Below are 144,179 nucleotides of genomic sequence, written 5' to 3'. Positions count from 1 at the left end.
ATTGCAAAGGTGTCACTTTGGGTAATGTGACTTCAAGTCAAGATCAAACGATCAATCAATTAATTGGAGAAATATCAGCAAATTAATGAAAAAATCATTAGATAAGTTCATGTCATGATTTAATTATATAATATATAACAGTATCACAGTCACAGGGGAGTTCTTTTACTTAATACTTTGAGTACATTTTGCTGATTATACTCAAAGACTTTTAACGAAGTTCATTTTTAATGCAGGGCTTTACTGGTAACAGAGTACTTTTACAGTGTAGTTCTAGTACTTTTACTTAAGTAAAGGATCTGAATACTTCCTCCACTACTGAATCCACATGTGACATATCATACATGCTAGTTATCCTTTACATGAACATTGTAAGACTTAGACAAAAGATGCATCCACACTACTAAAAGCATCCAAAGACATTCAGTTGTTGCTCTCATGTTGACCAGACTCTGAATTCAAACATCTAAAGAACAATAACTGTCTCTCATTTTCTGTTAGATACAAACAAAGATCAAACCAGAGTCTTTGCGTGCTTTTTGTCAATTTGGTGTTAGAACTTGAATGTGTTGTTGACTGTCTTTTTTCCTATCCTCCAGGCATATGTCCCCTTTGTTTCATTACAGTAAGAAAATCCATTTGTTTGAATGTGAATACACAGGAATCTAAAACACTTCAGCATGCTTTGGAGAACTGATGGCAGTCATCTTAAGTACATGATTTGCAGTAAAAGCAATAATCTCAGCTCAAAAAAAAGTAAAGCAGTACACAGTACTAAATTACAATACAGTTCTGATAAACAAAATGTGAAATTCAATACAGGAGATTCTGGATAAAGTCACAGCTCCGACTTTAATGAGAGATGCTTGCAGATGAATCATGGGAGACAATAACACCAGAAAACTTTCTGCTGCAGAATTACAAACATATTCTTTTTGTGTATTTAAGAGTTCCATAATAGGGCTCTTACCTTTGCACAGAACTGCAGTGCATTAAGTATATATTACATATATATATATATATATATATATATATATATATATATATATATGTAATTTGTTTCAACTTAAATCATTTCTGGCGGTATGTTAATGACAACTTTTATCAAACAATTGTTTGTTTCTGGCAGAGAAATATTGCCAAAAAATGATCTAAAGTACAGTATAAACTAATCAATTACTAGAACAGTCATAACCACACCTACTAATGTCTGAGCCAGAGACAAACTGGATCACCAAAAAACAAATACCCTTCTTAGTTTACTTACTATTTTAGGCTGATATAAATCTGTTTGATCATAGCACACAGTGTAAAACTAAGGCTCAGTTATATATTGAAACAATTTCTCTGTTGTTAAAATGAAAACATAGTCATGCAACGACTACTTACTTTATCTTTCCCTTACTTAACAATAAGATTTCTTTATTTAAAAAAATCTATATTATTAATGAGAGACATGTTAAGGTGGAGATCATCTTTAGTTGGAGCAAAATACAAAAGATTTAACTTAACAGAGTTATCCCTTTATCTTTATCTCAAACTGTATATATTGTACATTCAAATACAAAGCTCTTCTCCTCTGGTTTCCTTCCTCATGAAGCTGTTAAACAAAACAACAACATGTCTGACATGAATGATTCTGATTCTTCCTGTTGTGATGAAGATATGAGGTATTGCTGACCACACACACACACACACACACACACACACACACACACACACACACACACACACACACACACACACACACACACACACACACACACAGAGAGAGACACAGATGGACAGATAGATGGACGTGCTGGCAGGCAGACATGCAGTTAGACTGTCTGGCACCAAAGGATGACTGGAAACACACATGGTCAGACTTTGAACCGTGTCTGTACTTTCTCTTCAGAAACACAATCCTCTGCTGAGAGTGCTGTGGAGTAAATAATTGCCTTGGTCTCCTGGGTGTTTTGTGTGGCGGTTACATTCATGAATGGACTTTGTTCAGTCGGGGAATCAATGGGTTTTTGCTGCCATCTTTTGGCACAAGGGTAACAAAGTCATATAATGTTTTTTTGAACTTCATTTTAAGAAGCAATGAGAGCAGGAAATATTGAGAAATGCCCCGTGCTGACTGCCTTTTTCATGTGTGTTATTAAGGAAATACAGAAATTGAATGACGGAGACTCCCTTGTGCATAAACATTGAGAGAAGAGGCTCTACAAACGGACTTCTGAGAGCAAAAGTATAACATTCCCACCTTAGTTAGTTAGTTAGACATATTTCTAACTTGTTACAAATAAGTTAACACAAAAAGAACAACCAATAAAATAAACATTAATATAAAGGAAAAAAAAATGTAAATAAATTCCAACATAAATTCCCCACAAATGCACATAAAAGTGCTCTTATTCCTCTAAGGTTATAACCCCCCACTCTGTATGTTTCCAGGAAGTACATTGTTTCCTTATTTGTGCATAACTTGTGCAGTCCTTCCTAAAAACCTTCTTTTGTTGAACTACACACAACTCATGTTTAGACTGAGGCCATTACTTTTGATGACCAGGGAACTTTGTTTCATTTTGTCGACAGTGATGGAGGAAGAATTCAGATCCTCTACATTAGTGAAAGCACTAATACCACAACGTAAAAATACTTAAAAGTATGAGTCCTGCATTGAAACTGTTACTTTAGTAAAAATATGTAAGTTTCATCTGGAAATTGTACTTAAAGTATTAAAGTAAAAATTGCCCCTTTTACTGTACTGTATATATTATATCAATATACTATTATTACTCATGCTTTAATGTAAAAGCAGGACTTTATTAATGCAGGTGGCTGAGGTTGAGCTCATTTTAAAATATTTTGTGTAGGACTGAAACTCTAACTCTAAAACTAATCTGATTATTATTTTTTAGTTGATTGATTTGTATAAATTCCAAATATAGAGAGAAATCACTTTAAGCCAAAGTGACATCATCAGAAAAAGCTTGTTTGGCCTGAAAACATTACAATTATTAAAATACAAAGGCCTCCCCCTTTGGAAGCTGAAACTATGAAATGTTTTTGCAACCATTATTTAAAAAGTTTAATTATCTGTCAATTGATTAATCAACTTATTGTTTTATGTGCAACTACTTTATTTGTAAAGTAATTATTAACTAAGCTGAATGTTTAGTAAAAATTATAATATTTCTTTCAGAATTTTAGTGGAAAAGACATACGAAGTGTCATCAGAAAAAAGTACTGAAGTACAAGTACTTGAGTAAATGTACTTAGCTACGTCCCCACTCTACAACCCAAAGAGTTTAGAAGCAACTGTGTTCGAGCATCACAAACCATTTAGAACAGGTTTGTGATAAAAGAAGATGACACTAATACATTATGTTATATCATATTACATTACATTACAGTCATTTAGCAGACGCTTTTATCCAAAGCGACTTACAATCAGTAGTATATTACATATCATTCACCCATTCACACACTGATGACAGGCTACCATGCAAGGTGCCACCATCAGACTCTAACTAACATTCATCATCCAGTCCACACCGATGGCAAAGCCTTCGGGAGCAACTTGGGGTTAAGTGTGTTGCCCAAGGACACATCGACTGCTGAAGCCGGGTATCGAACCACCGACCTTCTGATTGGAGAACTACCTTGCTCTCCACTACGCCACAGCCGCCCCATATGATCCTAGATCGTACTATTCTTAAGATGGTCTAACTTTATTCACATTATAACAACATGATTTGTTTCCTTTAACATTTGTAATCATGTTAAATGTCTTTGTATCTCAAAATGATCAAATATCATTTCAGAATATAAAGTTGGAATAAATTGAGATGAGCTGTACAAATGTGAGTATCTCATTTCCATGTTGTTCATAATACAGGACTCTCATTTCCAAACAACATTAAGCAGATCACATAGATCTCTTTGTTTATGCTGCTACATTATGATCAGCTGAAGACATTTTTGTAAAAGCTCATGGAATTTGATAACAACTCCAGCAACAAAAGTGCTCATCTCACTCATATTGCTCAAGTGCAGCAATACAATGGTAGCCCAGGGACATTATTTGCATATTGTCAAGGGGTGTGTGAATAGGGCTTAGGAGAATGAGAAATCGTATCAGCCAGAAAAGAAAAGCAATGGTCTGTGACCAAATGCTCTATCTTCTATGCATATGTTATCTGAGATTGAGGGGTTTTTGTTGTCATATAAATGCAAATGGAAAGCTGGTATGCAGGGAGAAAATGTGCAATTATGGTTCAAATAGGAATTTCACTGGATCTAATCCACTTTAGTGTTCCGTTAAGTATGATGTGCAGTGGACAGTATTGAACAAATCCAACATAGTGCTATGCTTTTAGACATAATTAATTTAATGTAGCATGTAATCAGTGATGGTGAGGCCTCATCATGGAGGTTCATGTCCTTCAGAGGAAACACCATCAAGATTTAGAGGACCACATTTGTCTAATTATTCGACTGGTAAAATTATATTTTTGATGATAGATTTAATATTGTTCAATAGAAGACAGTCTGTTAAGTCAAACTGCCCTTTTAGAATGCAATACCTGTTAAGTGCACAAGCTTGTAATTAATATATATGTCCACTTGGGGGCGCCAAATAACAGGTTTATTTTTTAAAGAGACATTAAAACTCACACATGCTCCTCACAGTCAGCAGAATAAAGGAAACCAGACATTTTATTTTGAGAGTAATTAGGTCATTGGTGACTGGAAAACCTTAATCTGGAGAGGAATTGCTGTATCTTATTTATCATGATTTATATCTGAATGAACATGTTTTATTGTACTCCGATTTTTTTATTTTTTGCTGTTTTTTTTTTTTTTTTTTTTTTAAATCTGTGTAATCACACAATTCAAAATGTCTGTGTTTTTCTATTTTTGTGTCTTTTACCCTGATTGTAAGAATATTGAGAAGAAGGAATGACTGAATAAAGTGGCTGAAGGCTGCAAGGTGTCACCAGAGGACCAGAGTTCATGTGAAGAAAAGGACGATAATGCTAAAAAGATGTTTATTATCAGTGAAACCTTTTCTGGGTTACAGTTATAATGGGAAGCAATGATGTGGATTTACTGGCAGTATTCCATATATTCAAATGTCACGATGTGTTTAAAGACCACCAAATTACAGTAACTCAAAAAGGATTCAGGCCCCTTCATTATTTTCACATTTAGTTATGTTGCAGCCTCGTTGAAAATTTTCCTCCCTCTTTAATCTACACTCAATAACCCACAATGACAGAGGAAAAACACTATTTTATGAAATCACATGAATATCATATTGACAAAAGAATCCCCTTCCTTTGCTTTGACACTTGATGACTCTTCTATCATGTTTGAGATGCTTCTGCACCTTAATCGACTGGACATGATTTGAAAAAAGGCACACACACCAGTCTGTATAAGGTCACATCTAACAACGCATATCATATTTATTTATTTAGTCACTTATTATTTTCTTCTTTAATCTGCTGTACGTACACATTACTGGGTTACAGCTGTTGTTGTCCACATGCTTTATTTCTGTTTCTTTTTTGGGGGGGGGGTTATACTTCATTGAGGGTTGTAAAAAAATAGACCCCACTTCAAAATATAGGCCTGACTTCATCTCCTCTGTGACACCTGCTAATGTGCTGATGATCATGAAGGCTGTGCTGAGGGCTCAAGAGCAGAAGTAAATTTAGAATCATTAGTGACAGGAGGTGACAATGCATAGCTTAAAATATTACATTTCAGTTCCTGTTACCAATATTTAAGAGGCTTTTGTGTGCTCCCTTTCCTGTAAAATATGTTAACATGATGAAACATGACAGACTGGGAGCCTCCATTGATTGTCTCACGGAAATGAAATCCGTTTAAATTTTACCTGGCCAATCAGTGAACTTGCTGTGAAGTCATTGGTAAGGAGGATTTCATTGGGTGTAAATAAAAGATTAAACACAATGACTCTTCGATAGAAGAATGTTTGACTGCTTCTCTATTGCTCATCGGGTTCATAACTTCAGTTGAATCATCACCACAAAGCCGTTTAGTTCAACTTGCCTTTGCACACCATCTCATACTGCATGACCTCGACTCAATATCCTGTCTGCTATCAATAAGATTATGCAGGCATGCTAACAACAGGAAATTTGCTCTCACAGGGATTGACCGGCAGCCATTTATAGCGACTCATGACTCAGAGGTAAGTCATGACAGCGGGGCCTCAGTCTGCACTGCAAGACTAACTTGTGTTTTATAAATCAGTCACAGTAGGAGCACTCTTATCTCTGGGTTTGTCGATTCACGCGATGAGTCACAGCCTGAAACTGGAGGTAGAGCATTTCCCTGCAGCGACAGAGATTATGGCTTTAGTGACTTTTAATGGGACGAGAGTAGATCTACCTGTGGTGTGAGTCATGTGTCTGTGTTTGATCAACCCGTGTGTGTGTGTGTGTGTTCACATTGCATCAGGGAGAAGTCGCCTCAGCAGAGTCACACAGTGCTGATCAGCAACACACACATGCTGTACCAGTGTGGTACTACAGCACGCTCACACTGACCCATTTCCCTTTTAAGGGTTGAATCAATCGCACAGCCAACCCTTCTTTAAAAACACAAACAGATAATTTACTCATGCTGCTGTGACAGAGTCAGGGCTGTGACTAACACTTAGAACAATTAAGGTCATGATTATTTTCTGGGACTTTTACTATAATGAAAAGTAACACAAGGCAGTATTTCATTTGTAGATTCAACTAGTTTTTGACTTAAAATATTTGAATTTGAATACTTTCAGTCCAACACAGAAGACAAAAAGAAGCAATATGCGGAGCTTCATGCTGGAAAACAAAACTATCGGCACCTATAATTGAACATTTAAGTGAATTAATCCATAAATATTATACATTGGCACGATCCTGGAGCGTTTTGAATACCCAATTGTGCAGTATGACATTAAGTTGGCTGTCCAATCACTGAAAACAAACACAAAACAAAAACTTGAAAAGTGTCGATCATTCACATGTGTCGATATTTTTCTTTGTTTGAGGGCTTTAATGTGAGTTTCTTTTGTTTCTAAAATTTTCTGAATTTATTTTGAACTCTGTTGTCCTCATAGAATCACTAAATGAATGTTGTTGTTTAGTTATTTTTAAAAGAATATGTACACAATATTCTTATTCAGTCTATTATAAGTCCAAACTGACTCTAATCTGTATTAACTGGACATATAGGTTATCCATCAATAGACAGACAACCAGATAGCACATTAGCACAACCAGACCACTATATATATATATATATATATATATATATATATATATATATATATATATACAAAATATTATTAATACCTATTATGTCAGTATGAAAAATATATATATTATACTAACATAGTATTGCTTGAGGGAAACTTAACTTAAATGTATCTATCCCCCGCTTGGATGGTTGCAAATTATGGACTTGTTCAAACCCAGTTAGTAAAATATAGCTACTGCAGGTGATTGTATCATGAGGAAATGAGAACACAAAATATAAAACACAGTCTTGAAACTGGCCACTTCGTTTGAAATGTGGCCTTTTACTATAATAGAAACACTGACACAATATAACAATAACAAGTTATTACAGTAATTAACAAAGACAAAAGGCCCCAGCCCATCTGATAAAACTTCCTCAAAAACAAAACAAAGTTAAACTGATCTCAGAAGCTCTTACATCCAAATTATAGCATGTTATTTCAGCAAAGCCAACCTTTTAGGAGGTTTGCATTCATGCATGCTGCCACTGAGGGTTTTTGCTAAGTGACAGGCAATTACACCGAGAGGAAAAATAGCCGTCTTCCTGTTATTCATAGAAGTGTGAGTTGTGCAACAGCCTGAAGTTTCAATACCATTTGTCACCGCAGAGTTACGGTATGAGCCCAAGTGTTTCCTTTGCTTAAGTGGATTATCTGATGTACACAATGATCACATATAAATACACATTTTGATAAAATACATGTGGATATTGTCAGGTTAATTCATTATGATTATGTCATACTGTCTTAAATAAGGCCTCTCTCCACAAGAGCTTGTCTCTCTCTGCCTCCTGTGACATCGAGCCCTCAGCTTCCTGTCCAATGCTGTCAGAAGCAAAGTCGGGCAAGCTGTGGAAGCCAGCTTTCGGTTTCAAAGCTGATTTTGTCATGAAATTAAAACTATTGATTTCCAACAGACAGAGGCAGAATTAATCTATAGGTGCCAAAGGTGAAAATATGTGCAAGTATCTTATCTATTGCAGTAAAACTCTTCTTTAAAATACAAAGTTTTTGTGAATTCATCTCTGAAGTGCCACCACACTTCAGAGATGAGTGTTTGTGAAGGGAGTGCAAACACAAGAGAAAGAGAGAGAAAGGAAGACAAAGTGACATCTATAGATAACTGAAGCAGGAAGAAAAGGAGGGGTCGGCTGCATGTGTGTGTGTGTGTGTGTGTGTGTGTGTGTGTGTGTGTGTGTGTGTGTGTGTGTGTGTGTGTGTGTGTGTGTGTGTGTGTGTGTGTGTGTAGGAGGGTTATGATGAAGAGCCTTCGGTACACCATGTGTTGTCAGGAGCTGTTGAGCGATTGATGGCTCTCTCTCAGAGAGAAACACAGTGTCATGTTATCATGTTATTGCCAAGGAGATCTGTGAAAACACTTTTATTTCTCAACACACACACACACACTGTATACTTGAAAAGCTCAGTTTAAGAGATTTTTTTTGATCTGTTGCTAAGGAACAAGCGAGAAAGATGTGACCCCACAGACACATTTGATGATCTTTATTTACAAAATACATATTTTTCTGTAAAAACATTACATTTTTCACAGCACTTTGTCAGCCGAGTAGAACCAGTACTTGCTATATAACAGCAACATCTTTGGTTTGGACTTTTGCCCCTTTGTCCTCTGTCAAATAAATACCAAATAAATAATCTTTTGAAAAGTGTCATATTTAGCATTTTTCTGTGATTCTTTGTGTATATTTACTCAAAGAAATGTACTTAGGTACAGTTTTAAGGTACCTATACTTTATTTGAGAGTTAAATTATTGCACCTTTCACTTTGAAAATGTATTTATTAGCTATTGTTCATGGTTACTTTACAGATTACCTTCTTTTTTTACACACAAAACGTTTGATATAATCATATAACAAAATATGATACTTTACTGTAGACTTTAAACTTTGTCACTGATGAGAGTCATACTGCTGCAAGAATACTTTATGTTTGATACATCTGGTATATTTATATGATAATACCTGTGAATTTTTGAACATTTTTAATGCAATGCTGCAACTTCTCATTTTTATTGTGGTGATGCTACTTTTAGCTGCATCAAAGATCTGAATACTCTTTAAAGACACCAAATAGTCTACATTGTGGTTAAATACATAGAAATGTGTATAAAACAATGCACACACATGTTCATTTTTCTGTTTTATTGTGAGTTTAATATGAAATAAAATGATATGCAATAAAAGTACAGATACAGAAGAGATAGATACAAGAGCTGTTGGCAGACAGGATCGATTTTCAATCTAATTTTTTTACCACTTCAGGAAAACTTTGAGATGAATATTGGACAAAAATGAAGTTTTACACTTTATTTATACAGTCTTTTATCTATGTTGAAGATAAGTTTCAAATTTTAATTGTAATTTCCTCTTTAAGTCCTTATCACATCCATCCAGACACCCACATGTTCTTTTTCTTTCTGACCCTTTTAAGTCCATTGGGACACCAGCTGACATCACATCCACCCACCCAAACACACACACACACACACACACACACACACACACACACACACACACACACACACACACACACACACACACACACACACACACACACCATGTGGACCAAGTCCCCTGAGGTCGAAGGCAGCACAATGTCATTATCAAGCATCGGATTGTAAATGGTCACTGCCCATTCAGTCTTGCTGACGTGCCTTTTGTGCTCCGTAATTCTTCTCACAGAAGACCCCCCCCCCCTCCCTCCCTCCTCTCTTCCGTCCATCCCATCCCACCCCCCGTCCGTCTACTGCGGCCCATCTGTAATCCCATCCCCCATCCTGCACCCCCATATCCACCCTGTCTCACCCTCCAAAACAAACCAGCTGTCTTGGCCGGTCGTGTCCCAAGGGGGCGTAAACAGGTGCCGAGAGGGCCGCGGGGCCTCAGCATGTGACACACGGCAGCACGCTCCTCCAGCCTTCTCCTCCAACCTGCCAACCCACCAGAGGAGAGAGAGAGAGGAGAGAGAGTGGTGTGTTTTACAGCTGCGGACTTGATTGTTATCGCAGATGAGGAGTCGTTATGGATAATAAGCACAGAAAACCCTGAAACTTCCTCACTGGGTCAGAAGGTTGTGATAGTACTGCTTAAAAAACTGTGTTTCATAAAAACTTAATGGAGTTAATGAAGATTTTCTAAGTTGTATAAGATGATTTTACTTGAATACATTATTGTGCAGTGTGAATCTGTTTGTAAGATATATATAGTACTGCTTAAAAAACTGTGTTTCATAAAAACTTAATGGAGTTAATGAAGTTGTATAAGATGATTTTACTTACTACAGTGTGAATCTGTTTGTCAGATATATTTTGGTTGTAACCATGAAGGAGGAACCTTGACATGCCTTTAGCGGCTATAAAAATATACATTGCTGTGTAACCAAAAATAGATAAAAGGAGAGGGGTCTGTCCTGCTAAGCCTGAAGCCAGCTGTATTTTTAGCACAAACAACACACTGTGCACAGAGAGGGGGAACTGCTGGACTCAGGTCGATGCGCCTGCACACACAAACCAAAAAGGGAAACCACAGGTCGATGCTACTCTTCTTGTAGGAGTGTGAAATGTCAATAGAGGCACTGATTAAAGGTTTGTGCTTCTTGAAGTTGAGATATGGGGAAAGTGACATATAGTTCTTCCTTGAATTTGACTTCATCATACAGTTCATTTCAGTAATAAAAGAATGAATGAATAAACTTTTAAATGGATGTTATCCAGAGCTGTTTGCTGAAGTTTTGAGGCCGTAAGTATGCAAGTTATTCTTCTTTTCTCTGATACCGTTTGCGTATGATACTACTTTAAAAAATGGGATTTGTTAAAAGAGAAACCCAGCAAGTGCATCTTCCTCTTTGTGCAGAGCTTTCACAACTTTTACCCCTCTTTCAAGCGCTTGCAAACAAGGCACCCAAGTTTGGAAATCGCTTTTGAACGCAGTAATGTCTTTCTTTTGAAGCTCGAAGAACAAAGGCAGCCTCACGCCCTAAACTGTTCGACTATCACTCTCTCTCTGTGGTGGCTCAGCTGCGTTACACACTCTTTTGTACATCTGGCACTTTCGACTGTGTGTGTGTGTGTGTGTGTGCGTGCGTGTGAGAGAGGGGGGTGTATGCATGTGTGTGTTGCGTGCATATGACTGGTTTGGGTTTTTATGGGCTGAGCCGCGCTGTAAACCAAACTGCCACCTTTTTCAGCAGACATGCTCGAATCTCAACAAGCTGAGGCAAGTTGGTGGCTCGGCTTGTGCATGTGCGCATTACTTTTATCACCTTCCATCTTACAGCAGCTTATTTACCCATGTGGAGACAAACAATCCCAGTGGCAATTACTTGAGAGCCTTGTGTTGGAGACGCTGAACTTTAAACCGCACAAGTCTTTGCACAGTTAACACACACAGGAATGTATCCTCGCCTGTTGGATAATTAAAAGTGTGTGGATTTCCAAAAATAAAGTGGAGAAAAGAATGAGTGCATGTTCCCTTTTTTAAAGACTTTATTACCCTGTGGAGGGGAATAAGGAGGAAGGAACATCATGGCCCTCTTTGGACTATAATTATGCTATGAAGATAAACTGAAACAGATGGATGATTTCTTTTGGGGAGTTTTTAAGACAATTCACAAAGAATAAGTAAAGTTTTTTTTTGGTCTGTGGATATATACACATTTTAGCGGTCCTCTAACCTATGTGGTCCATACACCAAAACAAAAAGGATCAACACCAGGAGAACAAGGACCTCATTTCATCCAAACTGTGAAATGCAAATAACTTTTTATGCTCACTGTTAGATAACTAAAACGTGACAGTTGTAACCAAAGCATCCAGAAAGCGGAGCACACTAGCTATTTTCTACCACTGCAGCTATTTGTACTGTTTTCATAGAAGGAAGCCACTTGTTGTTAGCACATTTTGTACAGAAACATTGCTTTGATCAAGTGATATTTAAGAAGTGACGATCTGTAAGATATGGCGGTGTATCATCTGCAAACATGCCTTTTTCTAGCCAGCAGAACTACCATAACTTTATCAGATAATGTACTTTATTTGGTGTTATTGATGATTTTTTGTATATAAGGCCAAACTACTGAGAACTAAATAGTTGAATTGTTGTTTCTGCATTTGAGTTTGAGTGTGGTACAGAAACATTGTTTGATCAAGTGATATTTAAGAAGTGACGATCTGTAAGATATGGCGGTGTATCATCTGCAAACATGCCTTTTTCTAGCCAGCAGAACTACCATAACTTTATCAGATAATGTACTTTATTTGGTGTTATTGATGATTTTTTGTATATAAGGGCAAACTACTGAGAACTAAATAGTTTAATTGTTGTTTCTGCATTTGAGTTTGAGTGTGGTACAGAAACATTGTTTGATCAAGTGATATTTAAGAAGTGACGATCTGTAAGATATGGCGGTGTATCATCTGCAAACATGCCTTTTTCTAGCCAGCAGAACTACCATAACTATCAGATAATCTACTTTATTTGGTGTTATTGATGATTTTTTTTGTATATAAGGGCAAACTACTGAGAATTAAATAGTCTCATTGTTGTTTCTGCATTTGAGTTTGAGTACTGAAATCTATTTAGGCACCGCCACACGCTAATTCACCAGCAAGCAAATATCAGTGGAGGCAGGGATTGTGCAATACCAGCACAACCCCATTTAACCAGCTGCTCAAACTGGCCTCTCTGTGCAGTCTGCAGCCTTGAATGATGACTCCCAGCAGCAGCTCCTGCATTTGCATTTGATGCAGACTTCTTGCAGACTTTTTTTTTAGTCGAAAGGACCGAGCACCGCGGATGAATCTGAACTCAACAAAAACTTTTTTACTGGATCATCGGATATTAGATAATAAAGCACCACTAAAAGTCCTTTCACTTCAGTGTGTTTTGGGGTTTTATTAGTTAGACTTAAAGACGCAGTTTTTGGGGGTGTAGATCGTGTTTGGTGTTTTCAGCAGGTTTAGAGCAGACACGGGACTACTTTTTCCTGGCGGAGGAGCATTAAATCGAGAGCGCAACAGACTGCCGGTGCACAGTTCACCGCTGAGCTCCGAGAAGACAGAGTGCGCTTAAAGTGGAGGCTTTAACTCCGGGATGCATCCGTGTGGCGTCTTATAAACAACCACAATTCACCTCCAACGACCAGCCGTCCCCCCGTTTCCCCCCCAAAACACACCCACTTTCCCCCTCTCTTCTTCCCTTGTGTGTGTGTTTTTCTTTATCGGAACCGACACTGGAAGGACTTAAGCCTCGAACTCAACATGTCAATTCTGCCGTTCACTCCCCCCATCGTGAAGAGGCTGCTGGGCTGGAAGAAGGGAGAGCAGAACGGCCAGGAGGAGAAATGGTGCGAGAAGGCGGTGAAAAGTCTGGTGAAGAAGCTGAAGAAGACGGGCCAACTGGACGAGCTGGAGAAAGCCATCACCACGCAGAATATCAACACCAAATGCATCACCATACCGAGGTAAGAGCGGACGTTAGGCGGACGTTAGGTCGTAGTTACAGATGAGGTGGGGGGGGGACTCTGAAGACCAACCGTCGACCGGTCTGCTTAACGCGTATAACGTCCAAAGTTGACGTTTCCACTTCCTGCCTCGCGACACTTATATTTCAAAACTCCCAACGTTCCATTCCTCCAACGGTTAATTCACCTCTGTATGTTATAACACAGTATATATGTTATAACACGGTATATATGTTATAACACGGTATATATGTTGTTATAACACAGTATATATGTTATAACACGGTCTATATGTTATTATAACACGGTCTATATGTTATAACACAGTATATATGTTATAACACGGTATATATGTTATAACACGGTATATATGTTATAACACGGTATATATGTTATAACACAGTATATATGTTATAACACGGTCTATATGTATATATGTTATAACACGGTCTATATGTTATAACACGGTATATATGTTATAACACAGTATATATGTTATAACACGGTATATATGTTATAACACGGTCTATATGTTATTATAACACGGTCTATATGTTATTATAACACGGTCTATATGTTATAACACGGTCTATAACACGGTATATTTCAAACTCCCAACGGTTAATTAACCTATATATGTTATAACGCGGTCTATATGTTATTCAAACTTCCAACGGTTAATTAACCTATATGTTATAACACGGACTAATAAAGGATTATCTTATCTTATCTTATCTTATCTTATCTTATATTTCAAACTCCCAACGGTTAATTCACCTCTATATGTTATAACACGGTCTATATGTTATTATAACACGGTCTATATGTTATAACACGGTATATATGTTATAACACGGTCTATATGTTATAACACTGTATATTTCAAACTCCCAACGGTTAATTAACCTCCATATGTTATAACACGGTCTATATGTTATTATAACACGGTATATATGTTATAACACGGTATATATGTTATTATAACACGGTATATATGTTATAACACGGTATATATGTTATAACACGGTCTATATGTTATTATAACTCGGTATATATGTTATAACACGGTATATATGTTATTATATGTATTATGTTATAACACGGTATATATGTTATTATAACACAGTATATATGTTATAACACGGTCTATATGTTATTATAACACAGTATATATGTTATTATAACACGGTCTATATGTTATAACGCGGTATATTTCAAACTCCCAACGGTTAATTAACCTCCATATGTTATAACACGGTTTATATGTTATAACACGGTCTATATGTTATTATAACACGGTATATATGTTATAACACAGTATATTTCAAAACTATGTTAATTAACCGGTATATGTTATAACACGGTCTATATGTTATTATAACACGGTATATATGTTATAACACGGTCTATATGTTATAACACGGTCTATATGTTATAACACGGTATATTTCAAACTCCCAACGGTTAATTAACCTCCATATGTTATAACACGGTCTATATGTTATTATAACACGGTCTATATGTTATAACACGGTCTATATGTTATAACACGGTATATTTCAAACTCCCAACGTTCCATTCCTCCAGCGGTTAATGACCGTTGGAGGAAAAGGAACGTTTGAACACATATTTCAAAACTCCCAACGTTCCATTCCGGTTAATGACCGTTGGAGTTTGAATTATGTGGGTTTTTTTTAGCAGTTTATTGTGATGGGTTTACATAAGAGGTTGCTATGTGTGTTTGTGTGTTTGTTTGTGTGTGTGTGTGTGTGTGTGTGTGTGTGCATTGACTACACAACAGCAGCCCACGTGCGATGCAAACGCACAAATGGATCCCTGGTTATATAACTTGGCCTTAATCTGGGACACTTTCTACTGCTGTGGGTTTGGTGTTAGTGCGTAGGCGACTCTGAGAGCTCTGGAGCTGGGCTGGCTGTCTCCCTTTCAATGCATCCATACAGACATTTTAATCATTCATCAACTCTGGCGTTCAATATCAAATGTCAGTTAGAAAGCTGTCCCCCTTTTCCTGCCTTGGTGAAAGGCTGCTACAGCCAAAAGTCAGATTTTTACTTATCTGAGTTCCTAAACTTCATATAAGTAGGAGTAATGTGGCATTAAAGGTTGTTTCTGCCTTAACATGTTACAACATATGAATTGCCTTTCTAGATATAACAGGACAGCGTCTGTTGCATACACTCATGTACCTGTGTCATTGGCACTTTGCATGGTACAGGTATATTTCACATGGTACAGGTATATTTTACATGTATATGGTACAGGTACAGTACCAGTCAAAAGTTTGGACACACCTTCTCATTCAATGGTTTTTCTTTATTTTTATTTTTATTTTTTTCTACATTGTAGATTAATATTGAAGACATCCAAACTATGAAGGAACACATATGGAATTATGTGGTAAACAAACAAATGCTCAACAAACCAGAATATGTTTTATATTTTAGATTCTTCAAAGTAGTTGAATGAGAAGCTTTTGACTGGTACTGTATATTTTACATGGTACAGGTATATGGTACAGGTATATTTTACATGGTACAGGTGTATTTTGCATGGTACAGGTATATGGTACAGGTATATTTTGTCCACCACATGTACAGTATATCAGAGAGGGGACCGCTGCAGTGATTAGTCAATAAATCAACAGAAAATTTGTGGGCAATATTTTGATAATCGATTTATTGTTTGCGTCATTTTACAGTGCCAAACACTCGCTGGTTGCAGCTTTTAAAACGTGAGGTTTGACTGGTTTACTTAATACATATTCTGTTTTTCGGGATGCAAGACATTTGAATACATTTGAATGTGTGGACTGAGCGTTAAACAATTAGTCGATTCATCGAGGAAGGGCTTGGCAGATAATTCAGCATTGAAAACAATCATTATCTGCTCTAAATGACAGAAAAAGGCCTCTCACAATAGTGCAAAAGTGTTCAACAGCCCTACAATCTACAGTCACCAAACGATCACAAAGTTGAATCAACACTTCTCCTTGAAAGTTTCAACAAAAACTGAGCATTATAACCTTTATAAAAGTAGTATTCATGGCAGCGTTGTCACATTAAACTGCATTACTTTCAGTTAGGTGTGACTCATAAACCGGCAACAGCGTATAGAGTGTGATTTTAAATCCCTACCATTTTTGTAAATTGTAATCTGACAAATAAAGACCTCAAACTTTTGCCCGCGTCCACAAAATCTCCCTTGCATATGTGGGCAATTTAGATCTAATAGCACACTGTGTGTCAGATGAAAATCGAGCCCCACACAGGGCACTCCCACATTCTTTACCGCCACAAGTGTGCATATCACAGCTTGCACAGGCCTGGGCCAGCGTTTAGAGTTAAGCCTACCCGGAAAGTTAAATAATGTTTGTCATGATCCAGGTTTTATATTTCCCACCACTAATACAGAGGGGAAGAGGGGGAGTGCATTAAGATGACCCCAGATCAGGGCTGGCTGTCAGTGTGGGCTAACACTGTCCCTGGAGAGCTGCTGTTTCTATTAATTCCCCTACGTTCTGGCTGGCTGACAGCAGCTGCCTGCGTGTTCAGGCTTGTCCACGCAGAGGTCAACTCCTATCTCTCTGACACATGTACTCCCTAATGAGGCTCATTGCTACTCCTCTTGATGACGGTCTGCCGTGATGCTGAGTGCTGAAGGAAGCAGGCGATGTGCATCTGTCGAGCCAAGCATCAGGTGGTGGATTAGCAGATCCAGTATCTGTTGGGGGGATTTTAAGGCAGGATTATTGAAAAGGGGTTAAACAGGTGTTTTACACATCACAGCTGATTGAGATATCATATCATAGAGGACCAAATGCCAGAAGCTGATTTTGACATCTCAAGGCTAATGTGTTCTAGTCATGTCAAACAAAGTTAAGGATGAGTTTTGTCCAAAGCAGCTCCTTCCTGTAAGTTTTGTCCGTCCAAACTTGCCTTGCCAAGTGGTAAAAATGAAATGTTTAGAAGGTTTGGGAAAGCCAGCTGTCAGATTTTAAAGGGCTGTGATCTGCTAGACGGCATTTAAAATAATATTACTGTCTCTGGTTAGAAGCCATGGTATAACAACTTGGTAAGTTTGCTCCAGACGCAGTTATTTATGGGTGTGGGTGGTTAATGTGGGCGGTGTGTGTGTGTGTGTGTGTGTGTGTGTGTGTGTGTGTGGTGTGTGTGTGTGTGTGTGTGTGTGTGTGTGTGTGTGTGTGTGTGTGTGCATGTGTTACATGTCCCAGCATGTTTACACTGAAGATAACGCCTGTGTCCCATTAAAAAAACAAAAACAAAAAAAACACAAGTCACATTGATTTAAATTCCCAGTTGAATTTGGACACAAAGTGCTTTAATAGCATAGCAGGCTTTGCCTATCATTTAAACAGGGCTACTGCTTTACTCGCCTTTTAGCTCGATGTGGTTTTCACAATTTCTTTTTTTAGGAGTAGTAAGCAAAATGAATGCTGGGGCTCCGGTCCAAGTTGAAGCCTTAGTCACTCGACAACAAGCAATTGTGGCATTGTGGTGGTGACCTACCCTCCCTCCCACTTTTTCTCCCTCTCTCTTTTTAAATCCTATCTTCCTATGAGCTGTAAACTTTGGTTAGTCACAAACATCAGTGTGTAAAATGCGTCAAGCCATGAAAGTCTACTAGTTTCCAGTGATGGAGGGATGGATGTGAAGTGTGGTAGCCTGCACTGTTTGAAGGAGAAAAGATGACTAAAGAATGACTTACCTTCTGATGTTCAAGGAGACTCTTGTGCATTCATGAGCAGAAGCCAAGTCTGTTTCCTTTATGGATTGGTAAATACCTCAGGTGGTTATACTGTAGCTGCCCAATAACTAAATATTCCAAGGCCCTCCAGTGGCCCTAGAAATTGTGACTCTTGTCCATCTCTTAAAATAGCCACAAAGTCAGGGGTAGAGGGAGGAGGTCAGATTGGTTGGATTGGTCAACAAAACACAAGAGCTTGAGGTTGCTATTTGGTTCCTGTTTTCTACCCATAATCACTGTTAGTTTAATTTAGCTATAGCCCTTACTGTTCCCCGACCTTAACCAAGACGTTATAGATTCCGTTACTTTAAGGAAGTACTTATTTAAAAACCAACCACTGTGTTTCCTTTAACATTAACCAATACGTTACAAAACCATGAACTGTCCTTAACCCTAATCAACCTTTCAAACCCAAATAATTACATTTATAATGACATAAATCAAACAAAATGGGAAAATCATCATATTTGAGAAGGTTGACCCAACAAGTGTTTGTCATTTTTGCTTAATAAATTACCTCAATAATGGATTCACCAAGTTGTTGTCCATAAATTGTCGAAAGTGGCCGATGTGACTCTAAAGAGACACCTTTACAAGCTCCACTACTTTTGGAGCAATTGATAGAAATTAGGGGGAACCACTAGGTTAACAGTCTCTCAATAGCTTCTTGCATTGTCGAGTCATGAGCGAATTGCAAGTTATAACATAAACATTCTCTACTTATCTGTAACAGTCCTGGCATGTTTGAACAGAGACAACCTTTTAACAGGGAACTGTGTGTGGAAGCCAAACAACCATCCTCAACAGAAAGAGAAACACATACATTTTTCGGGGATACGTTAACTCTGGAGCTTTCAGAATAGAAAAGTATGTAGGATTCCTATCGCAGTTTGGTGGGGGAACACTGGGGATTTATTACAAATGATCCAAGGTGTGTGTTATGTCTTTTTCGCAGAGCCTGGGGGAGTGGATTCCTCCCTCCTATCTACCTTAACGTAGTCTGGCTTATGACTGGGGAGTGCTTTCGTCTTGTCCACACACATCCCTCCTGGCAGCGAGACTACAGGCTGATTCACGCTGCTGCATGTCAGGGCAGGAGGGAGGGAGTGAAGGAATCCCAAGTACAGAAATAAAAGATGGGATTAAAAAAATAAAAGACTGGGAAAAGAAAGATTATGGGCTGAATGAGAGAGACTGTGTCCATGAGGAAGAGGGAGAGACCAGTGCTCTTTTCACATACAAACGTCGCCATTCACAGGACGAGAACCGGGTCAACAACTGTGTTCCCATTTGTCACTGTTTAACAGGGTTGTTGAGATTCATGAACGAGGTTGCAGACGATTTAATGTTAGTTTAGAGGATTCCTTTTGTTGATTTAGTCAGCCTATAAACAAGTTTGTGGCAAAACCAGCACTCCTCAATCATTTAGAGGTGGTGTTGTGACCCGGAACGGCACAATTTATGACTGAAAGAGCCAGAAGTCAAAACCAATAGATTTACCTCAGCGATCCCACAGTAGTTAATCATCTTATCATAAAAAAAATGTGGTCACCAGTGTGAATCAAGGTTTGTTATGTGTGTTCTTTGATCAAAAAGTGGTTTTTGAATCAAAATTGTGCCAGTTTACGACTATTTTGTAGAGAAATGTGTTTTCATTTTAAGAAAGGTATTGAAAGAAGTATCTCTTGGTGTCAGTAGTAATATTCAGGTATCATATTGTCTTTGCCCAACACTACGGAGTTGATATGTTAACCCCATCATACAGTTCAAGTGCAAGTCTGTATTAGCCAGATTCATGCTGTCAGGGCGCTAAGTGAGGGACATATTATGAAGGGAAATACAGAGGGATGAAGTGGAGTTCGGATTCCCAGTGTTGTCTGGTGCTGCAGGGGAGAGCCTGTCATCATAGTGGGGGAGTGTGATTTAATGAGGGAGGATGACACATAAATTATTGACAGAAGAAGACCGAATGAAAAGAGTGAAAGTGACAGTGATGAGAGATTTAAGGGGATCAAAGTCGGAGAAGGGGAAAACCAGAAAGCCAAGGGTTTAGATGAAGGAAGACAGAATATTTTGGCAAGAGGCAGCGTATCGGATTCTCAAGCTTATCAGAGGAAGACTGCGGTTGGCATGCAGAAAAAGAAACGCTCTAATAGCTGAGATATAACTGGTTTGTTTTCCAGCTAGACAGCCTTCCAGCATCGAAGACATGTGTCTCTGTTGTCTGGACGACTGACAACAGTCAATGCACACACACACACACACACACACACACACACACACACACACACACACACACACACACACACACACACACACACACACACACACACACACACACACACACACACACACACACACTGCAGCTACTATGTTTGGAAGATATTGTGTATACTTGCATTGCTTCATACCTCACCTGCTTGGGATTTGTATAATACCATCATGCCTTATGAACAAGTTGTTAATGTCGTCATAAGTGAAATGCTCAAACCTCCAATTTTTGTCAATAAGAAGCCAAAGACGGCGAATGAATGATGACGAAACACTCACAGATATTTAACTTTAAGCAACACCTGCCTAGTTTGGGATGTAATTTTCAAGTACAGGGGATTTCAAGTTTTTTTAATAAATGATATTAAGTTGGTGGTTAACACTGTCATGACATGTAGGCACTTCTCTCTTCACACCAGTTAACATAACCAGCATTACTGTTGAAACAGTCCTGTAAATTATATTCTGATTATTTTGGGACAATTTCCTACAGTCCAAGGTGATCTCCTACATGACATATTTCATCCAAACAAAAGTCCCCAAGTTTTTCAATTCACTATAACTATTGCCAATACATTTTTGAAAAATGACTTAAAAGGATTGATTGATTCTCAAAAAAGTTCTGATTTAAAGTTCTGTCAATAAACCAATAGTTTAGATACAAGATACACCCCCAGCCTTTTTTAATATCTTACTTAACGTAATATAATATATTGGACTACTATAATATACATGGTATATTTAATATAACAACTTATTAACAATTTTACATGCGAAAAATTACATAATCAAAGCACTTGAACTGACACCTTAAGAATGAATACAGTTTCGTATTTGGGAGATCCTTTTGACTTCTTGCTGTTTTCTCACCTTAATCTCCATCAAACTTAAGTGATCGCAAAGGTTTCCCATCCTTTTGCTTTTTCCACCACACACACACACACACACACACACACACACACACACACACACACACACACACACACACACACACACACACACACTCTCTCTCTCTCTGTCTCCATCAGGTAGCTAACATGTCAAGTATCACACCTGAGTCATTCGAGACAGCATTGTTCGACAGGGAAGCGATACAAGAAGGGTCACAGAGAGTTTATGTGTGTCGTCTGTCTGTGTGTGGTTGGCTGCTCTAATGATGGGAGTAAGTTGTCTTCAATAGTCGGGTTCAGGATTCCCGTCATTGTTTGATTTGCTTGACCGAAAGTGGATACTGTTGAACTAAGCGTGTGTGTGTGTGTGTGTGTGTGTGTGTGTGTGTTTAGACTACAGTGATTGTACGGTGTTAACTTTGTTGTAATCAAAGAGTTTGAACCACAAAAACTGAATGAGTCAAAGCTCAGTGGCTTCACATGTTGGGTAATAATTTAATTCAATTGTTTACTGTTTTATATAGTGATAGTATCATGATATTGTTATACTATTACATTTTTATAGCTGATATTTTGGATGTTTAAATGAATAACAGCTATGTTTTATTCAAAAATAAATAAATAACAAAAGATAAGATATGAAACATGTTCTGGTTCATGTTATTTGGTTTTAATTGAAATTTAACTGTAATGTAGTTTCAAATTAAAGTGATTATTTACTTATAGAAAAAATGATGACTGCAATCAGGACGCTCACTGATTGTAGTTTATTGTACATATTGTCTGTGTGTATGTATGTGTGTGTGTGTGTGTGTGTGTGTGTGTGTGTGTGTGTGTGTGTGTGTGTGTGTGTGTGTGTGTGTGTGTGTGCTTAGTCAGCTCAGAGGAATGCTCTCTCTGCCTCCCGGGGCCTTCAGGAGGGCGTCGGCTGCTGTTTGGTTTTGGGCTTGCTCCGGGGGTGGAGGGGGTTAGAGAGACAGCTCTGCCTCGACTTGGCCTTCTCGCTATCTGCGGGGGAGTTCACGTGCACGGCAAAGAAACATTCACACACACACACACACACACACAGACACGTTCACCAGACAACAAGCCGGTCTTTGTGCTCCACTGGCCACAACCACAACCACTGCTGCTGGTACAGGGTGCCGGACTACAGCTGGATATGTGCGGGGAAATCAACTTGACGCAAAAGAGCAGGAGTTTAAAGGGAGAGGTGAAATACTTTTAAACCACGAGTACAAGTGTACGTCTCATAATACAGAAAGATCATTTATACTATTAGGTTTTCTGAAACATTCATCCTTGAATCTGCTCTTTAAAACGAGAGTCCCACTTCATCCAAAGTAGAGGAACCAGAAACTTAAGTCTCGCTAAGAGCGAAGCAGACACTTTACTGTCAAGAACAAACAATATGGCAACACGAGATCAAGGACCAGAATCAAGATTGTGACCTCAGGGAGCTCATCTGTCATCATTTGTGAATGAACATAATGAATATAATTCACTTCTGTTATGTACACGTTCGTTTAAAATATTCATCCCCATGTAATCTCCCAACATGCCAATTCTATGTTGAAGCATTTTTAATTATCAAACTATGCCAGATTTTTCCGGACTGCTGGGAACCCTGGGGGTTCTGGTTTTCTCCCACAGTCTAGAAACATGCGAGTAATTGGACATTGTTGAAATGCATAATGTGTGTTAGGCCGTTAGTAAACTGGTCAGGTGTCTGATGTGACAACATATCAGTTCGTTATTAAACAAGTAATCTTGTTTACTTATTCTTTGATCAGATTTTTCCAGATTTAAACCCACATTTTGTTATTTAAAGTAGGGCTATTGAGATGTGCACATGCACAATCGTCACATCACAGGATGTGTAATGTCGGCAAATGTACTCAAGCACTTCATACTACAACTTTTTTGTTGCTTGATTCAAAAGGAAAACTCCTACGGTTCTTATTTTCCATGACTAATCCAGAGTTTCCCAATAATTACAGTCTAGGTAGGGCCCCTGACGTTTCAAACCGAACAAATATATTTTAAACCACAGCGGGTTGGAGACCTTGTTTCTAACTATAATATCAGAAACTCAAATTTACACTTGAAGCCCAAACATACTGTAACATTTCACTTTGCTGGATACTGTGTATACTGGACTAGTAGATCTGCCTACACTTAATCTGGAAAAAAACTTATTGATGACTTGCATGTGGAATATTTTCAGTCATTCATCATATTTGAGACAAGCTGCTCAGCTCATTGAGTATGAGCAGTAAAACTAATGGTTCCCAGTCCTCTATCGTGTCCCCAGTTTGTTGAGTCCAGACTTTTTTATTTGTCGTCTAGCATGGCCGGTCGTCTGTCTGCTGGTTTCCTTCTTCACATCCCTCACTGGTCCCAGCACACTCCAGCCCTATGATATCACCTGTGGGTTACAGTCAGACTCGCTTTTCTCTCAAACTCTACTCTTGGGTCTCTTCCTTCATGCCCCCCTCCTTCTTTTGTTTGAAAAAGAGAAGTCTGATGGCTTTTCCAGAGAGAGTGGGAGGTGTGTGTGTGTGTGTGTGTGTGTGTGTGTGTGTGTGTGTGTGTGTGTGTGTGTGTGTGTGTGTGTGTGTGTGTGTGTGTGTGTGTGGAAGTCGTTCCTCTGTGTGAGTTGCACTACTGCTGGAATGTACTCACAGGCCAGGATTTGTGCACTTTGAGCATTTTTCTTTTGAGATCAAGTTGATGGCTGCTGCCCTACAATGACGAAATATTTGTGTAAACCGAAAAATCTGAATAAAAAAGAAAAATGTCAATGGGACAATCCAACTATAGTCTAAGCTTTTACCCTCTATCCATCTTTATCAAAGAGCATACAAGTATTTCTGGGATGGCAACAAAAGATTATTTTAATTATTGATCAGTCTTTTTATTGTCTTCTCGATTTATTATTTGATCTATAAGCTGCCTTGTTTTTGTCCAAAATCTCAAAGATACTCAGTTTAACATCACATATGAAAGAAAAGCTGCAAACGTTCATATTTGGAAAGTAATATGGTGGGATAATATCACAATATATAAAGATTTTGTTGTGCTGTTTGTACTAAGATATTTATAATTTGATTTTTTTTCTGGCCTTATTATTACAAGAAAAACATATTTATAGGAATATAAGTTTTTTGCATTTTTTTTAGGTATTTAGTTACCTGAATTAGTCCAAAATAGGGAAATATTTAATTATATTTGGCTTTAAAACAAATGGATGTTAAATTGGCCTTCTATTTAATTATCTCACAGTATCTGAAACAACGTGCCCCCCCCCCTCCCCCTTCTCTGTCCTCAGTATAGATTTTAGTTTAATGTTATTGTTTTTTGAATGAAAAATGAATCCCTCCCTCCAACCAACTCAAGTGGGAGAGAGAGTGAGCTTGTATAGAGAGAGAGAGAACTGAAACTGTAGCTATTTTTATTCCTATGATTATGTAACGTGATTAACATGTTTGCAGATTCTTTGAATGGTGGCACAACAAGGGATTTACCTGCGACAGTCGTACAAGTCCAGTGGTCCCATGCCTTCGTTACTGTATGACACAGGTGTCCTGCATAGCTGCAGATGAGGCAGTTTTGGCGGAAATTAATTCTCCAACACGCTGTGTGTCGAGGTGCAAAACCAAAACTTTATTGCAGCCCCTTGTCCAGAATTAGCGGATGATTTGTGTCTTCACATGTTGTTACTGGAAGACAGCGGCCCCTCTGCTGAACGTCACTGGCGTGCGGCCCTGTTGGTCACGGCTCGACAGACTGGCCGCAGACTTTATGAAAGGCACAAAGGCCATTTCATCCTTACGCCCCCACCCTCACCCCCTCACTCAGTGCTGGGACGGAGGCAGGGCAGTCGGGACGGTGGGACAGACGGAGGAGATGGAATGGGGGGGGGTTAGGGGGTTAGGGGCCCGGTCACAGACACTCTGAGCTGCCCTGAGCTGTTGAGACAGTCTGCCAGCCTATTGTCCAGCAGCACCCTCCTTTCTTTATCCATCATCCACTTTGTCCTCCCCCCCTCTGTGCTCTCATAGGACAGATTGTGACTGGAGGTCCTGATGTTTACATGCACTTGCAGGCATTTTTAAAAAGACCAACATCATTTCTTCTTATCTGTGGACTAAACATGAGAGTTTAGCGGCCTAATGACCAACACTGGAGGACAGGAAATAATATAGAAGACTCTAAAAGGCGTTTCGGTCCTCACAGTGTTTGCTGGCATCTTGTTGGTGAGCTTAGACTTTCATTTGAGTTCGAAGCTTGGCAGAGTTGTAAAAAGTCCATGTCAAAAGGTCTGAGCTCACAGGGAGAGTATGTGTGTTTGTTCAGCATTGCTCAGAGCATCGCCACCCTGAACACACACACACAGTGTGTGTGTTTGTGTCTCTGAGCGTAACTGGGCATGCCCAGAGTGTTTGTTTTGACCCCCTCCCTCCCCAGCTCAGTGAAGCTCAATCTGCTCTGTCTGAGTCTGTTTTATGAGTCAGCCAAACACACACACACACACACACACACACACACACACACACACACACACACACACACACACACACATATGTAAAAATATGTAAAATGTGTGTATTTCTACTCCTCTTCACAGTCACATCCGGGTATCCTCGCTCTTTTCCTTTCAAACACCCCCTTAACACGGATGATTACTAAATGTGTGAATCCCTCAGAAGTACAGTTATTTTTCTCACTCTCACTCATAAGTGTATGCGTGTGTGTGGGTGCGCACAGATTGCCTTCCCTACCATTCACATAAACAGAGCTGGTTGGCCATAAAGGTCAGGTTCAGCTTTAGTTTCAGGTCATGAAACACAATGATGTTGACACAATTCCCCCTGTGGTAAAGAAAAATCAATACCAATTGTCGCTTTCTTTTTTGGACATCAATTTCACTCTGGCTGTCTCCTGACAGAGAAACGTCGGCGATATGGCTCTTGTTGTCAATCAGAAAGGGAATCTAAAAGACATGAAGATTTTTACAAGTATACATGTTGTCTCTACTGTAGAAAATTAAAATCAATGCAGGACAGAGAATTGATTGTGATATGTCGATTGTTTTTTTAGTTTTTGGTTTATCGAGTCATCTTTTCACCCCTGCAATAAACGTTAAAAACATTTGTTTATATATACTAGTGAAAAGATTTGTCAATCGATCTATTAGTCCACAGAAGGATAATTGCCTATCATTTTTTTTAATTAATTGATTAAGCTTTAAACTTATTTCTCACAACACTCCCTTGTACTACCTCCAGGTTGGGATAATTTGCTGCTTTAATTTGTGTTATGTGACATTAATTACATTAATAAAATTTTGAAGTGTTGGCCTTACAAAACAAGCAATCATATATATATATAAAAATAATGATGACAAAAAATGTCATAGGTAACGATTCATCAATTAGTTGAAAACATATGTGGCTTGTTAATTGATGAAAATAAAGATTAGTTGCAGACCTAGAACTAGCTTTCTATTTTCAACCTCAAGTCATTGTGATCGATCACATAGCAGAACATTGCAAATTTAAGAAACAATGTGTTGGGCTTTGTTGTGAATCTACAGACTATAAAACAACAAGACCTTTTTTTTTACCACCTTCTACAATATTGCAAAAATATATATCTTTACCAAAACAAAATCAAGCTCTTCCTTCGTCATCAGTGTCCATCCTATTATTCATCTGAGTCGTGACTTAGTAAACAACACTAGTCTGCTGGGATCTGTGTTGACCAGTTTCTGGTGCTGAAGGTTGAAAACTGCTGGCCTGGATTCTTGAAGCCTTGAGATCCCACCATGTCCACCCCCCAGGGTATTTGGGATCATAGCTCTCCTTCCATCTGCCTCCCCCCCCTTCTCCCCCATAGCTGAAGCACTCTGAGCTCCAAATCATTTTGAAGTGTTTTGTAGGATCGGAGGTTGCCTGTGTGCTGCTGCCTCTTCCTCTTTACAACAGGCTGAGGCTTGATGGTGGTGCAGGAGTGGTTTTCACAGTTTTTGTTCCATTATTTTCTCATTCAACATGCAGTAGTCATGACTGTCTTCAATAAACTGAGTCATACAGATTCAGGGAGGTATATTGTTTGGACCTGTCTATGTGTTTCATGTGGACAGTGCTTTGTATTTTGCTAAGGTTTTTCCTTTTTTTCTGTAGATAAACTATTATATTTAATAGAACTAATACACAAGAGAGTTATCTGCCATGGTCTGAGAATAGCATGGTCCAAGTAGCTTTTGAAGTTTTATTACCACTAGTAGAGCTATGGAGCAATGTTTGTACAACTGGTTCCCTGTTCAGTTTGTATCGCATGTATCCAACATGCATGTGTGTGAGTGTACGGCAACGTAAACACACAAAAACATGTTTTAATGTGATGTCTGGGGTTCAGTCAGGAGGTTGTAGGTTTTATTAGTAAACCTCCACACACTGCAGTAGATCATATTTGCTGTACTATTGCCCTGTGTTTCCCTGAGCAGTGCAGAGTTCAATTTGATATCAACCTCTCACCAAGTTTCTTCCATTTCTTTTCCATATACTATGGGGTATTTTTCCTGTTCTTATTGGATTATTTTGGCTGGTCTGTTAACTATTGACTTCTGCCTAAGCATTGGCAATATTGGTTGTAGTTACGGCTTCTGCTTCATAAAGTAATTTTCATTGTTTCTGGTTGAGTTATTCTGTTGTGCTTGGATGCACAAGTGTAGTTCAGCCATTGAACTTATTAGTATGACTCATACTATATCTTTACCGTAAGCCCTTTCTTTAAAAACACTGACTGGAAGAGGCTTTACAAAGGGAAGGACACAAAGTAGGACACCAAATGGCCAGTAATGCTCTGCACGCAGAGTCTAGCCCCACCAAACACCCACTCAGCTGCAGGGACATAACACACACATACCACTGACATCAGATCAGCATGTTTGGCAAACATCTGACCATTTCACATATCTACAGTTCTATCAGTGTGTTGTGAGTGTCTGCATGTGATCACTGTTCCTCTTCGAAAAATGCATTTCATGTGTTTCCCTCGTGTCATTGTGACTTTTGGACAAATATTCGTGATGCACTTTCATAGCTGCCTTTTTTTTTTCTCTGTGATTTAGATTCCTCAAAGCTACAAACTGCCTTTATGGTTTTTTTTTAAATTTCATTTTATCCGACCCCAGTAAAACACTATTGCACATTGAGTCCGTTAGTTGAATACCAAATAGCTTAAAGGTTGTCTGACAACATCTTAAAGTGACTTTAGATGTGACTTCCATTGGTACTAAAAGGCCTAAAGAGCTGTGGCATAAGTCACAAACCGAAAGGAATTATTCAATGAATGTGGTGTGACAATAGAAGCGTATGCCAAATACAGGAAATCTGCAATAGAAAAGAGGAACAGCTGCCACAAGTAGAACCTCACAAACATTCAAATATTACACTACAACTTTAAACATATTCACACAATTATCAATATTAGATTTACCATGATAGTTTTATTGCAGGTTGTTTAACTTGATTGCATAATAACCCGAGGTGTTCCTGTTTATTTGTCTACTCTGTGTAAGTATCCAGATTGTACTTGAGGGAGCAGCCAAGTCTCTCAGTACTGTTGAATGTTTTCTCTCAACACTAAGATCAGAAGCAGAGTAGTGAGCCGAGCGATGTTGTTTGTCCTTGATTTCAAAAGCCTGAAGTCTGGGAGGTCTTTGATCCGACGCTGTGTTATCATGAGACATCCCTAGCCAACTTACATGACATAATAGATGTATTATTATTAATATTTTTATGTTGCTCACTTCCCTTTTTGATGTCAGCGGTGACAACCCACATGATTTTGCTGTGGCTCACTCTTCAAAAAATACTTCTTACTAAAGACAAGCTTTTGCGGAAAGCACAATTCATCCAGATAGTACAATGTGGGAAAAAAACTGTTTTTATTGTGACATTTCTGAAATAAAACCAATGCTGTTTTATGTGTTATTGATTGGGCATAATATAATTTCATGGTTGAGGACACCTCGGCTGTCAACTTTCACTTCTTTATTGGTGGCTACTGAACCACTTAGATGTTTTTTTTATAAATCGTTAAAAACTTTGCTAACTTAATTCAACTTTTCAATCATTAGATGTCTCCTTCTTTCAGTATTTGGGGAATCTTAGATTTACAGGTTGCAGGATAGTCAATTTGAATTATTTTGACTTATCATTATACAAGATTTGGACCCTTATAAGGCTTTTGGATGCAGTTTTGTGATGCAGGCAGTTTTGTGATGCAGGCATGAACAGACCAGCTCTCACTAGGCATGAACAGACCAGCTCTCACTTTCAGGCTTTAGGATGTTTTTCAGCTTTCCTCCTGTGATAGTTTTTTTTTACAGCTGTATATCTCTGCAGCTTCTGTGCACCTAAAGTACTCAGACACCGTTTTTTAAATTCCAGACGCCCATCCCCAAACCCCCCCCACACACACACACACACACACACACCCACACACACACACACACACACACACACACACACACACACACACATACGTCCCCACCCATTTTTAAGTACAGAGACGATGAATAAAAGCTTTTTTCATGAAAAATTAAAACACTCTCGCAATTCTCTGCTTGCTAGATGTACGATGGCTGACCCAGATAGGGCGCTGCTGAACTTTCAGTAGTTAAACTGTACACAGCCTTGTTTTTATTTGGGGACTGACATTTGTCCTTCCAAAGAGCTTTATCTTATGCCTTTGACCCTTACTCTGTATCTGTGTGGGAGAGTGAGTGGGCGAGACAGAGATAGAGGGGACATATGTGGTGGTTGCCTCTTGCATAAGATGATGAGTGTGTTTTTGGGTCATTGTGCTCAGAGATTACGGGCTGCATCCCCATTATGACAATCTGCAGAGTCAAATTACCACTCAGTACAATCCGAAAAAGCCTAAATCATCATCCAACCGTAATGTGTAGATGAGTGCAGATGTTATACAACACAATGGAACCCCTGTTTATGCATACGGAAATGTCATTGCCGGTTATTTATTATTAGACATCATGTCATAAATCAGTGTGGACACAGCTGGGAACCTCGTCAGTAGGAGGTAGTGTCAGAGCCCAGACAACAACAATATCTTAAACAGAATCTAATATGAAGATCAGTTTAAAATCTAAAAAATATATTTATCAGACTACACTGTGAAAGAAAGGTTTTTATTGTCATACAGGTGAGTTTATTTTTACATTTTGGCCATGGACCTTTGTCAGGTATCAGTTTCCAATTTTAATCAATACATGTTTATACCAAAGCCACAGGCTGTTACAACCAGACAATAAAGGGGGCTGACTGTTCAAAACATCTTTAAAACAAGACTAAAAATATATGTTGAAGTCCTTAGAATAAGATAAAGAAAAATATTAAGTTTTTTGGGCAAAGCAAAATAAGCTATTTTTATTTTTAAAAGTTCACAAAGGAGATAAATTGAAGGCAGATCAGACAATAAGTCTTTTTTCATAGTTTATACATTTGTCATAACCTTTATGAGAAAAAAATACATCTATGAATAAAGACAAGGTCAATAAAATAAGAATATTTTTATGTAAATTTGAGGTAAAAAGTCTAATATTCCACATAATATCATGTCAGTATTCTTAAGTTTCAAGTAAAACTCTCAAGTAAATAGTCCAATGTTGAACATATGGGACCAAGTAATAGTCAAAATCCCAAACTAGAAAACATGAAACATGAAAATGCTTGAAAACACATAAATCCTGATGTCAAACAAACGTTTTCCTTTTATTGACCGACCTCTTCTTCTTCTTCCTTCTCTCCTCCTGCCTGCAGGTCTCTGGATGGCCGTCTGCAGGTCTCCCACAGGAAAGGTTTGCCCCACGTCATCTACTGCCGTCTGTGGCGCTGGCCCGACCTGCAGTCCCACCATGAGCTGCGGGCGGTGGAGCTGTGCGAGTACGCCTTCCACACCAAGAAGGATGAAGTGTGTGTCAACCCGTACCACTACCAGAGAGTAGAGACGCCAGGTATGAGAGCTTGATGTTTGACACTTTGTTCAGATTCATTTCACTTTGCTGCCAGGGCCCTTTTCTGTGAAATGATCTCACACGCATTTAATGAAGTGTTCTTCATGTATCTTATCTATTTTTCCAATGATTTATTGCCAGAAACTTTGTCCTACTTTTATAGTTGTATTGCATCATTTTATAAATGTGTTATTGAATTGTTTTTCCATTACATTTTCCTTCATATTACCCACACATGAAAGCACTCACTTTTTCTATCTTCTAATGAACTACTTGTTGTTTGTCTGTCTTTATGTCCATCATACAGTACTCCCACCGGTGTTGGTGCCCAGACACACAGAAATCCCCAGTGAGTTCCCACCTCTGGATGACTACAGCCATTCAATCCCAGAAAACACCAACTTCCCTGCTGGCATTGAGCCCCAGAGCAACTACATACCAGGTACCAGCATGCTCCAAAACATGACTCACACTCGGATAATCCTGTTAAACCAAGTCTGATGATCATTCACAGTAACCCAAAGTCCAGCTGTTAACAGTATACATGAGCGTAGACCAGGCAACGCATCGCTTTGTTTTCTTTCATTTTATCACTCAAAGTTCTTTGCTAAGAGAAGATTAGGATTGGGATCTTTTATTTTGGGTTACTCACAAAAGAGAGCCTATTAATTAATCTGCTCTTTTGTTCATAACTTGAGCACTGACGAGCCTCTGTTCCTGTCACTGTGCAGTGTTAGACAATGATTGACTTATATACAGCAAACTTGTAGCGGTGCCTAGCACACCTTTCAGACTGACACTGCTAAAGATTCATAACCATGCATAACTTTATGTAATGTAATTCTTTGTAGATTGCCAGTGTTTATTCCTTCTTTAGTTGTGTCAGCAAGCTAACAACATATAAATCAGATTTGTCTTTGTCAACTTTGCCACAATTTTAATGAGTGGTTGTCTGTGTTTGTGTTTGTGTGTGTTTCTTGTGTTTTTGCGTGCAGAAACGCCACCACCAGGATACCTCAGTGAGGATGGAGAGACCAGCGATCACCAGATGACCCACAGCATGGACACAAGCTCCCCAAACCTGTCACCTAACCCCGTTTCACCCACACATAACAGTCTAGGTACTTTATGTTTGTGTGTTTGTCTGTGTGTGCGTAAGCGTGTGTTTGTGTACTTTTCTGTCTGTCTGGCTTCACTTACAGACAAATGTTTTTAGATGCCTAATTCCCCAGTGGGAATTCTCCGTTTGATTTAGCTCCATATTTGTAAGAGGAAACCAGGTGATGAAAGAAGCCTTTGTCTCCCATGTTGAACAAGCCAAGACACCATTCAGCCCCCGCTAACTTCAATGACAATATCCAGGATGGAAAAACGCCAGGGGGCATTGGCTGGAAAGCCTCTGATGAAATAACAAAATCACACCGGTTTCATTTGGCAGAGTCGCCCGGCTCTGCTCTGGTCTTCAAAGCCAAGGACTGAATGTTGAGGTTGTTAGAGAGTGGCCATGTCTAGGGGAAAAAAGAGAACAAATTACCAGAACCGGTTGAATCTTCTGAAAATGACCAAGGATAAGCCTGTAATTTGGACCGTTTTGGCTCCACCGTCCCACCAGTGAGGGTTGAGTTTCCACATTTTGTCTGGTAAAAGCTTCTGGGAAACAGCGTATGGGTTTGACATTTAGTGACGCAAGCACAGCCTAATGTTTTCGCTGGTTGTGTTTGTCTGACCCTCTACAGTCACCTCAGACCATTTCCCCTCCACATCTAGCCACTTCCATTTGTCTGCCCCATCTATTCTGTTTTCAGACCATTATTCCTCTGAATGCATCCTTTCTTATCCTGTTAACCTTGACTCCCGTTTCCTGTTACCCGTTGGTTTCCTCCTGTATTATTTCAAGCTTTGAATTTCTTATTTATTTGAACATTTCCGTCTCTTAACAACCTACTATATACATTATTGTACTACATTCACTGGTCTCTCTGTCTGTTTGATGAACGCAAACTGTATCTTTCTCCCTCTCTCTCTCGGTGTGTCAGACCTTCAGCCAGTGACGTACTGCGAGCCGGCCTTCTGGTGCTCTATCTCCTACTACGAGTTGAACCAGCGAGTAGGGGAGACCTTCCACGCCTCACAGCCCTCGCTGACAGTGGACGGCTTCACGGACCCGTCCAACTCAGAGCGTTTCTGCCTGGGCCTGCTGTCCAACGTCAACCGCAACGCGGCTGTGGAGTTAACACGCAGACATATTGGTATGACGCCATTATGTTATATGATCTTTCATTTACAATCACACGATGCTCATTTTTTATTCTTTTTCCAAATATGACTCTACATTAATAACCAATTCTTATTTCTTTATTGTGGAATTTATCTGAGGAGTTTTTCTTATCTCTGTTTTCTTCAAGGCCGTGGCGTGCGGCTGTATTACATCGGAGGAGAAGTGTTCGCCGAGTGTCTCAGCGACAGCGCCATCTTTGTCCAGAGCCCCAACTGTAACCAACGCTACGGCTGGCACCCTGCCACAGTCTGCAAGATCCCTCCAGGTGTGTGTCAAACTGACTGAGACACCTTTTACCATTGTGTCCCTTCTGGAGACAACTATGTGTGTTCGTCAGCAACTTTCTGCTGCCAGGATTTGGAGCACTTTCAATGTCTGTGATTTAAGTTAATTATTTAAAATGGATTATCTAGATAAGCCTTACTGTGGATGTGTCATTACAACAGGGGACACATCCAACGCATCACTTCCCTTCATCCCCAATTCAGGAATTTCCTCTTTGGCTAAAGAGAAATCTGTTTAAATATAAAGGTTTTTCATGCTCAACAGTAGTCTGTTAGTGTTACTTTTACCACACGATATGTAAAAGAGTAAGGAGTTTTACAGGATTTCCCTGAACACAACACATCTATTACTCGCAATAGAGGTTTGTATTCAGAAGAAGGAAGTTTAAACAAGCAGCTGCACTGTTGTCTGCGTCACACATACCCCTTTCAGACGAGCTCCTCTGTTCTTAAATGTGACGGCAGTTTTACAAGTTGGTTTCGTATCTGAAGTAACGTAAAGGTCATGACTGCAATCTTATTAGGGTGAACCTCAGAGTTGAATGCTGTCAGATTATGATAAAGGCTGAACAAGTTCAAATACACAACTTTCCTCCACAGCTCCCATCGGTGTTTAAAGGAACGCCCCAGTGATTTAGCATTGTACTCCTGTAGCATTGATTAACACATGTTTGACAGAATGAAAAGAAGGATATCAAAATCGATTCAGCAGGACCAGAGATGTTATCTTTTTTTATTCCATGCATTCTTGTCCAAACCTGGTTCCTCTGTTACCCATGATCATCTGTGACATCACCTGAAGCACTTTATCAGGTTTCATCTCCCTCTGGAGCCACAACAACCTTTTATATAACAAATTCCCCTTTAAGCCAAGCCTCTACAAAAGCTTCCCCCAGTCTGCATGTCTAAACAAAGTCAAACCTAAATGATTATGACTAACTTTTGGTTGCTTGTTGGTTGTTTCCCTCCAGGATGTAACCTGAAGATCTTCAATAACCAGGAGTTTGCCGCCCTGCTGGCCCAGTCAGTCAACCAGGGCTTTGAGGCTGTTTACCAGCTCACCAGGATGTGCACCATCCGAATGAGCTTTGTGAAGGGCTGGGGAGCAGAGTACAGGTGAGCAGCTGTCACAGATCAGTTTTCATTTCCTAAACGGTAAACCCCAACCGCTACAGAGCCGAACTGCTTAGCAGCTGATAAAACCCGCAACCAACTTGTCAGCAACATAAGAAGCAGCGGTTGTGCCGAGACCAAGTCCTAAACAAACCCTTATGTAAACACAGACAGTATAAACAAACGGGCTGTGAATCACATCCCACAATCCCGCCGCCCCCACGCTCGCAGGCATCTGCTCACACTCTGGTGAATCCGCTGGATGACGTCGCCGTGCCCTCATCAATAGAACCAGGCACCCAGTTGGCCCGCCAGACTATTTTTAAACAAACACACATGTGCTGCGTCAAAAAAAAACGAGATGTCAGATCTTTTCCTCTGCCATCCCCTCCCTGTTTTTCCATTCGGTCTGACTCACTGATAGTAAGTAAGGAGGAGCCAGTGATTGGCTGAATGTTGGCTCTGTGCCGGAGGTTTCCTCAAGGGGGAAACCTTTGTGCTGTGAGCGTCCTGTCCAGACCCATGCAGACATGTGGAGACAGTTAAAAACAGGATTCAGGTTACTGGACCAGCCAGGCCCCCACCCACACATCACTCTCTCCCTCGTTGGTTGTTTTTTTTACCTCTTTTTCTGTCTTTTACCTGTTCTTTTTTAATACACTGAAGAATAGACAAGAAAAATGTACGGACAGGTATAAAGATGACTGAATAATCTTGCAAAAACGATGATTGTTGCATCTAATTTATTAGATGTAGCTTTATTGCCAGCACTCATGAAACAAACCATACAAACCAGAGGCAAATCACGCAGCTGGCAAGTGTTTCGGTTCATCTGGCTTGCCAATGCATAAACTAGATGTATAACAACATACAGGAAACATTTTTGTCTGCGAGAGATTATGGTGGTAGTTGTTTTATCTACTTACCTCATTCTAACCGCCTTAAAACATGTGGTTTAGGTTCATCACTGTGAACTGAATGAAATGTTCAGGAAGAAAACCCACAACAGAAACAAATCAATGGCTGAGCACAGAGGCAGAAATTACACTTTTGGAAATCTAATACCTCTTTTTTAACAGTATTTACAAAAAATGCATTTTGTATTACAGCGTCTGAGATGTTTTCTGCAGCTGATGTTGGTCTTTCACCGGGCACTTTAGGCATAAGAGCTGCCACTAAACTCCACTCGCACTCATACATTATGCTACTTTGAACACGTTCGCCTCCCCTGTCCTCAGCAGTAAGTGGTTTTGTATGAAGCCTGTAGGGAATCAGTGAGGTACCAAAGGATATGGAGATCAAGAGGTTGAATGTCTGGAAAAGGGTTGTTTATATTGCCTCCTCTCAAGTTTTGCTTTTTCAAGAACAACACGAAAGACTTGTTAGTGGAGAAATCGTATCATCACTTTGTATATCCAAGGTTCTCAGAGGTTTATAGAACAAGGGTAACATGTTTATGAAACAAAACTTCTTATTTTCAGTTTCAGTATGATACCCATAAATGACATTTTTTAAAAAAATTCAAATTACTCAAACTCTAGAGAGACATAGAGGCCAGCAAGTTTTGGCTCAGGTCATCATATTTATTCTGGTTCACCTAAACTCATCACCATGTCGAGGAAGCGTTAAAAATATAGACCTACATAAACCTTTAATGTAAACATGAAATATAAATCTGTTCTTGGTTTAGTTTTCAATCCCAAGGGGGAAGAATTACAACGAAGAATGTTTCTTACTCAACTAAACACTAAACACAGGTTTATTTGATATTAAACTGATTTTAAATTCTGTCTTAACTGATATAAAAATGTAACTAAGAAATCTGTATTTATCCAAGTTTTTTATCCTTTTATTTAGTATTTTGAGACCAGCTTCTTACATGGGGGCTTAAATGAAAGTAGAGTAGTTTGACTTTGCTGAAACTTTGCTGACTTTGTAAGTTTACTCACACACGTTCTGCTTTGAACAACTTTCCCAGTGTACTCAACATCTGTTTTTTCTCTCCTCGTGTGTCTCTCCCAGGCGACAGACGGTGACCAGCACCCCCTGCTGGATCGAGCTGCACCTGAACGGCCCCCTGCAGTGGCTCGACAAGGTGCTCACACAAATGGGCTCCCCGAGCATCCGCTGCTCCAGCGTCTCTTAGGGAAACCTCCACCCACCCACTTCCTGTCAGTGACTAAAAAAAACACACAGACTGTATGCAGGCAAGAACGGCTACACGAGTACGGAAAGCAGACGAGCCCCCCCCCCCCCCTCATTCAGCCAATCCTCCATCTGTAACTTAGTCCTTCCTCCCCACCAGCTGTCAGTAGCACTTTTTATATACATGTTGTTTGTGGCGAAAGGGGACAAGTGCATTAAAGCAGAACCATGTAAGTATGAGCTCAACATTTTGTCCAGAATTATTATAATGGCAAAGTGCCATAAAGGCTGTAGCAATGGGAGGATTTTTTTTCTTTCTTTCAATTAAGAGATTCTCATTTCTTTGCTCTTGTTTAAATTTCTTTAATTTTTTATGATTTCTATATGTTTTTTTTGTACAGATGTTACAGTTGCTATAAAGAAAATGAACGTCATTTCTTTAAGCATTAATAATAATTTTGTAAAGCATGTATACGATCATGTTAAAAGCATTTCACTTGACTTTGTTTCTGTATGTGGGCATTTGATTGGTTATGAAGACATTAACAAATGTGACCCAGTGAGACGGATTGAAAATGAATATTATAATGGAAATGTGCAGCCAGCATTTGTAAACACTGTGTGAAGGAACACAATGTACGTCTAGTACAAGCATTTGTTTTTTTCATACTGTCGTATGTTACCCTGACGAGGCAAATAGCACAGTGTTTATTTACAGATTTGATTTTCAGACAGGAACAAAAGATAAAGCAAGAAATCAGCCAAGATTAAAATGAAGCCGACAGGAGTTACAACTCTTAAAACCCATACAAGTACTTAAAGACAGTGGCATTCATCAAATGTCATCAGGAAGATGATGCACTTTTGTAAAATGTTAATATTCTAGCAAAGCAATGTCGTCAAAATACATTAAAAGTCAGTTGTACTTCACAGCTGCAATAGCTCTTGTCAGAAGGTTATATTAAATATATCCTGCATTGATTTCAGGAAGCTTTGCCAATTTGCAAAAAAAAATACTTTTGCAGCATTGTATTGTGTACTAGGTAGTATTATGACTTGAAAACATCTCACATACTGTACTGTTCTGCAAACTTTTAGTTAAATTATGAATTGAGCACACACAATGTAGTTGGAATACTTGTGTGTGATATGAGTATTCTGCAGAATGCTGTGTAAAGAGAGCAGGAAGATGCCTTTTGCTTTTTTAATTTTCTCTCTCAGCAGTCCATAACATTGGTCTTATGTTTTAGCCATCAGTGATATTGACTTTTTTGCACACTCAGGACCGTGAAAAACAGCTGAATTATGTACAGAAACCAGTGGAAAGAACAGATGCATGTCTGTGGAGACTTTAAAGTCTATTTTGCTACCAATTATTTTTGTAGGACAGTGAGGCGATAATGTGTTTTTGCATGATTTTACAGGAAATACTGCTAGCGGGTCCGGAGATACAAACTTGTATTTTTCTACCTGTGAAGACGAGGCAGTCTCAGTACAAAGCACAGCTTTTTACAAAAGGGAAATGCTTAGACGGATAGAGGCATGTAAATAACAGTAGCTTCTCAAAATCTAATGTCCCGATTTTATTTTTCTTGCTCTATGTACATGTTGTACATACATGTCTTATAATGTGACCGCCAACCTTTATAATGTTGATGGTTTTTGAAAGAAAAGAACAAAAAAAAAGGTTTGAAAATGAAAAAAAAGAAGAAAATGTTCAGAAAAGCTTTTGCTGAAGTGTAAAAGCATCGTTTCAGCTTTAGTCCTGTTTCCTTTCAGACACCCACTGTGGTGGAAGTGGATCGATTTCCTTCTGGCTCCATAACACTAGACAAAGACACAGTGGGAGAACACAGACAATATTTTGAATCCTTTCACAGTACTTATTTACATTAACCCAGCTTTTGATGTTAATGCCTGCGCAGTGGTGCTAATCTTTAACACTTTAGGGACTCAAGAGAACAGCAAAGCCATATTATATTACCCTTTAAGCTGGTTGATTTTTTTTTTATCTCTATTAAATAATGATTTTAAAACCTTCAAACATGTGGGATTGTTTCAGAGACAGTAGCATCTACCGATCTGAGACAAGACAGCTCTTTGTAGAGCTTCTAGTGTCCTTGAACGCAGCATCCCTGACCCTAATGGGCTCTTTAAACCCCTCTGGTCAATGTAATAACCCAGTAGGGAATATTTTTATACACTCTTCAAGTTCTAGTGCTTGTGCCCCCCCCTCCCCCCCTGTTCAAACTGTTCACTGTAACCGTTTATTAGTTGTGATTTATGTATTTGTGCTCTGAATTGGTCTTTTTAGATGTCTTGTATAAAAGTATACCGTTTATTTTTCTGTGCATATAAAAAAGTTGATGTGACGCTTAATATTTCTGTTTATTATTGTTCTATAAATAAAATCTACATATCATGGTGATAATGGGGCCGAGTAAGAAGCAAACCACATCTGTATTTCAGTAAAAGTCATGGTTATTCTTGTACTTAAATCAGAACGTACTAACTTGATTTTTATAGCTTAACAAGTTGTGTACTTAAATGTGACATTTCAGGTCTTAGACTCCTCTGTCTATGTTCCTTTGTAGTTCGGGGATTTCCTCGTCTGTGGTGGATAATTTGGCGCTGTCCTCAGAAGCGGACATAAACGGTAATTACAGGCCCAAAGCAGCTCTCTTGGCTCTTCTCTTATTTCTACGTTTGAAGTTTACGCAAACCGTAACCATTTTTCTGCTGTCACAGAAGCACGACACGGCTTTGAATATGAATGCAGGTCTTTGTTCTGATGCCCCTTTAAGGTAGAGAGGGCTGAACAACCTGCTGGGCAATTTAGAAACCCCGACACTGTGGTGACAAATAGTTTGACTTCATGAGTAAATCAATTGTTGAAGTTGCAGGAAGTAAAGCCTAATGGTATTTACTTCTCCTGGTTCAGGCCTTAACATATCAGATATCTTGTTTAATTTAAAAGCAATGCAATAGCAGGAGTTCAATATATTTATTTAAATACATTCTTCTGCTGTGATTGCATCAAACGCTGAAGCAGGAACTTTTGCAGCTTTGTCAGCTTTACATTACGTCTCCTGTTGTCAGAGCCGAATTCTGCCTGAGCTTCGTTCCAGACAACACAAACATTAAATAATTAACCAAGCACACAGGGACTGACCGTTTATGTGTACGTGTGCATGTGCTTACATCAAACCTGGAGCTGCTCCAATAAAAATGGAAAGGAGGCAGATTTGGTTCTCTAAGAATTAGGATAGCGCTGAAGTTATAATCTTAAAGTATGTGGCATTTACAGTCAGCAAAATCATCATCTCCATGGTGTTGGACATTAAATCACCATCACAAAACAGATATAATAAATATCAGAACGCAGACACTGTTATTTATTTAAACTGGGGAGTGGTCCTGTCTGAGAGAAAACGATTTATAAATAATGGCCTCCTATGATTTATTCCACACGGACAAGATCCAGACGAAAAGCCATGTTCAACGAGTGGAGAGCAGGAGGGTGGGGGTCATCCTCAGGTTAAGTGCATCATCATGTCCTGTTATCATTTAACATTTTAGGTTATTTCCACTTTTATATATTTTTTATGATATTTTCACTCATAAAATAACTTCTGTTAAAGCCTTCATAATTTCCCACATCCTCTTATGAATAGAACGATACTAGCTTCTTATTTTTCAGTTGAACAATACACAGCTCATGTCACAGAGGAGGTGCACCCAAAATGAAACAGGTGTTTGTTTAGTCCTTACTGCTTTTTGTTAAACAAATATGCTCCCATGCTAATAACACCAAAATACATCAAACTGATTCCTGATCTAATTTAAATTGTTTCAATTTATGATATAATCTCCATTTTTTGCTTTATGTAGTGTTGTGTGTGCATCACTGTCACTGTGTTAAATATAGTAGCTCAACACTGCCACCTGCTGGCTGCATAGATGACTGATGGATAAACTCTATTATCATATATAAGGAAGTGGAATTGCTCAACTGTTCCAAACTCTAATTTAGTTATTTAATTTTGGGGTATATTTGCCTTCATTTGATAGTTGACAGTAGATAGGTGACGCCACACTATTATTAGTTTTAATATAACAATGTTTACTTTATCACCTTCATGTGAATATGATCAGCTTTAACAGGACAGATTCAGTAGTATTGAGCAGTTCAATGAGGAAGTGTGTCCCGGTTCCTACAGTCTGTGCAGCACACACACACATAATATAATAATAATAATAATAATAATAATAATAATAATAATAATAATAATAATAATAATAATAATAATAATAATAACTTTATTTATATAGCAACTTTAAAAACAGGGTTTACAAAGTGCTTTGTCAAAAAAAGATGACAAAAGACAGCTGAAGATTTTTAACAAATGTAGATGCACCAGTCATACTTTAGATGCAGCATGTCTTCTTTTATTTTACGTAAAACATAGACTGTTTTCTGGCATTTTCTATTTAAACTGATCCAGATATTATAAAGTTAACTATTAAATCTCCAGTTGTACTGTAAAGCAAGGCAAGTTTATTGAAAATGCACCTCACAAACACAGAGTGCTTTAAATAAAACAAAAGAGAGACATTTTCCCTGAGACAACACATCGTGATAAAGTGTGAATAATAATATCAGAGTGCAGATTCAATCGCTGCACAAATATTGATCTTATTAAGCCATACAGAGATTATTGAACAGAAAACATTCATATATTTCTATATGCATTGATCACTCCTCACTGAGTTAAGAGCATAATTATCGTTAGTGTTTAGCCTGTTTAGCCCTCGTGATTACAGCTAATAGTGATTAAATGAGCTTGGCTGTGTGCAGTGGAATGAAAGAGAGGAAACATGACTGGTGTTGTCTGTTGAATAGATACGACTCAGCGTTGACGAGTGGGCACAAAGAAGAACAGATGAGTGCCGTCAGCTCTGTCTCTGTGTGAAGGTCACTGTGGCGTAGGTGTTGACGGCGAGAACATTTGTTGGTAAACAAATCCATCTTTGCAAAGGTCACCGTTTACCCTCACTCTGTCTCTCTTTATCTCTTCGTCTCTCTCTCTATCCTTGTCACGTCTCCACTCTCTCTCCCTGCTCTTTCCTGCTCTCTGTTTACTTCTCTGGCACCAAACTGAGTTCTTTTCATGAGGAATGCCTGTCAATGGTTGGTCGCAGCTCCGTCTGCCAGGCCGAGAAAAAAAAGCGCAGACTGCAGCATTATCAGCATTCAGTAGCCACCAACCTGATTGCACGGCCACGGGTGGCTTCATTACAGCTGTCTCTGGACAGCAGCAGGTACGCGGCCCTGCATGCCAACCGAGATGGGCACCCACTTCTCCAACTGGCTGCCGTTGGCCCTCTGCCTGCATGTCACCTACACACACACCACACACACACACACACACACACACACACACACACACACACACACACACACACACACACACACACACTACTCTAGCCAGCACTCATCCCCCTCCTTGTCAGCTGTACCACCCGTGCAGGAGAGGAAACTGTCGCAAACGTCTCAACTGAGCAGACGTTTTGTTCCAACAACATTCATAAACACCTGGCCAACACTTATGTTCACTGAAAAAAAAAACATGCATATAAGATGCTCTAAAGCAATCTGGTTGTAGGAGAATGTTTGGTGCAGCAGGGACCGAGTGAAAGAGTTTAATTTCTCCCCCTCCAAGCAATTTTCTGCTCCTTGGTGCAGTTGTTGTTTTTTGTTTCTGTTCTCAGTTTTTCTCCCAGCCAAAACCCCCTAAAAGTATCCAACTTAAACGTGTAGTGGAACGCTTCCACTGTTGAATCCTGATATTAATAATAACGATCAAAGCAAGAACAGGTCAACGTTAAACCCCAAAGAACAGGGAAAAAAGAACAATCATAGGAGCAAGAGAGAGAGAGAGAAAGAGTGGGAAAGGAAAGTGGAGGGAAAAAGAGGCAGTGAGGGAAACATATTTACTGACATCCATGGGCTGTCACCGCTCTGATTAATGGTGGTTGGAATCCCTGCCTGGTGAAAAGGTGTTGTTGGGGTGTAGAGAAAGCCCAGGCGCTGACCCAGAACTAATAGCATTCGACTTGAACAAGCTGTCCGACCTGAGAGAGCCGGTTCTGCTGCCGCTGCCGGTACGGCAAGAGGAAATAAGAAAAGTTAGAAAAATGGGGAAAAGAGAAAGAAAGGTTCACATCCCAACCTTTGACCTCTGAACACCTGGCCTGACTCCATTGATTATTCTCTACATAATACATGTGCGATAGTTTGCTCAAGGAGTGAGCAGTGAATATCAGATACACCTGAATCAACTGTTACTTTAAAGGTAAATAATTGAGGACACAGAGGACATGTCCACAGCATTGTTTGTTTGAATTTGGATCATGAGGTCAGTATTTCTTAAAATTCTGACTATGGCTCTGGTGGGATTTTCTGCACAAAGTTGTGTTTTTTAAGTGTTAGATGTCAACAAGACTAGTCTTCAATTTAAGTTCACTGTGAATCTTTGATAGCTAAACCCAGCACCTGTCAATCATCTGTTTTATTCACAACGAAATAAGACTAAAGAGTCTACAGCCATGCTAGCAACTCTGTGACGAAAGGTGATATGAGCTGAATGCTAATTTCAACATGCTAACACGGTCATAATGACAACGCTAACATGCTAACGTTAGGCAGGTATAATGTTTATCATGTGGACCATCTTAGTTTAGTGTGTTAGCATGCTGTCATTTGTTAAGTTGCAGCAGTAGGTTGATGGAAATGTTGTTGATTCTGCAGGTATTTGATTATAAACCAAAGTACAATTTTTGACCTGATGATGAGAAGCTTAGAAGAGATATTTCAGTCTGGAAACTTGCACCAGAACTTTTAGAATATCTTGTAGGATTGTAAAAGATTAAGTAAGAATTACAAGTTTAAAACGTAGTTTGGGCTCTTTTAGTAAAGTCAGGACTATTTGTATAGCCTAACAATGTTTAAATTGGCATTACAGGGTTCAACATTGTCTCCTGCCTTGAACTCAAAAACAAGGAAAAACTCCTCAAAGAATGAAAGAGAGGTTGGGAGATACATTCAAATAGTTTCCCCTCGTCTGAGTGTCCAGGTTGAGCTACATTTTGGTATTTCTTCCTTGAAAGCTCAGCCCTTTCATGCACATCGGTCAACTCAAACTGAAAAAAACACACAACACAATCCCCCCAATAGCTCCTGCTCACGTTTCCCTGCAAAACAGCACAAAAAAAAAAAAAAAAAAAAGAGTGGTTTTGCTTCAAATGATCTGCAACGTATTTGCCAGGAACATCATCCTGCCGAGGTTGTTTTTGCTGAGGGCAACAGCAAGCCCAACAGCTGGGACATAATGAAGCTTTCAGGCACTTGTTCTCCCATCGTGTAGCGCCAGCCCCTGTCTGCTTCCACCAGATGTTCCATGTTTTCCCTCCAAAGGGCTCTGCTGCCAAAACGGGGGGACGATCGGTAGCAGAGCGGGGGAACCAGCTAGCTCCACAGTTGACTCGTGATTATAGGGTGATAGTTGGGTTAATTGCTTGTTTCGTGTTTATTGGGCGAGGCCCTGTCACTTGGTTGTCATCTTTTGTGTAGCTGAGAAAATGATTTTGATAATAACTGTTGTAATCCGGCTGGTCTGGAGTCAGTTGGGAGCGGATGAACACAATGTTATTTGTTCATTTTCAAATATCAGGAGAGCTGTCGTTATGAATAAACCATGTTGTGTGATTGTTAATAAAGAATTAAATAGAAATGTGTCATCATATGTCCTCAAAACAGGAAATACTCCCCCAAACCAATCACAGGATGTTGGATGATGCAGAAGCGTCATCACGTTTGTGACTCAGCACGGGTCACAAGCTGCTGAAACAGCCAGCTTCACAGAGTTGGAGGATTCAACAGACAATCTGATTTAAATCAGTGTCGCTGAATCAGAGCTACAGATAAACAGACCACAGCAGGCGTTGGTTAAACTCTGCTCCATGTCACACGATGGCAGAGAGTAGAAGTACTTGTAGAAAGCTCAAAGAAGTAAATACTTATGTTTACTCCTGTACTTGGAGGCCTTTTGGAGTTCCTGTAGAATATCTTACAGTAAACTCTGCAATGTTTACAGAAACAATATACTATACTCGATTTTCTAAAAAGAAAGAAAAATTGTGGTATCTGAATTCCCTGATAGTACTGAGTACTTTGTTTTATAATCTTTTTTCTGTTAAAAAGAACTTGTCATCCATTTTTTGGGATTATCAGGATATGTATGCAATAACAAAAAAAATGCAAAATTAAGCAAAAACTATAATTGAAAAGGTATTTCAAATCATAAATTAAAAAGCTAAATTATTATCAATAATAATAATAAAAACAATCTTTATTTATATAGCACATTTCATACAGACTATGTAGTTCAAAGTGCTGCACATAAAGAAAAAATAAATATCAATTACATTTTTATTTTATTTTTTATAAATAAATGAAAACATCATTAAATGACCTCAGACCATTCTCAATTAAGAGTTCTGCCGGTTTAAGTACATTTTTTCTGGACCATGTTGATGATTCTTTTGTTTAAAGTTATTAAATCATTCTTATTTCTGATTGGCTGGTAGGACACCTCAAACAGAAGCAGTTTCTACACTACAGAAGTCAAAAGTCCTGAACAAAAGGTCACATGATCACACCCGAAGCAGGGAGGACAGGTAAAGGACTGCTACCTGGAAAGGACGCGCCCCCCCTCAGGTGAAGTCACATCTATTTAATGAGAGGCTAATTATATCCCCTTGCTTTCTTTGACTCCTTCAGCCATATTGTGTTCTTCATGTTCCTTTTCAATTCCTTTTTACTATTTGGTTTACTTTTAATATTTCACACTTTCTATTGATATATTTGATTTAATTTAAACAAGTTTGTTCTTTTTGCCGAGCTTAAAGGAATAATTTGGGTTCAAAGTTTTGAATTGAGAGATAAACTGATGATGCAGTATTACCTTTACGTCTTACATTGTTGTTTTATTTTGCCATTTATTTAAATAGAGCAAGTCTATGAATTGTGATATAGTAGACCAATGCTTGAAAATGGTGAAACATTTCCTTTAATGTATCAAGGGCGGACTTCAAAAACCAAATATGTACGATATACAGTCATATGGATCTTATCCCCATGTCTGAGAAGCCGTAAAGACGACTTAAATGACCAGTTATCAAAGATGTTTTAGTTAGTAGTTGACCGACCAATCATTTCAACACTACTGTAAACTTTATAAATACAAGGCCACCAGTTTTTAAATCAAAACTCATCAGTTTGAGATTGCTCATCACTTTTTAATTAGGGTTTGCTGTGTGTTGTGTTGTGTTGTGATGCATTTTCTGTTAATTACACCCTCTAATCTACCCCTTGCCAGTGGAATCATGTTGCAGGCTAACTGAATTAATTGAGACTAGATGTTTTAACATATGTAATTAATTTAAATCATATCATTTATGCTTCGCTCAGTTCCTGTTAAACCGAGGAGGAACATAGTCAAACCTTGTTTTTCGTTTTTGGGCAAATGAAGAAATCTCTATGGGCTATCCTGTCACTGATCAATGCACAGTTAGATGTTTAACATCTGGCAAGCCACTGGAAATTGGCTTCTATGGCATCATCGCGTTGCCATCCTCCTCCCGTCATTAGCTTTCACCATTGCCCCGGGGTTCATAATGTCGTTAGCTTACATAGAGTCGCAATAAAGTGATGTTACATGACGTTTCTCAACTCCTTTTATTGAAGGAGCCTGCCACGCCGCCTGCTTGTCCTATTCGATGGGCACCACAGGGAAATAAGACATGATGAGAGCAAAGGCTTGATGACATGAGGTTTAAAATTTCTTGCGTCAAACATCATTTAATTTGGGGATTAGGCAAATAAAAAGCATCACACAAGCTAGCAGGATAAGCTTTTCTAGCAGTGGCGTAATTCCACGTGCTCATGGAAAATGGGCTATAAAAGGAATTTGGTTTTGAGCCAGTTTAAGCTTTTATACATTTTCAGTGTCAATTTTCCAGCCTGATGTTAATCTATTATATTTCTGTTCAACATCTGTATGTAGCACAAAAGGTTTAATGCAGAAAGTTGCACCATTGCTGCACTAGTTTTAATCGAATGTGCAGTCAAAATGATTAGCCACAATGACTGAAATTATGTAGTTGTAATTACAAACAGATGGGAGGCTTTATTTGCACTTAAGGCGACTGTGTGCATGGGAAATGCAGTGTGAACAAGAATAATTAAGAAGTTAAGAGTCCTGTTTTTTGTGTTTAAGTTGTGTTTAAATATACAACACTATGATGTAAATTTGTTTCAAATTAGCTATATTGTTGTATGAATGCTCTGCCTGGAGCAGCAATCACCTTCTAGCCTTGAGGTTGAGAAGATACTCTTCCTTCTTTTCTTTGAATCTATTGAGACCTGTTTTCTGGAGGGAAGCAGCGTGTAAAGGCTGCACCGCCTCACGCTGAGATGTTTCACGATACCCGAGGGCTCGTTGGGACGGTGACTGATCAAGAGAGTTGGACTGTTTTCTGTTTCAGCATACCGTTTCATTTCAAAATAAATAAGTTGCTATAGTGAAGTCATTCCCATCTCTTGGATCGTGACTCTCAAAGGGGTCTGAAGTCGAATATGAGGGATCACAGAATTATGTAAGGAATAAATACAATTTCACACGTTATGTCACTACGCATTCAAACAAATGCCATTACCTGTGATGGTGAGTCATAACATAAATTAAACATTAAGAATTTCAATGTTTTTCATAAAATGCGTGGGTTTTTTTCAGTGAGCATTTGCATATTTTCCAATATCAATTACATTAGTGGGAATTAAATGTAAATGCTGATTCGTGCATGCTCCCCAAAGGTCAAATTGTTTAATATATCAAGAAATGTACATTTCCTGCATTATATGAAAAATTGCTGCACATATTCATGATCCTAAGAGGATGTATGCTAATGACTTTTCCACAATTTGATCAAAACATCTTGTATGCAAGAAGTATTCAAATCTACTGGACTGATCAAAAATGTGTTAAATAATGTTCTCCAGAGGATGAACCTGAGGTATTTTGGAAAAGCTCTATGAACTGTCCTCTCCCCAATGGCAGCTTTTTACCCATGACTTCTTAATGGCAGGATCGGCATGACATTTCTTGTGGATATTTCTTTATTTGACAGGAGTAATTTTGCCTCTCTACTTCAGAAATGCCACACTGTTACATATATTCCAGTCTTGTAAAACCACAGTCCTCTGTTGACTCCTGAGCAACTACACTGTGGTAGTTGAATGTTACAGTAAGTGAGTCTCCCTACCTTGATGTATCCTCCCGGTCTAAGGATCAAACCTTTTCTGCCAAACTCTGACTACAGAATCATCGGTTTCTTTCCAAAAACCCATCATACCATACTAGTTAGTATGCCAGAAGAGATTAAATATGTCAAATGCAGTATGCCAAAAATACCAGGATGTTCTACTACATCTGGACACATTTTGCAGTCTGCAAGCCAGCATGCATTTCAGGCTGTTCTGACAATCAGCAGATGTATCAAAGGGGGGTCAAAGTTCAATGTGCCATGTATGTACTTGTAGGTGCAGCTGCAGTTCAAAAAGTATGTGATTTGGAACACAGTGCATCTGTGCACATTACCCGACATTAACTGGAGCTATTTATGTTGTTTATTTTGCTGGTGAAATGACCTTTACTTCCTTTGACACCCTCAGGGCTTCTACTTATTCTAACAATAAATAATCAGAATGTTGTTTATTCTGTCCAACGCTCTGACATATTGCAATGAATGTTGTGACCTCTATTGACTGCTAGTGGGCTTTAAACTGAAGTGTTCAACCTATTTATGAGAACAATTATCAAATCATTTTCATTAAATTAAAACAGGCTGCAAGGGTCTTTTTTTTTCTTGAATGTGTCTGATATGAAGGCTGATATGAATGTGGTCTTCAAAATATCCAGTTTCTTGGTTATGCAGCTTTACCTCCCAGTCCTTTTAAACCAGCTGGTTACCAGGGCGAGTTGTTTGCAGTTTACTCCGTGAACAACAGAGGTCACTAGAAGCTGCTGTTGCATGACGTTGGCACATCCTCTCCATCAGAGCTGGTGTGTCAAACCGAGTGCTTAAGTTTACAAAAAAATGCTGTAGTTGTGAAAGTCTTTCTTTAAGCTACCATTAACAAACAGCTTGTATCTTATTTCCACCCTCTCTGATTCAGCAAACCTGCAAGCACAGGCGTTTCTTTATTTATGCTACTGGATTTTTATGCATGACAGTTTTGCTGAGGGGAAGAAAAAAATAAAGTTCCTCCTCCCCGTCTTCCCCATGTTTCCCCCATTGATTTTTGGCGCTGCTTTGATGTGAATCTGCGCCAGAAGTGTCACTTAGATGAATCACTGTTAGTCCAAGCTGGCATAGCTCGGTACTGACAGAAGGCAGAATTCCACGCGGATCAAATAAATACAGATGTGAAGTAATTAGTTGTATTCCCAAGGAGCCTATTGTGGGCATGCTAAAGATGCTAGGGATCAGCTGGCTCTCCCACTAGCAGCTTTTATTAATTTAAACAGGAGCGGAAACTAGGTGGGTCATAACCCATGAGGCTCTGTGTGAGTCACATGTCCAACCTGGAAGGGGAAAATTTAAATAGAAGCTGACTTTTAACAAAAGCTTGGCCTTGTTTTTCACAGAAACTCACCAATTTGAGAAATTAAACAAATACTCGAATTGCAAGGTGAATCTTGTCAGTAAAGTTCACGCACCACTTCTTCAGGCTAGCGCTAAAACACATTTTTTATTGTTCAAAGCCATGACAACAGTTTTATTTTTGCATTACTGGTTATGTTTTTGTTGTATTTCATAATTCATTTCCTTTCTCTTTAACCTTGATTCAACCAACCTGAGAGCAAATTCTAATTTACTTTGTCATCCTGCATGTTGGGAGGAATCTTGATGAGTGGAACTGACAGAAAGGAGAAAAAACATCATAGAAAGCAGCAAAGCAAGCAAAAACATACAGAAACACAGACTTGACATTGACTGCAGATTTGTTAAATTAAATTTCAAACAACTCATCGACATATTTTCCAACAAGAATTAATCAAAGTACGATATGCTGATGGTCCAGTTTAAAGAGTTTTCAACAAATGCTGTCGCTTTGGTGCATTGCAACATTCTGAGAGGCCGATCAGGTTATACCCCGCCAGCAATTCATGAAAAACACACTTTGATCTTCACTCCGACTAAAAAACACATCTGATCAAAAAAGCGCCGCTTTAAGTGCATCATCTTATAACAAAAAGAGTGTACGTTTGCCACATAATACTGCCATTACGATTAATGCCACATCTTTGTGAAATTGAAACCCACTTTTATTTTTTTCTGCGCTCTCGCAATTATAGGCCCCTTCAGGAGGGGACGTATTTATGCCCAGCAGTTAGCAATGCATTGATTTAATACGTTTCTAATCAGGACATACAGCTTCAGGGCCTGAAATGTTAATTTTTCCTGCTGCTTACAAAGTAGCCTTTGATTTTCTGTCACGGCAGTAATTACAGTGTTTTGCCACTAGATAGGGAGAGAGCTTTGTCTCCTCTAATTATGAGGTAATCATTGCTGGAGTGCCAGCATGTTGTTTTCACCTTTTTGTTAATACTATTTTAATTTTATTTTTACAGCTTCCGGCTGTTACCTTCCCTTCTAATTCACACTGTGACACCGTTAACACTGTGTGTGTATGTGTGTGATTGTGTGTGTATATTTGGAGTGTAGTAGCCTAGTGACTGTAATTGTTGTGGTATGGGTGCTGTTAATTACTGGAGTAAACGGTTGAATCACGGCCAGGGCCCTTTGTGGTTGCAGAGTGGCGGGCAGCAGCAGAGAGAGACAGAGGGCTGGAAAATTGTTTTTACCATCTGGGGACCGAGGGAGAGAGAAGGGGGAGGCAGAGGGGAGAGAAAAAGGGGGAACAGCGGCAGACAGAAAAGGCCCAATTGGTGGCCAGAGCCTAAGGGTCCGGGGGTCCATATGGAAGGAAACACTTTGCCTTGCGCTTTATTGCACACCTTGCTGTTTTAATCAATGGCAAGCCTGTTCACAGAGCCTAGAGCAGCAGTGGTTGTTTCTCATTGTCTCGCTGCTACTTCCACTTCTTCCTGCTCCACTAAACCCCAACACTTCTCACCAAACCTCTGAAGGGCTGTGCGGCACTTTGAGGGGCCTCTCTGGAAGCCGCAGACGTGGATGTGCCGCGGTGAAAACGTTTACACTATGGGACGAAGTAAAAAAGCTCCCCATTTTTGTAATGATGATTTGATACGCTTTTAAGCTCCTGCCTGCGCTTTTCTAATTTCCCAGCAAAGCAAAAGGATAAGAATGCAGACGCCTGCTGTGTTTGGAGTCGTTTCTTTTAAAATGGAGGACACCATTCCATCTGAATTCCATTTGAGTGTTGAAAGTAATGGGATTAGGGCTGCAAAAAAAAAAGGCGTGTTAACACCGAGACGCCGGGCCGTGTGCTAATAGCACCATAAAAGTGCCAGCCAGCAGTCGTCCGACTCCCTCGTAACCCCACCCTGGTTGGAGGCAGCGCCGGTAATCACCCCCCTCAGACCGAGCACCACGTTGAGGAGCGAGGAGAAAAGCTGTTTGGCTGTGTGGGAGGCTGAGTGTTCCTGCGTCAATATTTCATCACATTAGACCCATTTTGGTAAAAGCACACACTAAACAGGTGAAGATACCTGCTGCTTTAATTTCATGGGCAACATCTTAGATAAGTATTAACAATCAAACAGTGGATTACTTTGCACTCTATGTCTGATGTGCATAATGACGATCAAGGATAAATCCATTCAAATTACAATTCATGTTGTTTGCCGCGATCCAAGGCAACTCTATAAATGATCATAAGCTCTACATCACACAACACTAGTTCACCAGTTAGCTAATCATGTAAGTAAACTGGTGAAATAAACACATGCTTTCTCTTTAATGTAAACATGTTAAACTTCCAAGCTCGGTGCATTTCTAGTTTGTACTGTACTTATGTACAATTTACACATTCTCATACTTTACTTGATTATTTCCATTTTCTACTACTTTCTACTCCAATAAATAAATAGTTACTGGTTAAATCTTTGCATAAAAAACATATAAATATGTTCATATGATACGATGCAGTACTAAACCACAAATCTACCCAGTAGTATGAATAGTATCTAGCATTGGCTCCACATTGACAAACAACATCAGAATGCTCTTACATGTATTTGTTAGTGATAAAAACAATACTATGGTGTTCTATAATTATACAACACTTTGAAAGGAGCTTTTCCTGTTGATAAAAGTACATGTTGCTGATTATAGTTCTGTCATTTTTATTTTTAGGCCATGATATGTCTACTTTTATTCAAGTTAAGTATCTGAGTAACCACTGCTGACTATACATACATGTCACATGTCCACTGTAGCCATAATAGGAAGTCTTTAAATATGGAGACTGAAACAATGAGGTGAAGTGGATATGCAATTTCAATGTCATCCTACTAATATTATGAACTGGAGATTTATTAATAAAAAAAATGAAGCTGTTACTATACTAAAAATATATTTTAAATGCAAGTATATGTAAAAGTTATTATTAAATCATCTGTCTTACTACAACCAGCTCATCATGCAAGTCAGTGATGACGATCAATTTACTGCCATATTTAGATAAAGACTAATTTTCATTGCGGGTATCTTGGCGATGTAACACCATATTTTGTTGTGGCACCAATAACCAGTAAACCAGATGTTCAATAAAGTTCACAGTTGAGTTTCAAACTAGAGCAGTATCTTTGATGATTTGGGGATAATAAAATGTTGCCTAAAAAAAGCTCATCATCCCTGAATAGTGTGAACTGAGCTGTGATTGGCTGGCTCAGCCGCATGATGTCATCCAGATGTCTACATGCTGCAGTACACAGGGCTGCCTAACAGAAACAAAATTCAACATTATGTCTACTTTTCAGAAATCCGACTGCAACAGTCTGCTCCGTCTCTCCTCCTCGTAAACGGACACTGTCACTGTTGTTGGGCTGCTCGTATTACAGCCTTTTTGCCATTACTGGGATTTGTGATTAAATTTAGCAAAGTGCTGCCGATAGCCGAATTGTCCAGCCACTCTCAATTACCGTCTTGGGAGGGTACCTGAGAAAGCTTAACGCAGCAATTAACAACTTAATTAAGTGCCACAGCCATTGTGGCACTTCTGGAGCCACGCAACAAGGGGCGTATTGATTGCAGGGGATTGCCAGTTGGTCCCCAATTGATCGCCCAATTGATTGGCTTGGATAGGCATTCCTCAATGACTCAGTGAAGGAGTGTGTGTGTGTGTGTGTGTGTGTGTGTTTTGTCTCAGAGGAAGTAGCCGTCACACTGCTGTGTGACACACTGATAATGACCTGCCAGACTGGCTGCATGGCCTCTCCCAATCCCCCTGGGTGTAACACACATGTCTGGTGTCAATCACTCACTCACTCTCTCCGTCTCTGTCTTTCTCTTCACGCACACACACATGCAAACACACACATGCAAACACACACTCACAGAGGCCTCAAGTCCGCGCTTGAATCCTAAGTAACATCTGTAGTCTATTTTTTGTAAATACACCTGACAGGGATGCAGTAATAAATACACACACACACACACACACACACACACACACACACACACACACACACACACACACACACACACACACACACACACACACACTACAGAATACATTGTGAGTACTGAATACGCAGGTAAGGTACAAACTGATACCTTAACATTCATTTAAAAACAGTAACTTAATCTCATGTTTTTACATCATGTCATCTAATGTGATGTCTTCATTTGTGCTGTAAAGATTGAATTTTTTATTATTTTATCAGTATATGATACAATATTTCTTAAGGTAGAGAAGCTCTTGTAAATAAACATTGGACACAGAGAAGCACATGAGCACGGATAAAATGACAGCACACACACCTAAATAAACACACACACACACACACACACACACACACACACACACACACACACACACTCACACATGGGTCCAGTGCCCCCTGGGGAGCAGTTAGGATGCAGGGCAGGGCTGGATGTAGGAGGGGAGAGAAGTGGCGGTAAGACGTCAAATAAACTGTCATCTCTTATTGTGTCAATGAAGTAATTCCCTTTTAAAGGCTTGACCTTTCACCCTGGAGGAGCTCGGCCAATTGCGCAAAGCACTGGAGGAGACGTGGGTTGATAACAGCTGAGGGGGAGGGGGGGTGCAACATCGGACTCACCCTGGACACGTCACCAGGTAAAGTGTCCAAATCAATTAGAGGTTAACTCCACTGTTTCAGAACCAATTGTTTATCTTAGTGCCAGTGTTCAAGTGTAATTAAAAATTCATACTATTCAAATCAAACGTTTATCTGAGTGTTATTATCAACAAACAAAAGCTCCCTTTTTCATTTTACTGTATTTCACTCACAGCATTAGTAGTTCCTTATTTCACCACTAGGGGGTAGTGTTATATGGACACACTTTAGGACAACTCTCAATGAGAAACTGACTTCCTGGCACTGGACTATTCAACTATGATCAAAATATGTTGGGTTTTTTTGCAAATACATTCACAATTTCCCAGGTGATTATACATCGCTTCAGTCATGATTTAATGACACTTAATTGTGTGGAAAAATGATGGCTGTTTGTTTGACAAGTACACACACACACACTCAGAGTGCTTGACAGGTTGAGCTCTCTCTGCGCCCGCTGTGGTTCTGAGGTGGTCAACTTATGACCTGTAATTACATTGCTACTTTGCTCCCACATCTCACCATAGCAGGTTTGGTCTCGGACACTTCAATTACCTCACTTCAATACCTCTGTTGCTCTCACATGGCCGGACAAAAATCATAATGATAGCCCAGGGAATGATACACATTTTACTACATGTGCCACAAGAATTGTTGCCAATAGAAAGCAATTACAGGGGAAAAAAAATGTTTTTACCAGAAAACAACAAGATAGATTAAACCTTAATATTTTACACTATTTGCATAAATTAAAACAGTCATTACTTGTCCAGGGAAAATAAAAACCTGAACTCTAATGCATCCTCAAAGACAGGCATGTAACCTCTTGTAGCATTTCAATATGCAGATATTTCAATGCTTAATACTTAAACAGGATAAGCTTGAGAAAACAGCGGAGCAAGGCCAACAACAATGCCCGACAGATATGTTTTTGAAAACGGTCTGCATCAATTTGCATTCAAACTTGTTTTAAAAAAAGAGAAGAGCAAAAGATCCATCTATTGGGCCATATTTGAAGGTTGTGTCCAGGTCGCATATGTTTGCCCTTGCATAGCTCTGTCACATTGTGGTGTAACGGAGCCTCAGCTGCAGGATTGCAGTTTTTAATGAAAAAGTGGGGGGCCGCCACATCCAGGTAAGACCCCTGGAGGTTGTATTTCTTGGGCTTTGTTATGTCCCACAATGAGGCCGTGTGGACACAGACAAAAAACACACACACACACAGATTTAACCAGACGATGATAGCTAGAGTCGTGGCTGATAATGCACAGATGTGTTTCTCTATGAAAAGCAAATGTGGGACGTTTCTTTGATAATCTGAAAGAATCTCAAACAGGCGTTTGATAATCAATGTCTCAAAACTTATGTGAGGAAACATCTGCAGTTATTAACTGCCGGGCAAATGTATCTTTGGAAATTGATATATTTTTGGAAATAATTTAAAACAGGCAGACGTTTGCACAGTTCTTTTGGGGTTTATTTTGGAGTTCAAGGCCAGGCTTGTTTCCAGAATTTTATCATTTTCTTACCCTACTTATGCTTTTTGTCTTTTTTTTTTCCTCATTCAAACTATTTTTTTTACTGGTCAGCCTTTAGCAAAGCGATGATTACCTTCAAAATAGATTTTATAACCGATTTTGGGATTTAATTAGTAATGGTTTATAACAATAAACAATGCAAAATATGTTATTTTAATGAAAAAATCACCACTCAGAATAAACACTTTTTTATTTTAGTGGGACATTTATTTTCCATAAGTTTGTGCACAGAGATATAACAGGGAAGGCTATAATATGCCTCTAAGGGGCACTTAAATCAGTGCACAGGCTTTTTTTCTTCATTCTTGTTGTAAAAGTTGCACCTGCTCTTGTTGCCTTTTTTTATAGGTTGTATTTAAAGTGACACATTGATCCCAATAATTTACAACAACTCAATAATAAATGGGATGAAGGATCTGATTGTTTAGGAGCTGGTTGACATGGTAGGGGGACTTCTACTCACAGCCGGCTTCAGAGCATGAGTATTTTTACATTGTTATATTGGTACATTTACTTCGCTAAATGATCTGAAAACTTTCGGTATTTCATTTTGTGCAGCGGTGAAAACCTTCCCCGCTGCACAAGAACGATAAACTAAAGGGATGGCTGACACATGCAGCTTCAAAGAGTCCACTCAGCAGTTCAGAAACCACCATGTGTCAGAAAACATGAAAAAAATGTTTTTAAATAAATATAAATAAATAAGTTAAACTGCAATCCTTTTGCCCAAAATAACTGGATCCTTCTATGTGCAAAGCTTTTAGTCTTGGATGAACTGGCTTTTCCAATTTAGGATTAAAGACACCAAAGTTCGAGTTTGACATTCTCCCGTATTTTTTGTTTTCTTTTGCTGCAGGTCAAATATTATTATTATTATTATTAATACACCGATCAGTAATTTTAGCTTTTTTGTTAATTTAGAATATAAAGTGTACAGTTAGTGCTGTGCAAATTTTCAAGTATACATTGTCACAGTTTATGTTTCATTTTGTATTATATTTGTATTAATTAATTGGCTTTTAGAGTCTTCTAATAACACTTAAACAGTATTTCCCTATCAAATCATGTCACACATAACTGGTTGTTTCTGGTTTATAATGAAGGATCTGTAATCTACTGTTTACACATGTAATTGCTTTTGATAATTCCTAAATATTACATACCGTAAGAATCTAGGTTTTGAAGTCTGCCCAGAGAAGTGCATTGCTTCATGCGGAAAGTATTGCTTGAATACAATAACGTGGGAATTGGTACCATTAAAAACGCTGTGCAGCCACTATTGGTAATTGTGAAGGTCAGACAATAGGCAGAAGAATAAAGATTTAAGTGTGTTGGTTAGTCAGGAGAATCTCATCTGACAGGAACCAACACACACCAACCCCAGCACAACTTTCCACTGACTCACCTCAGTATCAGGTAGGTTGGCTGCCATAAATTACACCAAAGGGGTGCTAATGGCCTACTTCATTAACCATAACCTAAATAATTTGCTATCCACTCCTAATACTGAGCACAATAGCATAATCATGTTAAAATGTATTGATCCTAATATGAAACATTTTTTCCTCCAGGGAGGTCAGAGGTCAGGTTTGTAACCACAGTTTCCTAGTAGCTGTCAGAAAGATGCTTTTTTTTTGGTAACTGGAATTCAAACAAATGTAAAAGGATGTACAGTTTGTATGGGGTTAGGAAATCAAATGAATTAAAGGTGCTAAATTCCTAATTCTGATTATTAAAGTTGCATTAAATAATGTTCTATGTAAAGATATTGACGTCCTGAGCAGAGGATGAAGTCGCTCTCCCTCTCTGTGCTGTAATCCGAGTTTCTCTGTGCTTTGTTTATGTTGCTGGTCCAGCCGTGCTTACCTTTTAGTACGTGTGTGTGTGTGTGTGTGTGTGTGTGTGTGTGTCTGTCCCGCCGGCTAGCTAATCTCCACCGCTCTGCACGCCGCTGTCTTCTGATTACATTGTCGTCATTGTCCTGAGAGTTTGGCGGCCACTCTTTCGGTTCTCCGGTTCCCCCTCAGGTTAAAACCGTTAGCTCTGTTAGCACTAAAGCTGTTGTTTGCCGTGTTCGTGCTGTTAGCCCCGTTAGCTGCTAGCCAGCGGCTCAGCCCTCACCATGTTGAGAACCATGTGGAGGCAATCCCTCAATTATAGATATGGTCTTAATTTCTAATTTAGCACCTTAAGATAGATTACTATGAATACACTCAGCCTTAAGAAATGTTGTCAGGTTTTAAGGAATGTGCCGATATAAATATTTTATGCTGTTGTTTTTCTTGGCCAGAAATATCAACTTGAGTTTGTTTGTGTAGCATTTTAGCATTCTAATACAAACAGGCCCTTTATCATGCATTACTCTTCAATAATATACAATTTCTTTGATATTTAAATTACATTTTGAAGCTAATAGATAACCAAATAAATCTATTGTGCTTTTGTGGATGCAAAGTCTAACGTTTCCACGTAATATATTCTAACTTTAGCTATTCAGCATCATATTGAACACTTGCCGTTGTTGCAATTTAAGTTATAATTTAATACGACGTTGAGAGTCACAACTGCAGCGTAAATATCCATCATCTAAAACACGGGTTCATAGAAAATAAAGGCACAGAAAGAAATATCAAATGATTAACTTCTTTCTTTCTTTCATTATATTATTTCTCTTCTTTATTACTTTCACTGTTGTGTCATTGTGTTGGGCTTTATATGACATGTGAGCACTGACCATGATGAGTTCTTTCACACACCAAAGGTCAGAGGCATCACTTACAGAAAGAGAAGGACCCCCCCCCCCAAACACTCACTAAGTCATTTACCTCATTCCCTATCAATTATTGACATGCAGTTGTCAGTTGAAAAGTCAGCCAGACTTTCCGTTGATCTGTTTGATGAATATTTCAGCTGACAAACAGGCTACCTGACACTCTGCACAAAATCAATGTGCGGTTGGCCACAGCCATGCACATATGCATGCGCATGTATATACAGTTACAGTGTTGTTGTTGTTACTATTCACCTCTTAATGTTTTACTTAATGTTTATGTACATTGGTCTCCCCATTAAGTACTATACAATATGGTAAACCTCTCTACTTTTACTTCAGTAAGATTTTTGAATGCAGGGCTTTTACATTTAACAGGTTGGTTTCCCACTGTAGTATTTACAAAACTTATTTAGATTATTTTATATGAACATTAGAATATATAACAGGAGAAAACAAGAGGGTTTGTTTAGTTCAACCAGCCTCATTTGTGACTTCAACACTTTATGTGTCCAGCTATGATTTGGTCACAGTGTGCTTCATACAAACCACAGGGGAAAAGTTCAAATGTTTGTTTTGTTTTTTGTTTTTATTATGTAATCCAGCAACTGGTCTGTCAGTCCCTGAAAAAAAAAAAAAAAAAAAAGTTTAAATCCAATATTTCCACAGATTACACCAGCCGATGCTGCGGCCTGCAGAGTAGATTTAACAAAGATTTCAGCAAAGAAGAGGAGCAGAGTGGAACGACACAGCCTGTGGAAGTACTGGATTAAAAGTTGGCTTAGCCTCGGGGGAAACATTTTATCATTCCATGCAGAAAGCAGACATCTGTGAGATCAGGAAAATTACCTTTTTGAAGACGCCGCCCACTGCTGGAAGAAGTCAAATTGGCAAAGCAAAATGAAACATTTTATGGCTTCAAGCATTTTTGATTCCACTGCATCATGTGAAAAGCAACACCATGTAGTCACATCTTGCATTCAATAAAGTCACTTGACCACGGCATGAAAGAGGAGCCAGCAGAGCTCTGGTGCACTGGTGATGTGTTATTTATGTTGTGCTCAGTTCAGAAGCAGCCTCTATGGAGGAGACACACCCCATAAATTTTCCTATGGCCCCTATGAGCAGGTCAGGAAGGCACCAATATTTCCTCTTTATTAGAAACAACAGAAACAACATGCGGCCATAAAAAGGGAGCTCAGAGGTGAATCTGAAACACAGGGAATGGCAGTGAAAGCGTGCTGCTCCGAGAGCTGAGAGGTAGTCACACAATCCATTTCCTCCAGCCTGCCTGGTCCATACATCGGTGCATTTTCCTCATAACTCTCACACCAGTGACTCACAAACTCCCCGTGCTTCATCACAGGTCAACTTGGAGATGAACTTTAAAAGGAAGGTGTAACAAATGATCGCGGCCTCCCAGGCAATTCATATTGGCTGAAGTGCCATAACCCTCTACATATCCTGACCTCAATTTGGAGTCTGCGTGTTGAAGGCCCGTCTGAGGGAGATGGTATCGATCTGAGCAGGCGACTCTGGCAGCGTCAATAAACAACAGGCTTCAGGCTTCAAGGCTGAGGAGACACATCTCTATTTCAGCCGGAGGGTTTCGCATCTGGATACCCAAGTTGGGACGTGGCCCTGGACAGATGGTGGGACGTGATTTTTTTTTTCCTTGCAGGTCCGGCTCCTTTGTGAGAGCAAACCCAGTGATATCTTCCTTACTGTTGGTTATATCAAGGTAAATAAAGGCCTTAAACCACCACACACACACTATTATACACATTATTACTTTGAATAATCACCATTAATGTTGAGGGACATGGTAAATAGAAAGCTACCAAGTAACAGTCGATATCTGCGAGAAGGATCGATGCTTAACCAGCAGCAGACAAATAGTATTTCAAGACCTTCTATATCAGCATTACAGTGAAGGAGGACAGTGCTGACTTTGGCTCATTAATCAATAAACACAACAAGCCAACCAATACATTTGACATAGACTAATGAAATAATAATCATCATTAGATGAGGAGGAGAAAGAGGAGGAGGAGGAGGAGGAGGATGAGGAAGAAGCAAACACAGGCTGCATTTGCACACTTTGCTGCACACACACAAAAAAAAACAGCCAAATCGGAAATTAAAACTATAGTGTAGTATAAGTAATGGGCAATCTTGTTGGACAATTTTGTTGCTGTTTTGTTTACTTGCTTTTCCCTCTTTGCTGAGAAAGTTAAATAAGTGTGCCTCATACATTCAGAGTCAAACTGAGCTCACTTTGTGCTAAGCAGCTTGTCAATAGCAAGAAAAGAGGCACGGGGTAAGAGAGGAGGTCTGATAAAATGGCTTTTAATTACCAGACAGTGAACGCCGGCCCCTTCTTTTTCCACTTTCTCCTCACAGCTAAGTCAGGAGTTTGATTTCTGATAATGTGGATTGCTGACTGGGCTTCGTCCTAGTTGCCCCTTAAGCAGAAGGACCTAATGTCAAGTCCGGTGAGAGTGTGTGTTTGACAAAGTGCCATATAGATCCTCTGCTTTTCATCAGAGGGCAGTGCTGGTGGAGGCATTAATCAGAACGCTTGATAGCACCGGCTTTGTTTTTCCTTTTACCTCTCCTGTAACAATTAAGGCACAGTAATACTTTGAATGGCATTACATGGAAATCAATGGGTCTTTAACCCAGCTGTTGGTACAGGTGTAAGGGATTAGATAAGTGCAGGCCGATGCAATGAACTTCTAACCTTTTATGTGTGCATGGGTGTTTGTTTGACAGTTGATAATAGGCCAACAAGCAGATAGATAGACAGACAGACAGACAGATAGATAGATAGATAGATAGATAGATAGATAGATAGATAGATAGATAGATAGATAGATAGATAGATAGATAGATAGATAGATAGACAGAGGATCTTGTTCTTTACTTGAGTATTCCCATTAAATGCTACTTTTGTACTACATCCCAAAGGAACATTTTGTAGTTTTTACTCCACAACATTAATTTGGTAATTTAAAAACTGGTTGCTTTTTGGGTTAAGATTTAATATGATGCATTTAATGAATTAAACTACCCAACAGAATGTTAAGTACTTAAATTAGGCTACACCTCAGCAAGCTGCAACATTAAAAAGCTGCGTACATGTTTATGCATCGAAAAAAGTAATCCAATTCTATAATAATATAAGCTCTGAAATTAATGATTCTGCATCTCCTACAATTGATACTTTCAGAATATTTTGCTGATAATATTTCTGGACTACACCTTTACTTCAGTAAAATATGAAATGCAGACTTTTACTTATAACTGAGTACTTTTACACAGTAATATCACTTATTTTACTTATGTAAAGGATATATAGATGATAGATGGATGGATGGATAAATGGATGGATGGATGGATGGATACAATTATTTTGAATGCTTCCCTTAAATGAGATGGCAATAACCGATAAAGAAGTTCATCCGTAGGCCAACCAGCAGAGGAGACTTTTGTTTTTATCAGCCAGTGAAACCCAATCTACTGCAATGTCTGTCACAGTGCACGTCTCATTATAAGTCCAACATGTCTATCCAGACCTGAGCCACGGGGAGACACAGAAGAAGCTCTGACAAGTTCTTATCATTACCCAGAACCCCGGTCAACAGACTTAGGTATCAGCTCCGTACGCAGAGGGCTGTAAATTAACAGGAAAAGAGACTTGGTTTTGCACAGGGATCAATGTCTTGTTCTTGCAAGTGCAATCAGAGCTCTGCGGTGAGCGGGCAGGGAGACTGATGCGGATCCTCAATCATAAGGTCGTAATCAACAACAGTTTTAAGTGCCCCTTTGTTTTACATTCAATTATACACTAATGACTCATGCGTAGTGGAAACATTTAAATACTAATGCTGTGTTAATGTAGAGTGAAAGAGGGAGAAACCTCTTTGAATACTTGTAAAGCCATGGTCATGAGGGCACGCTCTCCTCGGTACATCTATTATTTTTTTTAATTAGTTTAGCTCAGCTGTATTGTCAATACGGTTGAGGAGCCTTGTCAATTTTTCTATACAACTGTGAGTTTCTGTGAAAGTGAGGACCATTCATTCAATATTAAAATATCTGAACTTTTACAATATTGGTCAGTTAAATAAAGAATATTCACCCATTAGATACCAGCCCATTATATACCCTGCAAGGTATTGTACACTTAGAATTGCACTCTCTTTATCTCACGTCAAAGCAGTCCAAGGTGACAACAATCTCTTTTGATGATGGGTTTAATAATTTCAATTCTGTATAATAGGGTGAGTTGTACACATACATAATATGTCACCCAGTGGTTGCCTTCGTCCACTTTTACTTTGAAAAGCTTTTCAGTCAAACTCTCTCTAGTCCAAATCACATTGATATCCAGGGTGACATCTTGGTTTTGTCAGAAGTAAATAGTTAAATCAAACATTGGAAAACTTTTTAAATCAAGTTGGTTATTTAATATTTTTAGCATATTGTTTTTTGGGCAAGAAAGGTAATGCATAAAAATATTTGTTTTATCTTAGAACTAAAGATAATCAGGTTGTTACTCATGTGATTGGAAATTTGGACCATTTCTCTTTTTTGGGGGAAGCAGAAGCACAGAGATACATTTAAAATTTTACATACAGTAACACCACGCTAGTTGTTGTTGTTGTTTTGAATGAAAATACTACAGGACATTTTAAAATTCCTGCTTTTAAAATGCATTTATTAATAAAATAAAATAGTAGAAGTGCATATTTAAATCAAAATAGACTAAAAGTCACAAAGGTAAAAGTGCGTATTATGCAGAATGGCTTAGTTCTAAATATTGTATTTATAATCTCACTTTATTATAATTAGTGAGCTCATTTCAACTACTTTATAATCTGCCAGTAGCTTAATCCATAATAATGCATCATAATTAGTTGATTTATATTTTGTATTGACAATCTGAATCTGCAAAAGTAATAAGTAACTACTGATCTCATATATGTACTCAAAATATGTAGTGGAGGACAAGTATAAAGTAGCATGAAATAGAAATACTTAAGCAAAGTACAAGTTCCTTAAAGCTGTATTTAACTAAAGTACTTGAGTAAATGTACTTAGTTACTTTCGAGGCCTGGAAGAATGGCTTAGTTCTAAATATTGTATTTATCAATATTAATCTCACATTTATATTTTATTATTATTATTTATATTTTATTATTATTATTAGTGAGCTCATTTCAACTACTTCTTATACTGCTATTAGCTTCATCCATAATATTGCATCATAATTATTTGATTTATATGTTTTTTTAATAATTTGAATCTGCAAAAGTAATAAGTAACTACTGGTGTCAAAAAATATAGTGGAGTAAAAAGTGGGCTATTAAATGTAGAGGAAGACAAGTTCCTCAAAACTGTTTTCAACTTAAGTACTTAAGTAAATGTACTTAGTTACTTTCGAGGCCTGGAAGAATGGCTTAGTTCTAAATATTGTATTTATCAATATTAATCTCACATTTCAAATACTTCTTATACTGCTATTAGCTTCATCCATAATATTGCATCATAATTATTTGATTTATATGTTTTTTTAATAATTTGAATCTGCAACAGTAATAAGTAACTACTGGTGTCAAAAAATATAGTGTTTTAAGGAACTTGTCTTCCACTACATTTAATAGCCCACTTTCCACTACTGTATTCAACTTAAGTACTTGAGTAAATGTACTTAGTGACTTTGGAGGTCTGGAAGCACCTATTTCACACCAGGCCTCTTACTTAACAGTAAACTGTAAATATACTATTTCAGTTATTGTTGATGTTCTACTGTTTCTTATTGCTTATTTATAATACTTGTTTTTTTCATTTTTTATTTTTATCTTGTCTTTCTTCTACTATATCTCTTGTGTGCACTTTACTCCATGCTGCTGTAAGCCTGCACATTTAAGGATTATCTTATCTTATCTTATCTTAAGCAATGTTTTGATTGGAACCACCAGATGTGAGACTTTTATTTTGAAACTCCCCGAGCGGATGTTGACGCTCAGAGCAGGATGTTAGCATGTGTGGCTATTAGCCTGTTAGCTTAAGCAGCTAGTCAGGTGTTTGTATCATGTGGCCTGTTTGTTCCTCTTTATGCTCATACTAGATTTAAATAGCCTCCGAGCGATGGACACCGAGGCCATAGTGATCCGTATAAAGACGCCGGCAGGAGACATGGACTCGGCCGTGGACTGTCCGGCTCTGCTGAACTTCAACGACCTGCTGGTGAGTCTTCACGATGCTAACAGCTAATGTGGCTAACTCACATGTTGTGCTAGCAGGTAGAAGACAGCTGTTCACTGAGACACACTTAACAGTTACAACTATGCATATTTATGAATGAGTTTGACTTTAGACTACTTTATTATTATTTATTATTTATTATTGTGCAATACTATATAATTATTCTGTCTGTATTTACAAGATTTATAAGGAAGTGAATGGGTTTAACTTTAAATGTACTTTATTATTATTTATTATTGTGCAATACTATAACTATAATTATTCTGTCTGTATTTATAAGGAACTTTCCTTCATTCCTGCTGCTGTCTGCCATCCCAGTAGACCACAAAACAAACACTTATACATTTGTGCAATACAAACACACTGTGCAATACCATAACTATAATTATTCTGTCTGTATTTATATATATATATATTTTTTAGTTATTGTGGATTTTTATAAAATAGGTACTTCCAGGCCTCTAAAGTAACTAAGTACATTTACTCAAGTACTTTAGTTAAATACAGCTTTAAGGAACTTGTACTTTGCTTAAGTATTTCTATTTCATGCTACTTTATACTTGTTCTCCACTACATATTTTGACATCAGTAGTTACTTATTACTTTTGCAGATTCAAATTATTAAAAAAACATATACATCAAATAATTACGATGCAATATTATGGATGAAGCTAATAGCAGTATAAGAAATAGTTGAAATGAGCTCACTAATTATAATATAAATGTGAGATTAGAACTAAGCCATTCTTCCAGGCCTCGAAAGTAAGTAAGTAACTAAGTAAGTAAGTAAGTAAGTAAGTAAGTAAGTAAGTACTTTAGTTAAATACAGCTTTAAGGAACTTGTCCTTCATTCCTGCTGCTGTCAGGCTGCACAACCAGCTCTGTCTGCCATCCCAGTAGACCACAAAACAAAACACTAATAAATCTGTGCAATACAAATACACTGTGCAATACTATAACTATAATTATTCTGTCTGTATTTATAAGATTATTTTTTTAGTTATTGTGGATTCTTTATTTTTCTTACTTACTTATTTAACATACTTGTTTGTTTTTTCTACTATGTCTCTTCTTTGCAGTATATCTATGCTGCTGTAATCCTGTAAATGTCCCCGCTGCGGGACTAATAAAGGATTATCTTATTTTATCTTATTGTTCCTGTTTTTAGCATTCACTCTGCTGAACTTTTTCAGGTTGCAATCAGAGATGTCATGCCTGAGGCCACTGTCACAGCCTTTGAATGTAAGTGTCTGTCTCATACTGAAACAGGGACTAAACCACCACTTTAAGGTTTTTAATAACTTTAAATCATAACACACTTTCAACTCCTGACAATCTCAAGGTTCACAGTCCTGTGAACCATCTGTGTTTGTGTTCCTAGTTGGTAACAATATTAGATCAGATGATTTTTTTTAGATGATTAGATTCAACTTTATTGTCATGGCACAGAGTACAGGTACCAGGACAACGAAATGTAGTTTTAGCATCTAACCAGAAGTGCAAAAAGAAGCAGTAAATGTGCAGTAAAATATACTAGATAAATAAATAAAAGTTCAAATAACAGATAAATAATAAATGAAATGCAAGATGTATACAGTATATATATATATATACTGTATACATCTTGCATTTTCTATTGCATTCATGGACAGAATGCAATAGATGTCATGTGTACAGAATGAACAGCATAAAAGAGATACAACACATTCAACATACTGTTACTGTATCCTCTTGCATTTATGACCCCCAAAATGTTGCAACCATGTTGCTGCTTTTCTTTCTTTTTTTTGTTCCTCGAAGTGATGTGTACAGTTTCACAATGAGGGACTTAAGGTGACTTAGGTTTACCGGTTTTGTATGGAATGAGATGCATCATAGTTTTTGTTAACAGCTCCCTACTGAAGTATATCCAATTTGAGACCAATGCACGCCAGACAATGATATAATAAAAATTCAGTGAAATAGAATTAAAAGTAATAATAACTCTAAAAATATTAAAATGACATGAAAGAAAAACTGATGTTAATAAAATAGAATAAAATGATACAACTTGGAAACAATTATAAATAGTAAAATATCAATATAAAATGATATTTTGTTCAACTTAAATACAATAAATTAGGTGAATAACATTATGAAAAAACTAAACAAAAAATCTACCTGTTTATTAGGAAATGGTCTATCAGCCGTTTCCAATCAAAGACCTGGCTGAATAAGTAAGTTTTAAGTTTATGTTTGAATTACATTGTACAGTAATTCAAGACATACATGCCAATTCAAGGCCATGAAGTGCTTTAAAAACAAGTCAAAGAACTACAATCAATACAGACACTGATGGTAACAAACATTAGGACTTTAAATCAATCCAGTTTTATATCAGAAATAAGTTTTGTTTTGGGTGTTGCCTATGATATTGAAAGTTGTTGTGCATTCAACATTTTAAGATGCCTCTGTGTTTTTCAGATGAAGACGAGGTGGGGGACAGAATCACTGTAAGAAGTGATGAAGAACTCAAAGCCATGTTGTCATATGTGAGTATATAAATTATTTAGCAATTTTTTCCCATCATGTCACACATCAATCGAACAAACTGCATAACAGACTTGTATTCTTCCGTTATATTTTTATGTTGCAGCTGTTTTCGAGGTTATTCCTTCATTAAAAAGTAGTAGATGAAAACGGTACACATTAAGGTCAGACCTCACTGTTGCCTTTTGTGTCTATCAATGTTAATGTGACGTCCACTGTGGGTCTGAACATTTTGTTGAAGTTTTTTCTGTGCAGCTTTTTCAGTCCTGGAGAATATAGAGGTTTTGTTTTTTTACTTTTCAAGTTGTAAACTACTCTAAGGCAAACTTGTGATTTTGGGGCAAAATTGACTTGACTGCAGAGTTTTACGAGGACATTGTTTCAGATGTCTTGTATTTTTTGAGTACTTTGTGCAGCAAGACCAAAGAGCCACTTACCTCCTTTTTCATTGGCTGAAAATATCTTCAGACATCTCAAAACGTTTGCACATGAAACTCAAATTGTCACCTTTATAGTTTACTGTTTACCCCTTTAGTTGGCATGAACATTGCCTAAGGTTATAACAAAAAACCACTTATAGAACCAATTATAAATACCTTTGATGTTGCACCTATTTTTGGTGCAGTAGCAAATTTCAGAAGTACAGGATCCCGTCCATGGTCACCAAAACCATATCTTGTGGTGAATGGTTCAGCGTTGTCAGATTTATAGAAGATAAAATAGACAGTTAAGAAAGCACTTGCTGTTATGTGTTGTAGGAGGCATAATTGATCTGGAGTAAACAAAACTATCTAAAAAGATAGAGGTACCAAAAACACTTCTCCTCTGACGTTGTATTTATCTGCAACTAAGCAACCTACTAAGACTCATAGAGCCTCAACCAGTGAGGCTTTTAAACTCAGGTAAAAAAAACTTTTTAGAGGTATTTATTCGCCACAAACAAGCACACAGATGCACACACTTCCACTACCCATTCAGTGCTGTACATTTTCATATTCCACCATACTTACTGTTCATGCCACGGACAGTAAGAGTAATGGCGTGTAATGGGTTTCTCTACGAGGTACACTGAAAGCTAAATGAACTGTCAATTTTTATTATTTATTATTCAGTACTTAAAGTTTTGCCTCATTAAAGAGCGAGGCCCCCTGGGCTGCAGAATTGTTCAAAATCTACTTTCATCTGTGGATGTCTTTTACCCCCCATCAGCTCACAATGATGCTGCTGGAGCCACAGGCACAATTTACACTCCTTGTTTTTTTGTCCGTTTCTATCATGCATTCACTTGTGGTTGCTTTTTAATCATTAAGTAGCATAGGGTAGCAGGGTGATTAAGCAAAAAGAGACAGCTGTTGTGCCGACAAGCGTTTTGAGAAACAGAGATGGGGAAAGTGTTGACCTCGGCCATCTTTATTATTCACAAATCCGGTTGACATGCTCTGAGGTTTTTGCAATTTTGGCTTGTTGTGATCAGAGTGCTGTTAGTCATGTTTAAATGGGAGTAGCTTTCAATAATAGAACAATATTAATATACAATTAATATTTTTGGAATTACCTGTGTTTTGGTATTACCACCAATGTTTTGTAACCTGACCCGCCAAATGGTTTGTTACACAGAACCATCTGAGAACCGTCATTGGAAACTATTTTGAATGGGGCAGGCATTTTACACAAAATGTAGGCAGGTTATTGGATGAACCATCTGTCAATCAAGCTCTTACCAAAACGAGTTGAGGGGGCGGAAAAAAAACATTTTGAGAAAATAAAACACACTATTTTTGACAAAATACATAATAATAAATAATAATATTGTTATTGTGACAATATTGTGGGATATTGATAAATAATCATCAGTAATGTGGATGTAATGATAACATGGGTAAAGGCAAACAATTGACCATCTAGAACAGTCTGTTAGGTTCTGCTACTACATCACTTTACTGTAATGCCGCCTTTAAAACCAGGAAAAGAAAATACTTGTGCCGTAATACGTTATTACAATATCATTAAATCTAAAATGATGTCCAGCCTCATATCAATATATCAATATAACATTGATATATTGCCCAGTCCGAACTTAAACAACTCCAAGCTACAACTGGAGCCGTCAGTGTCACTGGTAGTCAGTTCTTTTTTTACATGTGACTTCATTTAATTTAGTCAAATATTTCATATTTTAAAAAACACAACCTACAATAGACATGCAGTATTATTTCATTTTGCAATGCATAATGGCATCTTACTTTCTTTATTCGTCTGATTCCACATGCTTTAACAGCATATTAATTTAGGACCCTGACCTGCAGCACAAATATTTGGTTTCCTCCACACTGCACTGCCTCGTCCACAGATTTCCAAAGCCACAATTAATTTTTGCCAAACAAATCCAGGAATGTAATGGCTTTCTACTCCTTGTGGGACAGGCAAGTGCACAAAAAGCTGCTGATCACCTGGAAAATACCGGTCTCTGTAAAACATAATTTACACTAGCCGAGTACTTTAAATGTCTTGAGCAAGGGTTATGTATTTCAGCAGTCATTTGCATTTGTACTCAGAGGATTTTTTTTTTCCTGTTGGTGTTGTTTGCTGTGGTTGCCATTTGGCCTCCGTGGAGACCTCAGTGGATTTTTTTGCCTCAGTGTTGTTAATTCCACGTGAGCAGACAGCCATTATGTGAAATTAATAGGAATTAAGGGAAACCAGCATGTTAGGTGAAAGGTGGGATCATTCATTAGAGTCTCTCATGGTTGCTGCTTGTGTGCATGTGTTTCTGTGTGTGTGTATGTTTGGGATAATTCATTGATAAATGTATGGCCAGACTTTTAAATATACTGTATCTACATGTGTTTTTTCTTATTCAAGATCTCTGCTTTAATATTACCTTGCAAAAAAAAACTCATGCTCCTTGTTGCTGAGCAAAATTAATGCTCAAATTCAGCACTTAATTAACATCATCGTGCAGAGGGCATTTATTGTGAAAAGTATCCCCCATCACTGAGAACATTGATTGCTACATGCTCCTGTGAGACTCACCAGTCTTCCAGGCATCTCTAATCATTGTTCGACACCTTGAAAGACAGACGTCCCTGTTCAAAGTTAAAGGCTGGCCCGTGTCAGATACTTAAAAAAAAAAAAAAAAAAAGAAAACGTGACCTCATCCGTTCCTCGCTCAGCTCCCCCTGGAGGAGGTGGCTCTAATTCCCCCATTCTTACTCCCATTTCCCCTTAGTCTGCTAATGATGATGAGACCCACTCTCTGCTCTCGCTCTCACCACTTGTCCCTTAAGGCTGAGCGATGGTATTTGGGATCGGACACTGTTTAGTTATTGGCCAACAATGGAGAATGTCTTTTAATAACACACCTACTACCGATTAGGTGGTAATTGCAGCCTTAATCAATAAGCTAGCTGAGCGGAAAATTAAAGGTATGTGGAGCCCGACCCCCCCCTCCCCTCCCCTCCCGACACCCTCAACACACACACAACATGGTTTTTGGTATTAGGCCCATTGTTCAGATGTGGCCTAGTGAAAACGCTGGAGGGCGAAAGCAGAGGGCTAGGAGCGAGGAGCGATCTGACAGTGATAAATAGGCCTTTTAATAACAGCTGTGCCACTTGGGTAGCCATTCTGATCCATTCCCATCCAAGCCGGTCCCATCGTCCTCCCTTCCTTCCCTCCCTCCCTCCCCCACAATGAGAGAGCAAATTTACATATCGCAGTGATGACTTGGTAATTCATACTGGACTGTAAATGAAACATTTACGTCTACGTGTGGACGACATAGAGACACACAAAGTGTCTAATTATGTATTCGATGACGTATTAGTGTTCATTTTGGTTGGTTTGAAGCCTCAAAAAGAAGGAGACATAAACAAAACACACACACAACTTAACAGATGGTTTGGTTAACTGAAACATCAATTATTGCATTGCCTTGGCAAGCAGCAGAGAGGCCCCAGAGTGTGTGCGTACGTATGTGTGTGTATGTGTGTGTGTGTGTGTGCACGTACGTGTTAGTCCTGTAGGATATGAGTGTTTGGTGAGCTGTTGACCTGGAGGAGAGAAGGGTTAATGCTACACTCCTTCAGAACAAGCCCACAGGGTATTGGTCGTCATCGGCAACAGATTTCAGCACAGCATGCTCACATTCTGGGAATACTGTGGATTAATTCTGACGTCATTTGGATAAACATTTTGTGTGTGTGTAAACATGTTATATTCTAAAATGTATCTGTGTAGTGAATAGTCAAACCTATCAGGGCTTGTCTTCATCCATTTCTTCCCAGTAAAACTTTATTAATGAAACCATGTATATTTAAGTTCCAACCACTATTGTTCTCAACTACTTCCGACTTTCTTTTCCCCCTTTAGTACTTCAACACAATGAATGAACAACGCATCAACGGGCTGCTGCCGGACCCTCTGCAGATTTTTCCACGAGGTACAGAGTGACATGTTACAGTTTATCATGGGATTGGTAATGCTCAAAGGCTCAATATGTCTTTGTAATTAATTTGTTGACAATTAATCACAAGCAAAATTTTAAACACACAAAAATATTCACACTTTACACATTAAACCAAAATGTGGCCATAGGAAAATGGGAGCGTTTGGTGGCTTGCAGTAACAATGCAGCCTCTGGAAAACATTTAAATTCAGTGGCTCATTCTGTGTCATTTATAAATCTACATATCTTTTGCTCCAAGGACATTGAAACTGCAAATTTGTGTTCAGGCCAAGCCTTGCCCAAATCTCTGCCGTTGTCTAGTTTCTCCTCTAAACTGGTTTTGACTATTAGTGCTTCTTCAGAACATACGATTTATATCTCTTCATGTTGTTTTCTCACCATTCAAAGTCATGCATAAACACTAACAGGCCCCAAGGGCAACGTTTATTGTCTCCCTCTCCTTTACTCTGTATCCGTCTCTCTCTTTCTCTCTTACTGTGTGATTCTGTTTTCCTTCCTACCTACCACCAGCTGTCTCAAGAGCCCAACATCTCAATCCCTCTCTTGTCTAATTTCAGAGTAACCCTCATTTCATTTCATCTTTTTTCATTTTTTTTTTTCTTTACAAAGAACTGATTCCTTTTCAGCACATTTGTAAATGGCCCAGTGATGTGTTCTACAATCTAGTCAATTACTGTTTCAGCCGGCAAGACTCCAGGGATCCGGAACATACATGGCCTGAAGGTACCTATCTCAATAATTGTTTCAGCTGCCTTACACGGGGAACAAGAGGGGAGGGAGGGAGGGAAGTTGAGGCAAATGGATTGGTAACGCTGTGTTCCACTTATTGAAATGTCAATTGAAGTCAAGGCTCTCCTTTTCTCTCACTCATTCTCTTGCTCTCCTCGTCTATGTTTTTATGTATGTGGATGGCGGGGCTGTGGCTGCAGCGGAGCTCGTCTCTTCTCTTTTCTTATCTCGTGTATTCTTGGTTCTTATGCCGGGTTAGTCATTTTAAAAAGCAAGGTGTTATGCCTCTAGAGTATTTTGATCCTCACATTCCATATGATGAGAAGAATATCAGCTTTGGTTAAAGCTGAAACTAAGTCACTAAGATGTTATTGTTCAACCATGAAATTGCCATTACAAAGCCCCCCTCTGCCATTTACAAACGGCCTTCCACAGACCTTCCCATTTTATGTTAGGCATATGTTGCTATTGAAACCCATTGCTAATTACCATGGGTTAAATGACTTGACACCTCCTCCATCTCTCCAGATGATCCATATTATACCCATCTCCATTTCAATGATAAAATCACCCCTCCTCTCCAAATACTGGAAGTGCTTTATTTAATGTATCCTCTGAGGAGCTTTGGTAAAAACTACTGAACTGTGTCAGCTTTTTTTTAAGGTCAAGGGGTCTGTTTTGATAAGATGATGTTTTCCAAAAAACCCGAAGTCCTTTGGTAATCTTTCCCCTCTTTTCTCCTCTTTTTTTAATATAAAAGTAATTGGCTGAGGGGAGTCTTGTGCGCTGTTTAAATTAGGTCTTCCTGGGCACTAATTAAAGAGAGGATCCCTGTGCTTTACTGGACCCAACACGTCGGCCTCTTGACCTCAATTAGATGAGTTATTTTTAGTATACCCTTTACAGGATCTTGTCTCTTCTGGGCTTAGTACAGATGTCTTTGTAGTAAACATAAATGCAGAGGAGTAAATGTAAAGAACAATGTTCCAAGTGAGGCATGACACTTTTTTACGTCTTTACTTTATTTCCGGAGGGCCTTACTAGCTGAATGGTTGCAGCAACGTCCCCGCTTGATTTCAGCCTTTGGACCTTTGTTTGATGTCATAGCCCTCTCTATCTCTATCTTTCTCTCTTCTCTGCCTCTACACTGTTGTCTTTCCAATAAAAGCGAAAATTTCCAATAAAAGCGAAAAATCCCAATGAAAAAATAATTCCTGCCGTTTTCACCCATATTTATGTTCTTTCATGCAAATATGCTTTTGCCTCTCCTCTCTGCCCCTTTTCCCTTCTGCTGTCAGTCATCCTTTCCCCTCCTCTGTGGACACCTCTGTCTTTCTTCTTCTTCGCCTGCCTCCCTTCTCTCCTACGAAAGCCAATTAACCTCCAGGCTGAACTGAGAGCTTGTGTTTTGTTCTTGTTCATTAGGGGGTCTGGGCCATATGTCTGTCTGTCTTTTGGCCTTGACCACTCACTGTGTGTGCGTCTGTGTGTGTGTTTGCGTCTGTCCTTTCACATTTTTATGTTTATACCTTCAGGTTAATACAAGACCCAACCCAGCCAATGACTGCACTCATGCCATCCCAGACTCCATGGCCAACAACAGGTGAGCTGGCTGGGGCATGAGGAGCATGTTACACCACCTGGAATGAACTTCAGCTGGTCTGTTGATAGATGAGTAGAAGGATGTCTGAGATACTTGAGTCAACTGAGCTGTGTTTCTCCTTCCAGCTTGAAAAAATCGTCTGCGGAGCTGAAGAGGATCCTGACAAATGGGCAGGTGAGCTGTTAACTCACTGCTTCTGCTCTATTTGGTTATTGTCTCTTCACTGCAGGAGGTCTGTGGGTTTCTAGGATCAAGCCTGATACGGTCTTGTCTCTCGCTCTCTCGCTCTTTCTTTCTCTCTCTTTCTCTCTCTTGTACACACACACACCCACACCCACACACACACACACACTCACACGGTGGCTAACCTATCAGGGAGATAATTAAGCCACGTCCTCTCAGGTTTCTGCTGTAACACAGTGAACTAATAGAGCTGTTCTCTCCCCTCTCCTCCATCTCTTCTCATTCTCTTTACCTCCCTCATCTCACCACGTTATCAAATCAATTGAGGTGGACTGGGTGGGGGGGAAACATGCGTGTGTGTGTGTTGTCTGCATGCACGCTTACATGTATGTTGTCATGCCTGCCTCGGTCTATACAAAATATGTTTTGACAGCCCCACATTGACATCATATTAATATCAATCATTGAGCACCACACACACATACGGCCCATGCACACGTTGAATGAAGAACTACAATGCAGTATTGCAGAGGGAAATATTCAATTAAGATCATTTTTAGATTTTCCTTGAATGTTGTAAATTAGGGTAAATTTTAAGGACACAAATGTTTTGCAAGTGTACATTTCCTTATGTCATTAGGACTTTAGCTTTTCCGTTTTAAAGATACATTTTTTATGTCATATGTTTATGTGAGCGTAAAAAACAGTTTTCTTTGGCAGAGACGGGATGTATTTAGAATATGCATTTAAAATATGGCACAAGATATATTTTGATTTTAACTGTCACTTAGCATGCTAGATTTTATTTTTCAAATATGGTATTAACAAAAGCGATTCAAACATAGTAGCAGAAGTTACTGTTGAAATGCAGTAATTTTCACTCTAGACTTGTTTTGTGAAAATATATAATCTTGAAATAAATCAGTTTATTAAATATTCCACACTTGCATGAGGATAAAGAAGTTATTTTGTACTATACTTTTTTTAAATGGTGTAACACCTCATATAAAGTGTGTAATTTTCTAAATGATGAACTTTCCTCAGTGTTATTTTATTTTTTACAAAAATTCAAGCATCAGACAGGCATGGAACTGCCCTATTCCACATTTTTTAAAGAATCCAATGCTATCTTATTCAATGCTGAGTAGTTGTTGTTGTTATTTAACTAAATCATTACTACAAGTTTATTTTAGTTGATCTGTTTAGAGGAATTTCCTTGACCTACAGGCACCGTTTGACCGGTAATTTCAAAACAGTTGAGAGGAGGAAACTTTTGCTCAGACAAAACATGTGACAATTTTTTATCTTCGAGTAGAACGAAGACTGCAAACAAATCACCATTAAACTCTTCACCAGCTACTCCCCCCACACAATGTCATTTTTATAAATTGGACAGCAAACGTTGTATTGATCTCCTCTTCTCCTCCTTCTTACCTTCTGTTTTCTCTCCTTATGTTGCTGAACTTGGAGTGACCTGAACGCATGTCTTGTTTATAGCCTCCAGTGACGATGTCAGCCTCTCTCTCTCTCTCTCTCTCTCTCTCTCACTCACCCTCTCTGCCTCACCTGTATAGTTACACTGGTTGCATGTCTTCTCATGTTATAACATCTAAGTGCCATTATTGTATCCCTGTATCTACAGATAAATGCTCAGGATATCCACTATCAAGAGCAGCTCGGCCATGGAAACGGAGGCACAGTTTACAAGTAAGTTCTTTGCTGGTTACAAGGCCGCAGCACAATAACAGATGGTGGCACTGAAGAGAGAAAAAGAAAGTGAGATGGTGTGAAGGAGTTATTCAGGGATGTTGAAGGCTCTCTACAGTGCAAATATAAAAGAAGAGTGTGATACGATTCCTGACTTTTCATATTTTTTCTGCTCAGTTTTTCACCCTGCAAAAGGGTTCTGTGAAGGGTTCCCCATTGTTCACCTCCGTTCCTCCCTCGTTCCTTCATCTGTCCATTTATCTCACTGTTTGGTGTGACATCTATCCGGCTGGTTTGTGTCTTTACCTTCATTTATTTATTCTAGTTTGAAGGTTGCAAACATATATGATATTGATTCTGGGCTGTAACATATGACAGCAAGTGACCTAATCTGTCTATAGTTCCGCACATTACCTGCCACGAGAGGAGAGCTCCATCCTCTCTGGGTAGACGAATGTATTACTGCCCTGCTAGCGTTATGACAAGGTTGGCATTTGTGTTGCTCGCTCTATCCCTCTTTTCCCCACCTTGTGTTTTCTCCTTCTCATCAATCCTCAGCTATTGAGCTGTTTTATTGAGATTGAAGTATTGATCACTGCTCAGACTAACCTTGACTTGACAGAGTGGTCTGCTTCCCACAGTCCCCAGCAAACCCAGTAAATGTCCTATCCAGCAACTCCTCAAAACTGTCCTTTTTTTTTTATATTTTCACCTCATTTCTTTCAAACCACCTTTTACTGTTTTATGACTTAGAGATAGTTTCATTAAAAAAAGCCAATCTTTCATAGTTGTAGGAGAATAAGATTGCTTATCAGTTTGGCACCAAAAATGGTTTTACTGCAGTGGGGAAGGCCAATATTGCAAACTCAACAAATTCCCAGTCAATTTAGTCCAGCAAAAAATCCATATGCTTTGGTGCTGAAATTCTTATGGTTGGAAGGAGAATATAAAAAAATACAGAAAAAAACCGCCTGGTTGTTTGTGCTATTTTGATATATTTGATTCCATGTACATTTTAATCAAAGGTTCTCTACAAAATATTCAGCGTATTAATCTAGCAGCAACAACTACTTGCTATGTAAAGATTAAGTGCAGTACCTTAGCAAAGAATAAAGTTGTGTGTGTGTGTGTGTGTGTGTGTGTGTGTGTGTGTGTGTGTGTGTGTGTGTGTGTGTGTGTGTGTGTGTGTGTGTGTGTGTGTGTGTGTGTGTGTGTGTGTGTGTGTGTGTGTGTGTGTGTGTGTGTGTGTGTGTGGCACCGCGGTTACAGCTTATATGCTTTCCCCACCGACCGTTCTGTCGCTGAATCGTAGAATCGAGTTTGGTCCAGTTTGGGAGCTACTTTCTTTGCTCTTTCATCCCTCCAGACTCAACAACGGGTCTTTTGCTTCCCAAACTACCCCAGCTGCATCCCTTCCGGTCGGCCGGCTGCTTTCTGCTGAGTCAGCAGTAGCTTATCCAGCACCCCTTGTGTTCTGAGCCGCTTCTTCCCCTGCAAATTGTCGGTATACCCAATCTCCAACATGACACTGGAGAGGCTGGCTGGAGGATAAAATCATTCTAAATAGAGTCCTCACTGAGTCATGGCCAACAAACCTGTTTTACCAAACGTCGTTATGTCAAGTTCAAGTACAGAACAGTTGACAGCTCGGCTGCTCCATCAACCCAAGTGTCTCATGTGTTTGATTGATAAAACAGCAACATAGTTACTGTAGACCACAGTTCAGATCTGCCCCGACTACCCTGCACTCTGCCCGTCCAAATCACTGACACACTTTCACTTAATGCACCACCCTGCTTGAACACAGGTGTGTGAATGGGTCACCTAATGAACAATGAATGAATATAATCTGCTGGTGTTATATTTTTGTTTCTGTATAACTAGCTAGTGCACTAGTTAAACATTAGAGCAAGAGGAAACTCAACATTTTAAATGTAATGTTAATTGTGGTGTTGGCCTAAACATCATTTATAACTCTTAATTGTTTCCCTGTTTCTTTAACTTTAAATATTTATGCCACAGTCAGAAAAAGCTCTGAATATTTAATATCACTCTTCCCTTGCTGTCACCTTTGATGCGTTATTGACAGATTGTTAGTCAGCTAGTTAAAGAATGTCGACATGCTGTACTCTGTGTAATGTTGTATTCAGTATTCAGCTGGATTTTTTCATATAAGATTTCCAATCAATTTATAACAACTTATATAAAAGCTCTCTTATCTCAAATATTTCATGCCGAAGTAGATTTGCTGATTTGAAGACAAAAACAGTGATGCAGTGAGTGCCTCAAAAGATTTATCCAGTCTGTCCTCAAAAGAGCTTAGTTGGGGGAGATTTATTTTTCTTTCTGGACAGTAAACAAAAATGATCCAATAAGGTGCACAGAGGAGAAAACATGAAGAGTTAAGGTTGAAAAGATCACCGTAATCTGCTGTCCCTCGCACTCTCTGTTGTACCCAAACTGGCAGGTGTATTTTGATAGAAATAAAATAGTTATTATGTGAAACTGATCTCAACAATGTCTGGATTATCTTGAGTAAACTTGTCATGATTTCTGTAAAGAGACATTGCTGTTGAGATTTTTCAAATGTATTTTTTGGCACTTTGAGCAACGCAAGCCAAGCGCCACCTCGTTCCATTATACAAAAATGAAGGCAGAGATCTCTACGGCCGATTTAACCAAAACCAAGCAACTCACACCAAAATAATCTAGAATTAAAGACACTGTCTGCATCCTCATCGCGGGCCTGGACAGGTTTGCTGCTTGCTTTCGAAACCTATTCCCTGTCCTCTGCCTCTTCCATTTGGTCCATCTTATATTAGGCTTATCACGTGTGAAAGCACTACAAAAAGCTCCCAACCTTTTAACCTCTTAGCCCATTTATGACCCAGAGCCATTTAGTCTCAATTGGATGTTACCAACACCACAGCTCTCCATAACCATGCGCTGACCTAGCCATCCATCAATGTCGGCCTTTGTTTTTTTATTACACACTCTCTCAGAGGTCCATCTTGTCCAGCAATCTAACTGACTCTATGGCTTATAAATACAATAACAAGGACACACAGGCCATTTCCGTGACTCGTGGATCCAGCAGTGCAATTAAAACAGGCACATTTGCCTTACAGTGACTGTGGTGACATCTATTTAGACACCCACGGCTGCTCCTTCAGTCTCTCTGCCCATTTTCTCCATTGATTTAGTTTTTTTCACCCCATTGATCAGTATATTGAAGGTCCAAAAGCTCTTTGTTAATTGGTTTTAACCTGCTATCTTGTATCCAGATATGTTCAGATTGTGTCTGGAGCCAGTTGAATGAAAGTAGTGTTTACACCGGGTATCAGTGCAGCCAAGCTGTTGTCTTTGGTGCAGAATATTGAGACTATAAACTTCAGTGATACTGAAATATTTGTATATCTATTTGATCACTTCTCAAGACCATTAGACTAAATTATCTAAGGTTAGGAGCCTAAAAATGTGAAATCTGAAGCCTAGTTGAAAAAAATATATATATTTTATGAAAAAATCTTTAAAAGACAACATTTAGTGTCTTACAGTCTCAGGAAATCATATGAAATGATTGAGGTTGATCTTACACAATGACGTTCCAATTATTATTTTTCATTTAAACGGTACATAATGTTAACTGAAAACATACAATTAAGGCATAAAAACGTGAAGTATCTAGAGACAAATTGCTTTAACACTTGCTTTAACACTAGGTTTTGCTAGGCGTACAGTCTTAGCAGCTCTTACTGTCCTTGTCTGAAGATAGCGAACATTGACATGTCTACCTCTGCAGGTCTTAACTGTTTCAGCTTTTACTTTCCTTTCCTGGAGGTGGCACAATGTGGCATGTTTAGAACTGTGTGTAGAACTGGTCTGAAGATGAACGAATACTGAAGGACACCCTCGAGTGTCATGTGGCAGTGATGTCAAAGTCCATTCATGGAATTGGGCAAAGTTTTCTTTCACTTTTGTAGCATGGTAGGATATAAACCAAAAAAATCTTCTTTGTTATTTGAGCTTCTCTGCCTCACTGTGTCTGATGTGCTGGGTATTTAGCAAGCCTTTGTGTGTATATTTGTGTGTAAATGCATGTTTGTTTGTGAATGTCTGTGTTTATGGTTCTGTCTTGCCTGAGTCAGTTTGGAAACACATTATAACCAAATGAGGTGAGAGAGTCAGGGAGAGAGAGAGTGGCGGCCCGTCATCCATGTGGCGGTGTAAAAGTACCGCGTTAGCCCTGATCCAGGAGGCCAGTCTCCCTAACCCACAGCCCCAACTTCAGAGACACAAAGAGAGAGGCCTATGAATACTGCATGATGGAGCTTTTATTACAGAGCGAGCTGGAGTGTAAATAAGATCCAGGCAATGGGGCACGTTTACTGGGGTCAGATCAGGGGAAGTGGCGGGGGGTGGCTATGTAACCTTGTCCCCACGTCTCCCGCTGTCACAAGCCTGTCACTGTAACTCATACAGGGATGCTCGGCCCTGAGGTGGTCAAGGGCAGTCTGAGAATAAAGCTCCAACAAAGCAGTACTTACACCGCATCTCCAGACCTCTCCAAACATGCCCTTAAAGTAGACTCGTTCAAACTTTGGGATTTCTTAACTCCTGTATATCTAACTAAAAATGAATCTGCTTTGTGGACATGCAGTACTATTGGGGCCTGTTGTGCTTAAAGGGATAGTTCAGGTCTTTTGAAAAGGGGTTGTATGATGCACTTATCCCTAGTAAGTGTATTACCTACAGAAGATGGCGGTCAGCACACTCCCAGTTTGTAGAAACACATAGGAGTATCTGCATGGAAGCTAGCAATGTACTGCTGTAGATGAGTGCCAGCAGCAAAACGTGTTTTAGCTTCCTAGAAAAGGGCACACCCAAAAATCTATCAGTTTAAGTGTGTACTATATTAATATTAATATTAAGAATATTTTCACTGCTTTACTTAGCCGTTAGACAGACCCCTTCTGACGGGAAACTGAAGCCATTTAATCCATCTATGCTCTCCTCAAAGCCACCGGACTCTATTGACAAAATATGTAATTTTACCTCACAGAAAACGGGAGTTGCTGCTCTTCCGCCGCCTCGATCACTTAGTTTGTTTGTGTCATTGTGTGACTTTGGTAAATCTGAACTAATCTTAAAAAGAAAAAAAATTATAATAAAAGGGTCAGGCTACTTTTGAACGACTTCAGTTCCTCATCGGAAAAGGCTGTCTGATGGCAAGTAGGTAATGCACTGACTATGGATAAGTACCTCATCCACAACTATCCCTTTAAAGTTATATTATGTGGATATTTACCTTCAATCTTATGTAAAGCATGTTTAAGACATATATGTATGACTTTGATGTGTGTTTTTAACTTGCTCTAACTCGGCCAAAGTTCTTTGCATACGTCGGACAAAGAAGCAGAAAAACAGCATTAGCTTGAATACACAAATGTGATACTTTGCATGAAGGTACGTGCACAACAATTCAAATACTCAGATGAAACTTGTGCACATGCCCACGTACACAAGTGTTAAAGAAGTAGTTAGAAGCATTCAGCCACGGGCAGGGTCTGTCTGTCAGCATGTCTACAGACTTCTCATTGAGAACTACAAGTTGTTTTGCACGGTGAAGACTTGCTTTAATCTATTTTCAGGCTGCCACACACACACACACACACACGCACACGCACACAACCTGCCCAGCCAGTATTTAACATGTCTACCCCTGCGATCCTGCCTCAATTAACGTCTTCATCTTAATTAAGAGGCAGCACTCATGCTTAACTGATATTGATTGGAGCTTAAAGGAAGACAGAGACATCAAAATGGAAACAAGGCCGTCAGCCTTATGTGCAAAGAGCTCTATTACAAAAAAGATTACACTTTAGACCAGAAACACTCACTCACTCTCTTGGGCAAAACACTTTCCACTGAAGTCAGAAGAAGGATTGTGGTTAGGTGGAATACCTAAAGCTTAATTTGTATCTTTTGCTATTAGGTATATTTTTACCTTTTATGTGTCTGTAGTTTGTCTGTAGTTTGTTTTTGCCTTCAGCAGCGATGATACTGTTATGAAAGACGTGTAAACTGCAGCTCACATTCAGCCACAGCCAGAGTCCAGTGTTTGTTCTAACTGTGGGTAATTACCTGACATGGCACTAATAGGTGGCATTAATTAAAGGCCGGGGATAGTTTTTAGGTGTCTGGCCGAAGAGCAATGCGATCCTCCAATCTTAGACACATTAATCACACCTTGCACCATATACACGGTCTCTCTGGAAGACCCGCTGACAGGTGAGTAGCCAGGTATCACATTTACTAAGCCTGCTTGTAAGCTAACCGGCCCGTGTGACGTGCCCGCCCCCCCCACCTCATCCCCATCACCGGACAGCTGTCGGACAGTATTTGTCCTTGAGGATTGTGTGTTGAGAGGTACTGAGGTGTTGTCACTGGCGCCGTAAACTAACCTTCAAGGGCTGTAACTAAAGCCGATGTTTGGCATTAAGGAGTTTGATGATTAAATCATTACGGGGCTGCTTTTTTTCTTTGCAACTCAAAACTCTGTCCGGAACATCGAGCGATGGGGCCCACAGGATCTGGTTTTGGGTGGTGACCTCTGACCTTTACCAGAAATACAGACTCTACTATTGCTCAGAAACTAGCAGACTTTTGGAGTTTTTATTGCATTGTCATTTATGTAAATGTTAATTTCCCATCACTTGAACTTTATCACCATGTTTAGTAAATTAATATTAAATTAACAATTTGTGATCACTCTGATCAATATTTATTTATGTACCACATCCAAACATCTTTTTTCTGGGCAGAGGGGTTTTCGCTGAAGGAAAGTGTAATAAGAATTTATGCACATGATCAGAGCTCTTCACTTGGAATAAAGAAAGAAACTACACTAGAAACTCTGGTTACTATTTAATGAACTCGAGCAACTGCTTTCTACAGTTTTGTTTCATATTACATTACATTACATTACAGTCATTTAGCAGACGCTTTTATCCAAAGCGACTTACAGGAAGTAATCATCTTCTGCTTTTTCCCTGTAGAGCGTACCATCTTCTGGGCAAGCGGGTTTTAGCTGTCAAGGTGAGAACTCCTTCCACGATGATGACAGTACTTCCTCTTTAATAAGTGATGCTCAAGCTAGTCCACCCAATCAGAACCTCAAAAGAACTTGTAAATGTTATGTTTCTTAAAGCTATACCTATTTTTCCCTGTTTTGATTACAGGTCATTCCCCTGGATATCACGGTGGAATTACAGAAGCAGATCATGTCAGAATTAGAAATTCTCTACAAGGTCAGTTTGACTTGTTCCTCTTTACAGAAAAAAATAAATCTATTTTCTCCACTGAATGTTGCTGTCCTGTCAGATCTACATTGTTAATAAACAATGAGTTTTAACTAATGACGCACCATTTAAGCGCCTCTGGTCCTACAATATAAGCCAGGGATCAGCGATACATGGAAACACACGCAACACACATGGGCACGGGACATGTGAGTTAACTGATCAACGTCTTTGGATTTCTTTACATGCACAAAAGGAGGGTTTTGCTGTTGCCCACTTTGAGATTCAAAACACACTGAAACGGATCATGAATGCATTGTGTGTTATCAACATGCAACGTGAAGAAAGAAGTTGTGGCCTAACCAGATCGACAAATCAACTAACCTGAGCTCAGTATATTGATGTGTTTCTCCACAGCCCCACTTTAGTCTGCTAGCCCTCTCCCCATGCAATGTGTGTGTGGAATCAAAAATAGTTGAAGGACTTGATGCTGTTGAGTGATGCTTTGAGCACTGACTACAACCACTAAAGCACAAGTGATCATATTGCCACTTTTGCTTAAATTGCTGATCACTTTTTGCTCAAATTCATAATGGGGATAATGAATATTAAAAAAAATGATATTGTGCATGCTCTGTAATGATCACATTGTCTCTTCTCTTGACTGCAGTGTGATTCGCCCTACATCATCACTTTCTTCAGTGCCTTTTTTGTGGAGAACCGGATATCCATATGCACCGAATTTATGGACGGTGAGTTTCTTGGTTCAGTGTGTTTTTATATTTGCTAGCCACAGCAAAGATAAAAACAAAGTGTAGGAGAGACTTTGGGGATCCGTCCTCTGTCCCTCTGCCGCGTATCCATTTACACTTCTGCAGATCAAGAGAACGTCTTATCGCTGTGAAGCTGCTTAGCATGCCTGTGTGCTAAAAGCTACAAGGGCGTGATAAATCTTGACTTAAGTGCATTTGTAGGTGCGTTTTGTACGTGTGTTTCGAGATTGGTGTGAGATGAGGGACTGTCTATGTTTTTAGTGTGTGTGTGTGTTTGTCCAAGTGTGTGTTAATGCAGTGATTCCCCTGTTTCACACGTTTGCCAGCTTGTCAGCAAACTCGGTCTAACCTCTCAGCACTCTTTACTTCATGGAACTTTTCTTTGATCAATCATTTTACACTTGTAATTGATTATTGCAAACAAGAAATTACATTGCTTTAAAAATGTGATTGCATAAGAAAAGATCAATACATTTAGCATCTTGTTTCTTGTTTTATAAATATGACAAATACATTTTAAACAATTACAATTAAAGTGTCATGTAAAGTGGAATTAAAACATTTTAATATAATTACACGTGTAGACTATATTCTGAGAATGTCCACACTGATGGAGAAACTTTTTAAAAGGATCATTTTCTTCTCTGGTTTGTATAAATATCCTGTGCAAGAGGATCAACAGTTATTTCTTGGCAACTGTTAAATGCTTGTTGACCTAATTTAGATCTGGAGCAGTTGAAATTGCATTAGCTGTTTTTTCTGTTGTTAGGATTGGTGTTGCAATCAGCATGGCCAATATAAATTAGATTTTGTGAAAAAGACATTTGGATATCACGAAATAAATTGTACAAAATGTGTTCATACTAAATCGTCGCCTGAATTAATACTTTTGTCTTTTGCAGGTGGTTCTCTGGACGTGTACAAAAGAATTCCAGAGCACGTACTGGGGAGGATCGCAGTGGCAGTAAGTTTTCATTAAATACGCAAAATCTCTATATTAGTAGTTTTAAAGCAGTTGAATCAAGATGTGCGTTCTGGAGTTTTTATTTAAGTGTATTAGAGTGTGATTAACCCATGTGTGTCCTAGTTTTAAATGCAACCTGTTATTCGGATATATACTGAACAGGTCTGAGGAATATTTTATTCATTTAAAGTGAAAACACAGGTGTGAATTTTTCAATTAGCTGGTATTTGGTGAAGTGATGGACAAAGTCAGCGTTGTTATCCTCCCCTCGTTCCCTTTCTCCATCCCTTTCTACTCTCAATAAAAACTATCAGTTTGATAGAAATGGCCTTGATGTTGATAAATGCATGACTCTTTTTCTCCGCACTCATTACCCTTCTCCTGTCTTCACCTCCTCTTTCCCCCTCCCTTTAACTTCTTCCGTAATCAAACAATGACAGCTATTTAGTCAGTGTTAATTCTAATTCGCAGCTTTCCCTCCTTTCCACTGTCACAGTTGTTAATTATCACAGAAGGAAAAGCACCCAAGAGGGTGTGAGTGAAGCTGCAGACTGCAGTTGTTGTACTCACACCACCGCTTTTTTGAGGCAGCAGGACTTCAGAGAGCTTTTGGGCGTTCTTAATTTACCACAGAGGTTGTCGTGCATCAGAGATGGATGACAGGAGCCTAAAGGCTAGAATCTAGAAGCTCCCACATCACATAAATGGAAAAAGCAGCTTTACACATTGGGAAATGAGTAATACTTAAACAAAACTATAATGACTATAAGAACGTTGTACGAATCTAGCCAGGCGGTAGAGTCATATGCGTTTAACCAATGATGCACCTGCAATGGATGCACAATAAAAAGGAGTGGCTCTCATCAGTGTTTTTTTTAACCCCCTGTGTCTCCTGCCAGTCATTGTAGACATTACACATCAAAGGAGGGGCAGCACGGAGGCGTCCTTACTTACTACAAACTCAATGTATTTCCTTCAATGTGAAGGAGAAACGTCTCATTACTGAGGTCCTTCTTAATTGCTTACCCCCAAAGAGACAAATCACCCCGCGAAGACACATTTTCTTGGTCGCTTGTATCTGCAGTCTTATTATTTCAGTGACTACGCATAGTTTGTGACCACAACTGAGGAGTGAAACAAAGATTTACTGGCAAATTGAGAACTTTAATGTGCAACTCAGATCTCCCTTTTAGTAGTGAAGCTAACAAACCTAAGCTAGATTCAATTTCAGGATACTTTTTCCTGCTGTTGAGAGTGAAAAGTAGCTGATTCTCCTGGGTTGAGTGACTGGGTGTATTAATTAGAGGAAGTATTGGTAGAGTTAATTATTGTCTTAAAATTGGAAAACATCACTTAAAAGGTAGAACCAATGTTCACAGTCAGAGGAAGCCAAGATGACAAAATCCTGCATTAATGGCAGTAATGCTATTCTAAGGTCTCTATAGACCCTGGCTGCTCGTGTCCATAAAACCATGAAAACAGAAATGTTGGAATCCAGGGCCCACAGTATATATAATTTACCTTTATTGTCCAGAATGCCTCCACAGTTCTTCCTCCAAAGCCCATTCTGTCATAGCACTCTTTTCAGAAGTCCTCAGGAAACACAGTTTAAAGCCGAATTCCAGATTTAAACAGCACATCAGCGTAGCAAATTACTACGACACCTAAAATATCTACCAATCTGTCAAAAAAGGGTAACTCATCCAGAGCCAGGACGAAAACCACACTGTTGCTCCTTATTGTGAGGTTTAAAAATTGGCCAGTGTCTCCTCTCCAGTGTTCAGGATTTCACAAGAAGGCTAATCGGTGTCAACATACCCTCTGGTCCTCATTTGTGAAACGGAGAGCACCACTGCTGATTAGCAATCTAAGGGCAGCATCAATACAACATTAGAGACATGTGTGAACCATGACAGAGCAGCAGTATCCGAACCTTTCAGTATTTCAGGGTGAATCTTGTTCAAGTGACAGCTAGTTTGTTCGGTGTAAACTGGGTCATTGTCATTTATTATCCTACCTATAAGTTAAGTTTGTATAGTTCAACAGGAGGTTACCACTCCACATTAGCCGTGACATTTCATTATTAATCCACATATGCTGGTTAAACGTTGAATCATAACCTATTTTTTTTCTTTCATTTGTGTCTCTAGGTAGTCAAAGGCCTGACGTATCTGTGGAGCCTGAAGATACTTCACAGAGGTGAGTAAGGTAGTGTTATTAAAAAAAAAAAAAAAAAAAAAAAGAACAGAGTTGATAAAGCTGTAGAGTGCTGATGTTGCAGTTCTATCAAGCAGTTTGTCTCCGCAGATGTCAAGCCTTCCAATATGCTGGTGAACACCCGAGGACAAGTCAAGCTCTGTGACTTTGGTGTCAGCACACAGGTACACTGATTTGTTTGTGTGAGAGAGAGAGAGAGAGAGAGAGAGAGAGAGAGAGAGAGGAGGGGGATGAAAACAATGGTCTATAGCTGCATCACCACAGTCCTGTGCAATCTGTGTGTGTGTGTGTGCATCTGTCTGCATATGGTCAACGTTTCAATCACTGCATTCATTTTCAACTCAAATCATCGGTGCTGTCCCAAGGGTTTTCCTCTCACATTAACTCCCCCCCGCCCCCCACCCCCACCATTGTTCTGCAGCCTCCCAAAAAAATCACTTGTTATAATTATGACCCGCACACACAACTGCAAAGCCTCATTGATATGTATTCAGTAGATGTGGGGAAAGCGTGGGTGGCAGACAATAGCCCAGTCATTGTGTGTGTGTGTGTGTGTGTGTGTGTGTGTGTGTGTGTGTGTGTGTGTGTGTGTGTGTGTGTGTGTGTGTGTGTGTGTGTGTGTGTGTGTGTGTGTGTGTGTGTGTGTGTGTGTGTGTGTGTGTGTGTGTGTGTGACAGCGTGTGTGTGTTTGCAATGTAATCATCAGGGACAGACCTTCAGCGTTCCCTAAAACATCAACCCCGGGACTCTGTCTCCCTTTTCACACACACACACACACACACACACACACACCATCCTTTCTGTGGCAAATTGTTATTCATTTTTAACCTCCACTTTCTTGGAAGCTCCAAGGTGAATTTTTTTTTACACCCCTGCATGTTTAACAGTAGCAGCATTGACTTGTCCTCTGTCTTTTTTTAACTATATTTTTCTGTTTATCTCTCTTTCACACATATACCCCCCCTCCCCCTCTCACATTGTAGGGCATGCTAAAAGAAAAAGAAAAAAAAAACAGCCATGAGGGAACAGACACTCATTATCACAGTCCTGTCATTGATGGCATGTGCTATTGTATCCACACACACACACACACACACATAAACACACACACGGACTCACTAATGTCTCCTTGTCTTACCCCTGTTCCCTTGTGTGAGGGTTGAGAGCAGCCCAAAATATCAACCTGACATGTCAATAGATACAGATAATGTAAGTGAGGTCCAGCTCCCAATTTTTTTTTTATTCCCTAATATAGGACAATAAAGTAATGACTCTTAAGAGTTATTTATAAGGGTTAAGGTACCTCATTATGGTCACTTAAATAGCGTGAATTTACATTGATATGCAGCATAATTATTTGCTTATTCACTGGTGATTCAATTATTTTGCAGTTGGTGAATTCTATTGCCAAAACGTACGTGGGAACAAACGCGTACATGGCGGTGAGTGGCCCTTTAAAGTTCAGTCTCGTGTCAAATCATTTCAAGTTGTACACTAAGTGAAGATATGAGTTAACACAGGAATCAGAGCCTCTAACTTACAGTTTTTTGATATATGTGTTTTGCTCCACAGCCGGAAAGGATATCAGGAGAGCAGTATGGTATCCACGCAGATGTCTGGAGTGTGGGAATCTCTTTCATGGAGGTGAGACAAAGTATTTATGGCTTCACATTATGACTGGCATTTGAGGGGACGCTAAAAATTCTAGCAAAAGTGTAATATGTATTTAGGCTGTCTGTTGCACAATAGCTAGAGTGCTTGACTGACGCCCTGTGTTTTAAAATAACGTTTTAATTCCAGCATAACGTTCCCTGGTCTCTTGTCCTCCCACTGACACTATTGATTCTCCATCTGTTTCTGTCCACAGCTCTCCCTCTGCAGTATTACAAATGATTTGTGGCTTCTGCCTCGCCTTTGTTTGTCAATAATGTTTAATATTATTACAATTATAACCGTAATGGATGAGTTCAGGACAAAGGAGCCTTGTCAAAAGTATTGACATGATCTCCGTGTGATAAAGATGGAGCTGTATAGCAGTGGAGCCTCCTGGTTCTGTTCTCTTTGTTTCTAGCTGTGGATTAAGCTAAATGAAATGGCTCAATTTGGATTGATCTTTAGTCTACGAGTTGGTCTGTTTATGTTCAAGGAAAGACTGTGAACGTTTTGACGTTTTAATAACGTAATGTTGCCAATAAGCTGCCCTTGACCAAGATGAAAAATGCCCACCCCAAGTGAATTGCCAAATGTCAGGGAGAGCTGTCACCCAACCCCCCCGGCCAAAATAACGCACATTGTACATACAAGCGTCCCACAATCCCGTCCTGCTTCTCTTTATCCCTCTAGCTTGTTCTCCGCAGGTGGTAATCGTGGGGGGGTTATTAACTAAAAGCTTATGTTGTTTGATGAAGAAGTGACATCAGCAGGTGGGCACTAAGCTTACCTCAAAGACAGAAAGTCTAAAGTTCTGCATGCATCAGTGGCTTTAGCAGAATTTGGTTTTTTTTCCTCTGTGTCTTGAATTCTATGTCATTAAGACATAAGGCATTGGAAAGGCATGTATACATTATTGCATCTGTACTCACACACACAGTATCTGTCAGGAGGGTAAGTAAAATATGAGGCACAGCCTAAAATGAAAATATAAAGTTACAACAATTGCTGATTGTAAGTAAAAAATGTAAGCATTATGGAGGGTCTGTTTGGTTGTGTTGCATTAGTTTGTATACGTATTTGCAGATGTTTGCACAGGCCCAGTACTGACTCAACCTTTTCCCAGGGGTTTTTAATCATTATAAATGTCTCAAAATGAATCTAAGAATACCCTGCAGCTCTAATTATTTCTGTCTTCTTTACACAGTTAGCGTTGGGCATGTTCCCCTATCCACAGGTGAGTTATTCTCTGCGTTTCATTCATTTGTATATTAGGGTAATTATTTCATCAATCTCTCCATAAAAACATCAGAACTTTTTCAAGGTATTTCGCTGTGATGATTCCTGTTGCAATAAAACAGTTTAGTTAGTTTACAGTAGTAACTATGTCATTAGTGGTTAAACAATTCTTTTTTTATTAGATTTTTTTAATAAGATGATTACAAAAATGATTTACCTTTTTTAAAAATTCTCCACAGTAAATTATCTTTTTAAAGAGCTCTCCAATTATTTAAAATGTATCAAATCATTTTTAGAAATTTTGCTGTTACTATTATGTAAGGCACTAATCATGTAAACCTGTTTAAAGTCCCTGAATGAGACTAAGAGGTCTGTTGACCTCAAAAGATAATCTCCTTTCATCTGTATAACTCTCTACAACTTTAAATGTATGAATTTACTGTTTGGGTTCGTTTCTTTCTCCCCTCATTACACTAAGTTAAAATCCTGCTCAAATGTAATTGCCGACCTCCAAAGTGACTTCCCAATCCCATCAAGTCTTAATTAGCCCTTTAAGATGGGTTTATCTCACTAATCCCTAGCGGAGCAATCTAAATATGGTTACCTCAGGTTACCTCCTGGCCACCTGCCTTCACCAAATGTGATTGTACACATTTCATCTAATGAAGAGTTTGTTCTTTAAACTACAGTGTGATGGTGTGAAAATGATGCTTTAATAACCTATTGTGGGTTTTAATTTCTAATTTAACACATGGACACTAGCTACAAAATAATAGGAAAATAATTATAGACAGTGTTGTGGGTGTTTGCACATTTGACCATTTTCTGTGTATGATGTAACAACCACTGCAGTATCTACGAAGGGACTGCATAATCGACTGCTTCCTCTCACAATGTCAACTACTCTTCCTGGGAAAGAGGAACTTTTCCTAAACATTGGAGTTGACTGAGTCTTAAAATCTCAGCATCTTTGCTTTAAAATAAAAAATAAAAATTTCTTTAAGGCCATAAGTGTTTTGGATGTTGACGTCACTTACCTTCACTTGAAGATGTTATCCTATTAAAGTTATCTATTATGTGCTGAGAGTAACCCAAACGTGTTTTTACAATAATTAATTACGTGCCTAGTTTCATACCTCCACAGAAAACAGCCTCAAATTACAGTTGTGATAATCGCTATATGCAGATATCTGCCTATGAATCCAGAAACTCTGACATTTTGTTATTGGAAGAGTTCTAGTTTCTTTTTGTAGTCTGTTAATAGTCCGAGTAGTAAGGACCAATCACGTTTGAGCTGGCTTTGGTTGAATGCAAGTAATATGTCTGATTATTTTGCTTATTATTAGTTAAAATTAGCTCGTAAACTGTCTGCTTGTGAAACTATCCGGTCGTGAACGATGTCTGCACTCCGTTTGCTTGTCTCAAGTTGTTAATAGTATTGACGATGGCGCACAGAAAAGGAAGTCTTTGTTCGATTATACGCCCGACATATCGTGGTGTAGCTATTCACTTGTTTTCTGTTGATCATTGATTCTTGAGCTATGATGAAAAGCATATGCAAGCCTTTTGTGCGAGGGAGCAAAGGTGTGTTTATACACAACTTAAATTGTTTAGTGATGTAAATGTCACACAATGATCAATATGTGTGTCTAGTGTGTGTGTGTGACTACAGCCTTGGGCATGTCTGTTCCTTCCTTCATTTAATGCTTCCATTATCATGTTAATTGTTTGTGAAATTTTTGGCAAATGGTATTTTAATCTAACGTCATCGATAGAAAAGGGGGGTGGACAAAATATTAGAAACACCTCCCAGTTCATAGTTTGGACTCTCCACTAACACGCAGCGTTCCCTCCTCTCAGTGTTAATTTTCCCCTGACTCCATATGGTACTGCAGACAGTTCACCTGCAGGCTGTAGCAGAGCGGTGTGGCGAGAGCGCTCGGATCCAGCTCGTCAGGCGCAGCCAGCCAAAGTCCTCGGGCCTAAGCTGTCATTTTTGCAGACGCTGGCACAGCTGTCTGTGCAACAAACCCCTGCTACACTTCACAGAGAACATTTTAGTACATATTGAGGGGGAAGTTGGAGAAGATGAAACAGAGAGAGAGAGAGAGATTAGAAGAGAATCAGTGGCATCTGAGTTGTAGACCTGTGGAAGATACAGAATGAGTTGTTAAAGTTGAATTTGGCTTTGAGTTCTTCACGATTTGCACTTTTTAAAAGCCAATTTTAACATTATTTGGTATATTTTGTTCACCGTTTCCATTCTGCTTGCCAGATGCATTCATTTGTGGTTAGTTGATGCATTATCCCCCGTTCATTCTTTTGTGTATACACACACACAGTGGAATCATCACCTCATGTTTGTCATGATTAGAGATGGTCTCTTTAAATCCACTTCACCACATGTCGGGATTCATTTGCGTCCTTTGTCAGGAGTTAATGGAGTTTTTGCACGGCTCGCTCTGAAAGTCTTTGAAGACACCAGACCTGATGTGATGTGTATACAGCCGCCAGCACTATTGCTTCTGATTGATTTGTTTGCTCTATGGTTGTTTTTGTTTTCACTGGATTTTGTCACATTTTCACAAATTTGATTGAATTTTTGGATGAAATACCATGTCAGTTATTTGCGTGTGTGTGTTTCAGGAGCTTCCATTACACATCAGTGCATCCATCAAACAGCACAGACGCTTTAGCTTTGTTACTTTGTTTCTTCCTCTCAAATGAAATGGAAAGAAACGGTGTGGTAGCACTGAGTCCTGTGTGTGTGTGTGTGTTGGAAACAGTGTTTGCTGTAATTTCTTCAGCACCTTATGCCAGCTCCAAACTTGTTGATACTTTCCGTGGTAACATTTCCTTCTGTAAGTAATTAGTTAGTGTATTAGGCTTCCCTCATAGGCTTTAGATTAAAAAAATATTGAGCCTTCCCTTTCAATCTCAAGTATAAAAAACTTCACTACATCTCTCACTATTTATCACAATGATAGTTATTGTCACCAAAACATTTTTCAATAATGCACAACGTCTGCATAACTTTGTATTAGTCTTCCCTATAGAGCTGATTATTAGTGAACTATTTTTAAGATGTATTATTTTGACATTGATAAAACTAATTCTATTGCAAATCAAACAGGTAAGTATAAGCATAAATAGGCTTTTCAGTTTGGAGGAAGTCAGAGAAGAGCTGCATGTTTCACTTGCTAACAGAGTGACTTAGTTGTTGTTGACCTAACAGTAAAGAAAAGAACTGAGAAAAGGACCTCTCTCCATTTCCCCTCTTATTATAGTGATATCTCAATGTTCCCTGAGTGGCACTGCCCTTGCCCATAACCAGAACATGCATGTTAACCTTCGTTGAAATTGATGGTTTTGATCACAAAAGGGAGCCTTTTGTAAGAGTTTTCATATTCCTTACCTTTGAAGAAAAATCTTTGAAATTCTTAAGGACGGAACGAGCCATCTGATCTTTTAGACGTGTTTATTGAACGGCTCTTGAAAGGAACAGAAATCATTTGATATCTCAAAATTGTGACTTCTTATTATCACGCTGGGGCCCAATGTGATACTTTAAAAAAACGGAAAAAGCTTGATCTGGCTCAGAAATCGTCACAAAGCCACTTGTATCAGGGCTCTCCAGCTCAGAGACACATAAAGCCAAAGTTCTACACAACTTCCTTGTCATGTAGTAGTACACACAGCTGATACACAGTCCTATAGTCAAACATATAATTGTTTGTTATTCTAAGACGAGGTATCAGAAGAAAATGTAAAGAAATTAATTATTGGAAAGTCTTTAAGTGTAAATGTCATATCAAGCAATGTTTGCCCTCAGGACGAACATGCAGATAATGATATGTCTACTAGATAATCAGCCCACATTGATGAGGCTCTTAAGAGAGAAAGATAAGGAGGCATTCTCAAAGCTCTGTTTTTGATATGTGGTCAAGCTACCTCGTACAAGAAGAATAAGTGCTCAATTATGCTTGAATAAGTTAGTCTCCCACTATCCAATTTCAACCCCTGGAGCAGCACGCAATTTTGTCCTAGTAATTATTTCTGAACAAATTCGTTTTCCATAGTTGCCTTTAATGTGTCTGAATCAGGTAAAACTGGATATAGAGGCGGTTTAGGAGTCTCTTGGTATTTGCAGAGTGTGAAAACCTGTATTTAATTGAGTGAATCAATAAGTGCTCTAATGCACTGTCAAAAGATCCAGAGAAATGAGCAATTTATTTACCAAACATTCTCAGGCGTTTAGCTGAGCCTAGTTTTCAGGGCTTATATAATTTAGTCTATATGATGGAGGTATAAATTCAGGTTTTTAGAAATTAAAACTGATTGTTCTAATGAGTTCAGCCCTGGGGGTTTTACGCAGGGAAACTAACTGCTTTTTATAGTTTCACTGTAGTGTCACTATAAAAGTATCTCATAGGTTCAGTGTCTAGATCTTTCAAATTAAAAGTTCATATTCTAGCTATGTTTTTTTTTCTTTCATTTGTTTGGATTGTTAGTGACTGTATAAACTTAATTTAGTAAATGAAATACGTATAGAATGTCTAAGATGTATGTTTCTTTATTTTGTTTTCTGTGATCTCCAAGCCCAACACTAGTTTATTGGGGTTATCTTTTCTTCTGCGACTTCAAACATGCCCTCTGAGATCCCTTTTTTTTCTCTGTAACCCTGTAGTCATCATTATGCAGGTAACTTACCGTGTCCCGGCCTGTTTATTGTCAGCGCTTCACCTGAGAAATCGACACATTGAGCATGCTCATTACAAAGCTTGCTGTTTGTAACAGTTATCCCAGCACATCTAGATAACCTGGAGGGTATGAATAAAGTACTACTCTGAAAATTAGCATTAGTGGATCTTTTACCCCCATTCTCCACAAATGAGAACAAGGCCATTAACATTTGTGTGTTTTCATTATGTAAATGGTGTTAACGCATACTCACAAATTGCCAACAGGAAAACAATAATTTTCTCCTAGTGATCATAATGTGTCCAAGTGCAACGTCTTGATTATGACACGCTAATTACATATTGCCTCGTCCTATCTTCTCTGTCTTGCCCTACAGATTCAGAAAAATCAAGGATCTCTAATGGTGAGTTTTATTGCGTTAGAATAGGAATAAAGAAAATACAGGTCTCCCACACTATAGTCTGTTACTCTTGGTTGACTCTCTCATTTGAAAATAAAAAAAACACTAAAATTGCATTTTTGCAATGAAATATTAGATGGTGGATAAACTGCTGGTATTACATTAGGTGCCATTATGGAATAATAAAAACGTACAGGAGCTGAAAGATTGCTTCGCCTGAGCTCGCTGCATATGATTAATCTAAGTAGATACTTTTTTTTTTATCACACTATTGATTTTCCCTATTGCCAAGAAATTCCATGAAGGCCGACATGTTTTTTTCATCTCACTGTGTCTCTCCTCTTCCAGCCTCTCCAGTTACTGCAATGCATCGTTGATGAGGTGAGTCGTCGTCTTATGTGCTTTTGCATCTAAAGTCAGTCCTAATGGCCCGGAAAGCTTATATTTTGTTTCCTAATGAAGCAAACCACTCAGGCGGCTTTGCTCCCCATTCACTCAACCCTTCACCCTATGCAACTGCCTCAGGCAATACACATATGCACACGCACATTACTGTAGAGGTTGGACCTGTCATGGGTGACACACACACACATACACAGCAATGAATTCTGTGTACTCCAGAGCCAATACCAAAGCATTTGTTTATCCAGGACTATTCTTATGACTGCACTGGGTGTTTGTTTCTATATGAAAGGGAATAACACAAAACTAAAAAGGCTGATAATGGCACATTAACTAATATGATCTACTAAATCCATTTTTTTATTATTTCACAATGTAAACACAACATCTAAACATACACGCCTATAAAAGCAGCAGTCGTACCATGCAAAAACAAAAAAGGGAATATGCAAAAACAAACTAAGATGAACAAACAATACAGCAACAGATACAAAAAAAGGTGACATAATTCATAAGATGTCATTTTAACCAAAATATCTGTCAACAAACAGATGGCCTTTTTTTTTCTTTGTTTAAAATTCAACCTTCACTCAATCTCTTCCACTTTCCAAAGATTTCACATTTCACTTGTATTTAATTTTAACACTGGAATAACCCCACTCCAAAAAAATAAACAGCAATAATAAGAGGTATATGATGAAATCAGTTTTAAGTGATGTTCGCCGTATTTATGACCTTCTTTATAATTAGTTTACCTAGATAACATCTGATACTGAAATGCTCTCATATCACCTCTCTTTTTCCCAACACACACACACACACACACACAGTTTTCGATTTCTTGATGCATGGACAAGCTATTTTATTATGTCGGTGTACATGAATGTGTAAGCTCACACTGCCTTTTTTTTTTTCATCAAAAGCAGCAATCACAACCTTTCCCTCCTCTCTCTCCTTTTTTTTGAGTTCTTTGCTGACGTGCACTAAAAGCAGAAATGCCACAAAACCTCTGCAGCCTAAACCAGCCCCTTAAAACCTCATCACCAGCTATATCGCACATTTAACATACAATGTCACTTGCCCTTAACTGCCTATAGCTTTGGCCGTAATTAATAATTAAATGCTTTTGGTTGTAATGGATTGACCCGGGCTGAACTGTTCATTAGTCAGCTAGACAGAGGCATCACTCAAAACTATTTTCCCCGTGCCTTGTCCTGGTGCTCCCCTTGAGGCAGTAGAACATTTATGTCGTCCCTTAGCGAGCCAGCATTACCTTACCGTCCCAGCTAATGCAGAGACAAGAGGATAAGCACTCTTTAGAAAGATATAGTCGCTCAGATAGAATTTAAAGGTTGAGGACTGCACTAGAGTTAGGAAGTATATACAGTTAAATGTGCAGTAGAATAACCAGAGAAGTTCAGAACCTCTTTAAGGGAAGACAACTCAGGCAGAAATCCACTGTTTTGCTTCCATTACATGTCTTATTTCAGACTAGTGGAAAGAAAGCCTCCAAAGCAAACATTTAAATGTTTCTATTTGTAGCTGTAGATTTTTCTAAATTGACCAAAGGTTAGCATTAGTTCAGCTCCCAGTTGAATTGCTGAATTGCTGCAACACTCTGAGCCAGAGTGCAGCCTCATATCCTCAAGCAAGTCCTGACTCAAGACTAGATGTTTGGAAAAGGGCTTTAAAAATAAAGTTTATTATCATTAAAGTATAACTTATAGAATTTGGAGGCATTGTGAACTTCCCTTGGAGTAGTTAATTTAATGCTAAAGTCATTTTAATTGAGCTTAACACACCTGACTTTAACATCATAGCAGATGTGATAAATTATATATCTGACTCATTGACATTTAGTAAGTATTGCCCATTAATACAAACTGTAGAAGTGATCCAAATACTTTTTTCTTTGGCTGTGATGCTTTGCTATTGTGTGTGACTTATCCACTCGGGATTTGAAAGTTGCTTTAATGGCTGAATGAGTAATAGGCTTCTGTGAGTGGATCATTAATATTATTGTAGCTAGAGGTATATGTGTGGCGGGGGGTGGAGTGTAACAGTCTGCCTTTATTTTGTCTTCATTTTTCTATCAAACACACAGTGAGGCATGACTGAGAAAGGCTCAAATAAAGATCTGAGTCTCATGAAGCTACAAATAAAGACCAAATAAATAGGGAGATAACAAAAGTAGGTAGAGACATCAACAGACACACAGAGGATTGTAACTTTCTCCTATTATTTCTCCATATTTAAGGGTGGCTGCACAGAGGAACAAAGATTCTGAAATATGTTCTGTGGCAAAGAGAGTGACCTTGAAATTCATGACATCAGTAGAAGATAAAATGTAAGAGAAAAAGTGGTTAAAAGACACAGCTTACATATAGATGGACATTTCCAAGGCAGTTTACCCAAGTTACAAAAACACATTTTTCTCACTTACCTAGAAGATATATTCTTATCTAGAATATATCTCTTTTAGAAACAGTGTCCTAGTTTGTGTTATTAATCCACGGAACAAGCTGTCCACAATTCACCACTTGTATGTTCAATTCAAGTAAGACTTAAGTTATATTGAGAAACAGTGGTACCTCATGTAGGGTTTGGCACTGTGACTAAAATCTTCTATCACGATAAAGCTAATTTCATATCACATGATATATATCACTTCATAGCATGTTTTCTGGTGATTCTATAAATAAATAGTCTTTATGAAATAAACACATGGAAACACAAGAACTTTGGTGCAAAATGAACACAACAGTTCTTATTAAACAAACCTGACCTGTTTAGATACCAATACAACATTTGCAACGATACATTTAATTATTACCTGTTATAATGATGTGTGCACAGTTTCTGCATAAATTATTACATTTTTTATAAACCGTTGTAGGTGGTACAACAGAGGAACTGTTCCTACATAAACACATGTCTGTGTACTTTAGTCTTTAGTCCATTTAAGGTCAACACGAAAAAAGTTGTGCCGGTTATTTATAATGGATAGCCTGCACTCCAAATATGCCTGTAATCGGGACCTGCTTTTGGTAAACCTTCCAGAAAGTTTCTGCGTGTTGTGCCCTTTCCATGACGGCAAAACAGCAGCTCGCTCCCACATGCAAAGATCAGAACGTAAAGTGTCGACCAACTGACGTAAATATTGCTGTAAAACATTTCGACATTGCTATAGAAAGGATATGAAAAAAGATATAAATACTAGACATTTCTATAAGCCCCAACCTCATGGTCGTTCAATTTTTAGTTACTTTATCCGTCCTCCATTTAAGTCTATCTAAATACGACACACCGTTAGAAATGATCCTGTGTATCTTTATAAATGTGTGTTGGTATTAGTGTATGGCAGAGAAACATTCTCGCCTTATTCAGTCTGTGTCTTGAACAAGAAGTTCCCTGTAGTTGTTCCCACCATCTGTCCGCTGTCCATCCTCATTAATGTGCCATTAATGTGTGTTGAATAGCAAGTGGCTCCACTAATAAAGAACTCCCACTTTATTTTTCAAGCCTGTAATTACTGATCTAATTTTGCCTAATAATTGCTTCCTGGCAATGACATGTATATTTACTTGTACCCTTGTACCCTCGTAGTGTGTGTGCTCCGTCTCATAGTGGAGTGCATTGACAACCAGAGGAATAATTCACTAGGACTAGCCACTTTCATCAGCCTGCTTGTCTTTTGTGCCATTGCCTGCTGCCACATCAAAGCTTTAGTGTTGTTCCTCTCAGCTGGAGACATGAATACATGCATGAATGTGTGTTAGTGTCTGCAAAAAAGGTGCATGCAGATATGTGGGGAAAGTGCATGGAGATTTTGTATCAGATGTAGCCTACACAACATATAAATTAGTTTGTGTAGTCAACACTTTACGCAAACTGTGGGTCCAATTGATCCAATCGCGTGTGTGTGTGTGTGTGTGTGTGTGTGTGTGTGTGTGTGTGTGTGTGTGTGTGTGTGTGTGTGTGTGTGTGTGTGTGTGTGTGTGTGTGTGTGTGTGTGTGTGTGTGTGTGTGTGTGTGTGTGTGTGTGTGTGTGTGTGTGCGTGCCATAGTACAGTAGCTGCAAATTATTTGGTTCTCTCCCTCTAAACGCAGTGTACACTCAGGCTTGTGCTGTGCATTGCTCAAGGGCATTTGTTTGTGCACGCCTGTGTTTGTGTGTATGTGCACGTGCAATGATATATTGCTCATCCAAGCGGCGGCAGCACTGTGAAGTGCAGTGAGATTAGAAGGGAACCCATTCCTTTGTTAATTTAAATGGGTTCATGCATCATGCTTTGCGGGAGCCTGCCGATCAGAGCATTAAGGAATAGCGAACACTGCCCAGAGGTGTTTTTACTGGCACAGCAGGGCTTCAGATGTAAAGAGGTTTAATTCCCTGCATTTGAATAAACGCCCTGTTGTGGACCCAGGCTATATGATTTTTGTGCATATCTGTGTATTTCTGTTCATATCTTTGTTCATATCATATGATGTCACTGCTGATATTGTAAATCTAGGACTGAACACCTACTCTTTTCTGGTCAACTTAGTTTTGATATTGTCTGATATTTCTTCTACTATCTCAGGTAAACATCTGTCTTGCAGTGTGTCACATTTAAACAATCAGTAGCACATAGAGGAAGATTTTTAAAGAGGAAAATGTTAATCCTGTGCTTTTCACACACAATTTGATACGATTCTCACTTCTTAAGTTCACTGACATTGAGACAAAAAAAAGAGAATACAGATGATAATTTGACCGCTTTTGCTATTCAATGTTTCGAGTAATTTCTCCAAGGATATTAAGGGTTAAATAAGTAAATATTAACAACCGGCAAAAGTAAGAAAAAGAATCAGAGTGATAATGGGTAAATGGATGAGTAATGAGGTGAGGGGCAGTAATAGAGGGGCAGTCTGGCCCAGCTGTTCTACATGACATGGTTCACAGACCCTCCATTGACAACATGTCACAGGCCTGACACACACACACACACACACACACACACACACACACACACACACACACACACACACACACACACTGTTAATTTTGGCAGCAATATTTAGTCGTCGTTCTGAGATGAAATGTCCAAGTGAGTTACCCTCATATTTTGAGTCAATTTTAGTCTCTTGATAGTTAAAGAGAACTATGAACATTTTATAGGTTTGAACAGTTTTGTTATATCTTCAAGAGCCAATATTTATGATTAATCATGATTTTAAAAATGCAGGTAGGTTGTCTGATATGCTGTAAAATACATAAATTGTTAAATTTAGTAGTCAGAACATAAATTCCTCACCATTCAGAAATTCATCTGAATGGCTTAACACACTTTATAACATTTTAAACTACCCCAGTTTCTGTTTCCTGGTGCACAGTCAGGTTTCTCTTGAGATTGGTAGTATTTTAAAGCTTTACGTTACTTTCTTAACACTCACTTTCTCTCTTCACAGCATTACAAAGTAGATCCAAACAACCGCCCTTTTCCTTCTGTACCAAACCTTGTTATTGGCATCACGTTTTCTACCTGCCATTCTCACACATTTGCTAAACTCTGAAAACATACAGACTGCCAGTGAGTAGCTCCACAGCTGTTAGTGCAGGGGAAAATAAATAATGTTGAATTAGCATGATTGTTTGCTAAAAGATATGTATATAATAAGTTATATGAATCAGTCAGTTGTCATCACTTTGGTGTGTTTTTTAAGTCTCAATTAAGTATTGTATCAACAGATTAACTAACCAAAAGAACTCCTTAAAAATAAATGAAAACACTAATAATAATAATAATAATAATAAATGTCCCTTGCTAGATTTTCTGTGTACCAATTGTAATGATAGAATGAACATTTATCAGAGGTAAACTTACTATTCTTTCTGATTGATCAAGTTCATTGTTCGTTCACAACTGGGATGAAATGAAAGAAATGGAATGAAAGAAAAATCCAATTGTATTTCATTTATTTGATTTACTTTTAGGGCGGACTCAATGATGGTGGTAGAAATCCAAAACATGACAGCTTTAATATACAGAAGTGTCTCTTACATTTGCACTTTCACATTTTGAATCGCCGGCATTGTTGATTGGTTGACCCAACGAGACAAATGTTGTGTCACCCAGTGGGTGTTGTACATTAACTAGACTGCCAATCACCACTCAATGCTTCCATGAACACCGAGGAGAAAGAGAGGAGAGAGAGGAGCCTTTAGGTCAAACACAAGTGTTCGTACAAGAAAGGTACTTAACTATTAACTTCACTGAATCCAGGCTCTTCAACGTTACACACTCTTTGAACATTAAGTTGTGGTTGTAATTGTATAATTAGTGTTGATCTTATTTAACCTGTGCACCTTTGTCTTTTTTGAATACGTACTTAAGATTGCTGGAAAATCTTGCTTTATGCTATTAGAATGTTACTCTGTGTTTCACTGCTGGCCCTCTATGTCAACTTATTTCTATTTTTCTCTTTCTCTAGTCTGTCAATTTTTTACTATTTTATCCAACCATTCATGTTAATTTTGTGCATTTTTTGACATTAGTCTTAGATCATGAGCAGTCCTCAAGAAAAAGTTTCAACCCAAAGTTTTAGGATGATTTGTTTTTTTAAAGCACTACCAATTCAACTTTTGTTTTTTTGTCATTATGGATGTTTTAACGCTTTGATCAAATTCATAAAACTATGTTTTATTAATCTAGTGTTTGATTAAATTGCACAACACAGGTAGGATAACATCCAAATTGGGTTTAATATTTTCAAACCAAATGAATCTAAACTATGGATGACCTTAATCTTAGTTCATATCCCTGTTGATATAAACCACCCTTTATCTATTTTTTATTTAAGTCACCTGTATCCGGATCCTTCAGTCACAGCAGAGAGTTATCAACATCGTCCCAGTATAAAATGTTACTTTGTCTAAATAGTTTTGTTCTTCTCCACAGGATCCTCCAGTTTTTCCTGTCGGCCAGTTCAGTGAGAAGTTTGTTAACTTCATCACTCAGTGGTGAGTCACTTACTGTTTAATACTCTTTGTTTCTAGAAGGACGGTCATTGAAAATATTTTATTTAACATTCTGAATGGAATTGTGTCTGTTTGCAGCGGCTTTTGACTACATAGCGCCTTTGTTTGTGATTGTGGTTCATAATAGCTTAATATGTGTGGCACAGTCTGCCAGCTGAGCCCCGCAGAGCCAGACTGAACGATTACAAAGACCACAAGCTGCATTTCACATAGACGAACGAAATTATGGTAGAAGAATCAAAGGTATAATGGTAACACAATGGGATTAAAGTGCATTTGCCTGTGTGTTAATGCGCTGTGGTTGTAATGGTTTTAGCTATGATATTCAGTGCCGCTGATATTGAATAAAAAGCCAAGCAATGGTTTCGGTATCTCATGCAACAGGACAAAGACAATGTTTACCCCGTGTTTGCCTCTGATTCATTAGCCTCTTGTAACCTTTACAGTTGCACAAACATCGACATACACACCCAAACCGCATGCAAGCTGTGCGTGTGTGTGTGCGCAACACTCACTAGCCGGCTGTACCATCTGTGGTTTATCCCCCATGCCTGCTTTATTTACTCAAACAGGGCACCTCTCTCTCTCTCTCAGGACGGACTGAGGTACCGGCCCTGCCCCGCCTTGGTGCAGGGCCGGCATTATCGTCTCACAGGCTATTCTTAGAGGGTCACGGTCCAATCTTTGTGATACATAAACCAGTTACATGATTAACTACACACAGGCCCCTGCACTAGCTCCCAATATACATACTCAAACACACACATACATCCACTGAATGAATGCGGTAACTGCTTCAATTTTAGCATTCTCAATAAGAAGAAATATCAATTGAAATTAGAAATATTAATTTAATGATTATTTCTGAACCACATGTGCTGTGCTGTGAGGCTTTAGTGTTTATTGTCTATCAAGCCATCTCTTTCAGTTTATTCTGTGCCATGAAAGGCTCCTCTTGAATATTCATTTATAAATGAAAACGATGAAGCGTCTCTAACTCATTCACAAACACGGTTTGCATAGTGTCTTGATATACACTGCTTGTGTCTTTCTTTTTCAGTATGCGGCGGCAGCCCAAAGAGAGGCCTGCCCCTAATAACCTTATGGTAAGTTAAAAACAAGACTTTCATTAAATAGTTCCAAGGACCACAAAAATATAAGTTTTGAATAACTGTGTAAAGACGGTGGTTATATTCATTCATTCCAATAGAAATTCAATTAAAACATAATTCTATTATGTGTGCAGCTTTTGGAATATACAATTGTATTTTTCGCAATGATTGAGGTGTTTTGGGTCAAGGACCCTCAAAGTTGTGATTGCTATGTAGAAACAACAGTAATGAACTTTTTGCAACCAATGAAAGCTGTCAGCGAGAGGGCAATGAGAAACCTTGAGGTAGGACTGAGACCTACTTCAGCAATAATTAGTTGAATTCACTGCATTGGTTTCACCCTGAATGAATCGGGCTTGGCTGTTGTACAAGAGTCAAATCATTTTAGTTTACCAGAATTAAGTTTTATACTGTAATGAAAAATTTGAGCAAGGGGAATTTATTTCTAAGTGTTTGTCTGCCTGTCTTTGTGCCCGTAACTGTAAGAAAGTGTGCCCATGTCAACTTCATCATTTTAACATCTAACGGTACAAAACATAATTAATTTTCAAATTCCTAAGAGTTTGCTGTCACTAAAATTGCAAAATAAGAGACATGAAGAGGGACGTGCTGTTTTCTTTTTATTCATACATTTTAATCACTTTGCCAGTTTTCCAGTTTATAATACACAGCCTTTAGCCTTTCCTCATTTACATGCATATTTTCTATTTTACAGCTTGCACAACATTCAGGTAACTTTTAATAGCCTCTGTTGTGTCCTCACTAAAATAATACAATTTCTAATTGGAATAGGAAATCCATCAATCTGTTTCCTATAGAGTGTATACAGAAGCAGCACAATGGTTTTTAATCATTGAACCCCAACAGATTACAACAGAAATGTACAAAAAGTAACATTTCAATCTGCTGAATACTGGATGTAAATTATTTTAAAATGTTATAATTGAAATACCGTGGATTTTGTAGTACATGAGGGTGAGGATGAATAATTCATATAAACAGGACTAAGTTAGCATTACAGCATATTTGAATAACAGAATCCCACCTTTAACAAATCAAACTCGCTATACAAGAGTTATTTGTTGCATTTAATAAAACCTGACTCCATTCTTCTCTAAGACCCAAATATAATACCCTTCAGCAACAGATGAAGCACGTTCTTTTTTGGTCTGAATTTTAAATCTTCATCTTTATCACATCAGGACAGTGTGAAAGATTCCATAGCTTAGAAAGGGGTGCCACTTAAAATATAAGCAGGTATAAACAAAAGCAAAACATATTTAGAAAACATGACTGTTGTCTGTTGTACCATCTCTAAGTGGCTTAGTATAGTACATACATGTATGTGTGTGTGCTTTTAAGATGCTGTGGCAGGAACTTCCTGTCTGAGAATGCAGCAGCTGTAAATTGTCAAATTGATTAATATTCAAATACCAGAGCCATAGATTATCTTCGCTGCAACTCTGCTACAGTAGAGTTTTATAGATAAGGGAGAAGACTTCACTAAGTTCCAGCTTTTCTTCTCAGTGAGTCGTACAAAGGCCAAACCGCTCGCCTCCCTCCCAACGTTTGATGATTCCCTCTGTTCTAGCATTAGCACACAAGGCCACAGCAGTTTGCACCAACTGCCTTTTAAGAGTTGCAACACGCTGCGGTTCCTGTGTCAGGACCAAGGACAGCGACAGTTAGGTCCACAGAGAGAGGAGGGGCGGAGGTTCGTGTTGTGGGGATGGAGGGCTGGAGGGTGTAAATGCAGAGCTGCTAACAGATTGTATGTTCGCAGTCTCACACCAGAAAGGAGGAGTAAAGAGAAATGTTGTCTAGACACTCACTGGGAATTCTTTCCTCCAGACAGAAGTGGATCTCTTGAGGGAGAGACTGTGCACTGTTACTTTTGGGGAAGTTCAACTTGTGATTGCTGCTCAATTATTTTCTTACTGTTCGCCTTAATTTGAAAACCGCCATTGTTTGTGTTGGGTGACACCTTTGACTCGAATCATTAACACTTGTGTGTCTTCGTCTCTCCATGTTCTGGAGAAGATGTTGTGTTTTTAGTTTGATTGAATAATCAGATCTGCATCCTCTTCTCTCTTAAGTCTTGATGAATTCCCACCTCACATGTCTTTTCAACGTCTTTTGTCTTTGCACCACAAAAACTAAAATGAATATTTGAAGAGAGACTGAAGTGTCTCGTGGTGGTTTCTTGTCTCTTTTGTGGCTGCATTCCAACACAAAATAATGCAAGGACATGGGTCACACCGAATATCTGATACCAATATAAATCCTCCACCGATGAATATGCAATTTATCCACAACTGATCCAGGACCCTTGCTCATCCACACACAGCTTCTCCTCCCCTTTTGGTTTTTAAATGCTTCGGGGTCATCAACGGTGGCTTTTTCATCACTTCTATCAATGTTTCCTTTTTCTCGCTCTCTTCTCTACTCTGCCCCACTTCTTTCAAATTCACAGAGGAACTGTTTTTAAAATGTCCACAGTTCTCTATTCCCTCTTTCTCTCCATCCCTTTCGTCTTTCCTTTACCTATATTTCTGTCCTCCTGTAGGCCTTTCATTTTCTTCCTCTGAACTGAGACGTAAGGTCATGGATGCCTGCCTTTGTGGCACCAGCCTGCTGATTGTCTTTCTCTCTCTCCTCCTCTTTCCCTCTTTCCTCCCCTCCTCTCACTCTCCCTCCCCATTCCCCCAGCCTCCCGAGTACATTAAAACTCTTTACCTATTCTATCTGTATGTTAATGCAGCTAGCCACGGCTCCCCTTCTCTCCTCTCCCTCTGCTTTACAGAAAGTGCCATTTGCTATCAGTTTTTTCTCTTTTTTTTTTATCGCTGCAACTCATTTCTCCTGGAAGGTAATGCGGGAAAATAGTAAAAAATACACAAATAATGTTGTTTTATGACCATACAACTTCCCTAGTAGCTCTAGTCATCAGGTTTCAGCATGTGGGTTCTCTAATCACTGGTATAGGTTTTATTGACGTCATTATTTTCACTTGGATTTTATCCTATTAGACGTTCTTTAAAGGGCTGCTGTTTGATTGCGTGCTTGCTGCTGATGGCTTCTGTCCCTGAAGCCTGACACACTGTGCAACTACTTGCACTGGAGGCTTTGTGCATACTATTAATATTTCATCCTATTCAGTTCAACTTTATCACTTTACCTGTCTGCGGTGTGCAGTGAAAGGAAAACCTTTTCTATAGTTAGTGCTGCAGTATGTCCCCTTAAAGAATAAAGAGAGAAAGAACAATACAATACAAAGAAAAAAGCAAAGTGCTAAACGAAGAGCAAAGTTGATGAAAAGAGAATAAGCATGAAAGAGTTGCCTGTGAATGACTATGTTGAGCACTACAGCAGGAGGCTTTAAACCTCAATACATAATGCTGTGCGTTGCAATTTGCTAACATGAAGAATTACTTGGTTTTCTCTGACTTAAATTATGTAATGTTCTTCTTAAACAATGTGAAAACCTTTGGAAACACATGGCCAGCTGCATGTCTGGTGGCGGCAGTAGGATGGTCTGAACCTGTTTTGTGAGGGTGAAGATGAATATTAGAAAACTACTGAGGTGCTAGACTAAACGTTTTTATTTTATACCAGACACATTTTTTTATTGTACTGAAAACACAGCAAAAACAGCAATTTTAGTCCTCTAAAATCAAGCCAGTTTTCAGATTCAGGCTTGGTTTTAAGCACAATCGTATTTTAATGGGATCCTGTGGAGTTTTCCAGTAAACACACAAAAGTTATGTTCAAGATTTAATACTTAATTGTCATTTCAAAACAGTCGATAGGACGATAACAAGAAGCCCACCTCACACACAGTGACCACCTTAGGACATAAAAGTAGATTAAGTAATAATAATAAATGATTAAAACAAGAACTAAAACAACTCATGCTGAAGAACTTTCACAATGACAACCTGTGTGTGTGTTTGTGTGGCTGTGACGTCACAGCTCATGTGTGTAAATGTGACCGACTGAAAATCTGATATGAAACTGATCAAATGAAAACCGACCGGTTTTGATCGGCAGCCGATCAGCCGTTAATCAGTGGCTTGTATTTTGATACCTTAACACCGATGGAAATGTTGAGTTGATCTGATCCCAGATGATTTACAACATGAATCATAATCTCTTTGTCCTTTTGGTGGATTTTAATTAATCAAGAATAAATATCTGACTGATCTCTGTCCGGCTGCATCAAGCTCATCAATATCTCTCTTGTATCAGAAAGAGATCTTTCTTCTTTTTTTCCTCCAAAGTCCATTAGTAAAGAACCTCATGATGAGCCATCAGAGAGGAAAGTGAGTGTGTTTTTTCTCCCCTCATACTGATGCATCTTTCATTGTGGACACCTTATCCTGTCATCATAAGCTAATGGCGTTGGTCAGTTGAGGAGACTTTTCCATTGGCCGGCTCCCAGGACGTTGGCTTCAGGTATTTGGTGATGACCCATCCTGTCTGAGGTTTCTCGCTTTTGGTTCTAAACAGAGCGTCTTTCTCCTCCCCCCTTCTCCTTCAATGTAAGGCCTGGTCTGTGCGCAGCGCTTATTGACTTATTTAATTAGCTTTAGGGCAAGAGAGACAGAAAATATAGTATTTTGTGTAACATTATTTTATCTATGTGCTTGTTATTGCATGTTTGAGTTTGTGTGTATGAGAGAAAAGGAAAACAAAAGTGATGATCCCACACCCCTTATGTTCTTTGATTGTGATTTGATGGACATTTCATCAGCCCCCCCCTCCCCTCCCTCATCGTCCCTCGATCCCCAGCCAGCAGCCTTCACACAGCCTTTTAGCACTCTTGTCAATGCAGCCCTCCTATTCTGCTTTTCTATTCATAGGCACACATACACACACACACACACACACACACACACACACACACACACACACACACACACACACACACACACACACACACACACACATTTCGTAGCCCCCTTTCAACCCCGGAGACACCAGATGAGCCCCACGGTTTGTCACAAAGGAAACCCCTCCTGTGTCTGACTGTCCCTAAATCTAGTTTCGACTCACAAACACACACACACACACACACACACACACACACACACACACACACACACACACACACACACACACACACACAAACACACACACAAATAGAAGCTTAGTAGCATCAAGTTTTGACCGACTACACAGCCGGTATCAAAAACATGTTTTTTATTAAGAAACACGCCCTGACTAGTTAATATTAATCCATTCTATAGCTGTCATAAACTGCTCCGTCATTAAATAATTCCATTTATTTTCATTCATTCATCATGTTAAACAACATGGATGTGACAACTTACCACCAAAATGCAATTGTCTTTTATAAACTGTAGTTAAAGATGTTGTTTTATAAAAGAAGATAAATCCTACCGTCCCTTACTGACTGACTTAGGCCACAAGGCAACACGCATGGTCCTTTTAAATCTACTGGACATCCTCAGAACGTGGCAGACTGCTCTAAGAGTATTTATTTTGGATCAAGAACTTAGCAAATGGAGCCTCTCATTAAGCCTTCTCCCAACTCTTAAGGAGCTTTTCTTGGTTTTCATTTCTTTATACAATATGGTTCTTGTAAAGAACATTTTTAAAGATATTATGTTGTTTTGCAACACAATTTCTGAGCAGGAAAAAGCTATATTACACATGTATTCTATATGTGGTTTGTTACGGGTATTTTTTATCTGGGTGGTGTCTTGCATGAGTTCTAGTTCTCGTGTCTCAAACTTTGGAAGCAGCTTTAACGTCTGAGGAGAATAGGTGTTTACATCGCTACATGTGCGAAAAGGATTTTCACATGCATGCTCATGTATCGTCTCTTGTCTCTTTTTCAGACTTGTGCCAAATCACTCTCCTCCTCCTCCTCCCTAAACTTTCCTGTCAGCACCTTCACTGCCAAATGTTTTCACATTTCACCCATGGGTCTTCATTGACATGAACCCCATTCACACTTACAGGGACTGCAGCGTGGTGCTGCCGAGCGACTGTTCAGCCACGTCATTTTGAACGAGAGCTGTATCCAAAATTACAGGAAATGTTCATTTTTTTGTCAATCCAACATCCTTGATCTTACTAAATCAAGGTTTCTTTTAGATAATAAAAAATTAGACTGCAGTGAATATTTTAGCTGAAAGAACTTTGTCTTATTTTCTTCTTCTTAAATGGTCGGGTAATCATATCAATTATAATTAGAAAGGAGTAAATTGGTATCTTATGAGGTTTATTGACACCAACAATGTCAGTAAGTTTTAGATGGTACTTAATTTCTCACCATTTCTTCCAATATACAGCGACTGATTCCACATATGTTACATCCCTGGTCATATTACCCTGTTCTGCCTACAATCTCACTTTCCTCCATGACCAGCCAGTAGGATTTGTTAGTTCAGCGACGCTCTACAGTATGAATCCTGTCCGCTGCTGCGTCGGACATTCTGCTCTTTTGTACACTCGGTTGGGGACTAAACTAGGCCGTAAGAGAATGATGCTTATCTTTCTCCTCTCGGCTCTCTTCTTTTACAACCTATTTGTTCTACTTCTTTCCATTTCGCTGGCTAACATTTAGTTTTGTGGCTCATTGACAGGTGGCTATCTGGAGGAAGTGCTGCCTCACTGTGCAAACTGTTTTTGAAAGCAGCAGATAGATTTGAACGAAGCGTTAGTTGCTTGGACCATTAAGTTTAGAGCATTGTAACTCTCCTAAGAGAAAAGTCCCCACATTTCCTCTGCACTTTGAGTGACCAAAGTACACACACACACACACACACACACTCACACACACACACACACACACACACACACACACTCACACACACTGTTCATTCATACACTCACCAACCAATGCCAGCCAGTTTCCAGAGGGAGCGAGTGATTAGCATGTAAATCTGTAAAGACCTAGTTATTCTATCTACCTCTTCTTCCTGTCTCTCACACACACACTGACAAACACGCCACACACTATTCTTCTTCCAACACTATTCTAATGAGGTGATGACCAGTCCCTTGTTATAATTGCCTCAAACTCCTTTTAATTTCTTTTGAGCGTATTAATCATACATAGGGTTATTTAAAATCGCATAAATTAATCTTAGATTAAACAGACCCTTCAAAGGCTTCAAACAATTAAAGAGTTAGGTAGAATTTCCCCTGGGTTTAGGCCATTTTCTATTTGAGCGGAGCAGTTGCAGGTGATTATCCCGTTTTGATGTGGCCAGACGGTGATTAATGTAACTTTTAAATGAGTCCTTCCCCCGCCTCACCTCTGTCCACGCACCGCCACAGCAGAGAGCCAAAACACCTTCAATGACCCAACCAAGGAGTGGTTATCCGCTCTGTATTTATACCCGTTTCCTTAGCCGTTCCATACTTAATTTAAGTTGCGGGTATTTTAATTATTAGGTGTGTGTGTGTGGTGTGTGTGTGTGTGTGTGTGTGTGTGTGTGTGTGTGTGTGTGTGTGTGTGTGTGTGTGTGTGTGTGTGTGTGTGTGTGTGTGTGTGTGTGTGTGTGTGTGTGTGTGTGTGTGTGTGTGTGCGCACCTGTTTGTGTCTGCATCAAAGCAAGACTCTTGAGGCAGTTTTTCTTTTTTCTTCTAGAATTATTAGTCTGCAGGTAACAGTCTAGACGCATTCATCCCACCATGGTGGTCTTTTATGTTGGTTGATGGGGTCGTAAAATATACCTGAGAGGCTGTGAGAAGATAACAAATTTGAGAAAAGAAAGAAACATTTCTGCTATGGTAAATTATGTTAATCTTCTTGGGCTTTATCTAATATAAATCTTAGCGTTTTTCTTGCGTATTCAGGGCTCTAAAACTCTTAAAAATAGACAATATGAAAAAGCAACATCACTGTTTGGTTGGACGGCTCACATCTCATAGACATGCAATGTGAGATAAAAGAATAATAAGTACACATTGCTTGAAAATAAATGGCCACTTACCCAAAAAAGTGTGATGAGATTTGTTCCTGTTTTGCTCCAGATGTGTATCCAGAATACACACGTTAGAATCTCTGCTGCTCTGTAAAGATCAGCGCTCTTAAACGTCTTAAATGTCCCTCAAACGTGCTTGATATTTGCGGCAGATGAGATTTGCCGACTGTGTTCCTGCTCTTTACAACTACAGCAGTGTATGCTACATAAAATCTGAGCGTGCCCGCCACCTCATTAATGCAGAGAGTTTTATCTGCTGCTATTTTTAAGTTAGGTTGTAACTAAACAAGGACAATTAAGTTTAACTCTGTTAAAACAATGACTTGACAAAGTCCATTTAGTAGCTGCTCCGTGGCTTTCGATTGTATCACATGAATGAATGCAGTTGGAATTGTAGATGCTTGGATTTCTGAGCACTGTATGGACATTTTTTCTATTTCTTCTCAATGTTGGCTTAAAAGTTTAGATTGATTCTTGACTTTGCAAACAGTAGTTAACAAAACAAACTCAACACAAGTCTATTTAGTGGCTTTCCATCAAAATTGCACCACATAATGGTTTATTAAGTACATTGTAATAAGTTTATTTTCAGTCATGTCTGCTATCTCTCTTATATATGTTGTTTCTAGTTCTCTCTGACTCTGTTTTGTTAATTATAAAACACAATTTGCATGCCTACTTTCAGTCAGGTATCAATGCTTATTCGTGTGTTGGTGAAAGTTTACATTTAGTGAGAGAAAACAACGAAACGTTTCATGGTGCATGTTTTGCATGAGTTAATGTTGTTTCTACAGCGTCTTGGCACGTATCAATGTATGTCGTGTGTGTCAGCGTGGTGTGATGAGCCACGCACCTTCATCCAGGTCAAATTCCAGGAGTTGTCTCTGGCGTGGTCAGGGTTAATTTCTGGAGCAGAGGTGAAGAGCTGGATTTTAGAAACATCACTCAGGACTTCCTTCTTTATTTCCGTAGTACAGCCTCTCTACTGAGGCAAGGAAGAATGATTGATGAGATGGGTATTCAGCACATAGGGGCACCCAGGAGCGTCCACTCCACCCGTCTCATACTGACACACACACACACACACACACACACACACACACACACACACACACACACACACACACACACACACACACACACGCTCACACTGATATGAGAGTAATTAACCTCAGACTGTGTTAACCCCAGCTGCCCATTAGAAGGACAACAGGATTGATGGGGCTCCCCCCCAGTCCTTCACAATCTCTACAGTTTGTGGAGGTTTAAAGCACGATGGAATGTGTTACCATGTTTAAAATATTAAACTACACCAGACTAAACATGTGGGGGATTTAATCATCACAGTCAAAAGTAACAGTAGTGATAAAAAGAAAGAACAGAAGTGAAACAAAGTGATTCGGTAGATTTCTTAAAGAATTTTCTAAATGTATTCACCCTTCATGTGACTTTATTGTGATGTATTGCACATATTCTTCAGTTAAGCATATTTTCTAGTGTAACCGCAAATAGACAAGAATCCCAGGAGGAGGAAAGTGGACCGTCACTACCAGTGTGTCCTACTTTGTTGCTAATCTTACTTTTCCTGCACTAGTTTGGGTGTTGCCGCTGGGTATTTTAACGTTATAGAAACAGCTGACAACAACACTGTTCACTTTGAAATCACTTCCAGCACCAAATATCAGACGGACAAAGTTAACGACCAGCTGGTGAACAAAGTGGAGTATGTAGTCGCTTAAAATACAGATATGTTCCTCCGGAGTTGGTGGCCAAAAACATCTGTTGTATGCTGGTTTAAAACATATATTTGATGATTCTGTAGTGAAATTTCTTGTCACTTATTGGCCGACATCTACGCAGATACCAATATATTTCTAATGACTCTTATATTGGCCAGGCAGACATTGAGAGCCCGAATAACTGAGCCAAAGTCTTGGTCAATGTCTTAAACTAGGCAGACACTGTGCGGGTTAAACCTGATTTTAGCCCAAATTTGGTCACCCCCAACCAATTTTAGAATTGGGCCAAACACCTGCTTGATTGGGTTGTAAGTTGTCTTGCATATTAAGGGAGATCACAAGTCGCAACATTTAATTATTTGCCTTAAAAGTCTGGATCAGTTGGATTTCTTGCATCATCAGAAATCTTGGTCAGCTGTCTTGCAGTTTGAGCAGTTACTCCGTTTGGCCGCTGTCAAATGATGCACTATTAATTGTAGTGAGCTTGTTATTTGGTGCATCTTTAATGCATATTGTATAAATATTAGTGGTATTGTATTTTACATGTTGTGGTAAAAACTGTAGTCTTGACTGAGTCTGTGCTGTAATATAAAACTGGACACAGAGCTGCAGAACAGACAGATCATATTCTCTTTATCTTCTAGCCGTCTGTGGCTCTTCATTTTTCTTCTAACTTTCTGTTCATAGTCTGCACAAAGTAACTCTACCTTTCTGTGTTTTTTTTCAACACCGTTGAGGAGGTGTTGGTCTTGACAAATTAACTTCATTGGAGATGACGCTGGACAAAACCGACCAGAGGTTCCATGCTATCGTCGGGGTCAATTGATCCGTACGGTGCGAGCATGAAAGCCGCAGGTTGTGGCCGTGCAGAAAGGCAGATTAAAACGTGTAATGTCAGTTAACACAACGCTCAAGATTAATAACTAACATGCACAGTGTCCGGCCAGCTTAAGCTGGAACTGAGCTCCTATTAACAGTGACAGTCTCTTGTTGTTAAGGACAGATATCGTGGAAATCAGTGTTGACAAGTCCATTTAAACTGGCCGGCCACCGAGTTGTTTATCTAATTGGACATCTAGACACCGCAAATAAAATTCATGGTCGGCCTCAGTTGAAGTGTCTCATTTACAACCTCCTCGCCTCTCACCTCTGACCCCTGTGTGACCTCTGTGACCTCTGGCTCTGGGCTGGAAAGCCCCCCAGATGAGGCCGGTTGATTGGGGCTGTTGTCACTGAGATATCACATGTGACATCTCTGTTTCGGTGTCGCCGCAGTAACAACTGAACACGGCCGGCGTTTAACAAACCTGATGAGCTACCAATCGGCACAGACCGGTCGCACGTTTGTCGGTTTTCAACAGCTAATTTATTGTCACTGTTGACGGAGTGATTGTGATTAAGACTGTATGAAAGAATTAATATCATAGTCAGAAGCATTTTATTTTTAAATAGTCAACAAAGATGGTTTGTGTTACTGCCTGTTTTATCACAAAGCTCATTTTACACCCTGTTATGACTCATGGAGATCATTAAACCACAAAGATATTTCTTTAAAATGCCCTGACAAGCCATTACTTAAACGTTTAGCATTTAAAACCAAATCTGTTGGACATGAATATTTAAGAGGCTTTAATGACGTACCTGTTTAGTTTATTTGTTTTTTATTATTATTTCTTTATTCCTGGTTTAGAATAATTAAACAAGTTGAACTAAACCAAACACTTCACATAAAGGGGTAATAATGTTTGTGGCTCCAATCTGTTTGATAATAAAACATTATATGGCAGAATAGGTATAAACTTTTTTTGATAGCTGTTAGAATATCTTTTTTTCTGTTTTATGAGAAGGCTCATTACTTGTGTTTTTACGGCCACTTCAGTCCATTATTTTCAATTTTTGGATGACAGTTATTCTGAAGGTCAAACGTAAGGAGTAAGATTAGTGGTTTCAAAGGTTTCCTAATGCAAAATTGTTGATCGAAATGTGAAATTTAACTGTAAATGGAAACTGAAAATATTTTTCAATATATGAAATAGAAAAATGTATCTTTTCCAGCACAATATGCGATTGAATCCAAACCTTTGAGTGAAGGTGATTAGGGTTAAATTTGGTCTTTTAAGTAAAAGGTCTTATTTGGTTTGTCAATGCATTTAAAGGGATAGATTGAATGTTTTGAAGTGGGCTTGCAGGAAATACTTAGGGATAGTTTGGATGGCACGCTGCCCAGTTTTAAGCAGGAGACGGGAGCACCAGCACGGGAACGAAGCAGCAGCAAAACTTATAATAGTCACCTAAAAAGAAAGGCCCACTTAAAAAAAACAGCATCAGTTTAAGTGCAAAATATATTTAGAATAATTTCTAAGTTTACTTTGACTAGTCAGACAGCCTCAGACAGGGCATAGATGATATAACAGCTACAGTTCCAGGAAGTGTTGTCTGACAGCGAGATAAAGCTGTAAAAATATTCTCAATGTAGCTCACACTTAAGCAGATATTGACTTTTTTTTTAAGCCAGCCTTTCTTTTTAGTGGCTAAACTAAACTCCACAGCAGTACATTTCTTTGTTCCCGTTCTGGCATTCCTGTCGGTTTCTCCAAATTGGGGACTAACAAACTGCCATCCCCTGTAGAGAGAATACACTGACTATTAATAAGTACCTCATTCAGCCCCACTTCAAAACATCCAAACTATGCCTTTTAGGCAAAATTAAAAAGAAAACACAGTCTATTGGGAATATGTCTTGGGAATATCAAAGAAATTACAACCACTTTAAACCTTAATAGTCGACCCTATTTTAAGCCATTACATTCAATTTAAAAATGTTTGTCTTTGGAATTCACATACTTACTAAATACAGTTTTTAATTCAGCTCATTATTGTCCGTATAGCAAATCCAAGTTATGCAGATAAAACCTAAATAATAAAAACACATTTTCTTCTGAAGATATGTATTTCTTCTATACAAAGCAAATTGAACCCAAACTTCTTCTGTAAGCTGTTTTCTAAATAAAAATGATTTATCACCTCTGTCCTCTTTATTTTTCAGGATCATTCCTTCATCATACAGTTTAACGACGGTAACGCCGAGGTGGTGTCGATGTGGGTTTGTCGCTGTCTGGAGGAGAGACGAGCTCAGGGACACGTCTGACGTCCTCCTGCTGTCCGCCAACGATGGACGGGGACATTTTATCCTAAACCTTGAACACTTATCAAAGGCTTCAGGGTCAAGTATGTCCACACGCACTGTACAAGTGATATACGGACAAAAATCACTAGATGTTACAAGCTTTATGTGAGTACTTTTTTTTATTTAACAGCACTCATGCGCCGTGACAACAAGAAGCTCACATCCTTTGAACTTTGCAATTAATCTCTGCATCCAAAAAGTGCAGAGAGGTCTTCGCTTTTATTTCTAAAGTTGGTCTCCATCTGCAGCTTCGTCCTCACGTTTTTTGAGAATATATAGAAATGCAGAGAGCCCATCGCGGTCTGGTAAGTGGAGATAAAAGGATCAGTGGATGAACTTGAAAGCATAAGACTGCAATACGCTGGCAGAGTAACGCTCTGTTTTTTGGGATGGTATCTCAAATAACCGTCTTGTGCTTTACTGTTGACAGCCCTCTAGTGAATGTTAAGGTTTCTGCCTGTGAGGATCTGCCCATGTGTGTGCCTGTTTTTCCAGTGATGTAGTTTACTACCTCAGCAAGCTTAGGTTAAAAACAGCATTACTTCCACTTAATAATCACCCGTTTTTAATTCCCTGGACAAGAACATTTATGTCCAGTTATTCCTTAATGTTGTGTAGTCGGGGTGTTGAGTGGATACAAAGCTCTGTCTCTCTCCTCAACGAGTGTTTGAGTGAACAACGAAACCTGCAATATAAATGACTTTGATGCAGCTCTGCAGTGTTACAGAGTGCAATGAAATATGGACCTGCATCTTTTCTTGGTTTTGAAGCGTACTCACCAAACTATTAATTATTCTCACTCATCAGGAGGAGCCAACGTTTCTCTACTTTTAAACCTGATTTTAAATCTTCTCTTCTTTTATATCCGTTTGCACAGACGTTGAATGATGTTTAATGCCACTGAATGATCAGTTGGAAAGGAAATTGTGCTGAAGCAATTCTCCATTTTCATTTAGGGGCTATTTTTTCTTAGAATTTATTAAGAATAAGATAAATTACGGACAAGAAGAGAAACCATCTCTTCGTCCCCTTATAAACCAAAACTTTTGATGTTTTTAAGTTATTGTTTCCTCCACTTACTCACCAGTAAATCCTTACAAGATGTGTCTTGTGTTATACAGGAAGCATGCTATTTTATATTATTGCCAAATGAGATCAGTTGATAAATGCAGTGCACTTAACTCCAAAGACCACTGAGGACACAAATGGTGAATCGTATGTACTTCTCAAGACTGAGACAAACATAATGGGTTAAATGACTAAAATGATTTGACAAGGTCGTCATGTGCAGCTGCTGAAATGTGTAGAGCTCAAGTTCAATTCCATTTCTTCCACAAAGGCCCAGTAAACGCAGCTTACAGTGACATGATGTGTATCGCTGGAAACAAATGTAACTGCAGCACATCAGAACAGAAAAGGTTAAAGCAGCAGTTTATTACACATATGGTGGGTAGTTGGTTTTTTTTTTTCCCTGTACATTGTTCTATGTACGATGAGGAAAAACATGGATAGTTTAATTTAATCACTGGCCTTTTGATTGTAAATCACCAGAAACTGAGAACACATTTGTTGTTTGTAGAACAATCAAACATCCATCGTGTCATTGGTAATTTGGGAACCCTTCAAGATATCTTCTTTTTTATCATTTTGATTGTGAAGCATCTTATTCCAAGATGGAATCCCATTCAAGTATGCAAGTATGATTGAAGATCACGAGATGCAAAACTGGAGTTGGATTTCAGAGAAGACGCATACGACTGGATTGTTTTACAAGCAGTCAGTTTACAAGCTCATTTTAAGCCAATAAAAAGCTAAATGATCATCAGACGATAGCCAGTGGGACTACATTCAACCAACTCCTGCTCGAATGTGATTGGTCAATACTAATCCAACAAATACCAAAAGCCTTGTGCACTATAAGGCGCGTAGAGGGGAGGCAAATTGGACTTGAAACCAAAACAAATTTCCCATACCATAATGAAAAGTTTGTGGTATCAGTTCATGTAGGATGGGGAAAAAATTGTAAGGAATCCCTTTCCATATCCATCAGTTCATTATTTTCCAGTTTTTAAGATACATTTAGTGATCAGTCAGTCAGAGGCGCTGTGTGTCATGAGCCCTTCCGTACAATCAATTTTTCATTATTGCCATTATTTTTGTCCCCAGAAACCTGAAATTGAGGCACAGCCTTTTTACTTTGATGTACATACATATACTTTTACCTTAACCATGCAGAGGACTGTGCAATATGCCATTTATTTGCATAAATAAATTAATGTAACTGATAATTTGGCAAAAATCAAAAGTTGAAAAAGTCCCAGTAACTACTTTACACTTTTACCTTTTATATACATACTGTATATTGTTAATTATATTCATCTAACTGTCAAATTCTACTGTAGTATTAACACATCTGTTAAGTCTGCCTTAAATATAACTGAAGGTATAAATACTTAGCAGTCTGGTAAAACTAATAAATATGTGTAGAACAAGAAGAGTGTGTGGTGGCTGCTGGCTGCAAATTAAATGTATGTATTGTTAAATGTATTCTTGAACCTCAAATTAAACCAAAAATATATATTTTTTCTGAGCAGATGTGTTGTTCACCAAAAGCTCAGACACATTTCTACTGTTTTTTTTAAATGTACTCATTGCCTGTGGTTTTTTTTAAAATCTGAATCTGCAATATCAGTTGAAATATTTATTATTTTTTTACTTTCAGCTTGCTCTGTTATTTTTCCTTTTTTTTGCCTAAACCACGAAACATTAAGTCAGCGATGGGACGCAGCAGAAATGTTATTGCTGTGATGTTACTGGCGTTTTTATGGCCTTTTCTGTAATGATCTGTGTTGGCACATATTCCAACCATAATGCACAAATAGAATAAAAAGTATTTAAACATAATCATTTGGGTAAGTTTGACATTTATTCAGTTTATTCAAGTCTGTTTGTTTCTCTATGTTGATTATTTTTGTTTGAAGGTGAAGCTGATTTCATGCTGACACAAAACAATGAAGTTAAGATTTTCAGTTTTTTCAGTATTTCTGTTCATGTGCTCATCTTAATAACCATCAGGCTCCTCCTCTTTTCCCTCCCAGAAGTTTCAAATAGATTCTTCTGAAGTAGAAGTTCCTTTGTGCTATCTGGTTGACTTGTATTCAAACACTCACTTCATTTATCAGTTTGTTTTTTTAAACTGAAAATGTTTTCTTTTTTGGTTCAGAAAAAAAGTCGACCCAATGTCAAGTCGTTTGAAGTCTGACTGTAAATGAGAAATGAAACAATTGGTCTTTAAGTTAGACTCACTTGCCAGTTTATTAGGTGCATGAAGCTTAAACTAAAGCAGTCGAATACAACAGCAAAGCAATACATTTAGATTTTTGTTGAAAATGTTTTAGAGAGCTATTGGTTAAACTTTGTGGTCATATTGGAAGTCATAGTTTGTTTTGCCTTCGAATTGCATTATACACGATTAAGGAAATGTTGTATCCCCATTCTGTGCTTCATTCTTAATACTAAGCAGGTTTTCATTATGAAAAACATTTACCAAAAAACATCTTTATTCAATTAAGTATATTTTAAGATACAACATTTGTTTGATTTTTTTTTTTAAGGTTGTGCTGGTGGAACCGATTGTCCCACAATGTGATGACTATAACAAACTGCAGCCTTGAGACAAAGTAAATCAAACAGTTACCTTGATGGCGGCAGAGTTTATTGTAGAACAGTTGTGTCAGACTATTAGTTTTGGCTCGGTGTACCTAATAAAGTGGTCCCTGAGTGTAAAGAACATCCAGCCAGCTTGATGGTGTTTTCATTAAAATTACATCAACAAGACTTGAGACACCTTCAGGCCCCAAACTCTTCACACCAATTACACAAAAAAGATGATGGTCGCTTCATTAATAGTTTGACATTTGCACGTCTTGGTGTAGAATGACCCGAACCTGTGAGCACCTTGCTGTCCTAAGTTCAATTAAAATTTGCATTTCATAATTATTCTTAGTCAACCTTTAATTAACATCTGCCTTTTTTCTTGGTTATTAATGTGTGCCGCTTTTACTTTATGTTGGGTTTTTTTTAAACAGCTGCTTCTGGTGTCAGGTATTACAAGGTTTGGTAAAAGTTCAAGTATTCTGCAGAAGTTTAATACATTTCTGTCTTCCTGGTTTGACATCTTCACATTTCATGTCTCATCAGCTCATTTTTTTAATCTGAAGCACAACCAATGGTTAACTTATAGAGGACCAGAGTGGTGTTTTGTTTGATTACTGCCTTTTTCCCCCAAATAATGTATTTTATCAAAGTTTTGATCCCGAGGAAACAAGCTTATATGAAGATCAAAAAATAATTTTCCCGCTTAAATAAACAAATCTCATATTTTTCCGCATGTCCTCTCTGGGCTTCCATACAGACTCGTGGCCTTCACAGCTTTATTGTCTTACTTACTGTTAGTCATTCCTTGCTCTCTAATCAGAGACCTTGTACGATGTCATTTATACCAGTTTCTGTCTGAATGCAGCTACACATGTATTGACTAGATATGGATTTAATAATTATGCAGCTGTGTGCAACCCCCAAGGACCCTGACACACAAGTATGCAGCGTGTAGCCCATCAGTGCCGTGTGGTATTGTTTGTATTATCAACTTTTATTTTATTTTTATTTTTTTTAAAGGGGCCTCAGAAAGCAGGAGGACAACTGGTGTTTCAAAGCTCGTCTATACTTTCATATTAAATGATTATGCAGGAATTAATTCCCCGCCTTATTAAATGAAAGCCTGGTTGAGAATGAGATGATTCTGTGATTGAGGTTACCTTCACTGATCCTCCTGCGGTGACAGATACTTTACCTGACATTTGACCCCTTTCACACTGCAATGTAAGACCCATTTATTCTTCTGAGGGACACCAAAGGCATTAATAAACCACTTAGGGCCAGAATACTGCTCGTCCTTGTATTTCTGTGGTCCATTTTTTGTTTTGTTTTTCATGACAACAATCTCCATTGGGAAAGAGAACTGCCTCTATACTGTATGAACTTCCCGCCTCCAACGTCCCAGAAAAGTGTTTCATGTTTGAGAAAAGTTTAATAAAGGCTGGTAAGTGCAGGGTCGGCTCTATAGTGCACAGTGCAGCATCTGTCCAAACCCTGCGCTGAGACTCGAGCCAGGCAGGAAATCATTTTGCTTTTGTCACATTTACTGTTGTATCCTTTTAAAAAAACAACAACCTTGGACACCTGCTGCCGGATCAATAAGAGCGTTGTCCCAAAGCATCGACCTAAAGGCTGCTGCATGCCGCCAATGAGAGGCTCTTCAGGAATGTTATATCATTGTAAAGCTCCTTATGATGGAGAACGTTTCTGTATAATCCTTAAACAGACAAGAAGTCTCCCTTTCAACAGCTGGCCAGATGAGTTTTTTTAATGGTTAGCAATAATTTTTTTGGTTGTTCAACTGCTATTAACAGTACCGTAGACAATTTTGTTCGTTTTTTTGTACTTTTTGCACTTTCATGACTTAAACCACAGCTCCTATTTGCCGTATATGTCAGTGGCACACTTTGGTAACAGGTACAATCAGCTCTTTAGCAACAAAAAACTTTGAATAGCTTTGTTACTTTACAGAGGACGGAATAATATTGATCCAAATGGGAACAAAACTCTTCTGGTAATCTAATCAAAAGCTAACGTTAGCATGTTATCATGCTTGCAGTGACTAAGTTAACATTCAGATGTCTAGCAGGTGAAATGTTTACTTGAGCATGAAAGCATGCTAACATTTGCTAAATATCATTGAAGTACAGCTGAGTTTAATGTAATATGTTAATGTTTTGCAGGTATTTGTTTATAAACCAAAGGACTGGACAAACTGAAATTTCGACGAACTGATTGAAAAAAAGTCAATCCAAAATTCAAAATTCATCTTCGGCAGGAAAGTAATGTTTGAACCAAATTTCATGGTGAGCCATTGTTGTTGAGAAATTTCACTCAAGGTCTCAAATGTGAACCTCATCGTGGTGCTAGAGAAAAAGTCAGCGGACAACAGAATTCAGTCATTAGGATACATCATCTGGGGACCGTGAATGTCGACACAAAGGTTTGTGCAAATCCATCAAATAGTTTAGATGTTTCAGACGTTGCCTTCACTAGATCCACGCAGCTTACGTGGCTACAAGAGAAGTTTGTGTTCAATCGACATGTTTTGGCACTTTTCATCAGCAGATTATTTTGAATCACGGGGTGGACTTCATCACAGCTCTGACATTGCAGCGCCACGTTGAGAAGATCAGAAAACAGTGATATAGTCTTATAGTTTGACATTTTGTTCAGACATTCATGGTCGTCAGCGGATAAATCGAGGATTTTTGTGTATCATACGGTCAAAGGGTCATGTCTCGATGATACTCCACGATTGGCTGTCGTGTGATAGTTAAGGTTTGGCGTGACCTTAAATGGTTACGGTTAGCATCAGTTACCGGATAGCGAGTCTTGCAAAGGTTTTTAGCAAGTTTTCCCAATTTGTGGGTTATTATCTGGACACAAAAAGCCAACTTTGTACCAAACAGCCTGTGACTTTGGAAGATGCTAACTCAGACTGCTGTAGCCTCGTATTATTTTCATCTAGACTTTGGACACAGAACAAGGACTGTAAACTTTGACCCCCAGTCTCTTTCACTGGAGCAGCATTAGGAGGGGATTTCATCACCTGCAGAAGGAACCTAAGCAAGAATAACATAACAGTGCCCTTTCTCCAACGACACATGGACATACGAGTGCTGCTTTAAGATATACTTGGTGGGGGAAGAAGTGCTATGGTTCCATTCTAGCAAATATAACCAACATATGTTTTATATTCAGCATCTTTTTTTAAGGCCACACAAAGGGAATACAATATATTTTGTTTGTTTTTTCTTATTCTACTGTAACAAACAGTCAAGTTGAGGGATTCATATATTTGTACACCTGACAGAGGGGGGGAAAGGTGAAGTTAGACCACAATTCACACATTATTATTTTGATGTGTGAATTGGGTTTGACTGGAACAAGCGTTTATATATATATATATTTGTAAAAAATAAAATAAAAATCCCTGCTAAGACATTGAGTTTGATTCTCTTGTCTCATATAACATCATAAAGCTGACATGATACCTTCACATTTAACCTGCCGATCAGATCGATTGATCCAACCTGCGACCTGATGATGAAGATGAAGATGATCATCATCATCACTCCTCGTTGAGACAGCTCCGCCCTCCACAAATGATTTTTTTTGTTGCATGTAAATTGTGTCATCAGATGATCTATGGTCCTCTCATCCAGCTGACCTATAGTGATAATATGTCTGGGATGAGGACGTGGCTGCTCCATGATCTCATCTCTTCTGTTTGGAGATGCGTCTTCATTTTCTGCCAGTCCGGGACCTTCATATCCCCAAATCCCCACCGAGCTGATGGGCCGATGACCTTTTTATTTTTTTATTTTTTTTATTTTTTCTTTACCTCTGCAGTCCGACTTGATTAGCACGTCAGGCGGGACAATGAGTGTCCAGGCCTGTACACAGCCATTACCCAGATCCCTTTATCAATGTCCTGTAATTAAAATGTCACAGTTTAATTTTCGAGCCATCGCTTTCCTCTCGGTGGAATCCTTCCTCCAATAAAAAAGTGTAATCGAAATGCTCTTTTCACTGGAAACAAAAAAGGGAATAGGGAGAAAGCGTTTAGCAGCGAGGATCAATAGGCCCTTTAGTCCAAGAGGAGGATTGATTGCTCTCTAAAATGGGATTTATAGGGGTCATGGTTTTATAGGGTGCTGATACAACTGTTAATTATAAAACATTTGGCCTCAATTGCTGCTTTTATTAAACCTGTCCTGATTGAGGCGGCCTTGATTCATCTTCTTTTTTTTTTTTTTTTTTTTTTTTACATCATTTGACAAAATGCATGCAACGTTTTAACAAAGATGAAACACGAGAAAAAACATGTTCAGGCTTCATCTCACACGCAGGCTTTTAAGTCATAAATCAATGAGTGGTGGCATTAAAACACACGGTCCCGTTGGTTGTGTTACACTTAAAGGTGTTTCTTCTTTTATTAGACCTTGTTTTTAACACTAATGCAGCTTTTTCTTTCCTCATATTTTTGACAAAAGCCTATAAACACTATGTTTCCCTTTTATTTATAGGCTAAATGTTGGCATGGGACTATAACACAGGAGGTGATGTGACACTCGTTTAAATAAGAGGTTTGAACTTGATCTCAAGCTGCTGAGAAGATGAGCAGTCAATAAATAAATCAACATAAGGGAACACAGTTATGACGCACTATCTGAACGACATCACTGGCATGTTTGTTGACTTTAATAATTATGATGCTGCAAATTATGTGTGCAATGTGAAACAAGACATGTATATTCATATATATATTCATATATATATATATATATATATATATATATATATATATATCACCTTTCAGACTTCAAGTCATTTGCATACAGAAAGCAAAGGTATGAACTAAAAAACAACATATAAAACACACTTAAAGGGAAAATTAAACTAGTTAAAATAATAGTGAGCAAAAGTTTATAATATATCCCAAATTAAAAATACCCAACATTTCATTAGGGAGACTAAGGAGAATGTTTTGTGTGTTTTGTCATATGTTTCATTCATGCAGCTGCCCACACACTCTCCACTCTTTCTGTCAAAAATGAATAAAGCCACACATTTTCAATAAGAAATCAAACGCTTATGAAACGTCATTTCCCATCCAACACAATGAAGACACAGTGGCATCCAGTGCCTTGTTAAATAACCCATCAGGTCTGGGTTCACCTGGTGAGTCGGGACGCATTAATGTTTCAGGTTAAAGGTCTGTTTAAACAATTGAGTGCATATCAATGAGGCCCTGGTCGTTTGGACCCAGCAGTAATAATAAAGAGCCTAAAATTACCTCTGAAACGTCTAATTAAAAGCTCCTCGCTGCTGATCCAGACACGTCAGCTCACGTTTCCCCCGGAATATAAGCAGCGACAATGGCTGCATTCAAGTCGGCGGTCTAAATAATTAAAAAGAGAGGAATAATTACAGTATAAAATTGTAATTATTGGCGGCGGGCTGCAGGGGAAGCCTCTCGATGGTGAAAGAGGAGAGGATGCGCTTAGGATCGGGTTCAGCATCAATATTGCAGGGAGGTAACACTGGAGGATGGTGCTTCATGCCAACTTCATACACACACACACACACACACACACACACACACACACACACACACACACACACACACACACACACACACACACACACACTGTTCTATCTGCTAACCTCCTTATTTGCCATTTTGTTTGCTTTCTCTTTCTCATTGATAGATAATTAAATGATAATATCAGATAACAATATGGGCGTTTTTTTTTTTTTTAAAACATAACACCATAAACACATAATATAAACTTTAAATGATAAGGACACCTTAAATATGATCCACAATAAGAATTGTGACCAATATATGTATTTACACACACACACACACACACACACACACACACACACACACACACACACACACACACACACACACACACACACACACACACTGTTTATCTGCCAAAAACCTCCTTATTTGCCATTTTGTTTGCTTTCTCTTTCTCTTTGACACTCCTAATGTGTTTTTGCTTTTACAGTTACTTACTTGCCATTAGCAGCATGACCCTATACTTGTATTTTTCTACAGATTTTGTAAAAAAAAAAACCTATGCATCTCTGTATCAGTTTGAAGACAGGGCCGGATTGAGACTTTTTGGGCTCCAAGGTGACATTTTACCCACTGGCCCCCCTTGTTCAATATTTTATTGTCAAGAAATCCCATGAAACACCAAAACCAGTGAATTCCCTACACGTCTATGGTTCACAAAACTGAGCTCATCAGTTCCTTTTTTTTTAAACAAGTCACAAATATTAAGATTAATATTCAAGAAAGGATAAATAATTTCCTGAAGCAGCTGTGCAAACGTTACTCAAATGGGTGGAAATAGTGATTATTTTTTTTAGCAGCAGATACACTGATAGTTGTGTCTGCAGGACAGTGTGTCGTTCATTATTGGCTTTTGTCATTACATGAGCTTTATGGACAAAATATTGAAGTTTTACAAGCCAAAGTGAATATTGTTTTAACAGAGCACACCTTGAACACATGTGATTATGAGAATGAAGTCACATAAAATAAGATGCACACTTCAGGTTTATTGAAAAAGCCATGGGTTCTGTCATAATGTTCAGCAGGAGTGAGGACATTAGCCTACTGGTCAGGATTTTGATCCCTTTGATTGTTTGACGCAGCTCAAGTATGAAGATTTCATATTTCCTCTTGTCTATGAGGGAAAAATTATATTTTCAGTCAGTAATATAAAACATTGCTTTAAACTCAGTGCTGACAGTGTAATGACAAATAAAATGACACATACTGAACATCTCATAAAGATCAATGAACAAATGACACTATGACCCAACCAATATTGAATGACGTCCATATTGATGCTTGAGAGTTGATAGATAATTAAATGATAATATCAGATAACAATATGGGTGTTTTAAAAAACAAAAACATAACACCATGAACACATAATATAAACTTTAAATGATAAGGACACCTTAAATATGATCCACAATAAGAATTGTGACCAATATATGTGTTTAGTGCACCAGGCATCACCTTGGAGTGATCAGTCCATCGAACCGGTAATTAATAATAAATGAAGATTAGTGATATTTTCATAGATATATTTAAGGATAGATATATAAACGGATTTATTCTTGAAATTATTTCTTCTATCTGTGTGTGTGTGTGTGTGTGTGTGTGTGTGTGTGTGTGTGTGTGTGTGTGTGTGTGTGTGTGTGTGTGTGTGTGTGTGTGTGTGTGTGTGTGTGTGTGCATGTGTTCGCGAGTACGTGTGTGAGAGGGGGAGAAGGAGAGACACACTGAAAACCAGTCTTGCCGGAGGCATCACCATCATCACCACCATCACCATCATCACCATCATCATCATCACTCTCATCATCACCATCATTCTCATCATAATCATCCCGAATTAATTTGCCAACGTAAAGCATCTTTAAAAACGCTCATGGATCTGACGCAATGATGTTTTTTTATTTTTTATTATTCTTTTCACTTTTTTTTATTTATTTATTTTGTCCTTCATTTCTCCCTCTCTTGCTCCTCTTGTATCGCTCAGGCCTCAGATTGATTTCCGTGGCCGCTCGTGGAAGCCTACCAGATGGTGGTGTAACTTGATAAATGAACCTGGGCCTTTTGTCATTTCTTGCTGCCCTCCAAAGTGCCACTCCGTGCAGACCTACATTGGGGGGGTCCTGGGGGCCCCCTTTGACTGGAACCAGGGGGTCACACGTACCATTGTTTCCCCTCTATGTTGATGTCTTTTTGCAGATATCACCAAGACTATACATGTTGTTCTTCTCTTACTCACATGTAGACTAACACACATATTCATACATGTGTCTTAAGGGCAAAATGCTGCTTAGTGTTGGGGGTCAGCATGAGGGCCTGGTCATTTTTTGTTTGTTTGTTTCTGATCATGTTTGTGCGTTAGAGCTGCAAATGTGTGAATTATCAAAACTGGTGTGCAGCAGCTCAGCACGTCTTAGAGAGAAGGGGGAGGGAGAGAGAGAGAGAGAGAGAGAGAGAGAGAGAGAGAGAGGTACCATGTGCTTCCTGTCTACACGCCATTCACCTCCCAGGGATCCAACGGGATGGAGGTTCAGCCTGCTGCACTAAATGAACTGAAATAAAGAGTCCGGCTCGTCTGTATCACCTCTCTCTCTCTGGACTCCTCGTTCCTGCTTCTCCATCAATTTACTCATATTATTATCTTTTTTTTTTTTTTATTTATCTTTTTTTTTTCTCCATCCAAAACCTTGTTGGAGTGTCGTCTTTTTTTTTTTAGGAGAGAAAGGTATGTTTGTTTGTTTTTTTTATCTTTAATTATATTTCAGACAGTAATCATGACTGGTTTTTTTTGCAGTCGCTCTTTAAAATTAAATAGGCTACAATTTTTTAAAAAAAGTATAATTATTAGTCCAACGCTGGTTAATCCATCCCTGTTTAATTAATAGTTGTGTTGTTGTCGGTTGTTGTTGTTGTTGTTGTTGTTGTTGTTGTTGTTGTTGTTGTTGTTGTTGGGCTGTTTACATGTGTTTTACAGTAAGTATGAGCAGGTGAACGTGAGATAGGCCCGCTGGTCTAGGAGGCTGATCTGCGCAGAAGCTTTAATTATATAAAGGTCTGGTCTCTTATAAACAATGCGGAGAAGCCTCGTAGATCTGTGTAATTACCAGGAAAGCAGCTTAGTTGCTCTTTTCCTCTCTGATAAGCGTATTGGCGCAGCTCAGGCCGCATTCTCCTTCTGTCCTTATCCGCGTTTAAGGATCTTATGTGACCCTTAAGTAGTGGCCCCATAAGTGACTGAGCCGATTTCAAGATAAGAGGAGCAGAAGATCCACCTCCGCTGCAGGAAGCCGGATAACCTGAGAGAGGAGAGGAGAGAGAGAGAGAGAGAGGAGAGGAGAGAGAGAGGAGAGGAGAGGGAGGAGAGAGGAGGAGAGAGAGGAGGAGGAGAGGAGAGGAGAGAGGAGAGGAGAGGAGAGGGAGAGAGGAGAGGAGAGGAGAGGAGAGGAGAGGGAGAGAGGGAGAGAGGAGAGAGGAGAGGAGAGGGAGAGGGAGAGAGGAGAGGAGAGGGAGAGAGGAGGAGAGGAGAGAGAGAGAGAGAGAGGGAGAGGAGAGGAGAGAAGAGGAGGAGAGAGAGAGGGAGGAGAGGAGGGGAGGAGAGGAGAGAGGGAGAGGAGAGGGAGGAGAGGAGGAGAGAGGAGAGGAGAGAGGAGAGGCCTGAATACACGGAGGAATGAACCGATACGAGAAATGAGGAACAAGACCTCTGATCGGTTCACTTTTCAATATAACCTCCTGAAAAAAACAAATGTTAGTTCTTCATTATTTTAAAAATCTTTATTAATATTTTATTGTATTTCAAATCATTGTATTTTTGTATTATTATTAATAGTTGTACTAGTAGTAAGTCCCACAAAACCGCTACAGATACTGAAATATATTAATCATTATAACAGAATTAATAATGTTTTTTTTAAATCTTATCATAAACAATATAATTTGTCTCATATCATTTCTATTTGGCCCACATTTTGGAGCACTATTATCATAAAAAAAAAAAAGAAAGATATACTTTCCTCACAACATTTATTTTTACCCCATATTTTGGAATTAGGACATTAGGACAGCACTATTATTCCTTTCTTCTTTTCTTTAACACATTCTGTTTTTTTTGTGTGTGTGTGTGTGTGTTGGTTTTATACTATGATGACCCTGATGGAAAATGGACACACATTATTACAAATGAATGTTGCTCCTTATTAATCTGGATTTATCTTTCACTGAATTTAGAGGTTAACATCGCTTCTTGCTGTCTTCCCAAATGGCTCTTTAGCAGACTAGCTCGTCCTATTAACGTTTACTCTTATTCATATTTATCATGTCTATCTAATACCAACATTAAATTGAAGACCAATTGATCCTAACGTTTACTCTTAGGCCTATTAGTACCATTTTCATTATGTCAGTGTGTGAACAATATAAGCTGATACACTGAAGATGTTGTCAAACCTTCCTCCATCTCTCTCCATCTCTCTCTCCTCCATCTCTCTCTCCATCTCTCTCTCCTCCATCTCTCTCCTCCATCTCTCTCTCTCTCCTCCATCCATCCACCCACAGGCTTCCAGGGATGGAGTCGATGCCCGGACGAGACCCCAGCTCTTCCCCGAGTAGAAAGCAGGACGCGTCGAGCTTCCCCAGCCCCCTCAAACCCAACCAAGTCAGCGAGACCGCCCTGTACGGGGTCCCCATCGTATGCCTGGTCATCGACGGCAAGGAGAGACTCTGCCTGGCGCAGATTTCCAACACCCTGCTGAAGAACTACAGCTACAACGAGATCCACAACCGACGGGTGGCTTTGGGCATCACCTGCGTCCAGTGCACCCCCGTCCAGCTGGAGCTCCTGCGACGCGCCGGGGCCATGCCCATCTCCTCCAGGCGCTGCGGGATGATCACCAAGAGGGAGGCCGAGAGGCTCTGCAAGTCCTTCCTGGGAGCCCACAGTCCTCCGAAGCTCCCTGAGAATTTTGCATTTGATGTGACGCACGACTGCGCCTGGGGCTCCAGAGGCAGCTTCATCCCGGCCAGATACAACAGCTCCAGAGCCAAGTGCATCAAGTGCAGCTTCTGCAACATGTATTTCTCCCCGAATAAGTTCATCTTCCACTCCCACCGCACCTCAGAGTCCAAGTACCTGCAGCCGGACGCGGCCAACTTCAACTCGTGGAGACGCCACCTGAAGCTGACGGACAAGAAGCAGTCGGATGACATCCATCATGCGTGGGAGGATGTGAAGGCCATGTTCAACGGGGGCAGCAGGAAGAGGACTCTGCCCATGGGTGGCTCTGGGATGTCCTCGTCCATGAAAGCTCATCCCTCGTCCAGCGTGGCCCGGACCAGCTCCCCTGAAGTCCCTCACAAAGCTTTACGCAGCGACGAGGATCGGGGGAGCAGTAACCTGAGTCTGGGGAGCGGTGCTCGGACCTACCCAGTCATCCCAGTGCCCAGCAAGAGCTTCAGCATGCTCCAGAAGATCCCCCCACCCTTGTTCCCCCATCACCCCTACGGCTTCCCCAGCTACGGGCTGTGCCACAAAAAGAGCGACAGTGTCCCTGATGTCTCCAAAACCAATGTGTCCGGTGTCTTCTGGCCCGGAGCAAAGGACGCTCTCTACCCGGCCTTCCCCATGTTCTGGCCCACAGCTGGCGGGCTCCCCTTACCTCCCTACCCGGGGTCTCCACCCAAACCTCTTCCAGAGCTCCCAGGTGACCAAAGCGACACCACACCCAAAGACACAATCACCACCATCACCACAAACACCAACCACCTTCACCCCCATCAGGATGGAGGAGGAGAGCGCTGCTCCAGCTCCCAGTCCTCCTCCACCAGGAACGATGAGGACAAGTCCGGGGACGAGGCCCCCCAGAGGAAGATCAGCTACATCTCGGCCTTCAGGCCCGTAGTAAAGGACGTGGAGACCATCGCCAAACTCTATGGGACCCGGGACAGCTACGGTACACGTCCTGGATACCTGTCCCCGGATTTTATCAGTGAGAGCTCCAGTTATAGGTCCATCTCACCGGACAGAGACAGCGTGGTGGACGACGAGGACGACGACCCCGACGTGGATGTGGAGTCCAATCGGGGACAAGACGAGGAGGAGCCGATCCAGATCTCACCTGGAGGAGACCACCAAGGCTCCCCTGTTCCGGAGCGGCTCTCCTCCGGTGCTGAGGAGAGCCAGGAGCCGCCGGACGCCGCCTCCAGCCCCGCAGCAGCATCAGCATCATCAGCATCATCATCATCATCATCATCACCGGAGGACTCCGCACACACCGGGTCATCGGATGAGGACAGACGGATGCGTAATGGCTCTCCTCTTCATGAAGTGAGATTAAATCAAATGAAACTTTAACGATCCCCGTTGGGGGGGAAAAGCTGAATTGTCGCAGTTGTTGTGGAGAACATGAAAAGAGGCCGATAAAAATGTAATCAGGATCAATTGGTCTTCAATTTAATGTTGGTATTAGATAGACATGATAAATATGAATAAGAGTAAACGTTAATAGGACGAGCTAGTCTGCTAAAGAGCCATTTGGGAAGACAGCAAGAAGCGATGTTAACCTCTAAATCCAGTGAAAGATAAATCCAGATTAATAAGGAGCAACATTCATTTGTAATAATGTGTGTCCATTTTCTATCAGGGTCATCATAGTATAAAACCAACACACACACACAAAACAGAATGTGTTAAAGAAAGAAGAAAGGAATAATAGTGCTGTCCTAATGTCCTAATTCCAAAATATGGGGTAAAAATAAATGTTATGAGGAAAGTATATCTTTTTTTTTCAGGGTCATCATAGTATAAAACCAAAATGTATCCTGGTTGATTTATTCTCATTAAAGCAAATTATGTGAATCTGTTCAATTTCAGGACAGCATTAATTTACCTCCAAATAAATGTTGTTTTTTTAATTCAAAACCTTCAACATCTTCACAATAAATAGCTGCTGCTGCTGGTTTGTTTGTTTGTTTGAAGAAGGCCAAAAAAAATTCTGTGAAGAACTGCAGCAAATGAGGTTTAATTGTTCTGCTTGGTTTTTACAGGTGTACGCGCGTGAAAAGGACGTGCACGTGCTCCTCAACGAGCCCTCGTCGTTTGGGTCGAAACCCTCGAGCAGATCCAACGGTGATTATTTAGTTTAGTATCATTTGTGGGTTTTTTTTGTTGTTGTTATTAATGCAAATTGAGGTGTGTGTGTGTGTGTGTGTGTGTGTGTGTGTGTGTGTGTGTGTGTGTGTGTGTGTGTGTGTGTGTGTGTGTGTTTCCATTTCAAATGTCTTGTTTTTTATATTTAGGAGTCCATCACGTGTCTGAAATACACAACCAACGCACCGCAGCATCCTACCAGGAGCAAAAGGACAGACAAGGTTATTATTGATGATTTTTTTTATTTTTTATTATTACCATTTAATTATTCTTAAATTCTCAAAAATCTACCCGTTCTTGTATATTTTATTGGCCCTTTATGTTATATATATATATGTGTTTTGTAGCCGATGGAGCTCTACGCATCGACATCAGCCTGCAGGAGAGAGAGCTGGAGAACATGGCTAAAGGTGAGAGGCTGCTTTCTGGATCAAAAGGAAATAAAAGAGAGAGAGAGAGCAGGTGATATTAATTATCATCTGCAATTATCCTGTTTTGATTTGTAAAGTGCCAGACAACACGTTTATATTTATACAGCAGACAGTGTCATTATGATTCACCTATTTATTTTTTAAATGTAAAGAAAAAATGATGTATTCTAATTGTTTTTTTATTTGATTAAAATAAAGCCAATCAAGTTCTATTTTGGTTGAATTTCTGCATTTATATTACATTTACATTAAACTCGACCCCTTTTTTTTCCAGGGTTGTTTAATTATCAAAAAATGAAAAAAAATAAAAAATACCAATATGTGTATTTTATTAATATTATACATTGAATTCCAGCTCATTTTAAATGCAGCTAGAGGCCCACGGCCTGCTAAAAAAACGAGGTGCCAAAATCACAAAATGTGGATTTACATTTTGCAGGGCCTAAAGTGTTTTACATAGTTGTTAACCACTTAATCACGAGATGTGGGAGTTGTGACTTATTATTGTAAAAAGGGAAATCGTTTAGAGGCTATTAATATTTTAACGAACAGAGCCATAACCCCGAGGCACGGCAGCTAATTATTTTACAACGCTTGGAAAAACCCCGGGACTCCATTATCATCGTCTCAACCTCCAGGCAACGCATGGCAATTACTGTGGCAGCGAGAGGGAGAGCAAAGCGGCCAAATGGTTGTTATCAAGGATGTAAACGCACCTGAAGTGGCCTCACCGGTGCTGACATTCATCTTTTATGTGCAGAAATTCAAAAATATATCATAGTAAGTGGAATAAAATTGATGTGAGATAGATGAGGACGCAGGAAACGTTTTATTTTGTGTGTTTTTCTGCAGATATGTGTGGGTTATTGGAGGGTTATGGTGCATGATTTCTTACTGCTTGATATTCAGAAGTCCTGTAGGAGTCAGATGGGCTTTTGTTCCAGTGTTTTGAGTTTGAATAATAATATTTTCCTTGCAGCAGATGAAAAGAAAGTTGATGTTGAAATTGACACATTTTTTTGGCTTTTGCAGAGGAATTGCAGAAGCAGCTTGCGGAACAAGTGGAGTTGAGGAAAAAGTTGGAGAGAGAATTTCAGCATTTAAAAGGTAGGAAAAAAAAGTGAGTCAAAGCCACGGAGAGATATATGTGTGTGTGTGTGTGTGTGTGTGTGTGTGTGTGTGTGTGTGTGTGTGTGTGTGTGTGTGTGTGTGTGTGTGTGTGTGTGTGTGTGTGTGTGTGTGTGTGTGTTTGTGCTCAAAGCCTAGATGTTAGGAGTTAGAGGCAGTTACATTTTATCCTTCAAAATCCAGGAATGTGTCTTTAAATTTACCCCCCACCCCACCCCCCCCCCCACTACAATGTCAGAGAGTTTCCATCTGATGTGGCCTTCGGTACTCTTCAGATAATTTTCAGGATCAAATGAAGCGAGAGCTGTCCTACAGAGAGGAAATGGTCCAGCAGCTGCAGATTGTTCGAGGTTGGTCTCTCTCTCTCTCTCTCTCTCTCTCTCTCTCTCTCTCTCTGTACTTTGTGCCTCCTTAGATTATGACTGTAACGCAGATGTAGATCAATGCTCTTTAAGTTTAGAGGAAAAGACACAAAAAAATAAGGATAAGTAACACAGGCCATATCAATCTGAACCAACTAGCCTCTGAACTAAAACAGAAAGGAAAAGTGACACTTGCATATTGACATACTGCCTTTATTTCCTGTAAACTCCATATTTTTTTTCCCCCCTCCCACAGTTAAGTAAATGATCAGATATCAGAAGGTGAAACTGACACCGCATTGTTTTGTTTGCTAAGGTTATTTTCTCCTAAATCATGCTCTGGAAAATTGAATGGACAGGCCATTATGTAGTGCTGTATCGGTTACATGCAGTAGACAGCAACTAATGCCACCGTTAAAGGATTGGTTTAATGTTACACTTGTTTAAATACAGGGTTCAAGTACACAGAGGGGTCACTCTAAATACCACAGGGGGCAAGCGGCATACATTACACTCCTCGACTCCAAATGCAACGTAGCAGCTCACATTTTCTTTTTTTAACTTTTTTTTTTTTTTTTTATATACCTTTTTTGACCATTATTTATTTTTTATTTTTGGATAGACACTTTGTGCAGCGAGTTGGACCAAGAGAGAAAGGCTCGTTATGCAATACAGCAGAAGCTAAAAGGTAATTTGATCGGGTCCCAAAAGAGGAACATGAACACATGTCATTTTGTGCCTACAAACATAAATATGCAAGTGCTACTTTTTTTTATTAAACATCTCCTGTGTGATCGATACATTTACAGTAAGACACCATTAAAGGAAAGGTTCACATTTTTTTTAAGGCTGTCTTAAAACAACACTCACATGCTCATATGTGCGTTGAAAGTTACTCTCTTTAGTTGTTCTTTCTGTCCATTAAAGGAATCTCTTCTTAATTAAAGCAACTTCAATATAAGTGGTGGGGAAATCCACAATCTGTGTTCTGTGCGAAAACATTATTTAGAAAAAAAGATAATTTGAGGCTTCAGCCACCTGAATTAGTCAAATCATTTGTCTATCTTCCAATGTTTCATTCATTTTATACAAAATGTAATTTGTTTTGTCACTAACCCGACAACATAACTCAGCAAGGAAAGGCTGTCTATAAGTGTGATTATGTGCACATAAACATCCTTGAAAATGAATAAGAGAAACTATAAATATTACTAAAACGTTTTTACTCTTTGCTGAGATGGAAAGTTGATGTTCTGATAAAAGCAAGATGGGACGAAGTGCAATGGAAAGTCATGACGTGTATGAAGCATGTGACGTAAAAGTCCACTAAACACACTAGAAGGCAAAATGACAACAAACATGAGGCCACTGTTTTCAGATTTAAAGAATATATTTATAAATGAGAGCACCCACTAAAGAATGTGGCAGAGCTCTATATATTCTTTGAATTTATGAACAATTTCCTGTGCAAACCAGCAGGTGGAGGCACAAAGAAACAGATGTTTGCAGCTCGCAGCTCCCTCTCTCTCTCTCTGTCTCTCTCTCTGTCTCTCTCTCTGTCTCTCTTTCTGTCTCTCTCTCTGTCTCTCTCTGTCTCTCTTTCTGTCTCTCTCTATGTCTCTCTGTCTCTGTCTCTTTCTGTCTCTCTCTGTCTCCCTGTCTTTCTGTCTCTCTTCTCTCTTTCTCTCTATCTGTCCCTCTCTGTCTCTCTGTCTCTCTCTTTCCATCTCTGTCTTTAAAACCACAAAAAGCAAGCAGGCTAAGAAACCAAACTTAGTGGCGTGTTCTATGTGTCTATCTGTTAAGAACAGCTCCTTTTAATGTAAATTTGCCTCGCAGCAGTCAGTGGGAGTGTATGACGAGGACCAATGTCGTGAGGCTCATTTAAAGTACAAGTTTTGAGACGATTCAGGCTTTTATTGATTAATTAAAATATTATATCCGACACCAAAAGTTACCCGGGCTCCGGCCTCCCTGGTTCCCCCACATAGTTTCCTACTGCTTCACTGTCTCTCTGTTAATTACGTCATCACGTTGCGCCTTCTTCTTCGGTGGTGATTTAATTGCACCCGAATGGAGAATTAGCATCACCAGCTGTTTAACTTGATTAACAAAACTCAATGGAAAAGCACATTCAATCCCAATTTCTTTTACCAATTTTCTTGAAATTCAGATAAAATGGACTCTACATTTGTATGAAAACCTGTCTCGTGAATTCACACGGAGGATCTTTTCAACTAAAAAGATATAAAGTAGAAGAAACACACTTTATATCTGTGACTCAGACTGTTGAACCCTCCAGTTAGCTTCAGCTGAACTTTGGAGGTCGTTTTTACACAGAACGACCTGATTTTGTCCCCATCACTCAAATTGAAATCAACAGGTTAATTAATGACCCGTATTGACAGGAGGAACTATGACAACAAAAGTTTCAATTTAAATGTGAGCGTGTGAGTATTGTTTTAAGACAGACTCGGAAAAAAAAAATGTGCACCTATCATTTAAAATTAGATAAAAAAGATCATTTTAAAACATATGGGTGTAAACTGACTGATAATTATTGATAGTGCTGTGTGTGTATTTGTCTGCACGTTCTCACTGATGGACTTGTTCCTCCCCAGAAGCTCATGACGCCCTTCACCATTTCTCCTGTAAGATGCTCACCCCCCGTCAGTGTACCGGAGCCTGTACCTTCAAACCTCCGCTGCTGCCTCCCTAGCGCCCGGCCGAGACCCTGCACCTGACCCCAGCACAGCCAAAAAAAAAACACAAAAAGGAAACACACACACACACACACACACACACACACACACACACAGGTCCACCACGAGAGCTCTCATGTGTTCACCCCCCCACCTGTAACCGAAGGATTACCAACCTGCTGTATAGATACACCACTGATTTTAGCACTTGAGTGAAGACTCTGAGGAGGTTTTGGCAGCGACCTTTCTCTCCCCGACAGAAAGAAAACTGAACTTTTGAGTTAAAGAGATCTTAAACACGGAGTTCATTTTGTGTTGTGAGTCAAAGGATTGTTGATCGGAAGCTGCAAAGCTCAAACCAAGGAGTCTCTCTGAATCAAAGCCGTCTGCTGTTTAGCTACGCTGAAAAGAAAAAAACAATACTATATACTTATACATATATATATATCACGTGACGATGTGCAATGGCTCGTATAAATGTGATATTAAGTTCACGATGTATCTCATTATTTAGCTTTTGTTGCTTGTTTGAATGAGTTTTTTCATATATTTGTTATTTATCTTGTCTTTGGTTTAATTTATTGTTCAGATTATTTGTAACACTGTATATGTTGTTAAGCACTTTAAATGGGCAACCTTTCTGAATTTGACCATGCCGTCCTATACCAAATTCTTTTATCAAAAATACGAGGATCTTCATGTTTGAAATAGAGTAAATTATTATGAGCACTTACTTCAACAGGTTTGACATCAAACAATGAGAGATTTTCTGTCACATGGACTTTGAAGAGATAATTAAAATTAAAAAAAGAAACATTTGAGCCATTTCTAGATATCATGTACAGGTCAGACTGAGTATTTTAACACACATTTGATCCCATGATTTTCTCTGTTTCAGGGTTTTTTCTATCATAACACGCATCTGTGAGTCACAACAGACAAAACCAAAACCTTTTCCCATCATCTGATGGTGTTTTTATAAGAATAAGACACTGTTTGAATGAAGTGTGTGTAATCTGCCGCTCACACAAGCTGCGTTTGAGTTTCTCTAATTTGTTGTTTCAGACACAATCTACCCATAATTTTCCCATTTATGTATGTACCCATGTCAATATTAATAAAAATGTGAAAGCCACTTTCTGCTTTACATCCGTACTGTTCTGTGTTTCTTCCTGCTGGTGTGAGTCTGACACCTGCTGGCCTCCACACAGACGAGCTCCTCGTGAGGAGTGATCATATTTCCTCTTATTGTATTTGAGTTCAACATGATCTCTTTCATTAGGCGGCTACATCAGTGCATGACATGTCCAGTCGACTTATAATGTTTGACGTGGAGTCAGGGGAGCCGGGCTGATCTAATAGTGAAATCTAATTCTTCTGATGGGAGGACTAATAGATATTGATTACACGGCTCTCAGTCTCTGGATGCTTCGTAGGGAGACAGATACTCGCATAATGTCACTGACACACAATGAATGTTAATTTTTCTGTGAACGTAATTGCCCTCCGTGGCAAAGCGGGTTCCCTCTGAATACTAACAAGGCCTGGGAAGATGAACAGAACTGATCCACTGCGGGAATGATTGGCTGCTGTGATGCTTTTTTATTTAGTAGTTCATCATTAAGAAAGAAACCTGATTAAGGGTGATATGTGGTGACAAGCATGGATGGATTATGTGACAATGGGACTCTGGGAGCGGACTTATAAAAGACCCCCGACTGCTCATACACAAGAGAAAGACTCAGAAAGAAAAAGATTCAAAGAGATTAAAAACGATGCAGCCGTGTGTGTGCTTTGTACCTCTGTGGTTGATTTTATCCCCCTTTAGTTGTTTTGCATCTTTTTGTGGAGGTTTTGCTCCATCACAAAAATCTTTTTGCTTTTCGTTGTGGCTGTTTTGTGTCTCTTTCAGTTGTGCACCTCTTTTGAGTTGTTTTGAGCTTCATTTTGGTAGCTTTGCCTTGCTTCTCTTTGTGGTAGTTTTGTGTTTCTTTGTGGTTGTTTTTAGCCGCTTTTTAGTCGCTCTGCCTCTGTGTCTCTTTGTGGTCATTTTGCATCTCTTTGTGGCTGTTTTGCATCTATTTGGGGTCATTTTGTGTCTCTTTTGAAACATTTTGCGCCACTTTGTTGTTGTTTTGTATTTCTCTGCGGCCATTTTGCCTCTCCTTATGGTTGTTTTGCATCTACTTGTTGTTGTTTCCCACCTCCTTTTAATCACTTTGCTTCTCTTTCTGGCTGTTTTGTGTCTCTTTGTGGTTGTTTTCAGCATATTTTAGTCGCTCTGTCTCTTTGTCTCTTTGTGGTCCTTTCACATCTCTTTGTGGCTGTTTGGCGTCTATTTGTGGTTGTTTCTCACCTCTTTTGAGTCATTCTGCGTCTCTTTTTAGTTGTCATGCGTCTCTTCGTGGGCCCAGCAGCCCCCTGACCCCCTGGACCTGTGCCCGATAGGCCCGTTCAGTAACCCCTCCCTGGTGACAGCTGGAAAAAAACAATCTCCTCAGCAAGGTGATTTCAGGCTTTTCTAAACTTGAACTGTAACTGAGGCCTGAAAGCTGCTGACTACAGGCATGATAAATTATTTATTAATGATAATTATGCAATTTTAACATTTTAAGTAGGACTGAAGGCGCTCATTCAAAATGTGCCCCGTGTTCCCACATTGCTCCATGGTGCATGTATAGGAGGCATTGGCAAAAAACTAGACCAATTAAAATACACAGTTTACACTTTATTACAACTTAATGATGTATTTTCTATTGGTTTACTTCTTGAATAAAAGGGTTTATTCCATAAATATAACAAAAAACAAACATCATTGACAAACTAAATAAGTAATCAAAAATTAACAACCATAGAAAAACCTTTATTTGTCGTACATTTAACTGGCTGAAGAAGTACTTGAAAGTAGAAGCAAAAATGAAGCATTCAAAAATAGTACAAAAGAAGAGAAGTATTGTCAACAACATATACTTGAAGTACCTAAAGTACTTCTTATGTTTACATTATTGATGCATTAAACATGTCAGCAGCATATTCATTTTTAAAGTTTTTAAAAACATGCTACATTGTTTGTATTATTGAGTCTTTACCAACCTTTTTTATAAACTGTTTTATATTTTGAATGAAGAAGCATATCTGTAAAGTAACGAGTAACTTTAGGTGTGTAATAAATGTACTGGAGTGCAACGTATAAAGTAGAAGAAAATAGAAATACACAACGAATGTACCTCAAATTTGTACTTCAGAACAGTAATCTTAATTACTTCACCGGGATTTGCCACGTTTTCATCCATAAATGATGTCCATACACAGTTTCTCAGAGGATTTCCTACATCATGACATATTAATAGGGACATAGACTTTACATTGATTTCATAATATAGAATTACATATACAGGACTATGATGAAGGATTATATCCATGTTCATAGTGTTGATTTAAATGTTCTTAAAGTATTCAGCTGTTAGTTTTTCTGCTCCACATTAAATGCATTTACGCATTAAATCCATACAATGTATTATCAAACATTTCTAAAGAAGATTATTGTCTCTCACAGTACTTTGAGTGTGTATAACTGACATTTGCTTGTATAAACATGTGTGGCCAGCGGACACCTGTCCCATCACCGGCCATCAACAATACAACAGATGGCAGCGATGCATAATGATATAATAAAACCTCTGTGATTCTCTCTTGTATGAAACAAGCAGCAGAGCTAGTTTGTCAATCGATTCTTTGTATGAACCTCGAGGGGGAAAAGAGCATTTTCTCATAATGGATTTGGAGATAAAGCCTAATGTGTTTGGAGTGATGGTGAATTTCTGTTTAGTATGAAACCACTAAGCAAAGATGTCATTGCAAAGGAATAAATAGTCTATACAGGCTGTAATTCAGGACAAAACAGTGAGGAGGAACTGAACCTGAGAGTTCACTTCATGTTGTTTGGATTCTTCTTCATTTGAAATGATAGGGCGCCACCTACTGGCTTTATCAGTGCATAATATTTTCTCTGGCTTTGAGTTTCTCTTGTCATAATCTGTACTTTGGAAAGCTTTATATGGTGTTTATATGGATTTTTCTGACTGAAGTTAAAGCTCATTATATAGAGAAGGCAGTGGCATCTAATTAAATCTCAAATGTCTTCTATTTCTTTCAGAGTTTTATAGCTAGAATTTTAGAAATACAATTTCAAGTTCCCCAAATACTTCACACCATTACTTTACCTTCCAATAACAGAGAAGCCTTTACAATTTCAGAATTGTATGTATTAAGTTAAAAGTTCTGTTATAATTTCTGTGATTCAACTTCCCGGCATGAATGTCTAAATGCTGTTTCAAAGCATTATCTTTTGTCCGGTGAGCAAGTATTTACTCTTAATTATTTGGTTTGCCAAAAAGGATTCGATTTATTATACATTTTGTAAAAACATGTTGGAATTTGTACTTATAATACCCTGCAATGTAGTTTGCAAATTGTGAAACGTAATGCAAGTCACAATATACCAAGGACACAACTTTAACGTCTTAGCTACTGTCCTGATTTTGGTTGGGTCTCAAAAAAGTGACGATGAAGTCAAAATTAAAAGGACTTCAGTGGACTGACGTGTGAATGTGTACGCTTTATCGCTATGTATTTTATTTTACTGGTAATGTTGACATCCTATATGATTATGATGCGGGGGGGTCTCTTTGTATTTGAGAGGACAATCTACGCTAAGATGCTCAAATGATGAACTGAGTGTTTGTGTTATGTTAAAAATAACCTGATGAAGGTCTGTGTACCGAAACATTACTAAATACCCTTAATGCAAGTCATGAAGACAGTGTGCAGGGTTTTTTTTTTTGTTCTAAATTGTCTAACCTAGGTATTCTCCTTAGCACCTGTTTACCTACTGGTGTGCAAAAGTTTGCTCTTTTTACAAAGAAACAAAATAAAAGATTAGTTCAAATCATCCTTTTTAGTCCCTAGATCAAACACCAGAACCACTGGATGTTACACTTCCCATGATGCAACTTGCTGTTAGAAGACCTGTGATCACAAACTGAGGGTTTTATTTTTCTTTACAAATTACATTACGACTGTTTTCTCAGGCTGAGTTTTACTCCCCATCATAAGTTAAATGTTATCAATGAGTAAAATATTAGTTTCATAAGTTAACTGTTATTGATGAGTAAAATATGGAGCCAATCAGAACGCAATCAGTCCCTCTTAAAGAACAGAACCATTGTGTCTGCTGATATGATGCTTTTGATCTCTAAACTGAAAAACAATACTTTTAGTGGTCATGAACTCAGGTTTTTACTGTGAAAATGCAGCTTTGAGAAAACTCTGTTTCTATTGGGAGCAGACCAGACAGTTCAGCTCCCCACAAATATTTACAAAATCATTCCTTTTGATATTATCATCTTGATTATCTTGGAACTTTCTCTTACAGCTGTTTCTGATTTTTTTGCAAACTTATCTTGGAAGAGAATGTAATTTTTTTTTGAAAAGGTTGTTTTTGTAAATTAGGATTTGAAATCTGAGTCGTATGATAAAATGATCCACTGCCCCAGTTTGAACATAGTTTTTTCTTTAAGTAGGATTTTAATGATTAAAACTAATATACACAATCCAAGTTAAGAATACAGTGGAGTCCGCTGATATTAGGTAACACAGAAATATGATCCTCTCAATAAAC

At 38.9% G+C, this 144,179-nt stretch overlaps 3 protein-coding genes across 4 annotated transcripts; all 3 read left to right on the top strand.

Moving 5' to 3' along the window:
• The first annotated feature begins 13,347 nt into the window (after positions 1-13,347).
• On the top strand, positions 13,348-40,223 carry smad3a (SMAD family member 3a). The gene is made up of 8 exons (XM_054620282.1): positions 13,348-13,787; positions 31,588-31,781; positions 32,089-32,223; positions 32,777-32,902; positions 33,818-34,030; positions 34,187-34,324; positions 35,315-35,459; positions 37,479-40,223. The coding sequence occupies exons 1-8, from the start codon at positions 13,585-13,587 to the stop codon at positions 37,600-37,602; spliced, it is 1,278 nt and encodes a 425-aa protein (XP_054476257.1). The 5' UTR covers positions 13,348-13,584; the 3' UTR covers positions 37,603-40,223.
• A 25,133-nt stretch (positions 40,224-65,356) lies between these two features.
• map2k5 (mitogen-activated protein kinase kinase 5) lies at positions 65,357-120,376 on the top strand. 2 transcript variants are annotated; one of them, XM_054620267.1, is made up of 22 exons: positions 65,357-65,578; positions 66,790-66,838; positions 68,060-68,127; positions 72,497-72,566; positions 73,276-73,316; positions 74,858-74,925; positions 75,051-75,099; positions 76,751-76,815; positions 83,874-83,913; positions 84,057-84,125; positions 84,787-84,868; positions 85,792-85,853; positions 88,004-88,052; positions 88,161-88,234; positions 89,462-89,512; positions 89,643-89,714; positions 90,928-90,957; positions 96,037-96,063; positions 96,409-96,441; positions 103,404-103,465; positions 104,544-104,589; positions 117,342-120,376. In XM_054620267.1, exons 1-22 carry the CDS (start codon positions 65,447-65,449, stop codon positions 117,441-117,443), a joined length of 1,341 nt encoding a protein of 446 aa, XP_054476242.1. In that variant the 5' UTR covers positions 65,357-65,446; the 3' UTR covers positions 117,444-120,376. The 2 variants fall into 2 exon arrangements, with proteins under 2 accessions (XP_054476242.1, XP_054476235.1); XM_054620260.1 differs by lacking the exon at positions 96,037-96,063 and having other exon boundaries at positions 65,377-65,578.
• Positions 120,377-131,296: 10,920 nt separating this feature from the next.
• skor1a (SKI family transcriptional corepressor 1a) lies at positions 131,297-138,516 on the top strand. Its single transcript, XM_054620225.1, has 8 exons — positions 131,297-133,054; positions 133,774-133,855; positions 134,026-134,097; positions 134,224-134,286; positions 135,340-135,414; positions 135,711-135,785; positions 136,420-136,485; positions 138,419-138,516. Exons 1-8 carry the CDS (start codon positions 131,297-131,299, stop codon positions 138,514-138,516), a joined length of 2,289 nt encoding a protein of 762 aa, XP_054476200.1.
• Positions 138,517-144,179: the final 5,663 nt, after the last annotated feature.

The sequence above is a fragment of the Anoplopoma fimbria genome, chromosome 2, assembly GCF_027596085.1.
Source record: "Anoplopoma fimbria isolate UVic2021 breed Golden Eagle Sablefish chromosome 2, Afim_UVic_2022, whole genome shotgun sequence".
Taxonomy (NCBI): Eukaryota; Metazoa; Chordata; class Actinopteri; order Perciformes; family Anoplopomatidae; genus Anoplopoma; species Anoplopoma fimbria.
This window is presented reverse-complemented; position numbering and strand designations above follow the sequence as displayed.

Coding starts and splice junctions, on each gene's coding strand:
- smad3a (XM_054620282.1), top strand. CDS start 13,585: ATGTCAATTCTGCCGTTCACTCCCCCCATCGTGAAGAGGCTGCTGGGC. Junction 13,788..31,587: donor AAATGCATCACCATACCGAG/GTAAGAGCGGAC, acceptor TCCTGCCTGCAG/GTCTCTGGATGGCCGTCTGC. Junction 35,460..37,478: donor GGCTGGGGAGCAGAGTACAG/GTGAGCAGCTGT, acceptor TGTCTCTCCCAG/GCGACAGACGGTGACCAGCA.
- map2k5 (XM_054620267.1), top strand. CDS start 65,447: ATGCTCATACTAGATTTAAATAGCCTCCGAGCGATGGACACCGAGGCC. Junction 96,442..103,403: donor TGCAATGCATCGTTGATGAG/GTGAGTCGTCGT, acceptor TCTTCTCCACAG/GATCCTCCAGTTTTTCCTGT. Junction 104,590..117,341: donor CTGCCCCTAATAACCTTATG/GTAAGTTAAAAA, acceptor TTTATTTTTCAG/GATCATTCCTTCATCATACA.
- skor1a (XM_054620225.1), top strand. CDS start 131,297: ATGGAGTCGATGCCCGGACGAGACCCCAGCTCTTCCCCGAGTAGAAAG. Junction 133,856..134,025: donor ACCCTCGAGCAGATCCAACG/GTGATTATTTAG, acceptor TTTTATATTTAG/GAGTCCATCACGTGTCTGAA. Junction 134,098..134,223: donor GGAGCAAAAGGACAGACAAG/GTTATTATTGAT, acceptor TGTGTTTTGTAG/CCGATGGAGCTCTACGCATC.